General features: G+C 34.3%; 4 protein-coding genes across 6 annotated transcripts; 3 read left to right on the top strand and 1 right to left on the bottom strand.

The window, feature by feature from the left end:
* Positions 1–538: 538 nt before the first annotated feature.
* Positions 539–16,823, top strand: LOC102802612 (mitochondrial potassium channel ATP-binding subunit-like). Its single transcript, XM_085501893.1, has 16 exons — positions 539–663; positions 1,410–1,719; positions 2,521–2,676; positions 3,521–3,666; positions 3,824–3,899; positions 5,243–5,383; positions 6,301–6,484; positions 6,727–6,905; positions 7,356–7,475; positions 10,074–10,146; positions 11,244–11,377; positions 11,744–11,815; positions 12,069–12,184; positions 12,604–12,725; positions 14,068–14,156; positions 14,510–16,823. The coding sequence occupies exons 1-16, from the start codon at positions 539–541 to the stop codon at positions 14,600–14,602; spliced, it is 2,136 nt and encodes a 711-aa protein (XP_085358019.1). The 3' UTR covers positions 14,603–16,823.
* A 6,424-nt stretch (positions 16,824–23,247) lies between these two features.
* On the top strand, positions 23,248–33,863 carry LOC100376713 (transcriptional activator Myb-like). Its single transcript, XM_006814070.3, has 17 exons — positions 23,248–23,404; positions 25,820–25,940; positions 27,094–27,246; positions 27,871–27,974; positions 28,136–28,264; positions 28,412–28,661; positions 29,585–29,654; positions 29,857–29,974; positions 30,070–30,227; positions 30,428–30,561; positions 30,759–30,938; positions 31,064–31,203; positions 31,387–31,510; positions 31,640–31,765; positions 31,974–32,066; positions 33,007–33,198; positions 33,683–33,863. The coding sequence occupies exons 1-17, from the start codon at positions 23,382–23,384 to the stop codon at positions 33,794–33,796; spliced, it is 2,229 nt and encodes a 742-aa protein (XP_006814133.1). The 5' UTR covers positions 23,248–23,381; the 3' UTR covers positions 33,797–33,863.
* A 5,271-nt stretch (positions 33,864–39,134) lies between these two features.
* On the bottom strand, positions 39,135–59,361 carry LOC100376863 (1,4-alpha-glucan-branching enzyme-like). The gene is made up of 13 exons (XM_002732807.4): positions 59,214–59,361; positions 58,067–58,236; positions 57,573–57,688; positions 55,249–55,513; positions 54,590–54,680; positions 53,235–53,444; positions 47,205–47,448; positions 45,072–45,170; positions 44,514–44,796; positions 43,556–43,740; positions 42,670–42,800; positions 41,525–41,642; positions 39,135–41,021 (listed from the first exon to the last, which is right to left on the bottom strand). Exons 1-13 carry the CDS (start codon positions 59,327–59,329, stop codon positions 40,974–40,976), a joined length of 2,076 nt encoding a protein of 691 aa, XP_002732853.1. The 5' UTR covers positions 59,330–59,361; the 3' UTR covers positions 39,135–40,973.
* Positions 59,362–74,589: 15,228 nt separating this feature from the next.
* LOC100377165 (kinesin-like protein KIF21A) lies at positions 74,590–142,392 on the top strand. 3 transcript variants are annotated; one of them, XM_085501440.1, is made up of 37 exons: positions 74,590–74,930; positions 103,498–103,677; positions 106,637–106,862; positions 107,598–107,654; positions 108,323–108,415; positions 112,792–112,917; positions 113,525–113,713; positions 114,382–114,497; positions 115,226–115,421; positions 115,891–116,080; positions 116,811–116,877; positions 117,341–117,466; positions 117,822–117,944; positions 118,139–118,287; positions 119,059–119,079; positions 119,727–119,921; positions 120,517–120,716; positions 121,219–121,326; positions 121,456–121,524; positions 122,289–122,495; positions 122,925–122,993; positions 123,610–123,798; positions 124,138–124,152; positions 125,168–125,269; positions 126,014–126,179; positions 126,802–126,856; positions 128,622–128,709; positions 129,063–129,292; positions 130,346–130,453; positions 131,880–131,999; positions 132,910–133,046; positions 133,418–133,601; positions 134,509–134,670; positions 134,979–135,099; positions 135,622–135,792; positions 136,019–136,218; positions 138,624–142,392. In XM_085501440.1, the coding sequence occupies exons 1-37, from the start codon at positions 74,893–74,895 to the stop codon at positions 138,706–138,708; spliced, it is 4,878 nt and encodes a 1,625-aa protein (XP_085357566.1). In that variant the 5' UTR covers positions 74,590–74,892; the 3' UTR covers positions 138,709–142,392. The 3 variants fall into 3 exon arrangements, with proteins under 3 accessions (XP_085357566.1, XP_085357568.1, XP_085357567.1); XM_085501442.1 differs by lacking the exon at positions 119,059–119,079 and having other exon boundaries at positions 74,591–74,930; XM_085501441.1 differs by lacking the exon at positions 124,138–124,152 and having other exon boundaries at positions 74,591–74,930.
* Positions 142,393–144,179: the final 1,787 nt, after the last annotated feature.

Here is a 144,179-nt window from a genome sequence, read left to right as displayed (position 1 = left end):
ATATGGCATGTGTTGTTTTAATTTCAGAGGGGGGGGCAAGGGTTATTTTCGTTCAACGCAATATTTTTTTGTTCGTACAACGTAAATTGAAAAAATAAATTCCGTAATTCTGTAATCAAAGGCTAGACGTATAACGTAATCAATCAAATATTTTTCTCGGTACGTACAAGAATTTTCTAGGTTTTCTTTCTTAATTTTTCGTAAAATGTAAAATAACCTTTATTTTCTCTGTAAACTGTAAACATTCAATTTTCACTGTAAACTGTAAAAACGTCTTTTTTTCCTTGTAAATTGTAAAAAGCCCTTTTTAGTTCCCGTAAAACTGTACCAGCTACCCTCCTTGCCCCCCCCCCCCGCCCTCATTTCATAATTTCAATTCAAAGCGCCCTCACACACTTCATCCTGAAATATGCAGCGCGCCATCATACAGATCTCTCAGCCCGGAAGTGATCGTCAGCTGTTTCTTAGTCGTCTGTATCAAAGTCGGACCATGCCGGTTGTCGCACTGCGGTGTCGTCGACTATGTTAAACTAGAATTATGAGTATTTCTGCATTTGGCAGAGCCATCTCTGTCAGAAAATTCTCCGGATCATGCTTATCCAAATATTATAATGTACAGACTGAGAATTTTCAGCTGCGCCGACGTGGACAGTCGTTCATAAGGTTAGTACAGTCTCGACTAGCCCTGCGTACAGTACTGTGTGTACGGGGACGCGTTTGGTTGATAGATGTCCCCACCACATCTATCAACCAAACGCGTCCCCGTACACACAGCACTGTACGCAGGGCTAAGTCTCGACATGTGACGTGTTGCACATTTATTTATTTACTTATTATCGACTGTTTACAGATCGATAATTACTGAGTTTTAAATCGATACATGTATTTGATAGACTGGGACTCTGGTCATAGTCAATATTTCTGAGATCGTTAATTCTTCGTTCGTTGTCGGGTTTTTAGGACGAAATTCAAAGGCTTCGACTTGGGGCATAATCTTGGTTTCTGAGATCGATAATAATGGAATGAAGACAAATCTGACACATGCTGTGATATAGTGCCGTGTTCTCTAATTATCAGATAATTATCAAAATTTCAGATCGAAAATCAACAGCATGAAACTTCAATCGGTTTGTTTTAAAGTTCTCTAATTATCTGATAATAAAAAAAATCTGAACAATCATTTGTTTTATTAATAAAGTATGAAAAATTACTGAACATTTAAAATCCAAATATGGTGCTATTTGTGAGTGATGAGTTTTAAATAATGATTATTTCCTCAGAATAATCATGAACGGGTTGAATTCAGACTTGTAGTAATATGTGTCGAAAAGGCCAAAACCAATATTGAAGACTTATGTTTTGAAAATAACTAATCTCACTTCGATATCGTGTTCTGCTTTAAATTACAGCAATACTTCTAGGAAAATCAGTTCAAACCAGCTGCATCCTGAAAGACTTAGAGACATTTTAGCTCCGAAGATAAAACAATATCTTTTATCAAATAGTAAGAACTCACCATGGGGATTGAAATTGACATTTGGCTTGTCTTCCCTTGGTGCTGTTTGCATATGTAAACAAAAGACTGCACAATGTAAGATTAGAACTACGGGTAGAGTTATCCAGAAAAGCAATGGAGTAGAAAAACAACCAACGTTCAGGTGGAAGGACTTCTGGGAGTATCTATCGCCTGAAATGCTTCATTTGCTTGCAGCAATATTGGTAAGTTAATAAAACTTAGTTTTGAATGTTAGTATTTTTTCCCCGCTAATATTCAATATTTCCACATTTATCTGTATCTGTTGGTAATTATTAATTATGGACCAAATAGAGGTTTACTTTCAAAGGTTGTATTTGTCCTTTCACGCTTAAAGGACGATTTACACACAATGGCAATTTGGATTTGTGTAAACGAGCAATATTTTTTTATATGCACTTTATACGTCACTATGGTATCCATATAAAACACTACACAGTGTGGCGACCACCCTTTAAATTATACTTTGTGCATTATGTCAGAATTTAACAAAAACAGTTGTGAACTTAGATAGCCGTGTGAGTGAGTTGTATATTACTCTAAGTCATCGGCTGCCCACTCAACACCGACATAGATCCTCCTGTGAAAAAATGAGAATGTATTTCATTTTTAAATATCTTAAAACATTTTATTTGGTGATCAGTAAGTTACTTTTTGAATACAGGAAGGATAGAAGTATTTTTGCATGCCTTTTTCACAGGAGGAGCGAATGTGTGACATTGTTTGAATAGGACGGGCTGACCGAATGTGTGACATTGTTTGAATAGGAGGGGGCTGACCGAAAACATAATAAATTCTTACATTGTCATGAAGCCAGGACTACAACCAATGAGAATCATTCTTATTTCCATTCATGGACATGGTAAATTAGCATATAAATTAATTCACGTTTGATGTAAAACTGAGAAGTTAAAATCTGACTGAATGGTTCTTAGATAAATCACAGAAATTGATACAAACTCATTCCTGACTTGATGTGTTTATAGAGTGCCTTCGCTGTTGCCATAGTGAACATTAAAATGCCGTTGCTGATTGGCGACCTTGTTGAGGTGGTGTCTAAATTTACATCTGAGAATGCAGGAAACTACTTACAAGAGATGAAGAAGCCAGCATTGAGACTAATTGCTTTGTACGGCATTCAGGTAAGCCTAGCAGTTACACTTTTCAGTTCAGTTATAGCATGCAAGCTTGGGAAGCTGCTAGGATACCTGCTCACATTTGCTTGTAAAAGATCTGAAGATGCATTTTACGGTAGCTTGTACAGTTTGGAAACACACTTTTTGAGTATAAATTATATGCATACATACTAGAACTATAAATTAAGTTCTGTTTTCAGGGCATTTAACCAATACTTTCTCGCCCAAATTTGACTTCCCGTTTTTATTATATTCTACAAATACTTCTGGAAATGAACCCTAATTTTGGAGCCAACAGACAAAATTTGAGCAATTTGAGTAAAATTTTCAGTTTTTACTAAAAAAAATGTCCAATCTTCTGAAAAAAAATGCAGACTACCGTAAAATCTGTATTAGAAGCCGCATCCCTAATTAGAAGCTGCACCCATTCTTTTTGAATAATTGAGAACCAAAAAATCATCATTTCTCATATTTGTAGATGCTGTAATAGAAGCCGCATCCCCATCTGTTGCATTGTATCATTTTAATAGAAGCCGCAGCTTCTAATACACATTTTACAGTATAAACGGAACTATTTTATGAATTTGTGATGAAAAGAGGAAACTGGTGGTGAAAAAGTCAAAATAAATTAAGGAAACTCAACATTTACAATTGATTGGCAGATTGTTTTGTTCTATTGGAAATATAAATTTTACTCATGTACTGGTACTATTGGTAATTTCCATTTGTTCCTTGTACAATTTCCTAGACAAAACTTTCATCTTTAAAATCAACTTTATCACATGGTGTGTCCAGTAAATGCTGAGACGTCCCTACCACTGTAAATGAATATCTATCTCTTCAATCACAGGGAATACTGACATTTGGTTACATTAGTTTATTGTCCTCCATTGGTGAGAGGATCGCAAACCGAATGAGGAAAGCTCTTTTTCAATCACTAATACAACAGGATATTGCATTTTTTGATGCTAATAAAACAGGTGAACTTGTTAGCAGGTACGTTTAACTAATCTCGTTTATATTTTTCATATCCATTCTATGTTGCTGGTAGCTTTCTTTTATTTTCGTTAACTTATTACCTTTCTCTAATAGAAGCACACACTAAAATTGGATGTATTGTATACTTAATCAGTAAAATAGTACTTTTTTTCAGACTAACAGCTGACGTACAAGATTTCAAGAGTTCTTTTAAACTTTGCATATCTCAGGGACTAAGAAGCACCACTCAGGTAAACAAAGAAACCCATCATTATTGGGAATACATAACACTCAAGTCAACTTCTGTCACCCAATATTAAATCCCACTTAATATTGTCCGTATTTTTTCAAAAAAAATTAGGGTATTTTTGTCCCAATCTTCTGAAGGAAAGTGCAGACTATAAACAGACTATTTGTGAGTTTGTGATGAAAAGAGATGACTGGTGGTGAAAAGGTTAATGTTAACATAGAAATTATAGAAAATGCATACACATGTTGGCGGGAAATATTATAGTGGTAAAGATACATAAATTCAAGATTGTTGCTTAATAATGACTCAGAGGATGGGACTTTGTTATAATGCCATTCAGACTCTGGTTCTCCACATTTTGTGAGTCATTGAATTGGGAAATTTTGTAAGCATTAAAAATATCACTAGTTGTTTTGTCAACTTTTTAACTTTACTTTACCAAATTCAGAAGCAAAACTATGTTCTTTGACGACTTGCATGATTGTTTTTTTGGAGACAGTTTGGTAAGTTGATGAAAAAGAATATGACCATGTCAGGTACCTGTAAAATCAGATTGTCCAATGACCATATAATGGGTACAAGAGAATAGTGTAATTTTGAAATTATTATTAATAAAATTGAGTTGTCCTGGAATCAAAATACTATATTATTTATCCCAATGGTCTTAATAAATTCAGTCAGTCTTAGGCAGAAATGAATTTGAATCAAGGATATTCTTCAATTCTTGAAACTTGTGCACACTCTTGAAACACTAGAAAGTCAAGCAGGTCATTATGATTTCACTTAACCAGAAACAGTTTTTTTTTCTATACTTTACTAAGTTTTAAAAAAAATCATTTTTTTAATTTACATTCATGATTTTCTCTCCTCGCAAAAAGTGCATGTATGATATTTTCACCCCAGTGTACTCACATTTCTAGACATTTAAATCACATCTGTGTAGTTAAAAAATATGATTAGTATAGCATATTAAAAAAAGGTAATTGACCAAAACGGATTATAAAATATTACCTGTGGAAGAACCTGATTCGGATTTTCATTAACAGGCCACCAACAGACTCTTTCACAATTTCATTAAAATCTGATGTAGGGTATAGACTGCAATTTTGTTTTATTTTTTATACTGAGATACGATATATAAAAAAACTTAATAACTACAGGTAAAACCAAAAAATATTCATAAATAAAGAAAATTAACAATAACAAATATAAAAAATTATATCGAATTTCAAATGTCACAAATGCTCTTTGCACAGATATAGATGATATTAACACTGTTATTTTCATCTATCTAGGTGACAATCGCATTAAATATTACACTGTATTCTTGTTTATTTACTACAGGTATTAGGATGTATGTTATCCATCTATGTGCTGTCTCCTAAACTAACTGCTTTAATGATTGTTGTGATTCCCAGTATGGTGTTAGGGGGTACTGCTATAGGTCATGTGTTACGCCAGCTATCAAGGAGATCACAAGAACAGGTGAGTAATATGGGTAGTGTTAGGGGGTACTGCTATAGGTCATCATGTGTTGTGTCAGTTATCAAGGAGATCACAAGAACAGGTGAATAATATTGGTAGTGTTAGGGGGTACTGCCATAGGTCATGTATTACGTCAGCTATCAAGGAGATCACAAGAACAGGTGAGTAATATTGGTAGTGTTGGGGGGTACTGCTATAGGTCATGTGTTGTGTCAGTTATCAAGGAGATCACAAGAACAGGTGAATAATATTGGTAGTGTTAGGGGGTACTGCTATAGGTCATGTATTACGTCAGCTATCAAGGAGATCACAAGAACAGGTGAGTAATATTGATAGTGTTAGGGGGTACTGCTATAGGTCATGTATTACGTCAGCTATCAAGGAGATCACAAGAACAGGTGAGTAATATTGGTAGTGTTAGGGGGTACTGCCATAGGTCATGTATTACGTCAGCTATCAAGGAGATCACAAGAACAGGTGAGTAATATTGGTAGTGTTAGGGGGTACTGCCATAGGTCATGTATTACGTCGGCTATCAAGGAGATCACAAGAACAGGTGAATAATATTGGTAGTGTTAGGGGGTACTGCTATAGGTCATGTATTACGTCAGCTATCATGGAGATCACAAGAACAGGTGAGTAATATTGGTAATGTTAGGAGGTACTGCTATAGGTCATGTATTACGTCAGCTATCAAGGAGATCACAAGAACAGGTGAGTAATATTGGTAGTGTTAGGGGGTACTGCCATAGGTCGTGTATTACGTCAGCTATCAAGGAGGTCACAAGAACAGGTGATTTGAATGTCACATCAAATATGTTTGCTAACATGTGTGTTCTAGTACTGCAAAGTTTTACGTTCTTAGAATGATGTCCGATAAGTTTGAATACCTCTACCACTGCTTGAATGTCTTACAGGTTGCCAAGGCAACATCTGTTGCTGATGAAGCACTGAGTAATATAAGAACTGTACGTGCATTCGCCATGGAAACCAAAGAATGTGAATTATATGGAGAAGAGCTGGATGCAGCAAGTCATTTGAACTTGAACTTAGGATTGGGAATAGGTTTCTTTCAGGGTGTGGCTAATTTTGCCTTGAATGGTGAGATTCAACTTTTGATGCACTGTGCAGAACACTCACTTGTATTTTTTTTTTGCAAGTTATTCAACTAAACTCTAGACAATTGAGTCACTAATTAAGTTATAGATATAGAATTTATTTTCCTCTCGATTCTTTTATCAGAACTTTCCTTATTTTTATAAAAAAAAAATCATTTATGCCTTAATGATATTCACTGTAATTTTTCAACATTAATTTTAATTATTTCATTCTTACACATACAGGTATAGTGCTATCAGTGTTATATGGTGGCGGATATCTCGTAGCATGCAAGGAAATGAAAGGTGGTGATTTGATGTCATTCCTAGTAGCCGCGCAAACGGTACAGAGATCATTAGCCAGTATGTCTGTGTTATTTGGACAAGCTGTCCGGGGTATTAGTGCTGGGGCCAGAGTGTTTGAGGTAAGATAATGTGGGAAATTCTGCATAAACTGAACCGTGACATGAGCTTCTGAACTTGTTTGCATTCTGCACAGTTGTGAGCTTTCAATATTATTCTAATTATTAATTTATATTAGCATTAAATTTTTGTCATTTTTGGTAAAAAGTGATATTTTTGTATTTTTGTATTTTTTGGTAAAAGGTGATATTTTCGACTTCTTGTTAAAAACCGCAAGTTTGATTGTTTTAATATTATATATATATAGGTACTACAGGTGTACCTATCTCAGATTTGTTCATTTCATGATATCTTCAATTCTGTAATTTTGATGGAGTTATTAATCATTTTTGATAAAAAGTAATATTTTTTACTTTTTGTTTATCTCAGCCAAGAGGCTGCTTGTGTTAATATATTAGTGGTATGTGTAGTCCATTACTTCTTACTGTTTTTTTTTTCTCTCACACATACAGTATATTTTAAAAGAACCGACAATGTCAATTACCGGTGGTAAAATTATTCCGTATCATAGTTTATTGGCCAATGTTGAGTTCAAGAATGTCACATTTTCCTATCCTACAAGGCCTGGTCAGGTAAGTATTCGCAGAAATATTGGAGTAGTGGACCATAGTGATACAATGTCCACTGTATTTCAAAGCAGACTGGTTCAGTGTAACTTGGTTTCAATGTGAAGGGCGTGATTGACAGCGTGTGTTCTAATTTATTGTTAACAAACACACTGTGTACGTCAGTGACTCAGGACATGACACGACAATCACCGCCCTTTAAGTAAGCGCTGTCAGTATTCAGTTATTGAAAGTACAATGTATGTATCATAATAATCTCTTGTTTAGGCGTCACTCTAATTTAGGCGTCTGGAAGAGTGAAAGGCCTTAATTTGGTTCTAAATTAGGCATCACGAAATGTTAGAAAATTACAATTACCGGTAATCGAAAACAAATCTTCACATTATAACAAAAAAATAGTTTATATATAATATGCATTTATTAGTCCCCGTTCGGACGCAGTCCGAAAACGGGGACTTATGTTTTGACCTCCGTGTGTCAGTGCGTGCATGCGTGCGTGCATGCGCGTGTGTGTGTGTGTGTGCGTGCGTGTGTGCGTGCGTCCGGACCTGTATCTTAAAAATGCCTGGACCAATCACAATCAAACTTCACACATACATCATACATGATATTATACATATGCACGTCAATTTGTTTCACGATCTGATTCAAGATGGCCGAATGGCGGCCACTTTTGTGCTAAAAATCATCAAAATCAAGCATTTCTCGGCTCTTTACAGATGGATTTTGTTCAAACTTGGTATATACATTAGACATTAAGGGACCTTGATGCAAATAATTTTGTTTTTCAGATAAGATTCAAAATGGCCGACTGGCGACCATTTTGTATTGATGAATGTGGTTCTCGTGCCATATCTCTGACTTGCTTTCATTGATTATGTTCAAATTTTAAATATTCATTATACATCATGTCATAGATAGACAGATATATTGGTTTGACGATCCTATTCAAAATGGCCAAATGGTGTTCATTTTTGTGCTAAACAATCATCAAATATCAAGCATTTCTGGCATTTATGGATGGATTTCGTTCAAACTTGGTACATATATTAGACATTACAGGTTCCTGATGCACATCATTTATTTTTCAGATCGAATTCAAAATGGCTGTCTGGCGGCCATTTTGTTTTAATGAATGGGCATCTAGACCCATATCCCGACGTGTTTTGACTGATAATATTTTCAAATTTTAAATATTCATTATACATCATGTCATAGATAAACAGATATATTGGTTTGACTATCCTATTCAAAATGGCCGAATGGTGGTCATTTTTGTGCTAAAAAATCATCAAATATCAAGCATTATTGGGTGGATTTCGTTCAAACTTGGTACATACATTAGACATTACGGATTGGATTCAAAATGGCTGACTGGCGGCCATTTTGTTTTAATGATTGGGCTTCTAGAGCCATATCTCTTAAATGCTTTGACTTATTATATTTAAATTTTATATATTCGTTATACATCATGTTATATATATATACGTGTATTCAAAATGGCTGATTTTGAATGCTGTTCCAGAGCAATATCTCTCAATATGGACAAGTACTTGTTTGACGATCAGATACAAATGTCAATCATTTTAATGTTAAAAAATCATATTCCTGACATGTCATGCTATAATACTATAAACAAAACTGTATATCTTAAATTTGATAACTAACGGAGACCGTGCCATGCATAGCTTTTTTTTTTTAATTTGTTGGTAACGAAAAGTGTATTCTAAAAGAATTTTCAATTAAAAATGAACATGAATGCATTGCTAAGTAGCAAATAATCATGGTACAGTAGTGCAAATCAGTCATGCTGCATTTCACAAGTAAATAGCTTACTTGTTTCCAAAGTGTCGCAATTGTAGATTAATACTCAAAAAAAATTAATTTGTTGAGTTGTTATGAAACGCAAGTAAAACTCAACTGGTTGCACGTAAACGCTCGATGCGATACATTGTCTGCCATGTTTTTTCAATACAGGAGTTGACATGAAATAGTGTTCCTTGACCTGATAATTAGTCAAGTCGCTAATTAACCAATCAAAAAGGTGGATAATTTCAACGTATTTGAATTGCTATAGCTCATTTTATGAATTTGTATGTCTTTCAGTTATTACTTGATGGTTTATCAGAGAACATTTTGTCCGGTTATCCATTTTGTTCGGTTATCCATTTTGTGAAAGCTATAAACAAAATTGTTGTGTTGTTTCATTCAATCTTTTTCATTGCGTTATTGGAAGTCCAAGTATTATTTTGGCAATGAGAAGTTCAGTGACACACATATATGCATAATATTAATCTGAGAGAGATCGCCCAGCAAAAGAAGCCACTAAAATGGCATTAGTTGCATTGTTGATACCGATAGTGTTGGAAACAAACAAACAAACAACCTATGACCCTAGCAATACCTGTGTTAGTTTACAGGAACAGATAATAGTGTAGCATAAGATCATACCACATGAAATTGACACCTCTAATTAAAATGATAACAGCTGTGTACCAAGTAAACAACTGGTCGGGCCATGCAAATTACATTTCCCATGATGCACTGAGATAAATTGCAGACCCTTGCTTTAATTTACCCTCCAAACCGGCCTCTTTCCTGTAGGTTGTCCTGCAAAATTTTAACTTGGAATTGAAAAATGGCCAAATGGTTGCATTGTGTGGACTTTCTGGTGGTGGTAAGTATTTTAAAAGGATTGTAATTATTTCATGTTTTACACAATGTTTCATAAATTATACCAAGTGTATGATTTCTATATTTCTCACACTATTGAAACATCCTGCATTGTCATTTATGCTAATTTCTACATATTTGCATAAAAAGTATGCATGTCTGATTCATACAAAGCTTGGTGTCATGTCATGTTCCTGTGACAAACCCTTGTTATACATAACTCTTTCTTGTTACTTGTTAAACAAAACAAAACTCAAAAGTTAGAAATAATGAAATTATTAAAATATTTATGGTCATCATTTTTTTGATTATTTTGACCCTGCATAGCACCCTCTATTGACAAAACTTACTACGGTTAACCTGAAAAATGTTCTGCGGCATCATATATCTTTTAAAAAAATCACTTTTTGAAAAACAATCAAAAACATTTTTCTTTGCAATGACTTAAAATATCAACTACTGAAAGCCTCCACAAATAACTGAAATGAACGAGGGGGAAAAGTATGGTCTGGTTGCAGTAGATGGCGTGTTGAAGAAACTATGAAATCATATACATTTGTATTAAAAGTAAGATTTAAAATAAAAAAAATCTCTTCTTCCAATAAGTAATTAAGTTTCAATTAAAGCTAATTGACCAATACTACATGCCATAAAAATGTACCAGCACATGTAGTACAGACGGTCTGCTTACATAGTCTTGTTTTCTATAATGATGCGCTAGCCAATTTCCTGAACAGCCTAAATTTAAAAAAAAAAAATATTTTTGAATTTCTTGATTCTTAGAAATATGTGGTAGTTTAGTACATTTGATGTACATTTCATCATAGTTCTTTAGAACTACCAGGATATGTAATTATATAATTATGGATGGATTCTTTTACCATCATTGTCAACTTTCATCTCTGCTCGTAAATTAGTTCTGACAACTTCAAATTTTGAAAACCTGTAAGCACTTATGATTTTTCAGTTGCATATGTTACCAAATTTATTGTACCATTCGACTCATGTTATGAAACAATTCAAGGAACCATGTATTATATAAGGGATGACACCATCGTGAGATGAGTTTTATCTTACAGTGTTTACTTATTTGTGTTTTAGGGAAATCTACAATTGCATCTCTTCTTGAAAGATTTTATGAAGTGGAAGGTGGCTGTGTTATGATAGATGGCCATGACATACGATCATTAGATCCCAGTTGGTTACGAGGCAGAGTCATTGGATTTATTAATCAGGTAATGTTAAATAAAATACTTATAATAAACCATACAGACATATAAAACAAAAAGTGTATATCATTCAGTGCATCATGTCTTATGTAAAATGATGTTGGGGTATTATTCCGATTTTAATAACGCAACAGATATTTGTGAATAATCTGGTTTTAAAATATCAAATATGAGGCAGAATTTGTTTTCCAGTGTAGCCCAGTTATTCCTCTGCAAAGAAGTGATCCATATTCATATAACTGTACTTTTTACTTGTTTTTTATTTTGGCAATATTGCCATGTTCGTATTGTGTGTATCATCTTCTGATATTGAACACTTAGCAGTACCGGTAGTTGTTTTTTTAACTATGGTCATTCTGTGTCATTATCAAGGAACCTGTCTTGTTTGCCACCACTGTGAAAGAAAACATCAGATATGGCAGACCTGAGGCAACAGATAAAGAGGTGAGATCATTAACTGAATTTAATCATAAATATTACAGTAAAGCTCATACTTGTAGCATACACCAAAATAAACAATGTATGTATAACGTGTTGTGTACATTACGTACTATGTACATGTAGAGCCCATATCAAGCATGGGGAAAAGCAACAAATGTGGTCTCTTTTCTGTCTCTCTCTCTATTGAATTATTTATGATGTAACTTCTTTGTTGCCATATTTTACTGGTTATTGACAAAGCTGTCCTATGTTTCAGGTGTACGAAGCAGCAACACAGGCTAATGCTGATAGTTTCATCAAAGAGTTCCCTGATGGATATGATACTGTACTTGGTGAAAGAGGAGTTACTGTGTCTGGAGGCCAGAAACAAAGGTACAAACATTTATGATTAGTGCTAGTATTAGTTAATGAGATTATTATGAGAATAACACACGGTATGCACAAAAAACACAGGTATATATGCATAAAAAGCAATCTAGTGATCATATTGGCCAACACATAGCAGAACTTGATGCCTTTATGTACTGCCTGAGTGCATACCGTGCAATTTTCTCACGATAACCTTCTTATTATACATCTTTCCCTAGCTTGTATTGATAATTTAATGTCGAACAACAAACAACTAAACTTTTATGTGTGTTTCCTGATAATGCCAGGATTTGTCCAAATGTGTTTTTATTTTAAATATATTTGTTTGTTTGCTAAGTCTGTGGATTTAAAATAATATTTATTGTTTTAACAGTATAATATTTAATATAATAATAATTGTATAATAATTATTTTGTTGCTAGGATTGCCATAGCCAGAGCATTGATAAAGAACCCGTCTATTCTGATACTAGATGAAGCAACTAGTGCATTAGACGCTGAATCTGAAAGAGTTGTACAGGAGGCTTTGGAAAGAGTCATAAAAGGTAATTCTAAAATATATCAGTAAGGTACTATATTGTTAATAAGGTTAATACTAAATTCATTAAATTCATAAAGACTGTCCCAGTAGATTTATATTACATTTCAAATCAATTTTATTTTATTTTACAAAATATTTCATTATCAGAATTAATAAACGTGAGATTAGAGTGCTAGGAAAAATTAAACATGAGCTTTCAAAATATTTGAAACTAATGATAAAATTTTCTACAAATAAAAACAATGAGTCATCTACCTTTTTAAAATGCGAGTCAAGTTTGAATAAACACTAATACATCAAACTGCTGCTGCTACAACTTTGAACTGTTTGTGACAACATGTACTGAAGTGTATTCAACGTTCCCTGTAATGTTGAGATTCTGTCAATTTGCACAAAAGCTCATAGTTAAACCCAATACATATGATGAAAACACAAATAAAAAGTTTTTCCAAATAGGTGATTTTCCGTTCAACTGCGAGATCTCACAAGATGCATGAAAGACACGCGTCGAACGTCTGCCGCAAAAATTGAATGATTTGATTTTGAACTTGAATTTCTTTATTTCGTAACTCACATCGACCGGCCGATCTTCGACAGAGGAATATTGCTTTCGAATACCTTCACTTAATCGAAATTGTCTATCATCAAATGTGTACAGCACTTTATTAAGCATGGAAATGCCCCCCAAAATATTTTCACGTTTGTCGAATTCCACGTGATGTTTGACGCCACTACTATGACCTTTGTTTGTCCTGTTTTTATGTTCGCAGTCAACGGAAAATGGTCTATTGATATTATGCTCACCCTTGTATGAGCGTATGTATATTCAAACAAGCTAGATTTGTTGCACCGTATTGTACATTCATCACAAAAATGAAACTGTATCAAACACCTTAATTTGGTATCCTCATTATTTGCGTCAATTTTCACGCATTCATGTAATATGCCATTCATATTGACTACCCATGGAAGGATTAGCAAGCAATGTTAACCTTTTCACCACTAGATTTTCTTGGCCAAAATTTTCTGCACTTTTTTCTTATAATCTTCAATATTTCGGGAAATGAACCCTAATTTTGGAGCCAACAGACAAAATTTGAGTCAATTTTCAGTTTTCACTCAAAAAATTTGGTTATTTTTGTCCCAATTTTCTGAAGAAAAAATGCAGACTGCAGACTATTTTGTGAATTTGTGATAAAGAGGTATTTGGTGGTAAAAAAGTTAGCAAATATTTGAGGATTTCAAGTTAATAATGTTCAATACAGTAATTTCATTTATTTTTGCCTAGAAATTTATACTATTAAAAAGTTGTATTATGATCTCACTTTGTTTATATTATTTACCAGGCCGTACAGTTTTGGTAATTGCACATAGACTCAGTACTGTACAGAATGCTGATGTTATTGCAGTCATCGCTAATGGGAAAATTGTTGAGGTAACTTTCTTTTAATTCCTATACAAACCTGTTCATATCAAAAACATTAGTACTTAGACAACTTACCGGGTAGTTGTGGTTTCCATTGTTTTGCTACAGTAGCAATATGCCATGTGACTGGGACATGTCCAGTCATGTCTGAACAGTCATCAAATAGTAATTGTAACTAATTACACTCTTAACTATACAGTATGAGATAATGTTAACGAGAAACAAATGGACAGTGTACTGTAGCTGTATTGTCTACGAAAGGTGTGTGTTATTCGAAAAGTTGTTCTTTGAACACCAATCTTAGTATTTTCCTTGAATTGAAACTATGTTGATCTCTCTTAAATTTTGAACTCTCATTACAGATTGGAACTCATACAGAATTAAAAGCAAAAAAGAAAGGCGTATATAGAGATCTTATACAGCGACAATCCACAATAGACACAGGAACATTTTAACTTGTACTAGCTAGCCTCTGTGCTTTATTAACTAGAGTCATGGTCATTCATTATTGAGATACATGGTATCTGTAAATTTCACTTCAGAAATATACCTCTATTTCTACTTCGGTTGTCTGGAATTGTACTACAAGTATTTAAGAATTGCTATGGTAATGTACCATAACCTGCTTATGGCATTGGATATGAAGTACCGACAACCCAAAATATTCTGAAATTGAAATTGAAATCCAAGCATCAACAGCATACATGTGAGTGGTCCCAAACTTTCTAGTTTGATCGCAACAAATCTGTGGTACATTTAGGTATTTCATGTTCATTTAATGTTTACATGGAACAGTCGAATGATGATTATCGGCGTCTCACGTTGTTCTACCACATGCATCGAATGCCATGTGACAATTGGCAACTGTTTAGATCATAGTTCTATGAATCCTTTCAGTATTGGTCCTGATCAGCTCTTCATCTATTCTAATCAGGTCATGCTTAATTCAGAATAATAATTCTAGCTGACTCAATGTGGAAGTAAAACAGTATCATTATCAAAACTGCACAAGGGGGAATTCTACAATTCTATTACATTTTGTATTTGCTCTATTAGAAGCGTATCCCTAATGGAAGCACTTCAAATCAACAGTTGCATTTATTGTATATTGGTCTGCAATCTGATATAAAATAAAATCCTGGTTGGCTTAATTTTTAAAATTTTATTTTAATATTTTTTATGATTATTAATTTTTAATTATAATTATTTGTTTTAATATTTGTTTTTACAACAAATTTGCTGCACCGAATTTAACTGCTTTTGTAAGATGCTCTGTGATTGGCTGAGTAAATGGCCTGGTTCAATCGGAGTTCTTATTTATGTTGGCTTTCACAAACCAAACAAATCTTGCAGCAAATAATTGTAATGTCAACAAATAATTAACATATATAATAATTATAGCAATCGGATTAAAATACATATTATTTTGACGACAAACACACTTTTGTCATATAGAGCAAATACAGGATTGTTCTTCTGTATAATGCCACGCCTCCCCCTCCCCTCCCTGCACATGTACAGTTCTTACGACAATGAGGCTTTATCCAATCATCATCAGAAGAGCTTTCCAAACTAATTATTAGTATTCCATGAGAGAGTTCATACGAATATGAAGGACTGTAGAAAGCTTTATTTTTACTTGGAATTTATTTTGAATTTTATTTTTGAGGATAAATCATTAAAAATAAAACCAACTGTGGGTAATTCTTCTTTACAGGTTTGCTTTAAAGGGTACGCCAAATCACTGAGAAAAAATTGTTTCCTCAACTGAGATTTTCAATTAAAATGTATTCCACCTGAAATAAAGTAATTTACAGTATATTCTGTTTTGCTGACCTTTCCTGTAAACATCATTGATTCTTGGTAATTGTGCGTAATTAACTTGTGTTTCTTTATTTTTGTCTCCCTTCGCTGAAATGAACAATTGTATTGCATTATGTTTTGTGTCTGTCTGATACCATTTCATGCCTAGGCAGATTTAATTTAAAATTGCCGCAAATACACAATAGTTTGCAACTTCACATTGTTTTTGTTTTTACGACCTGGCTCCAAATGACGAACTAATTGACTGATGTTGATAGGTTGTGCTTATCAGTGTTTGATTCAGATATGTCATGTTTTATTACATGTAATTAATGTAATTTTATTGTTTATTTCATTATTTCTGGAAAAAAACCTCTTGTGTGCCATGCATTACATGTTGTCGCATTGCATAACACTTTATTTACTATTCTGTATTGTGATAGATGCGTCACTTCAATGCTACAACGAAGTGTTTTATTAATGTGGATTGATTGTGGTATTTGCTGTAATCTTATTGCCACTGGTGTACAAATCATGTAGTCTGAAATGGGCATTACTCAAAATGATTATAAAATTTACCATGAGTATATGGAGAGTATCTGTAACTTTATCTTTTGTTGAATTTTTAAAACTTGTTTTATTGAAAATTTTTGTTTCAGTATTTTAATCATGGATGTTGTCAATCATGTGTATTTTTAAATTAAACTGATTTTAAATATCTTCTCATATTTATATACATTTATTTTTCAAATACAAATGTAACAATATTTTAATTGGTAGTGTGAAATTGGTCTTAGAAAATCGCTTTTTGTACCATATGGCTTTATGTTTATGCTCACAAAATAAAAAAAAAATTAAGGTATCATCACCAAACCATTTGTTGCATAATGAGTCTGTCAAACACCCACCAAAATGATTTCTATGGTAAAATGAAGAAATCGTATTTTTAAATTTCATTCTGGTGTATATGGTTGAAAAACGTATGTAGTTTTAAAAAGGGTACGTGTGGCTTAAAATAAAAAGAGTTTTGAAGACTGTTATCTCCACAAAATATTTTAGAGTTCGACTTTTTATTTTTGACAGGAAACCTAAAAAAGGGTTGAATGGCGCAATTAAATAATCGCCAGAGATTCAGGGATGGAGAAATTCCAATTACCTTGTATTCTTCTAACAACCGGAAACGAGGATCTTTTTGGTAACTCTACCGCTTTTCAAAACAAAGGGAAGACCACCTCAGACATGAACTCCATGCCTCAGATCACACAATTTATTGTATGCATTTTCAACTCGGCCCCGCCTATAAAATGTTTGAATTATTACATTTCTATGTTGATGTTTTTTTTTAAATTGTCGGGACACTTAACATGCGATTGATATTGCCACATCTGTCACTTGTGTTGCATTACGTGCATGTTGTACTGTTTTGTATGTTGAGTTACTAACGCTTCCACGTCGGAAAGTACTGAATATTGGTGCACCGTTATTGTCGGACACGAGGTGCAAATAAATGAAATTTGGGATCCGTATTGACAAAGTTTTTTGTCCTGGTACTGGAGGTCGGAGTATCTCCCCCATAATACCCAAAATCGATTTGAAAGGATGCCCAGAATCCCAGAAAAATAAATTAAAATTCGACCTTTAAACCCGTTTCTACCTGCTCTGACATGTTAGTGCAGTCGGCTAGTAGCATCTTCTACCTGCAACGTTATGGCATGATTTATTGTAAAGTGTCTCATTACCACAACTGGCGTAACTAAAGCCCGATTCACAGTTATTGTATCATTATTTTGTGATTATAAAAAGTAAACACAGTTATATTCCGATCATTTGACATGCTGTGACGTGCAGTGGTTTGGGCATACATTCATTCCAACCAAAAATTACACCCAAAAATTCATAAATGTCAATTTTTTAATCGTGATTAGAGTTTTTTTGGTAAAAAGTTATTTACTTACTAAATACTAGTCTAATGGTATACAATCAGCCATATCACGACGGTATTCATTTCTCGTCTGTTCTGTCATAGACTCTGTTAGAGGGTCTATGGTTCTGTGTGGCTTACATTCAGGTTATGTATGGGGGACGACAATCCCCCCAACTTTATGGCCGGGAATTTGGTAGAATAGGATAGGATACTACGTCCTGTACAAAGCAATTGTTTGTATATCTGCCCACCGTCCCGGTGATCTGCCCCACCATAAACACAATTAACACGGGAAAAAATGGTCAATAACGAGTTATCGATTGCCGGTTCCAATTCATTATCCAACTCCCACTGGATGTTAATTGGTTAAACAAAGAGTAACGCGGGAATCCGAATCAACCAGATATGTGAAGGCGGTGACGGTGTGTGATTTAAAATTCTGAATTCGTGAAATGATGAGTTTATAACGAAATGATGTACTCTATGGTCGTACTTAAAGATCTCCCGCCATTGTATGCTAGTAGTATCAATGATAGTATCATGTAAAACGAGATATCCCTTGAATATATTTATTCACAAGTAAATGACACCAATATCATGAATGATAACATCATCTAATTTATCTGTAAAAAAAATGAACAACGAAGTTAACAACGATAATATATATATATATATATCTGTTTAAGGTAGCAGGATAGTTTTTTTGCATGAAAAATGTAAACACCTATAATCGGAATAAATTTTACAAGAAACCATACAATCTATATATGTTTGGAAAGCTCTTGACTTTTATTTTCCTATTATTAATATTTTGTGAACATTGTGTTTGTTTTAGCGTCACGTGATTCTGTCAATCAGCGGGGCTGATAATTTAACTAACGTGAATAAAATTTTAATTGTCATCTCTACAGTCATTCATGCGATCAAAAACTTTACACTGTTTTGAAGCAAAGGTCATGAAGTTTAAATCCGTATTTCTATTTTTTGCATTAAGTTGTTGTTTTTTTCTTTCCGAAAATCACAAATTTCAAGCACGTTTGTTGGTGTTAAAGTTAGAGTATACCGGTGGTTTGCGCGAGGTTTGTGAAAAAACGCAATAGAATTTTGCAAATATGTAAATACGGATATGAAGCCAACATATCCAAGAGTAAGAAAAGCTAAACAGCGACATCGTAGCGTTATTCACTGAAACGCCATTTAAAATTAGGTCAATGGTAATTGCCAGAAACCAAACACCGAGAAATCGGCACTTTTATTATTTCAAACTTCAATCAACGTTAACTCCCGTTTTAGCAGCAAAATTTACATGGGCTAAATGTAAATGAAATGCTTTGAAAGTTGTTTTCTAGAAAAATCATGAACCGACATTTATATCTATGAAAAACTTTGTTTTTTGGCCGTTTTCTTTCACGCTGTGGAGTTTTGTGACAGTCTGTGTTGATAACGAATGGTGACGTCATTCATTAAAGCTTGGATTATGCAAAGTGATCGGTTCTGTTTGCGAGTAAGGCTGAGTAACAAACAATACGGACACTACACTTGGCAGTTGAAGTTTTTGCAAATACAGTGTATTTATTTTTGGGCCGTTGTGTTTGTAAACTTATTTGTTCAAGCATGCCACGAGTTTCGGAGTCTCCTGGAGGCAGCTCGTACATACTGGCGAAAGGGCGGACCCGTTACTGGTTGAGGTAACCCCTAATAGCTTGACAGTTTCACCAGAGCGCGCCGTCCCTTTCCAATCGCTCGCACTCCAATGGCAGCTTTTCTATTTATTTCGAAAACTGCTCCCTTTTTTTCGGGATGACGGGAAGCTAGGCTGGCCCAGTTTCGATCGAATACAATCTCCTTGCGTGCAAAGAAATTCAAACTGACTGCCTAGACCGTGACGCCTGCGCTCCACTATTGAGATATTGCCTACTTTGCAAAATTGTCAAATCTCTTTTTCTAGGGCGCATTCAACAGTGACATGTCAACGAGTCGAATCTCGCCGTCTTCAAAAGATCGGCCGTGACATTCACTCTCACTTTCTTTTTCTACGTCGGAAGGTAACAATATTTTCCTGCGAGATACAGACATCTCTCGAACGCTTTGAACAGGGGTATCACCCACTATATCGAAGTCTGATTCATCGGACTCTCAGTGTCACGGTAAAACTTTCTTCGTCCACTTCATGGCTGACACTCGGTTCGACGGGGAAATCCGTTCTGTACAACCCAGCATCGTCTCTTTCAACATCTTTTTGACAGGAGTGATCATTCTGTTGACGTTTTTTTTTCTTTCTTCCTCGCTTTCTTTTTTTCTTTTTTTTTTGTGTGGAAATTTTCGCGTGCTTACTATCTCGTCCATAATTAGTGAATGACAACTAAACTAAAGAATTACTGATAACCCTCTCCTTCTTTGCATATTTTGCACATTAATGAAGGAAGCTGCCCTGTTTGTTAATTGGTGTGAATAGAATAATTGTAAAATGTGACCCAGTGATGTATGCCGGCATGTAGCATTTCCTGTGCTATTAAAAATCAAATCCCGCAAAACAGAGTTTTACCGTCGCAGTAACCTCCGGTCTTATACTTGTAGATGAATCTCTTCAAAATTGAATTGTAACCGGACTCACTGTTATCATCTATAAAAACTACCTAGATTTTAGATGATACTTTTATTTTTTACCGAAATCGTACGAAAAAGTCAGCCCTTGCCTTGCGTGAAACACTGGCCCATATCCGATGTCAAGACGTCGGCCCCGGGGGGGGGGACGCTACTATTTCGTTCCCGTGCATTTTGTTCGCATGAGTACATTAGATAAAACAACCAAGTATTTATCAGACAGATTTATTACATGTAACATAATTTACGAATTTAGAAAAACCTAAGCATGCAAGTATGCCTACTTGGTGAAAACTCCTCTGAAAAATGGATTATATAAACCAGGTCCCAGCATATTCTTATCATTGATCAACTTTTACATGTAGTTTGTGGCCTGTTATCAGAATTTTCATGCAATGCATAGCCACCACAGATGGCCGTATTTTATGGTTTGCAACCATATTTTGTAAAAGGAAGCCCCCTCCCAATGTAGCTGCATTAACCCTGTGTTCAGACACCTTTCAATGACAAAGCCAAGAAAAAGTATTACAGAAATTTATTGTAAGTTTTTATTCTGTTAACATATAATTACATTGAAGTAGTACATTCATGTTCTTTTTTGTTTATTCAAAATGTGTTGTTTCAAAAGCGATTGTTTTGTCTTTGCTGTACTTCCTGTCTAGAAAGGCAGCAGTGCACACATCTTACCAGCTGTGTGTAAACTACAAACAGATATCTTATCAGTTGTTTGTAAATAGCAAATAAAGAAAGTGGCCCAACGTAAGACTATTTACCCTCAGTTCAGTTATGTTTGTAAACCATGCATATTAATGAGATGCACTAGTTGGGTGTACACTGGATAAACAAAAACTTGGCCATTTGTTTGCACACAAGAAAAAAATCAGTTTACTTGTACAAGATATTTTTTTTTTCAATAAAATAAATACACCAATATATGTAGCATGCCTTAGGGAGCTATTCGTGTGATTTTAAAAAAAAATGTGAAAAGTGCCCAAAAAACTATTCTGCTACAACAACAACACTGTTTAATTCTTTTAAAAGATTCCTCTCATTAGTAAATAGCGCCCTCACTCCACAATATTTAGAATGAGTGGTTGGTCAAAAGTTTGATGAGTCAGGTGCATCTATTGGCTAAGCTTGTTGTACACAAATGAGTATAGGAACCATTAATGCATGTTTGTAATGACTGGTTGTAATTTGGTATCTCGTTGTTTTCAAGATGCAGCCTGATATTTGATGCTTTCTTGGTTGTTCAATTGTGGCTAAAATTTGTGTGGTGGGTGGAAGATGTGTTTATTGTTTGTTGAGTCATTGTTTAGACACCCTGCAGCTTGAAATGGTATGGTCCAAATCCAAATTCGATATGGTGGTGTTGAATATCTGTGCGATATGGCAGTGTCGTCTAAAAACCACGCATCAAAATGATTTCTGTTTATTTATTTACTGTTGTAGATCCTGAGAACTAGCCATTGAATATGATGTCGGGAATAAATGGTTTTCTGAACAAGCGTTATTAATTATTGCTGGCAATATTCCAGTATGAATTGGGAGCAAACTGTGACACCGAATCTCGTCGTTGTATTGTTATGCTTCTAAAATATATTTTTTTTAAATAAAATAAATTAAATAGAAATATTATGTGTATTTTTGTAGTATGTGGAAACATGGCTTGCCCACTAAAAAATATAAAGAAGTGTGGTCTGCAGTTCTTTTTTCTAAATTTTTTTTTATTTGTGAAAAAAACTGGAGTGTAAACAATAAAACACTCACAGTGCAAGGCTAGTTCACCAACATGTCTATTCTCTTGCTTGAGTGTGAAAGTACATGGTTTAGTGACTACCTCTTATATTTTTAAATTTTAGATTTTTTTTTTATTTGGGAAGGTTCTTCTATAAAAATAGAACAGATATATACATATATATAATGATTAGTTAATTGTACATACAAGTTCCAATAAACAATATAATATATTAACCGGTGGGGTTAGATTCGAGACAAAGTCACTAGATATTGCACCAAAGAAACGATCCCATCGAAGAAACAATCCGAGTTTACAATTTGATCTCGCATGGCGTCACGCCCTTGTTTTATATTTTAGTGTATTTTCTATAATCATTTGCCTATATTATCATTATAATTTTCAAATATAGCAGGCTGTCTCATCTGCTGATATTAGGCAGGCAGATCATAATTATTTTTTTTTCGAATACTTCACATTTTTCATATAGTTTTGTATTTGTAAATATATACACGGTTGATGATTCCACGTTTCTACCCCTTCCTACATTTGATTATGTTTTTAACTGATTTCATTCATTGAGGACATTGTACTCGTAGACTGATGTGAATGTATTTCCCATCCATCGATATTACGAATATAATCGCAGCCAATACTAGGAGAAATAGTGAAAAAATTAAGATCTTTTGTTTAGGCGCAATTCGTGAACTTGCCAGGACACATTTACATGAATGGGTGCCAAGTAAAATATAAGTTATGTTATCGGCGGGAAGCATTTTATAGTGAACTACATTCGATCACGTAAGAAAATGTCATATTATAGTGCATATGTTCAAAGAGGCACCCCATGTTCTAATCTGCTCTGTGCATACCGAGAATTCAGAGTTCGACGACTTATTTTTGACAGGGGAAACGTAACAAATGGGTTGAATGGCGTAATTAAATATTCTGATGTCACAACAGTGAACGCCAATCAGCGCCCAGTTTCCTGCATATCATTATGACGAGCGCGCAAATTCAATTTCCACAAGACGCCATTGTTGCTACTGCTAAAGACCTCAGTAAAATCCTACTGGGGCTGAAACTTACGATCATTCTGTCTTGCCGATCACGATCGGCTAAACATACCTGCCAGAACAACGCTGTGATATAGAGGACATTAACCATGGCTGCTTCTAGGTATTACAGGTAATTATGGATGCATTTGCAGCGCTTGATCGATCGCAAAAATGATGCCCCGGTACGAATGTGACGGGGCCATAGGCTTTTGACCGATCCCACAACCCTGTGTTTAATCCACAGAAATGGTATTATCTGACTTGTCACACTATCCCCGTGTTTATGATTGTGTTTATAAAGTATTGCTCGATCTATTATGTTGCAAATATAATACTGTATTCAAAATAATAATATGCGGAAGTCTATCAAGAACGATCCGCGTGACTCGTTTGGTGTTGTTCCCTTCGATCTGAACTATATGTAGCAAGCTGATTTCACGCTGGCGTCGTAATGGGCTGTGTAGAATCAATATATTTGCTACACTTTTGTCAGCCTGGACTTACTGCCATCGCTTCTAGGACATTTCTCTACAAATTCGAAAAAATATTTGTTTGATATTTTTTTTAAATAAAGTTTTCGAAATCTCGCGATTAAACGAAAGGAACACTGAACAAGTTCCATTGGCTTCCAAATCATGGCGGACCTCTCGCGCTATTCACGTATGTCTTTTGTCGAAATGACAGATTTTGGTAGAGTTGGTGATAGCACGACTTTGAGATTTCAGCGGATATTTAGGCTATTTCCTACACTATATGACATCGATATCCCCGTAAATAAATGGTACATGATACTTGTTTTTAACTCGATATTTTGTGCCAGATAACCCAACCCACGTAGCTTTACTTGTTTCTATATTATAACATAGACCCTCTGATTATAATCACAACACCACATAAGTGTAAGGTATGTTTAAATTCCTGGTTACATTCACCGTTTTCGAAAGACGGGTGTTAGCGATGATTTTCATCAAGCCAAAATATACACTGACTGTACTTTGACCGCCCATTGCCAGGGCATGGCAAACTGACTACTGCCAACCAGCAACTGTTTCCCCTGTGTCTTTGTTCAAAGCGAGATATCTGAAATCTGTAAGTGAAGAAAAAAAATGAGTTAACCTAGTTTGTGTTTTAAAAAACCGAATGTCTCAGTCATTCCATTTAAATCCCCATTTTAATTTAGAATCTCTAGAATAATGCATTGTTGATCTTTGTTCTTTAAACTTGCCTCAACTTGTTTCGCGGATTTCCCTCCTTTTAAACATGTTTACAGAGCAGTGATTTTAAAATGCTAATGCGAGACCAAGCCTTCATTTGGTTGGCATTTTAATTTTTGAACGGCAATGAAACTTTTTTTTATACGGAATACAAATTCAAAATATGTACAACAGTCAAATTATGAACTTCTACATTAACATTGATCAAATACTTAGTACCATAAGGGACGACCTCAAAAGATCGATGTCGGATAAAAAACTTAATTCCTTTAGTTTTTTTCCAAACCCCTCTACCCCCCACTGAAACATAATTGATAAATATTGGTCATGGCGTCAGACTACATTCACCATTAAATACAAATTGATAATCGGACAGTAGTATTGCATAGCAGTTGGCTGTCGAGTGGGTGTAAAAAGATTTTACAAATGCACCTCATTTGACGCACAGATTTACACTCGAACCAAACCATTTTTCTGTTTTTTTCCTTTTTCGGTTATTTCTGTCAATGATTGGAGAGAAAAAAAAACGAACTACAAATACTCCAAGATTTTTTTGACTTCATTAAAAAATAAAATCGTTTTTCTGTAGGATGAAAACTTTTTGAGGTCAACCCCCCCCCCCCCAAACTAAAGGAAATAGGTTTTTTATCCGACATCGATCTTTTGACGTTGTCCCTAAGGTTTTGCCTAATCTGGACACACCTTGAGAGTGTGAAAATTGGGCCATCTGCAAATATTCTGCATTTTATAAGCTTATTGCCAGCTGTTGTAAACAATTGTAGTTTTTAAAACTAGTTTTAAGTTGTTCTCCAGCATTGATGTATGTGCAAAATAGAACACACTTCTGACAAAAAACACATAACATAGAGCTTTGACTATGGGTTGACCATGGTTGAACTTACTTTACAGCAACATTTTATTCGTAAAACCCCTAAGTGATTATGCCAAAATTTTTAATTATGCCAAATTAGTTAAAATTAAAAATATACTAGTAATTTCTGATAACATGTGATCACCTGGAATGTCTTGTTTACTTGAGGATTACCGGTACTAAATCACTCTATTTACACCATTAAATAATCCATACAACTTTCTGAAAAGCTGTCTTTTTGTGTAGTCAAAAAATGTGTGAATTTCAAGATTTCATGTCTGTCTGTCACCTTATATACACGCCAGGTCTCATTACGATGACCTTTATTATGTAATTGATTCTGCAATCAGACATGTTTCTCTCTTTCTCACACCCAATTTGCCTTCTTGCAATTGTAGGTAAATTGCCACTGGTGTGTGCATATTTTTCATTGTACTATTATCTCATTTTGTCCTTTCAGTTATTATGACAGTGAAAGTGATAGCGGGGATGAATACGAACAGTACGATCATGATTATGACATGCCTATAATGAGGCCTCAGAAAAAATTTATCAACAAAGGAAGATGGACAAAAGAGGAGGTGAGAATAAAATAGACAGGTCTATTGGAAATTGACATGTCAAAGAAAGGTCTTCAGCATTCTGTCAATAATTAATGCTAAGTAATATAAAAAAAAAATTTATGAATTTGTACAACTATAACTATGTGAGAGTGATCAACATTCAAGAGCACTACAACCATTCCATAAAAATGATCTTACTAAGAAAAAATCTTTTCCAGATTTTTTATCTTAAAATCATAAGTTTTTCACAAATTCATACCACATTGGATGATATTCGGATACTGAAATAACAATATATTCAACTTTTAAGATAAGGCCAAAAAAAAAAATTGTTTTGTTGCCCTCAGCAGCCGACCAAAAAATATGAAATATTGGATCGCGTTTTTTTTTAATGGCCCAAATATTAAAAACTCACAATTTTAAGCAGTATAAAAAGTGTTTTCCCTCAAACTTATTGATCCTGGACCGTTGTTTGATCCCCAGGGGGATAAGTGGCGACTTTGAACCTCGGGTTGATCTTATTTCTCTGACATGTTCCGAATACTATGACATTTTGACATTTGCGATTCAACGGATAGTTGGTGCACAATATTAAAAATATCACCGCACCAAGTATTTTCTTAATTAAATAAAAACATTATTTTGAATTAAAAACAAGAAGTTTGTTGTAGTAAATATAATTTTTAATACATGAAATGCACAAAATTTTATTGAATTCACAAAACGTGACAAGAGCTGAGGACAAAGATGTTGAAGAGGACAATGTTGTTTAAGGAAAAGAAAAAACTAAGACCAAAACAATGTAGTGATGGAAATAAAAAAATATAATACCAATAGACTGAAAGAAACACTTTGATTTTTGTGTTCAATATCTAGCATGCGTTTGATTGATTCCCTTTTACCTTGGCTATTTACGATACCCTTAGTTTTCACGAGTTTATTATATTTGTCAATAAGTGTCATGGAATGGGATTTGTTTTTGCTATGAACTGAACAGTGAACTGATTAGATGTGTTCACTGAAGTAACAAGTAAAACAATAAACAATATTCCAGACAGTACGTCTCACACCTTTTTTTCGCTACAGTTCAATTCATAGCTCTTTTATCAAAGTGCCAAACTTCCATGATCCACAAATGGTCTATATTTCTTTGCTTAATTCTTTTATACAGGATGAGAGGTTAAAGCAATATGTAGATACCAATGGCACAGACAACTGGAAGTTGATCGCTAGTTTTTTCAGCGACCGGACTGACGTACAGTGTTTACATAGATGGCAGAAAGTTCTTAATCCAGAGCTTATCAAAGGACCCTGGACGAAAGAGGTATGATGTTTTAAATCAGCATGTGTTTAATAACTGCAAAATCTTGTAGAATTTGTGAACTGAACAACAGCCACAGAAATCAAGCAATTTAAATTTGATATCCTTTTTTTTAAGAGATCAATGACAAAATGCTGATTTTTTTAGAAGGAAATACATGTATAGCGTTAAGATACCCTTACTTCATCAAGATTTATTCCCATCAAATGCGGAAATACTACTTTCATATTTGTCAAATCCCACAAGATGATTTGATTTAACTACAAAGCTATGACCATTGTTTGTTTTTACGTTCAATTTCACTCATAGCGCATGATTTCTCAGTGAGCAAAAAAAGGTCCATTGTGCTAACAAATATGAAAAATGTGAATTTTGTTGATCTACCGTAAAAACTAAATGCAGATAACTTCACATGGGCATCAGAAATGTCTGGATTGGAACGACCACCTGGTCCCTTTATATTCAAAGTGCTTCGCTGTACATTACACCTAATTTGCATACATACTGTTTATTGTTTCCTAGCAGCTGTGGGTACATGAGTAGGTGAATGCAAAACACTTGAACATATTTGAACTACTATTGAAAACAAAGCAAACCAATGAAATATTTTTTGTATTCTACATACAGGAAGATGAAAAAGTGATTGAACTTGTGAGTAAATATGGGCCGAAAAGATGGTCATTGATTGCCAAGCATTTAAGGGGACGCATTGGAAAACAGTGCAGAGAAAGGTAGGATTTGACAACTTTTAATTTTTCCTATCATTTACAGTTTTTAATTTAGGTTTTGGCCATATTTGTGGAAAGTGCTTAAAACTGTAAATCATTCATTCTTGTGTAGTAAAACTATATACCGCTAATGTTTTTATTTATTTTATTTTTTTATTTTTCAGGTGGCATAATCACCTTAATCCAGACATCAAGAAATGTGCCTGGAGTGAGGAGGAAGACCGTATCATTTACGAAGCACATAAACGCCTTGGAAACAGATGGGCGGAAATCGCTAAACTTTTACCCGGAAGGTATGTTTTATAATATTCCAACTTTGTAGTGCCTGGAGTTACGGTAAACTCCTTCATTTGTAAGTTTTGTGATCATGATCTTCTTTTTTTCTTTCCGCAATGGATAACTGGATAATAACTAACAACTTTTAATGTGTCTCAAAACAGAACTGATAACGCCATCAAGAACCACTGGAATTCTACCATGAGAAGGAAGGTGGAAGCGGGTGAGAAACCATTTGGTGATGTCTCACCAAAACCCAACAAGCTTCAACAGCACGAGCATGATTACCAAGACTATGATTATGAACCTGACTTTGAACCACAACAAGTTCAACACCACCATCACCATCAAGAGCAGTATTCAAGATATCAACATCTCAATAACAACAATTCTTTACAGTCGCATAATAATCAGGTGAATTTTTGATCTTATTTTCACATGAAATATATAAACTAATTTTGTTGTTAATGGCTCAAGTAAGTTGACCAGTCATTGATTCTTATTTGTTGGTGGTGCGCGTGTATTTCCAGTTTGACTTTTTGTGGGTGAAATCTCAAAACAAACAATTTATATTCATAATTGTAGCATACATTCACTGCTGTGATATCCATTAGGCGCATGTGTATAACCTAAAAATTTATAACAAAAATGTAAAAGAAGATCTCCATTTATAAACCTTGCATGAACATTGTTTCAGTGGGTGGTGATGGAATATAGAAAGTGTCACAATTAAACAATGTATTATACACATGGTGCACACCTCGCATATACCAGAGTTTACCGCGTGTTGAGTTCTCAATTTATGTCTCAATAGACACATGATTATGATTCAGACTTTCAGTTTATATCATTAGGTACTGTAAAGTGAGTAATTTTCACTGGGTTTAAATTTCACTCATTCAGCATATTCAGGCATACTCATATTCACGGTTTTATCATCTAGATAATGTGTTCTATGCTAAATTTTACATATTCACTGGGTTTTAATTTAGTGCATTTTCCATGCAGCGAAATGAGCAAAATTAAAACCCAGTGAATAAATAAGCATTTTACAGTAATCATTATGGTGTGCACCTTGGGTTTACTGTACTTGTCTGGCTTTAGCACCTTGCTCAACTAACCTCACACTTTTGTCACATTTCTAAGGGGGGGTGGTGGTGTCACATTTTCGTCAGTCTGGCACATTGTGAACTAAAATTGTCATTTAGATATTTTTTCGAGAGGAGGGGGGGTGGGGCTGCTGAGCTAAGCGCTCACCCCCTTAACACATGTACATGCTTTCAATATATACAGGTGTAACGTTTGTATTTACTTAGCTATGTGTTCTTCTACTTCAGATTCACCATTCACAGAACACGCAGTATTACCAGTATGATTCAGATCACTATGATGCAAGAGATGGATACGGTAAGCTCAAAAAAATAACTCCATAGTTATTCACTTGTACGTACAATTTTATTCAGCTGGGCCCACAAATGCTTGCCTTGCTAGTGTAGCTTTTCACATTTGTTAATAATCAGAGAAGAATTTAGACAAATATGGTAAATTCTATACATTTGATTTTATGTACAGTACTTGTACTTTAATTTAGATTTTTTGTTTATTTCAGAGAAAAATAAACGCAAAGACTACCAGCCGGCAAGAATGCAGAACCAGCATGTTGTTAATGAAGGAGAGAGCCCAATGAGATGGATAGTTATGGATGGAGATCATCTGTCACCGTTTAGGTGAGCAGAGAAACCAACGTTATTTTCGGGGGCACATGTAATAGTATATAAAGTGGTGAACATTTCTTATTCTCTTGTTTTATTTTTTATCTCAGAGGTGCAAATATTCCTGACATGCCAGAGAGTACCCAACTTCTAGAGCAGGGCAACGCATCTAATTTAAGTACATATGAATTGTTGACGGGTACTTCGGATAGAAATCCTGGAGCCACACCAACGCAGTTTACAAAATTACAAAGAAAAGGAGTGACAGGTACGATATAGTTATACAACTCTTTTCATCCTTGTGTTTTCTATTACAAAAATTAGAAGAAATGAAATAGGGTTTGGTATCATGCACTGACAAATCTATGGTAGTTCTGTCGATAGTAAAAATTACTTTAAAAAAAATGAAGTATCTATCTTTGATGTCAACTCTGTTTTTGCTAAACCTAAAAATTTTCCAAATCTTAGGTTATCGTTTTGACAGTCATGCCATCTCATCACTATCGAAAGATGTTTCAGGGTCACTAATACCGATTACATCACCGGTGACATCTAGATTTAGTTCACCGCCAAGCATATTGAGAAGAAGTCGAAAAAGAAGAGTATCCTTTTCAAATATAATTTTAATATTTAATCCAATTTCTGATAATTTATTTTCTCTCTGTATTTCTCTCGATGCAATTTTTGCTAGGACCTTTGTTATTTCAATTTGTTATGTTAGTACAGCCCACTAGATGGTTTTTTATAATGGAAATAAGACTTCTCCATGTGTTTGCATCCTTAATAATATTGCCTTCAGCATCATCAACACATGCAAGATTTAGACGATTCAATAACACAAAGGACAGACAGGTATCAACATCTCAACACAGCATACATGAAAGAAGAACATGAGGACGAGCCGCAGCCCCTTCCACAGACTATTCCCTGCTCACCTAAAAACACACCAATTAAACCTTTGCCATTCTCACCATCTCAGGTATACAACATCTTTCTAAGCGTTGCATTTCCTTTGTGTGTCATACCGGTATGCTTCGTTTTTACCTATGAGTTTACGACATGTGCTGACTTGTCTTTTCACTTTACTGTCTATTTCTATTGTAGTTCCTGAACAGCCCTGGCTTGCCCAATGATCGAGGAATCAGTCTAACTTCCACTCCAGTATCTAACCTCCATATCAATAATATATTATCTACTCCTGTAACGATGCCAATAAATGAAACTTCAGCAAACAAAGAAAACAAGTAAGATGATCCTCTTCTCGTCATGTGCTTCTCTATATCATGTATAAAGTTTTCAATATTGATGTTGTTTAGCATTAGCTTTGCAGAAGTAATTATTCCCATATTCCATTCAAGTAACTCAGTTATATGTTGCGCTCATTCATGCATGCATTTCTGATGTACTTCATCACCTTTATTGCACAGGGAGACTGTATTCAGAACGCCTAGAATTCGACGTGCATTGCTGGATACCACGCCCAGGACGCCAACCCCACTTAAAGACGCGCTTGCGATATTGGAAAAGAAAAATGGTCCATTGAAACAGTTGGTATGTACAGTGATGTTTTATGCCTATTTTTGTGAAATATAAAATTGAATATGCTGCTTCAGGATTGATTTGTTGATTTTTTTTTTGTCCTCATCTAAGTTTATTAATTGCTGCGTCCTTGCGTTTCAGCCGCAGACGCCAAGTCATCTGGAGGACCTAAGTGAAATTATACAGAAAGACGAGTTATCGTCCGGTATAGCAGGTGACATCAGTAGTTTCTGTTCACCATCGAAACATATAAAACTAGAGAATGGGGTAAGTTTTGTTTTGCTCTGTACAGTGTTAACTCTGGGATAAGAAAACCAATCATTCGATAGTCTGCTGAAAATCTCCGCAAATAGCCGATATGAATGATTGTTTAACATTAGCAAGCAATGTATTTAAAATGTGTCCCCAGATAAATGTAGCAATTTAACTGTTCCTGGTTTAGATAATAATATCGGCATGTCCTTCAATTCACCAGGGTGACACTCCGTCAAAGAAAGCCAGGAAGTCGCTGAGTCATCAATGGAGTCCTTTATTCAGCCCTGAGCCAGCGTCGATGCCTGATACACCTGTAAGTGAATATTTGTCTTGAATGATGCGAACTTAAACCTATGATGCTGACGTAATTTTAAGTGAATAATGAGCTCTATGTTGAAAGACAAAAGCATTGTCTGATTGCCACGTCACCTTTAATACTGTGGGATTAGTTTAAGATTTAGTATTCATTGTTGATTTTCCATTGAAAAATAATATTTGGTTACCATACTCAAAAATATCTTGTTGTTTGACTTGAAGCAGCTAACTAAACTATGACAAATGTCAATACACAGACACTTGCCTTCAGTTATTTTGTACAAAGTCTGTCCATCCGTCTGTCCAAGCGTTCGTATGTACCGTATGTCTGCGTACACATGCACAAATACACTCATACACACACACACACACACACACACACAGTCATTTCAAACTCACCACTTTGTTATAAGTTTTGGAAGTCGAGAGATGTGAAACTTTGTGGCATGATAGTCCTTACCTTCACTGCTACCTAAAAACTTTGTTAGGCAGTAGGTTATATTAACTTTCTGTAATCCTATTATCATGATTTTTGGCATTTTGCAGTAAAGTCATGCGCGTTAATTAAAATATGCTTATTCTGACCTGCATATATTATCTTTGCTTTAGATCCATTTGCACACTGACTTTGTTTTATTTTTTATTTTGTTGATATTATGCAGCAGAATTCCTATTTAGATTTAGATTCAGATAGCTCAATTATAGTGCGACAGCTTTTCAAAGATGACACTGTATTCACAGACGAGTTCAACAGCTTGGTTAGTTTTGCTTTTTAGTTTTTCTTGCACTTGATTTTGTGTGCTGTCTTCTTTTCCTTCTCTATTTAATGTGCACTCTAGCTTCTTGTTTTTTTTTTTTTTGCTTGCTTGCCGCCACATTTTACCTTTCAACAGCTTTTACAAAAAGTTTTTTTATTTGCATAATGATCGATTTTCCAGAACAAGAGCCTGCTAAGTGATGGCTCTATGCTGATGTCATCCAACTATGGTTCTCAGCCCTGTTACACTTCCACATCCTTCAACAAAGCCTTCATGGTGCCCGGTTCACCGAATGCATCACAGAAGATGAAATTAAAGACTGAAGACAGACATGTGCGATTTCAGGAGACTCCCTGTAAACCCCTTGCACAGGTGGGTGATGGGCTTTCTTGGACCATCACGCATGCTTTATTGATTTGTTTGTGCGCATGTTCTGCTTGTCACAAATAACACACAAAATTACCTGTCTTGCCGGAAATTAAAATTCTAACGTGATTGAATGGTAGATTTCACGTCTGCATGATGCACCTGAAGGCATTACAGGCGTCAGTTTATAGGTTTAACTTTAATGTTGTGTTTAAACACTCTTGCTCGACACATAAATCTGGGAACCACTATACTGATGTTGATTGGCTGAAATCATACCACCTCGATGACTAAAAGAATATGCCTCCCTAGTTAAAGTAAAAGGAACATTTCCTTGACAGATAATGTCTTCACTTGTGTGATATTTCACTCCTTTCACTTTCTGCACTGTAATTTCTGCACATATGTGCATGCATAGACTTATCAATGTATGCAATAGTTATACAGTCTTGTAATATTTCTATGTTTTTTTTGTTTTTTTTACATCCAGCTTGATGCGGCTTGGGAAACTGTTGCGTGTGGCAAGACAGAGGACCAAAAATTACTGACGGAGCAAGCACATCGTTATATGAACCAGTGTAAACCTAGATCACTGGTGTTGTGAATTTCACACACAATGGAAGAACACTGCAAGTGTGACATGATGATCACTGTGTGAAAAAAAAAAAAAACTGTTAGTGATAGAAACTTAATTCTCCAGTTTGATGAGTAACTCGCAGCTGCTTGAGATTTTAGCCAATGGTGTAACTTGTAAGTTCTGCCTAAACATATGTCTGATATCCCTGTTCCAGTGTTTGTAGCTTTATATACCTCTGCTTCAGACATTAGATATGGACCATGCAATTTACTTGTGATGTAAATTAACACTTTCCTCTTTACGTATATGTCACTCCACTTATATTCATACGAGAAATAATGTTGTGATGTATTGTATGTCGCCTCCCTCAACGATTTCTCTGTCAACAAATGCTGTGGTTTACGTTTATAACTATGTTGGTCATATGTTTGACTTATTAGGCAGAACTTTACTAAATTGTTTGATTAGATTTTAATGATAAAAATCTAAATATTTTTTGTACCCTGCACCTACCTTGGCCTTTTTTTCTTATCTTAGATTATAGAAATTATAATCAGTTTCTACTGTTTACGCAGACTTATCAAAAACCCTTGCTTTATATAACAAATCTGAAAAAAAGGAAAGTTGTGTTTGTTTCATTCTATGCACTGAATCAAGAAGGAATAAGCAGTACTTAAATTTTGATTCGTCAAATTTACTTGATGTTTAGTTTCATGAATGAAAACCATTACATTTCTTGGCAGGGGGTGACAGGGTGCATTTGCCGAGGGGCAGTGTGTAATTGCATTAATGTACAGAAAATAATAGCTTTGATAACAAAAGAATCTATTTTAAAATAATTATATGAAAAATATATCTTTGATGTATGTGTAGTGTTGTAAATGAGATACAAATTGTTGGAATTGTTCTAGTTACTGTGTGGATATTTTTTTTTTTTCGCATAGAGCCAGTGTTCAGTCATGTTTTTGTTTTTTAACAGATTTCATAATATTAAATACACATGTAAAACTTCAAACACGGTAGAGCATTGTGTGAATGACTTCGTGGTGTCTGATGTTGATTACTTTGGAATTCAGCTTTGTAAATGCACTTTACAAGTCATGTACACTCATTTCAAAATGTGTAGTCATTTTTACTGGATCAGAATATCATGTAAGTTTGTACTTTGCATATATATATTTTTTTAAGTTGACTACCGTTATCTTGTAAATATTTACAATTATAGTATTTCAGTGGATGTTCATACCTACACTTGCCGTTGCACGGTCGTAGTGTAGATTTAATTGGGACACGTGTGTTTTACTGCTTGCTGATAGTCTGGGTTTGTTGCCGATATTGTTCTGACACCAGTTTTCTGATCTGTTTCACACCCCCTCTTACTCCCCAGATTTCAAGATTGTATTTTTTGACTTGCATGGGTGGATATGTACGATGGAGTCGAGTATAATTGTATGCAATAATTATTGTAGATTACTTGATGTGTTGGTTCAGCCACTCCCATGTCAGTATATTACTAGACCCAAGTAATTATTGACACTGCCTAGAACAATGCATTGGCATTTTAACCCATAACAGTTATTCAGTTATACCAAAAATGTAATTTTGAAAAGTGTAATGGCTTTTTGTAATGTATTGGTTACATTAATTCAGCTTTAAGAGCTGTACAAACATGTCATGAAAGGAGTGTTCTTTTCTTTTTTCAACAAGTCAAAAAAATCAGTTAAAAATCGTTTTACAGTAGAAATCAGGTAGTTTGCATAATAGTTGAGTGATCAATCAGCATGGGGCAAAAACATTTTAGTAATATCAAGTCCATCAGAGTTAGCAAAATTGAAAAATTTCTTTTTAGATTTGGGTTTTTTTTGTTACAAGGATTATTTTAAGACTGGGTCAAAATATTTTTTTTTTTGATTTTTGAAATGCTTTGTTTCCTACTTGTACAGTGAATCTAAATTAAAAGCTTCTTGTAACCCTACATGTTTCAGTTTGTTTGTTTGTTGTGTTTTCAAAGTCATGGGAACTGTTAATTCTGGTTTACTCTGTCCTGTATCATTTCCTGGACATGCATTATAATTTACAAAACATAAATAAAAAACTGACATGAATAAATCATGTAAGTTTATTTATGTTCAATCCAAATGACCATATTGTCTATAATATATTCATGTTTGTATATATATCTGGAGGTTCATCAACAATGGTTAGGGACACTTGAAAATAAAATCGAAGAAAGCTTAGAAAGAACTCCCGTGTGCTGAGAGTATTGAAGACACATTAAAAATTAATTAAAAATTACTTGTACATGAGATATTGGTGGAAAAGCTGAAAACTAATTATGTAAATCAGGTAACTAATATGAACAGAACAAAGAAATTATGAATTATTATGCTAATTAGAAAATTAATATGAACAAATTTTAACCCAAAATTAATCAGGCCTGTCTATTGTCCTAGAGCATTTATGCACCAAATTTTATTCATATGTGATGATCAGTAATAGGTGATTTTCCGAACAATTGCGAGATGCATGAAAGACGCGCGTCAAACGTCTGCTGCAAAAATCGAACGATTTGATTTTGAACTAGAATTTCTTTAATTCGCAGCTTACATTGACCGGCCGATCTTCGACAGAGGAATATTGCTTCCGAATACCCTCACTTAATCGAAATTGCCTATCATCAAATGTGGACAGCACATTATTAAGCATGGAAGTGTCCCTGAAATACTTTCGCGTTTGTCGAATCCCACGCGACTACGACGCTATGACCTTTGTTTGTCCTGTTTTTACGTTCGATTTCATGCATAATGCGTGATTCTCGCAGTGTACGGAAAATGGTCTATTGAGATATCAGTGTTAATTAATTAGGTGATTAATAAGCATAAATATTTACCAAAAACTAATTTGGTTTCTGCATAGTTCTCTTTAAAAGTGTCATTAAAATCCAATTTGTGGTTCTTTATATATCAGTGGAACATTATGCAAATTAGGTAATTAATATCCAATTAAAACTAATCAGGTCTCTGCATAATCCTAGAAGATCTATGTACCAAGTGTCATTGAAATGTGATGATTACTACTTGAAATATCAAAAGCTGAAATTTAATTGATTATGCAAATTAGGTAATTAATATGTACTCATATTACCCTAAAAACTACCAGGTCTGTGCAGTGCCCTATGACATCTATGTACCAAGTGTCATTGAAATGTGATGATTACTACTTGAAATATCAAAAGCTGAAAATTAGTTAATTATGCAAATTAGCTAATTAATATATACTGATATTACCCTAAAAACTATCAGGTCTGTGCAGTGTCCTATGACATCTATGTACCAAGTTTCATTGAAATGTGACAATTACTACTTGAAATATCAAAAGCTGAAAATTAATTAATTATGCTAATTAGTAATTAATATCTACTGATATTACCCTAAAAACTATGAGGTTTGTGCAGTGTCCTATGACATCTATGTACCAAGTTTTATTGAAATGTGATGATTAGTACCTGAGATAGCCGAAAATTGATTAATCATTATGCAAATTAGGTAATTAATATTGTACAGATTTTTACCCAAAACTAATCACATCAAAGCATTAGTTTGGAGCACCTGTGTGCCAAGTTTCATCAAAATCCAATGTGTGGTTCTTTAGATATCGGTGGAACAGTCATGGAACAGCTAAAAATCAGCTAATTATCATGCAAATTAGGTAATTAATATGCATAGATTTTTACCAAAACCTAATCAAATCTGCGCATTGGCCCAGAGCATCTATGCACCAAGTTTCATCAAAAACTGATGTATGGTGCTTGAGATATCAGTGGAACAGGCGGACACACACACACACACACACACACACACACACATACAGACACACTAACTGCAAAGACTCCCTTTTTGTGCTTCGCACACGGGAATCAAACATGGCCATCACAAAAAACGAGCATGTGGAGTTCATATTAATTTTGAGAAGAATTAGCAAAAGTTGATTCGATAAAGATGAAAAACAAATTGATGTGCATAAGTCTTCCTTCCATTATGACTTATTTTTGTACATTTTGTGAAGTGGTTTCAAATGATTATGGACGAGAACTCAAGACACTGCTGAGGACTAAGAAGACTTACTGTACCGGTAATAGGTGATGATTGTGGCAATTTCAATCAATCTTTGTATATTTATAATACTGTATACATTCTGTTACAGGTTCACATTTTTTCTCTTAAAATGATGGCTGCTGTTTTGTTTTTCTTACGACAGTATGTTCATCCCTATCCATCTGGATCAAAGTTAATAGTGTGTAAAACCTTGATTTTTTTTTTAAGCTTAATCTAAATTAAGTGTTAATTTTGAAAACCAAAATAAATCTTATTTTTGTCTCATAGAATTCAACATCAATCAAGTCCTGCCAGCACATGACAATGAATTAAATGTTGATTCAGTTGCACTGTACGATGTGAGAATAGTTTCTGTATTCACTAAATGCATTATTATTTTGATGACAGATCTGGCACTTAGAAGACCTAGGTGATTGATTGATACCACCTAAAATTTTACAAGAGCTAATCTCAAGCCATTTAATGTAGCAGAAGGGAAAATTTTATTTTTTTCTTAAAACGGTTATTTTTGACGTTAATGCAGCATCTTAGCTTTTCAAAAGAATGAAATTTCAGAAAGACACTGCCCAAATCAGTTTTTTTTCAAATGCTAACACAAATAACTGCAATTTCGTGGATATTTGCATAATGTTCATCCTTGGGATGGCTTACACGATATAACAGTATACTCTGTTGACAATTTTGATATGACGAGTGATAAGCTTCCTGTCGCAAATATTGCATATTTATCCTAACGTCCATTTTAGCAGTACTGTTGGTTAAGACTTCAAAGAAATATGGTCATAACTTTGTGAATTTTTTCTTAAAGCATTTTTTTTATTGTGTTCTATTTTTTCAAGTCAATATTCCCTTGGGCTTTCGAAACATGTACGCTAAATTACAGTTCTGAATAAGACAACAAACAGAATGCTTATTCTAAAACGTCATCAAACCCTTCTCGCTACCTAGAATATAAATCAACCTAGTACATTGGTACCCTTGTAGTACAGAGTGGAGTCAGATCATGATGAACTTTGGGGAAAAATTGGAATATCAACAAATCAAGATATTATGAATCGTTAGACGTCTTGTGCCGAAACACCATCTATTTGTCTGTAAAATGCCACAAAGGACAGACAGGTATCAACATCTCAACGCAGCATACATGAAAGAACAACATGAGGACGAGCCGCAGCCCCTTCCACAGACAGATGTATTCAAGAGTTTGTGAGATGCATCATTTTAAAAGTTGAAATGAACATTCTCAACCATTTTTTCAGCAAGATATATTTTATTTGTAAACTGCAATGTCTAGATCTGCACAGCAGCTATCGCATACAAATTACAGAGACGCAGGTATATGTAACAATTTATAAGAATGGTCCATATAAACAAAAGTAGTAGCTAGTTCCAACTACTTGAGGGCATAGACATGCTTTTTTATCCTAAGTGTATAATATGCAACATTTACTCAACTATGCAATCTCTATTATTTAACATTACAGCCTGTAAAACTATCAGTTTATAGCATTAGGCTTTTTTTATCCAGTTCAAATATTGGTCCACTTAATATGCAAATGTAAAAAAAAAAACAGTCCTTATTTGCTCCTCTCGCGAAATTAATAAATAGTAATCTGCAAATTTGTGATTATGAAATCTCAATCAATATCATGTGCACAAATGTAGGAACATTATTTGTAACAGTACCAAAATAAACATGTATCAGGCAGCAACGTGTGGGTCGGCAAAGATTCTCAAGAATAAAATGGGTCTGAATAAATAACATATTAACATGTACAAAATGCGCATGAAATGCTTAGAGAGTCTTGCCAAGAGTTTCCGTAAATTCGTTGTGATTGAGTTTTCAGCACTATCAAGTCACAACCGAATTAAGATTTCTTTCTGGTAAAGCCATTAGGTTCTTTGTTTCATAATTCATTGGATTATCCTTGAATTCACGTTGTCGCAGTGTCCAAAAGAACCAGAAGCAGAAGTTGTATTTAAGGTGCACCTGAAGCAGAATTCGAAACAGGATTTTTGCTGCCAACAGAAAAAAAACATACCGTAATGCTCGCTGAAAGGCAAAATATTTAACACTTGATCCTATACATATACAGGTACTTGCGATTACCATAACAACTGCATTACATGTAGGTTTAGGGCCCAATTTACTTCAAAATGCTTTCAAAAAAATTTAGATGACAGTATGAACAGTGGAAACATTGATTGATATGTCCCTATAGGGATCTTTTGATGTTGATTTCACCCAACTAATTCAATCAAGTAATGATGCACAAAAAAACAGTAAAAAAAAGTTGGCTGGCAATTTTGCTGTTTTAGTGTATAAAACATTATTACACCAGTCACAGTAATACTAAAATAGTGAATGTTAACCTTGTTGTTCTCTTACCATGGCAACTTACAATACATGCAGAAAACATTGTAAATGGTTTTATCACAAATTATACCTCAACACATCTAACATCAATCTTGAATCAGGCTACAATAAACAAAAGAATTGAATTTGAAGGAACCCTTGTGTGCTGGAGGTTATGGCAGAAAGCATGAAGTAGATAAAGGAAATGTTATTAAAACCTAACAAGAAGCTTGTGGTTTGAGATGTACACTGATCTGATCCACTGTATCAAAACTGATAATATAACAAAACTCTTTAAATACAGTACAGCAAAAGAAATACATTTGATTTTGTATCTGAGGGAACATTGGCAGATCACTATTCTAATTAGGTGATTAATATACACAGAGTTCAAGCTGTAACTTATCATGACACTGTAGAGTAACTCAGAGCAATCTAATCATGGCTCGCATAAATTAAAACAGGGTATCATCACAATAATTTATTCATGGCACAAAATAATTAACATTAAAGAATTTCAAGCAAAAAACTAATTAGGTTTTTGAATTATCCCAGGATATCTTTCATTCAAAACTGACGAATAGTCAGTCAAGACACACATACACACAGACATGGTAACCACAAAGACTCCCTCTGTGTGCTAATTCACACATGGAAGTAAAAAATGGAGCGGTACGAAGACCACAGCACTGCAGGTAGCACATCAATGATTTAACAGATGAATTAATAGGTATCATTCCACTTTAGCAAACACTACTGCCACTCGTGATGGTATGTATATCTGGAACAAAAGAGAAATAGAAATGAAAAATAGTCTATATTAGTGTATATTACATCGTAAACAGGTGAAAATTGCTCAAGATGGCAGTGATGTTGTTGACACATGGTTGAGAACAACTTCATAATAAGTGTTAAAAATTACTGCATGTTCCAAATTTGAAATTATGTGTTTTAGCAGTTTTACACACACAGTTACATACCATGAAAAAAAAAAAGTTTGAGCTTTTCTATTTTCTCTATTGCTCTAACTTATGCTGAGGACATACCCCCGGTAGATGCTATATGTCTATGGTCAAAATAGGTAATATTTTTATGGGTCAGTACATGTATACAACAAATGTAAAAGTTGGTTTACATTCACTTTTATTTATATGATACACACTCCTGTTAATGGTGTATTTTTATTCCAAGTTAATAAAATTTCTAGCACAGTCAGATATGGCAGGTTATGCACAGTTTCTTATAGTTGTTTTTATCTATAAAATGCTATCGAGCCCCACTTACCAATAGTGAATGTTGTCTGTTATTCCACTGTTCATTGAACGTGAAGTGATCTGTATTATGGTCAATTAGTTTATGGCCACCAAATTCTTCTGAATCACTGTCTAAAACTATTTTATATCTGAGAGAATATCACATCAAGGAAAAAGTATAAGATAATTGATTAATTTATCAAATTAAAACAAATGATTGAATCTTTCCAGCTTTGCAAAAGTAATGGTTGCTTATTATTATTCATAATAAGATTAATATTTACAATTATTAATTAGCATTCATAAGTTTCACCAATAAAATCTGTATTGAAGCCACATTCCTGATAGAAGTCGCACCCATTCTACTTGAAGAATGGAGAATCAATCATTCATCATTTCTCATATGTGTAGATGCTCTAATAGAAGCCACATCCCCTCTGATGCATTGTACCATTTTAATAGAGGTTGCATCTTCTAATACAGATTTTACAGTACCTGTCTGCCAATTCATCTGTCCATCTTTTCATTTCATCTCAGACATGCATAAGCCAATCAGATTCACCAGATCTATGAAGTTTCACACCCAGAATAAAGATGGCCGACCAGTGTCACATGACGACCAATGTGAAGATTTGTATTTTGTTACATAACAGATGAAATTAGATTTTTCATTAAAATATACAAGCAACCTGACAGTCGAAAAAACTCCTCTGCTTTAGCAGAGGGCAGTCTTGCAATAATAATTGCATGCAACTACAATTGCCTCAACTCCTATGTTTCGATCTTATCACTGATAAGGATAAATTGAAGAGTACCCAAGTAGGGGATTTATCAACTCCGGTTGTCTGTGAATTAGTAGAGTGTTCCCCTAATGTCACATATACCAAATATCAAAGCAATTGGAGGAGTGATTTTCAAGAAAAAGTCAAAAATAGCATTTTCACCAAAGGTGACAAAAATATTCACTAAAATTGAAGAATTGAATATATATATCTTCTCTGAAAGTTCAAATCTTATAGAGGGTCCACCCAAAGTACTTATATACAAAATATAAAACCAATCATAAAAAAAGTTGAAAATAAATTTCAACAAGAAGTTGTTTGAAAAAGAAAGTTGACGTAAGGAACAGACAATCACATATACCAAGAGCAAATAAAGTAGAATAACAAAGGATACTTTCCTGGTGTGTGCACACCAACACGGTAATCAGAATAGCTCTGAGTAGGGTGGAAATTGAAAGCAAATAACAAGCCTGCTCTTTCAAATACAATTACTTTATCTGATTCATGTTTCGTACTGACATAGGCCTGAAAGAAAAATGTTGTAGAATATATGATGTCAACATTCTCTGGTTGCCAGGGAAGGAAACATTCATGATGAGTGATACATTTCACTAGTGCTAATTACTAAAATAACATCAATGAACCTTTAATATAAATGGCTGACGAAATCTCACTAAGAGTGAAAGGAACAGATGATTTATTTTCACCTATCATATTATCTCTTGTCGATTATGTTCACTGTAACCATGGTAATTGGAACAGTAGATATGATCAACAGATCAGAATAGAACATTATTTGAGGGACAAAACACAAGTAACGTGGTAGTCTCACTTTCAACAAGATCTTGGCGGCCATTTTAACATCTAATGTTGATCTGAGATCCAAATAAAAGTGACCTTTTATTGTCTGATCACGCCCATGCATAAACTATACCCACATTGCAAGTATTTTTTGCTTTAACCTTTTTCCCACCATGACCAGTTCCCTCACAAATTCACAAAATAATCATAGTTCTATATTTTCCTTCAGAAGATTGAGACAAAATTAGCCACATTCTTTGCATAAAAACTAAAATTCACTCAAATTTTGTCAAAATTACGATTTATTTCCTTCAGCGAAAATAGTGAAAATTAATTCCAAGCGAAAATAAAGTATTCTACAGTACATTAAAATGAACTATTAGAGGTGATCTTAAAGGAGCTTTAATAAACATACATTAAAGTAAACAATATGGAGAGGCACGTTACCGGTAAGTCTTAGTGGGATTGGCATGTCTTACCTGTGCACTTGACAACCATTGGTATTTATCTTCTAGTTCATTCATTGCTCTGTCAAAATTATTCAGATATTTGTATTTCAGGTTGTCATCATCGAGGACATTCCACTGCCTCCTGGCATAGTGATAGCTGTTGTTGTTACCAGGACGGGGGAAATCCAACCACTCAGGATGACCAAACTCATTCCCTGTGTATAAAGATGTACGAATGGTAAGAGACTTTCAGAAATACAGCTGTGTTATTATAGTTGACAATTTGACAGTGAAAAACTTTCAATACAACCAAAACAGACGAACTTGTCTTATTTAAAACTACTTTTAATTTCATGCAACATTTGTTGCAAATCAGAGTAAAAAAAAAACTTGTTAAAGTTTAAAGTTTCGAATATTCTTGTGCTAGTCGACACTTTTGCCATTTTTTGTTATTTTGGTGGCAACTAGTCTCCAATATTTTCATGAAGTTTATATAGTCCTCTTATGATATTATTGGTGCCAGAAATTTAACTTTTTATAATATATGTACACCATTGTAACCAGAGTATAATGCATCTTTGTAACCATGTTGTATGCATTGCTACCTGACGGGTGGCAAAATGGTTAAAATAGAAAAAGTGTACATTCTGCCTGCTTGCCAGGTTCGTGGCATTTGTATTTGGGAGAATGACATTTTTTTCAAAGGGAACATAAAAACTGTCACATGTAATGTTCCAATCCACAGTGCCAGGGAACGATAGTATGATTGGTAAATAAATAAATAAATAAATAAATAAATAAATAAATAAACAAACAAACAAAAAAATAAATAAATAAAACACTACCAAAACAAACAAACAAATAAATAAATAACACTGGCTAAACAAACAAACACTGCAAAAGGTATCAATGATGTCAATCACTTTAATGACGTAAAACATGCTAGCATATCTTGAATGAAATGAAGTGGATTGGAAACAAACCATACCTATAAAATTGAGCCATGCTTCCCCACCAAGCGCATGAGTTATCAATCGTATCATCTTATGCAATGCAATGCCACGATCTATAATCATACTTGTCGGCGCCAACGTTGACATGTGAGTGTACATTTCCTTGTCCATTAACCAGAATGCTAATGTCTTGTCACCAACCAGCGCTTGGTCATGTGACTCGGCATAAGCAACAGTCTTTTCACCATGGCGTCGGTTTGTCAATGTGTGTACGATATTACCCAAGTTCCATTGGTCATCACTGAATTCTTTTAAGAGCTTCAAGAATGGAAAAAATAGCACAAAATGTAATGTTTGTAAGCAAATATTAGGAGGGTTAGAAGTAAGTACTGATCAAGTATATGTTGAGTACAGGCAATTTATGCAAGACCTATAAAAAAAAAAAACACTTCTACGAAAAAATATAATAATTGTAATTTCCACGACTGCTAGATATGAAATGAACATCATACACTGTGCAATATATCACATTTTCAACCAATCACCATGCATACATGAATACTCAATATTTGGATGTTAGATTGACCACATACCTTAATCCATTTATCAGGAATTGCCATTGCTAATCTGTAATCAAATCCTCCGCCACCTTCTTCTACCGGTCTACATAATCCAGGCATTCCAGAGACATCCTTGTCAAATAAAGAAATAGAATAGCAATGATATAACAATGAAATCATTGATTGCTTTGACCTAAATGTGCACCATAGAATCATACAAACAACTTGAATCAAGAAAAATAATATATATAAGAACATGTTCTTGGCTACACATGTTTCCAAGCATACGGTAATACTCACAGATGTGCAAGAATGTAGCAGAGGTAATTCCATCAATATTGTACTATCTAAACAACATCAATGCTCAGAACACTGCTGGGTTTACTCTTCTTTCTCACAGTAAACTGAACAGACATATCAAGTCAGTCAGTCATGTAATGATTCTTAGAGAAAGTTAAAGATGATGCAAGTATATTTTATGGAAACCCACCACCATACCTTACGAACTGATCATCAGATTTCAAGTTAAGCTCACATATTTATCCATACCTCGAAAAACTTTAATGTATGACATACTAAATGAGTTATTGTAGCCAAAAAAAGTTAATAACAGAAAAGACAATGACAACGAAAACAATTTTTGCTTCACATCCATTTCTCTGAATCTATGATAAGGCGAAGTAAAAACAAAAGTAAGTTTAAATTGAATAGAGAAACAAAACAATGAAAATAACATACATGACATATAAAATACTAAAATTGAAATCATCTTTCATCATTTTTGACTTTGTACACCGAAAGTGGTGGTCACTAGTCACATTAGACAGGTGCTCTTTATATACAGGTTACTTGCCTCAAGGTGGTCAATATGTGGTTTTTATTATAATAGGTTTTACTGTACTAAGTACAATGAAATCAGTGTAAAACATGATTGATGACAAATTGGTTCTCCAGGTCTACTTTTGGGATAGGTTAAATTGATAGAGAAACACTGGCGTCCATCTCAGGATTGGATAAAAGCTTACAATTTATCAGGTATAATGTTCAGGAAATGTAGAAAGCAGTCAGATACTTGAATTTTGAATGGAAATTTCTCAGGCGACATACAGACATAGCATGGATTTCCAGTTAAGGCCTGGATCAAAGTCACAGAGTTAGAGGACAGATGAAACAAGTCATTGAAAATGACACAGTCCCCATTCAATTTTTGAAAGTTCTCTTTATTCTAGTCATATTAAAGCGAAGGGATTGTTGCAAGCGTGTCCTTGAAACTTGAGTTCCAAGTGACAAATACAACAGATTGTTTATTTACATCAAATTCGAACATGTGTTGCTAACGACCCCACCAGTTTAAGACATAGCAAAGAAAAACATAGATCACAAGTGAAAGTAAAACAAATTGAGGTGCATGTCTACGTTATTGCACTTACTAAAATTGTTTAAAGTATGTTTGAGAAAATGCAAGTTTGAGGATCAGAATGAGGCACTAAAATTACATTACCATTCATCTCATGAATATGAATGTTTGTTGCCATGGTACATGCCCTACCATAAATCTTTACATAGGGCTTACAATGTTAACATATGTGTAATTATCGAATTTGAGATTCTGGGATAGGGAATACAGCAATTGGAACTCTTTGTAATTTTCTTGTTGCGGAAGAAATTGTCATGGACATGTATCCTAACATGTACAATCTATGTACCAAATTTGAATGAAAACTGATAAAGCATGTCCAAAATACGGCATTTTCAAAAAACAAGATGGCTGCCAGTCAGTCATTTTGAATCAAACCACTGAATGTGCATATGTCCCACATAAAGTACTAGGCACATGCAAAGAATGAACGGAATCGGTCCAAAGGATTCTGAATAATGACTCCGGATGCATCAGCTCAGGCATGTCTGAGAAGCAGTTGACATTTTAAAATATAACAAACATGGCTGCAAAGTGGACGTAAGTATATACAACATTATGTGCATACTTGAAGCATATAGGAACAAAAGTCCCCATTTCTGACTTTTGGGAACTAAAAATATGATGCTTCATATATACAGCCATCCATGTTGATGTCCCACCTACATAATAAATTCTGTGACATCTAAAGCTACCAAATGTCAATTCAGCTACAACATAATCTTAATTATGAGATTTAAATTTCTTACCTCAGATATAGTAACGCAGTAGGGATAAAATTTATGTAGCATATAATTGCCTAGCATAAGATAAGTCAGTGATTCGGTATCTGTGGACAAGTCAAAATATTCGTTGTAATCTCCACTAAAGCCGACACCCAACCCATGATGATGGTACAACATTGACGTAACGCCGTCAAAGCGATAACCGTCAAATTGATATTCCTCCATCCACCAACGTAAATTAGAGAGTAGAAAGCGCAACGTCTCCCAGCTGTAGCAGAACAAGAACAGAGAAAAATTAAGAGTGGAAAGCAATTGTGTTTGAAGTGACATTTTATTAATAATCATTGCTCTTCTACAAACCTACCGTAAATCTGTATTAGAAGCCGCATCCCTAATAGAAGTCGCACCCATTATTTTTGAATAATTGAGAATCAAAAATTCACCATTTTTCATGTGTAGATACTCTAATAGAAGCCACATCCTCTCTGTTGCATTCTATCATTTTAATAGAAGCCGCAGCTTCTAATACAGATTTTACAGTATTAATATATTGCATTAGAGTGTGCTGCCACATTATTATGTACTGTAAAACATGTCTCTTAAGCTAGCTTTTTAGCTACTCTGTATTATCATTAATTCAAGAATAGGAGTTCAGTATGTCAATTTCATGTAATAGAAGTGAGGGATGGAAATGAGGTACGATAAATTCAGTGCTGTTATTATTTTAGCAGCAAAGATGCTCAGTGTCTCCACCATGATTTAATCTTCTTTCTTTTGCCAAACCAATAGACGCTAATACTTTAGTCCAGTGGTTGAAGCTAGTAAGAAAGGTTATGATTGTTCTTGAACATGTGAATGATATGACACAGAATGGCTGAAATTGGTCAATATATAAAAATGGAAATGATAATGGTTTAATGACCAATTGATGCAGTAATATAATAGTATGTTTCAGTTACCGGGTAGAGTAATATAATAGTATGTTTCAGTTACCGGGTAGAGTAATATAATAGTATGTTTCAGTTATCCGGTAGAGTAATATAATAGTATGTTTCAGTTACCGGGTAGTGTAACATAATAGTATGTTTCAGTTACCGGGTAGAGTAATATAATAGTATGTTTCAGTTACCGGGTAGAGTAATATAATAGTATGTTTCAATTACCGGGTAGAGTAATATAATAGTATGTTTCAGTTACCGGGTAGAGTGAGATTATGGTATCATTCAGTTACCGGATAGAGTGAGATTATGGTATCATTCAGTTACCCGGTAGAGTGAGATTATGGTATCATTCAGTTATCCGGTAGAGTGAGATTATGGTATCATTCAGTTACCCGGAAGAGTGAGATTATGGTATCATTCAGTTATCCGGTAGAGTGAGATTATGGTATCATTCAGTTACCCGGTAGAGTGAGATTATGGTATCATTCAGTTACCGGATAGAGTGAGATTATGGTATCATTCAGTTACAGGATAGAGTGAGATTATGGTATCATTCAGTTACCGGGTAGAGTGAGATTATGGTATCATTCAGTTACAGGATAGAGTGAGACTATGGTATCATTCAGTTACCGGATAGAGTGAGATTATGGTATCATTCAGTTACGGGGTAGAGTGAGATTATGGTATCATTCAGTTACAAGATAGAGTGAGATTATGGTATCATTCAGTTACCGCATAGAGTGAGATTATGGTATCATTCAGTTACCGCATAGAGTGAGATTATGGTATCATTCAGTTACAGGGTAGAGTGAGATTATGGTATCATTCAGTTACCGGGTAGAGTGAGATTATGGTATCATTCAGTTACCCGGTAGAGTGAGATTATGGTATCATTCAGTTACCGGATAGAGTGAGATTATGGTATCATTCAGTTACCGGATAGAGTGAGATTATGGTATCATTCAGTTACCGGATAGAGTGAGATTATGGTATCATTCAGTTACCGGGTAGAGTGAGATTATGGTATCATTCAGTTACAGGACAGAGTGAGACTATGGTGTCATTCAGTTACCGGGTAGAGTGAGATTATGGTATCATTCAGTTACAAGATAGAGTGAGATTATGGTATCATTCAGTTACAGGGTAGAGTGAGATTATGGTATCATTCAGTTACCGGGTAGAGTGAGATTATGGTATCATTCAGTTACCGGGTAGAGTGAGATTATGGTATCATTCAGTTACCCGGTAGAGTGAGATTATGGTATCATTCAGTTACCGGATAGAGTGAGATTATGGTATCATTCAGTTACCGGGTAGAGTGAGATTATGGTATCATTCAGTTACAGGACAGAGTGAGACTATGGTATCATTCAGTTACCGGGTAGAGTGAGATTATGGTATCATTCAGTTACCGGGTAGAGTGAGATTATGGTATCATTCAGTTACAGGATCGAGTGAGATTATGGTATCATTCAGTTACCGGGTAGAGTGAGATTATGGTATCATTCAGTTACTGGATAGAGTGAGATTATGGTATAATTCAGTTACCGGATAGAGTGAGATTATGATATCATTCAGTTACCAGGTAGAGTGAGATTATGGTATCATGCAGTTACTGGATAGAGTGAGATTATGGTATCATTCAGTTACCGGGTAGAGTGAGATTATGGTATCATTCAGTTACCGGATAGAGTGAGATTATGGTATCATTCAGTTACCGGATAGAGTGAGATTATGGTATCATTCAGTTACCGGATAGAGTGAGATTATGGTATCATTCAGTTACCGGGTAGAGTGAGATTATGGTATCATTCAGTTACCGGATAGAGTGAGATTATGGTATCATTCAGTTACCGGATAGAGTGAGATTACGGTATCATTCCGTTACTGGATAGAGTGAGATTATGGTATCATTCAGTTACCGGATAGAGTGAGATTATGTTATCATTCAGTTACCGGATAGAGTGAGATTAAGGTATCATTCAGTTACCGGATAGAGTGAGATTATGGTATCATTCAGTTACAGGATAGAGTGAGATTATGGTATCATTCAGTTACCGGGTAGAGTGAGATTATGGTATCATTCAGTTACCGGATAGAGTGAGATTATGGTATAATTCAGTTACCGGATAGAGTGAGATTATGATATCATTCAGTTACCAGGTAGAGTGAGATTATGGTATCATGCAGTTACTGGATAGAGTGAGATTATGGTATCATTCAGTTACCGGGTAGAGTGAGATTATGGTATCATTCAGTTACCGGGTAGAGTGAGATTATGGTATCATTCAGTTACCGGATAGAGTGAGATTATGGTATCATTCAGTTACCGGATAGAGTGAGATTATGTTATCATTCAGTTACCGGATAGAGTGAGATTACGGTATCATTCCGTTACTGGATAGAGTGAGATTATGGTATCATTCAGTTACCGGATAGAGTGAGATTATGGTATCATTCAGTTACCGGATAGAGTGAGATTATGGTATCATTCAGTTACCGCATAGAGTGAGATTACGGTATCATTCCGTTACTGGATAGAGTGAGATTATGTATCATTCCGTTACTGGATAGAGTGAGATTATGTATCATTCAGTTACCGGATAGAGTGAGATTAAGGTATCATTCAGTTACCGGATAGAGTGAGATTATGGTATCATTCAGTTACCGGATAGAGTGAGATTATGGTATCATTCAGTTACTGGATAGAGTGAGATTATGGTATCATTCAGTTACCGGATAGAGTGAGATTATGGTATCATTCAGTTACCGGGTAGAGTGAGATTATGTTATCATTCAGTTACAGGATAGAGTGAGATTATGGTATCATTCAGTTACTGGATAGAGTGAGATTATGTATCATTCAGTTACAGGATAGAGTGAGATTAAGGTATCATTCAGTTACTGGATAGAGTGAGATTATGATATCATTCAGTTACCGGGTAGAGTGAGATTATGGTATCATTCAGTTACCGGGTAGAGTGAGATTATGGTATCATTCAGTTACTGGATAGAGTGAGATTATGGTATCATTCAGTTACTGGATAGAGTGAGATTATGGTATCATTCAGTTACTGGATAGAGTGAGATTATGGTATCATTCAGTTACTGGATAGAGTGAGATTATGGTATCATTCAGTTACTGGATAGAGTGAGATTATGGTATCATTCAGTTACTGGATAGAGTGAGATTAAAGTATCATTCAGTTACTGGATAGAGTGAGATTATGGTATCATTCAGTTACCGGGTAGAGTGAGATTATGGTATCATTCAGTTACTGGATAGAGTGAGATTATGGTATCATTCAGTTACTGGATAGAGTGAGATTATGGTATCATTCAGTTACTGGATAGAGTGAGATTAAAGTATCATTCAGTTACTGGATAGAGTGAGATTATGGTATCATTCAGTTACCGGGTAGAGTGAGATTATGTTATCATTCAGTTACAGGATAGAGTGAGATTAAGGTATCATTCAGTTACTGGATAGAGTGAGATTATGGTATCATTCAGTTACCGGGTAGAGTGAGATTATGGTATCATTCAGTTACCGGATAGAGTGAGATTATGGTATCATTCAGTTACTGGATAGAGTGAGATTATGGTATCATTCAGTTACCGGATAGAGTGAGATTAAAGTATCATTCAGTTACTGGATAGAGTGAGATTATGGTATCATTCAGTTACCGGATAGAGTGAGATTAAAGTATCATTCAGTTACCGGGTAGAGTGAGATTAAAGTATCATTCAGTTACCGGGTAGAGTGAGATTAAAGTATCATTCAGTTACTGGATAGAGTGAGATTATGGTATCATTCAGTTACCGGATAGAGTGAGATTAAAGTATCATTCAGTTACCGGGTAGAGTGAGATTATGGTATCATTCAGTTACCGGGTAGAGTGAGATTAAAGTATCATTCAGTTACTGGATAGAGTGAGATTATGGTATCATTCAGTTACCGGATAGAGTGAGATTAAAGTATCATTCAGTTACCGGGTAGAGTGAGATTAAAGTATCATTCAGTTACCGGGTAGAGTGAGATTAAAGTATCATTCAGTTACCGGGTAGAGTGAGATTAAAGTATCATTCAGTTACCGGATAGAGTGAGATTATGGTATCATTCAGTTACCGGATAGAGTGAGATTAAAGTATCATTCAGTTACCGGGTAGAGTGAGATTAAAGTATCATTCAGTTACCGGGTAGAGTGAGATTAAAGTATCATTCAGTTACCGGGTAGAGTGAGATTAAAGTATCATTCAGTTACCGGGTAGATTGAGATTAAAGTATCATTCAGTTACTGGATAGAGTGAGATTACTATACATTTCAATTACCGTGTTAAAGTGAGATTACGGTATGTTTCAATTACTGGGTATTCCAATATGTTTCAGTTCCAAGTAGAGTGAGTTTACAGTATGTTTCAGTTATTTGGTAGTGAAACATAAGATTAACTGATTAATAAATGATTCACTTTGCATGTTGTTTACTGCTGTCTGATTTCACAGCACTTTTACATATTTAACCAGAAAATGCCCAGAATTAAGCAAAGGTTTTGTGCAACATTTTTTCAGTTAAAATATGATCTGATCAACATTTGACAGTAGATTAAAGAGACGCACAGTGACTACACAACACGTGTCAAATACATTGTTTGTTTACATGGAATTCAAACATCACTGCACAAGGACTACCAGCCTTTAAGCTAGAAATATAATATTTGATGGTTGTTTTTTCCCTGTTTTAGATTATTAGTACTCAGTGAGATTACCTTGGTAGTTTTATAACTTTCTAATCATAGTTATTTTCATAATTTGGAGTGTGATAATATGTAACTCTGTAATTTTATAGTACACCATTGGTGTACATGTTGTGGCATTGTTGGCAGTCGCCAAGATATCGTTGCTAAAAACAACTGCCAATTTTATCTCAAGAACCAGTATCCCAATTTTGTAGATTGCTGCATAGATTCTATAGACTGCTAACTCAGTAGTATATAATAATCTAAGATGGTTGGTGTGACTGAGTTTATTAACTAGGATGGAAAAAATCTGTGATGATCGAGTGAATTTATTGACAAGGACAAACAGACTTGTACAAGTCAATGCTGTACTTACTTATTATAATTGAAAAGTCTGCTGTCCCATAGATTGTGGAAACCACGGGGTCCATCATGAAAGTAATGAGACTGCGATCCATCAAACTCGTTCAATCCATCAGCAACATTCTTACATGCGTGACTGTGTACGACATCTAGTAAGACCACTATGCCCATACTATGAGCGTTGTCAATCAGCTGCTTCAACTCTTCTGGGTTGCCAAAGCGACTGCAGTAGGATGAAACAATATACCAGTAGTACAATGTACTCGCATATTTAAATGCAGAAATCCAAATTACACTTGTACTGTCAGCAACATTTTTGTTTAAAACACTCGGCATGCAAAGTAATATGGATAACAAATGCAACTGTTATTGGTAAGACATTAACCTTACTAATATTTGAAAAGGACAGAGCCATTTTGTAGTTTCAGTTTCGACATCCTAGTCACCAAATCATATGTAGAATTGTCTGTCTGTCCTTCTCATAAAATCAATATACAATGCGATGGATTATTTCATCAAGATGCAAGTCTGACAGCACCAGACACTTGAGTTGTTTTCTGTATAACCAATAGGTGCATCTTGGATTTATTGTAGTAAATACAATAATAAACAGCACAATACATCAGGTTTTAATCAGTTCATGAACCCCATACTTTTCAGCTTTGATATTCAGCCAAGGTACTCAAAATTAAAAGAGCGTTCAACTAAATTGTGTTGATAATACAACTTCAAGGCCTGTGATAACCTGATCTAGATAGGCAGGTTTTACCAGCACGTAACATCATCTGCTGAGTAAAGATTAAAACTTTGACCAAGAAAAGAAACCCACCAGTACCATACAGTAAGTGCACTCTTCACATGTTCTTCTGTATTCTGATTGTTTTTTTCACAACTTTATCATATTACTGTAATTAACTTTTCTACCACCAGACTTTCTCGCCCAAATTTGTCCGCACTATTTTCTTATATTCTTCAATACGTTTGGAAATTACCCTTATTTTGGAGCCAACAGATAAAATTTGAGTAAATTTTCTGTTTTTAATTAAAAAATTTTGCTATTTTTTTCCTCATCACCTGAAGGAAAGTGAAGACTATAAACAGGACTATTTTGTGAATTTTTGATTAAAAGAAGGAACTTGTGGTGAAACGGTTAAGTAACTCATTCAAATGCCATGGGTCAGCAACAGATATCTATGATTGATTTGTCACATCTAATCACCTTACCAATTCAAATTATAACTAATCTCCAAGACATACTTAGATTTTGTATTTAGACTACATGTACATGTACATGTACCCCTATTATTTATGTAGATATTTCTCAAGTACATACAGAAACATTTAGAAATACATCGTTTAATTACTAACCTGGATGCAGCAAAGAAACTGGTTACCTGGTAACCAAAGCTAGCATAGAATGCATGCTCCATAACAGCCATCATCTGAATACAATTGTAACCTGCAATACAAAAAGACATCCCATGTTTTAGTAAATATCATTCTGGTAAAGTCCTCATTAATGCAACTAGCATTATAGATGATAATTGAAGACAGGGTTTAGATAACTATACTGGTATTGATTGAATTGATACATCCAACCAAGCTGTGATGAACTGATCAAAGGCAGGTACAGAGATAAGGGCAGCTACAGTTTGCACAGAATATTCACTGATCACATGTGAATGTGTTCCTGAAAATAATAATGTTTACTTTATGTTGTAGTCTACTCTTTTTCACATAAAATTTTCAGAAAACTAGAAGCAGTAACACATTTTATTTGGTCCAAAATTAAGATTGAATTCAGTGAAATTTACCAAAATTTGAGCAGAAAAAAAATTGTTAGCTCAAGGGGATACCATTTTCTTGTATATAAGTTTTAGTTGACTTGGTACATGTAGTTTGAATTCTGATTGTTTTATTTATATCAGCTTGAGTTTCAGTGTCATCCTTTTATTGAATTTGAACTTCAAGTAGAAAAAAGCAAAAAAAAGCATTTTTTTAAGGTAACATGAAAGCAGTGCACTTACCTTGTTTCTTAATCCTTGGTAGTACATTATGCGAAAAATGTTGGTAACTAGCAATCTTGCCTTCCCAAGACGAGATACCAACATGTGACTCATAAATACGAAGATTGGGTGGGGTAGCTGGACGTGGGTGTTTAAACTGGTACTTTTTATCAGCTGGAGGATCCCAGAATCGACCTTCGTATATCATAGTATCAGCCTGTGTTACATATGGTGCCCATGGCGACAATCTTTCAACCAATTCTGCCGATTTTGTCTCTATGGCAAGCTGAGGATAGATAGAATTTGTCATTTTTTTTATAATAATAATAACAAAATATGAACAATATGACAGTTTTGATATTGCATGTTTCAGTACCTGTAGAATGATGATTTTATTAATATCAAATATGATGTCTTTGCAGTGCATGAAATGGAATTATGAAAATAATAAACCACTGCAAATGCACCTTGATTTACTAGTACAGACCAATAACAACAATTTTTGTATTCATCTGCAATTATTTTACTAAAGGAATACTACTTTCAGACACAGTGCCTTGTGCTTTATTATATTAAGTTTAAATTCCCTCAAAATCTAAATTTATTCTACATTAATATTTGTTTTTATCAGATATGATAATTCAGTGTAAATATCCATGGTTAATATCAACCCAAAATACAAAATAGAAGTCAAATTGCCTCCTTGAATTATAACTATTAAGTTTTCATTGAGTAAATAAAAATGTAACGAGTTTAGAACTTAAAAGTAATCAAATCCTAGGTGATATGTGCATTTAATGTTGTCAAATCTGAACCCGTTATAAATACTGCATGTCAAACCATGAATAATTAATAATGGAGTCAATGTAAACCGAGGTAACTTAATTGTCATGATGTATGATTTGTGAAGTACGTGTAAAGTTTAAAACATGATCTGTCCAGCCAAACATACTAGTGTGGACAGACATATGTAGATGAATCCTACATGGGAAGATGGAAACAATGCACCACACATGACAATGACTTGTGGTGGAGCTATAATTCTGTGCTGTTATTATTTTAGCAGCAAAGATGCTCAGTGTCTCCACCATGATTTAATCTTCTTTCATATGCCAAACCAATAGACACTAATACTTTAGTCCAGTGGTTGAAGTTAGTAAGAAAGTTTATGATTGATCTGTGCACATGATTTGAATGAAATGATGCAAAGCAGCTGAAAGTGGTCAAAATTAAATATGCAGATGAAAAGCAATTGTGGTTCAATTTAAATATTAAATGATGTCAAACAATTAGTTGATGCAACATTTTTAGTTATTTTCTACATGTATGTATGAGTGAAACAGAAAAAAAAAACTTGTGACAAATAATCTGCTAGTCAGTTATTGCTGGTGGGATGAATCAAATTTAAACATGTGCAATGCTATGGTGTTTTACATCACAGTTTATAATAATTGCAAATATTGTATTTACTATACATACAAATAATTCACTGCTTTAATTTTGTAGTGAAAGGGAAACAACATTTTGTTGGAGTGAATTTGTTACTGGTATGTGCCTTAGCCTTTCACCACCAGACTTTCTTGCCCAAATTTTTCTGTACTTTTTTCATATATTCTTGAATATTTCTGGAAATGAACCCTAATTTGGTATTTAATTTATTTTATTTCATTTAATCCAGAGCATTTATGTACCAATTTCATACAAAATCCAATGAGTGGTTCTTTAGATATCAGAAGAACATTCAAGGAACAGCTAAAAATTATCTAACTATGTATCATGCAAATTAGGTAATTAATATGTATGAATTTCAACCAAAATAATATATGGTAATCATTGTCCTAAGTAACTATTAAAAATAGCTAGACGTTTCAAGCAATTCATCAATAGCATAGAAGTAAATGTATATTATTTTTATAACATACTATATATATATCTACTATATATATCACATTTATCAGTCCGAGCAGCATTTATTTATAAATAGATTTCTTGAGATGGATGAGATAGAACGAACAGACACATATACAGACGCACTAACTGCAAAAACTACCATTGTGTGCTTCACACATGGGAGTCAAATAGAATTACAATCCTGCCTAGCTACCCAGTATTTTCTTGAGCAAGTACCCGGAACATTTATTGTTTAAATTTCAGTATTTTGCCTGAATAAATCTCAGTGAATGGTTTGGTTCTTTCTATTGAGTCTGTGACAAACTCACCCATGGAAGAGAATTAATATATTTGTTGGTGTCCAACCGTAATTTTGTGATATACTGATCATGTGACAAGAGTGACAAACCAGTGTAGTATATCTATAGTATGGTGGCAAGTACTGATCTTCTTACCTTGGTGACAGAGTTATGGGGTACAGGGCTCGAACCATCAGCATTAGGGGGTATAGTTAACTCCCAGGTACCAAACTCTCCTTTCTTGAATGGATGCTTTTTGTGGTCCCAATTGTCTACAGAGAAATGTAACCCACTAAAGTTTTAAGTGTTCAAACACGCAGACCTGAATCACATTTGGGAAAAAAATTGTGAAAGAATACATGAAAACAATGCCTGAGATGCGAAAGCAATGAACACACATAAATAGTAATGGTATAACCGAGGGGAAAAAATCTGTCCAGTTTTTTTATTACATTATGTCATTTTCATAAAAAGCCCAATACAATGTACAGAATGGCAACATCTGATGCATTCAGCAATCTAGTAACTTGTATGCACAATTAGTATGGAGCAAACGATAAAGATGATGTTACGCGCCAATTTCTGAGATCGATTATATAACATCATTATCTCGCTGTAACCTGCGACATGAGCTGATGATGAATACTTACTGAATTCTCCCTTTAAATACATGGATTCAGCCGATGGTGCCCATTCCTTACAATAGACTCCACCATTGGGCATTCTGTGCATCCCATAATGCTCATAGCTCCTTGTGAATTTATCCAAGCCTCCATGTTTTTCCTCTATGTTTTTAAGAACTTCAGAAAAACATCCATATCTAGAATCAAATACAGTTGCAGGTGGATGAAATAATGAGCTACATGTAGAATTTTGGAAAGGCCTGACAAGTAGAATTGTCATTTTATCATTTAATGCCCGGTATTTTTAGGTCCTTTTTTGCCACCAGATTTTCTCTTTCAAATTTTTCAGCACATATTCCTCAATATTGCTGGAAACAAAAATTTGAGTCTATTTTTCCCGTTTTTACTCAAAAAATTTGTTTATTTTTGTCACAATCTTTGTAAGAAAAGTGCAGACTATAAATGTAACTATTTGTGATAAAAAAGGTGACTGGTGGTGAAAAAGTGAAATATTTCTGGGAAATTTGTTTTCTAAAAATGATGCAGGTTAGCCTGTTTCTCGTTTTTTAAATTGGCATACAAATTGTCTTTACAAATTGCCATATTTTTGATATTTTTTTTTTTTTTTTTAATTCTGGCAATAACTTTAAAAAAATTGTTACATGAAAATTTGTAACTGCATAAGTGAAGCATTAATATTTGTTCATGGCTTAATAAGTTCTCGCTCAGGTTTGATTCTTAGCAAAAAAATTTTCCACTGCTAAAATCAGTAAATAAATAAGTAAATCATAGTTGTAAACCCGTTGTACTCGTCACGTGATTGATTGGGGACTCCGCGAAGTGCAGCAAATAGAACAGTGGCGTGATCGTGCAGAAAACTGGGATACTTTGGCCGGACATTAACCTCTAAGTTCGTTGACCTACAACTTCAGTCGACGCGTTGCACGACTGAACAGGATAATTTAAAAATGAAAACTGCAATGCACGCCAATAATCGCACACGTAAACGCACAACATACAGTACACGTGTCGATGAACAATGTGCGCTTGGCCACGGTTGCAACCGTGGTTTGGCTAAAAAAAATAACGCGTGCATTTCTACTGATTTAAAATCTGATAAAAAACTCGGATTCCTGGAATAAACCAAATACACTAAAATTTTGATTTGAATTACCTCCTCTTGATTTCTTTCTGGTGCTGTACAAGATATGGATCGAGTTCTAGTAGTCTGTCTAAGTGTGGTACGGTGACTTTGTCGGCGTCGATAAACCATCCTTCCACGGCAGCCATGTTTGCCGGTACGAGGGAGAAGGGCGCCCTCTGGGTAACCTTACGTAAACAAAGTGAAAAGGTCATTTGAGGGTCAACCATTGAGTGAATGAGACAGTACAGTCTGGCTAGAGGGACAGATAACTAAACATTGAATATATTAACCTTTTTAAATTTATTTCCACACAATTATAATAATTACATGACACGCTTTATATATAAGTATTTTTTTTAGTAAATGTCAACAATTGATTGATATATTCGAATAACTCTTGTAACTAGTGTGCCAGAGAGTACTAATATACACGTATTATAGTGCATATACTAGTAAGTTGTAAACAGCGACGATGAATTACAAAAACGCGCATAAATCGGCGCATTAATACTCTAGACAAGATTCCCGATGAGTACAACACATGTATGCGGTGCAACAAAATCATAGCGTTATTTTGCGGAGTGAATTGAGTTCAACACGCACATGGAATGAAATGTGAAAACTGTTTTACAGAGTTCCTGGGTACGTGCCCGTGCTCGTCTCGGACAGTTGGTGACATAGTTATCCAATATTTAGGTTCACGTTACAACTTCCCTGGGAAAGTTATCATTAATACTCCAGTAACCCTATCAACTACTAGTATGCCCACAGGCTGGAAGCGACCGCAAAAAAGAATCGTAGGATAACTTACAACTTACTTTATAAGTAATAATATTGCAACAATATTGCAATATACAGACAACTTAGCCATAGTACGTAGCACCAAAAAATAATTAGTCTGAAATCGATGGAAGGGGAAGTGAGATTATCACAAAATGTAGCAAATACCGCAAATAAGAAAATCCCTCGCTATATTGCAAGGTTTAGGGAGTTCTCCCGTACGAATCTTGTTTGCACCCGCTGTACGATAATGAATGTTTAAAACTTAAAGACTCACAGACGCGGAAGCTTTGGATGAAGCGTCCATTTGGTGTCAATTTACAATGTGTGGTTACCAGTCTATGAAAAGATGGAGGTACAGTCCCGACGCTGTGAATGCTTGAGAAGCACGGAAGTCACACACAGCAAGCATGTCGGACACAGGTCAAAAGGTGGAGTCGTGTTGGTTACAAGGTGACAGCTGATTGCGTAAGTTACGTGCAAGTATGTCATGTAGTAGTGAGCTCCGCGTATTGTTACAGTTACAGTTCGAACAACGAGTTACGAACAAAGAGTTACGAACATCGAGTTACAAAAATGACCACGCCCACTTCTGAGAAGCCACGCCCAAATTGTAACTCAACTTCGAGTTACGGGTATTATACATTTCTGGTTTCGTTGAACGTCCACATTAAGTAACTCGAACTTTAATTAACTGTTAACTAAACTTCGAATTACGGGAACCATAAAAGCTGAACAGAAAAAAACGTGTTGCCCGTAACTCGAAGTTTGGTTAACTGTTATTTTAAGTTCGAGTAACATATAGAAAAGCGTACATATACCATCCTGTAATCCTGAAAGTCAATCCAACATGATAATTCTATGAATATATATTTACATTTTCCGCCACATTGTGTAAAATTATTTTTCTCTCATTCTAGTATTTTCAAAATTTTCGCTGATTATGTTATATCTACCGTTGAAAATGATAACGTGTCATCGAATTCGGACACGGTCACCGAAGTGTTGCAATGATTTGAAATGATAAAACAGGCATATGGGGTATTTTACTAGTAAAAATAAATCTAGGGGTTCGACTATTTGAAATCGGGGGGGAGTAGTTAAAAGATTTGTTTAAAAAATGCAAGCTAGACACCGAGAGAAAAAGAAAAAAACAATTGCATGCAAGGGGTTGCAGGGACTGGTATTGTCAAAATAAAAAAAACAAATAATAATATACAGACTAGACACCATGCAAAAAAAATACTCTGGTCACACTCTTCAAGATTTCAAATATATGCTCCTAATCATTCCGATGACTGGTAAATGTGACTCGATTACACAATTCTGGATTTTTTGCTGAAATTTCGACGATTATCAGTCACAATATTAAAGCAGAGGAGTCGTCACCTGCGCATGCGTCAGATGGTCATAACGAGTTATTGTTTACAAACAAGCGTCTACCCATGAGCCTTTGCTTTTTAGCGTGTGTTATCGTCGCCAGGGACTCAATTCCCGCGCGTGTGCAGGTGACGACCCTCCTTCTTTTCTTTAAATAAACTATGCTGATGTTGTGAATGTTTGTGGCATAATAATTCCCCTTAAAATCATAATCATACAATGAATAAAAAGGAACATTAAGTATTGGTTGTCAAAGTTATCCTTTTTCACAACATTCATCGCCCAGTAAATTACTTTCGAGACTGGTGGTACCATGAAGGGCGTTCTCCGCCGACCATATAAGTTTTACACTCGCATTTCTTCTTTCAAGTGCAGCTAGATATATTGTAAACTATATTCATACAAGTATCGCATCAACTATGGATTATACTAAAAATATATAATTGATAATAAAATCATATAAACGACGTTCTCTGTCTTTGAGAATTGGTTCATCACACATTGACAATGACACTCAAATATCCACTGTTATTATTTGCTGTGATAATTTTATGATACAACAACATTGTTTGATATGCAGTGATAACAAGATTCGGCAAGTCTGGTATATACGCACTTATTGAGCGGAACTACTAGGTTGGTTGGTTGTTGACTTCAGCTAGGATAAGAATTCAGAAATAAAGAGTTGCCCAATGAGCTCCTTTCGTGTTAAGCACGTGATTGACGCGAGTAAATTGGAACACATGTATATATTCGAGCTGCGTCACACTTCCTGGTGGACCTAGATATATACTGCAAATGCCAGTCTAAATCCACCAAGTTCATTATTCAGTTATTGGTAATACGCATTATATTAGTTTCAAAGTTATTTTCAGGTGAATTTTAGAAACGCATTGCCAGGACGTCGACATGTCTGACATTATACGCAAGTTCCTAGTTTTAGTTTTTACTTCCTGTAGTGCTACTTCCCATTTACAAGTGTTTGTTACATTTCCCCAACAAAGTGTACTGAGGGTATATTGTTTGAGGGCTAAGCATATATAGTGCAAGTCGATAACAATTAATATCGAATATGACTAAGACAACTTTTATAGTTGGAAACAGTGAACAACTTTTATATCGGCCGATACACAAATAAGAAGGAAGTAACTGTTTTGAGAACAAACAAATTTATATCACTCGATACACGGCAATGTTTCCTGTTAACAGCTATATTACCGAGTAATAAAACATTGCCAGACGTCCTACTTTCGAAAAACATTTTCAGCATCAATATACAACACATTTTTAATAAAATTGATGATAAATCTCAATGTACGATAGGCAGATTTCCATGGTACCGCGAACCAGGTTGTGTGACAGTACCGTGTTTTGAGATGATTACTAAATATTATTTAAGCATTTATGTGTACAGAACAGTTCCAAAAACACAGTGTTCTAAAACTGATAGTATGACCGACCCTAAATAAAATATATCATCTTTTTCTTGACAAATAAGCTGGTAATCCCACACTTATTTACAGCCAGTATCATTATATTCGCCGAGAATACGGTATTTATTGCACAATTTATACGTTCTGTATATTTTCATTATGAATTGGCTTCTACCTTCCTCCATGGGGTGTATCCCCGTAAAGTGATTAGAATGTCCACTGCTACATCTATGAACGTAGAAACGCATTCCAGATAGCGGGCGTTTGTGCCACTGTTTATGCCGTAATGTTTCATGTGAACCTGGTATTTAACTGACGTTAGAAACAGAATACCCTATATTACGGCATGTTTTCACAAAGTGGCACCCTTGCGTTTTGCCACATGTACATATTTTATCGTAAAATAACAGTGACCAGATTTTGTGTCTGCATCTGTCTGCAATTAATTAATTTAAATTTAAACACATTATAACTTTATAGTTCACTGCCAACGCAAAAACAGCAAATTTATATGCTACATGAAAAACGCAGTTAGTCATTGAAAATACAATAATGCTTCGGTCAAAGACGGATCAATTCCTGGTATAAGCGCATCTTTTATTTTTAGGAATTTGACGAGGTGGAGCATTCCCGGTTATATATCACCCATGATGTTTTCACCGATTTCACATGTTGAAGCCCTGGGGAAGTATCGGGGAAGAACGGTGGTACCTTTGACAAGTAAAACAGACATAATGTCATGTTCGCTTAATTTTCACCGTGTTACTCCGAACTTTAAATTCATAATTTAATTTTTATTCGTACTTTTAACAAACAAAAAAACTATTTGGAAGGAAATCCGTATACTAGGATAGCTTTGGTGAAGATCAACAAAACACGTCTTCATTTATGTAAAACTTGTACATGTATATGTTATTTAAAGAATTTGCAATAAGAAGATTGAATCGTCACAAGCTTCGATATTTTATCGGAACAATGCTTTGTAGTTTGAACTTTGAACAACACCGTCAACTACCATTTAGTTCCTTATATGACATCATTGTTCCATCAATCGTTACATATCGCGATCGATGTCTTATACACCCGTGCTATTAGACTGGAACCATTGGTTTCTCTCAATTTTACATCGATATACCTAAATTTAAAATAACCGAAGTTAAACTTTAAATTTGGTTAAGTTAATTTCGTGAGAACAAGACATGTCATGTTATGTGTACACAACATGACCCGATTACGGTCACGCTTAGACTGGCGCAGTCGGGGTGATTAATTTGTTTTTGTAGTTTAAATAAAATTTAAAAAATCGCGAAATGGAGGTGTTGGCGCGCTAACCCCTCCATTTCGCGATTTATTTTATTTTATTTAAACTACAAAAACAAATTAATTTCCCCGACTGCGCAGTCTAGGTCACCCTGTTTACATTCTTGTATATACAACCAGAGGTACATTACACTGAGTAATGTACCTCTGATACAACTTACATTTGATTGAATACCCTAGATCAAGGTTATCAATCTGATAATCAATGCAAGAAATCACGGGGTCATCAGTACAGTCAAGAGAAACACTGTGGCCTATCTGAATGTAACAATTCCTGCATAATCAGGCTCAACAAATTTCTATCATTAATTGCGGTCTCCTGGTGACCCGATTATGCGCGAACACAGAGCATTTGAGGATTCGTCTTGATTCGTATTCGTAATCGTATTCGTATTTTTTTACTTTTTTTTTTTTTTTTATTTCACTTGACTATGTTCATCTTCTATAGAAAGAATAATGTCAATAAAGTTATCTTATCTTATCTTAACTATTATTGATGTGGAACAGAGGCAAATCTTTTAGAATCCACGTGCCTCTGAATACTAATCGAAATCGTTAGCAAATAATGAAACCACATAATATTCAAACAGACCGTCACATGAAATTCAAAACGGTCGCCAACACTTGGCCGCGATGATAACCAATTTAAATGATAACAGTTTACTACGTATTTCCCACAGCTACCATCTAATATTTCTCACAGCGAACCTCGATCGCAATAAAACTATAAGAATGATTTTAGATTACAACTCTAAAGGCCTATATACTGCGTTTAAAAGTCCAATGTCACGAGAACATGTATAATTGTTGTTGGTTGGCACAGTAGAGCAGGATGAAGTACAAATTTACAGCACACACAACGATGAAAAGAGTCGTATGCGTTTAATCGAATGAATACTTCCCTGTGGTCCTAATGATGAATCAGTTCATCATAATAAAACGTATTCACCAACACTGATACAGTATCAATTATGATTATCATAAATATGACATCACACTAATTGGATACATAGTCCATGCATGTGTTCTTGTATCTGTACTGAATACTTCATATATTGTATTTATTACTACATTCATTTAAAGTAACGATTACGGTTGTTTATGGTATTATTAGACTATCAGTCCGAGTGATATTCAAAGGCATTCACTCTCTTTGGTAAAATTAGCTTCAATGTTACAATTTTGAAGTAAAAGTCGTAGATTATCTTAATTTGTTATCATCACCAAGTTTCCTTGGGCGTGTCTTATGCATTGGCCAAAGACATAAGAATAACCTCACACTACTATAGAATAGTCCGGGATAAAATATTCAGATTTATATCAGAGAAAATTATCTTGAACAGGTTTATTAATAAAAAAAAACATGTTTTACTATACACAGTATTGGTGTATAATCAGAATCGACTAATTAGTAAAGCATGTTGATATTTTAAAAGCACTACAAATATCTGATATTTTGTTGAGTGAAAGTTTTCATCAAATAAATGACAAAAATACAAATAAAAATTTGTGATATCTTAACTTGTTTTCATGAAAACAATGACATTGCGATTTCTCTATAGTGTTGCATGTTAGTAGCTACTTGGCGGCCATTTAAAATTTTTACTTGCAAAATAGAAATAACATTCATACCAATCCAGTATCCAAATCATATGGACAAACAACGCTGTACAAGAGACACAAACAACACAAACACAAACACAGACAAGTCAGTGACATATAGACTCCAAAGCCTGGATTGTACACCATCTATGTACATGAACGTGAAATTAAACAATTTGGCTTGTTTGTGCTTTTTATCTTTTATAATTTTTTGAAGAAATTCTGCTTCATGTGAGTAAAGAAATAAAACAGCCAGCAAGAGGAAGCACAATTTGTTCCCATTGGAATGTCGATGGTTTGTTGAAAGATGTGTTCTCCAAACTCAACAAATATGTTGTTAATTAAGAATTCAAGCAACAATGTCTTTCTCTGTATAAAATGTTTTTGCATCAATTTCAACCAATCACAAGAAATAATATACCAGCTCCCCTTCCCAAAAATCGTTTAGCCTCGGGCGATAATACTTGTCTCCAATGAGCATTTTTGCTCACAGTATAAACTTTACGGTTCATTTCCCTTCCTAGGTTATAATACAGCCATACACGCGGTAAGCAATATTTTGAACGTGTCCCAGTGCAGACAACTATGTCTTGTTATGGGTATTACTGAGAATGACATAGAGGCAGTAGAAATCAAATATCAACGGGACGTGGAAATGCAAAAATTCGCCATGCTGAATAGGTGGAATACTACAGTTGGACAAAAAGCCACTTTCCAAGATTTGCATCATACGTTGATTGTATTAAAATATGCAGCTGCCGCCGAGGCTTTACAGCCACACATCAGGATGACTGCAGAGTCCGTACCAGACGGTAAATATTGATAATGACTTTTAATCCTGTCCCGACAATTAGACATGTGTTTAGGTTTTATTTCATAGAGGGCGGCTCACCCAATTTTATATCATGAGCGTAACTAATTGTATGTACCCCAAAAAGATATCCATATACAATGTATGACTTTTAATCAGTGCCACAATAAAAAAAAAATAATAACTTGGCGAATTGAAACACCTTGGTCAATATATTGGCATTACTCGTTCCATATTCAAATGTAATGTCCACCCCACATAATTACACCACACCGTACGTGTTTAATTGTATTTTCATAACAGGTACATCAGCAAATTGCAGCGAACCAGTTCTGTTATTTAACATCAATGACAATTACACAAGGGACAGATGGAGTACTAGAACAGATAGTGGAATTGAATTTGACTGGAGAAATTCAGGTTTGCATAAATACATTATAAATATTCATTCCTTCTTTCAAACTTGACTCATTACATTAATTATATCAACATTCAAATAAATTATTAATTGTCTATCACTTAAATAGCATCATTTCATATATTATATATTTATTTTTTCATACTGTCGTCGTGTCTTCCTATAGCATGTAGTTATGCCTGTAGAGACTCGTATCACAGTGAAGTGCAAGACTGCGATAAAGATGTTAAGAAAGAAAATGACTGCATTCAGAATCCAGGTATTTGTTGTTACACCTGTTAATTAAAGTGTGCCGTCTGCAACGTTCGAGGATTTTACATATTAATTACATTTATTGCAGTACACTAAGCCATTGTTAACCAATGAAGAAAATATAAAATTTATGTCCAACTTCAGTTGTTGTTGATATCTGTTCAAAAAGGTGTACTGTATCTGTTCAGTATACATTCATGAGAGCAAATGGTTAAGATGAAAGTTACAAATATAATATAATAAGTGCTTGGTAACACGTGTGTATTTATTTAAATTGTTGCAGGTGACGTAGACCTGTTTGTAGATCAACTCTGCAAAGACGGAATTGTCGATAAGAATGACCATGCCAACATCACGTCATCGCAGAAGACATTCCCCGAGAAAGTAACACTTCTTCGACACGTTTTGAAAGGGAAGCCGTGTGATCCAAGCCTTTTGCAAATAATGAAACAATTTGAGAAAATGATTTCCGATAACAGCTACCATCCTGCAATTCAAATGATGTTCTCCGATCTAGTTAATTGCGTTAATCCGAATGACGTCATGTCTGGTCTTGCACACTACTTCTCGCAACGTACACGCGATAGTATTAGTGTCAAAACACGCACAGACGGTACAAGGGACGGAATGAGACAACTGCTCTATGAGCTACCTAACACTGAGAATGCGTTCAATGCATTCAAGAATGCCTTAAAAAACAAGTACAAGGATCTGTTCTTGAGGTTGGAAAAGTATCACCACACTCTGTGCGACGCCAGCGCCGACCCCCAAAATGAATGTATGTATTTGATGTTTAATCTGAATCTGTTAATATATTGGTCCAAATCGATGGTTCCCGGAACTCTTCTAAATTAGCATTCTATACCAATATTTTACGTATCTTTAAAACTAACCAACCATTTAATTATTATAACAACGTTATCGCCTCTTCGTTGTTGAGTTGCAAACTGCGCCAAATGTGGGTTACTCACGCGTTTTCTAGATTTCTGCTCTTCGTATTAGTTACCGTTTAAGATGCCACGTTCAACGACATTGACTAACACGAATATGTTTTTTTGTTTTGTTTTACACACATAGGTATTGGAGATATGCAGACATGCGACAGTGCACTCGGCAGTCTGTTTTCACGCGATATTTCAGAGAGTGACTCATTCACCGGTAAACTACCAGTAGAAGAAACAAGCAAGTCACCACCCTCCGATGATTTGCGTCTAGAGAAAGCAACCGAAATCGCCAACAAAGGCTGTGGCCGACGTGGGGACACGGACCTACCATCAATCAGTATTAACACTGCATCTCTACAGTGGCCAGATGATGTTGCAGGTAAGACCTAACTTTTTTCAGAGCAGTTATTTGTGTTGGCGTATGTTGGTGAATAGAAGTGATCAGTGATCAAGTCGCTTATCCTCGTTTGGGCTATTTTGCTAAACATAGTGTCTGTCTATAAGTTTTTGTTTGAGGATGGTCGAGGCAGTTTCGTGAATGTTCTTGGGAATTGCCGACACTCTGTGTTGTGTATATTGCTCACTGCTAGAATAGAAACTTGAGTGTCGAGAACTACATTAAAAAAAGGGTGTCCCGGATTTTTATGAAAATAATCAATGGTAGTTTGTCCTGTGCTAATATATGGGCGATAGAACACTACAAAACATGTTAATCGTAAACCAAACAATTGAATTTGTGTATATATAAAATTTTAGTGTTTTTTTAATTTATAGGTGTTCAAAAACAATTAGTCACTAAATTAATTGATGTAATAGCCAAACTGTATTAGTACGAACTGAAGCAATTTTCAATTATTATGGAATCTAGGAAATATAATACAAATGTGTTGAACTTGAAGGTGTATATTATGATATTTACAATTTTTTTACAATTTTGATAACCTCCGACCAAATAATTTCATTTATTTCATGTGAATCAGTGGACTCTCTCAAGATCAATCATGAGACATCTACGTCAATCAGCCTTACTTGGACTGTTCCAGAGAAAATATCTAAGGATCCGAACATTCATTACCGAGTTACATGTCTACAAACTGCGCCCTCTCGTGGTGGTCAAACAAAATATATCCCAGCAGCCCAAGCATCCGCAGTATTCAAAGACCTATCTGAAGGAGAATATAAACTGTCAGTGTCAATCACCAAGACTGACCCAGAGAATGAGTGCAATACATTGTTTGGCCCACAACGTGCGGTGCACACGAAGCTAGTCACTGGTAAGCTAGCCATTAACAATTGAAGGGCGGTGGTCGTCGGGCCGCGCATGTGCGACATTTGTGTTGATAAACATTGATTTACCCACAATCCAATGCGCTGTTCTAATGGAATCATAAGTGCAAGTTTTGACTTAGGCGCGACGTGCACTAATTACCGCCGGTGACTCATTCGATACATTCCAATCACCAAAGAAATAACCCAATTGTAGCTTGGGTACATCTCAGTTTTTACTCGTTGATATGGGCAACAGTCAAATCGCCGGCCATTTTGTTCGACCCATATCTGGCGCATGCAAGGCGCGACGACCACCACCCTTTAATCCACACACAACTTGGATATGTATCCATGAAACTGAAACGTATCATGTTTCATTCGTGCATGTTAACACGGCAAATAACTGGAGTAAGGCTAATTTTCGATTAAAAGACATTTGATACAAAATTGGAACATTTATAACGAGATGAATGTGTTAACACTAGACTGTCTGTAATATAATCTTTTTTTACTGTAGACACGAAAAAACCCTTACAGAATTTAAAGACGTGGGTGGTGAATAAATTGACAAAACGCAATCAGCAGAATGTACCGGAATCTGCAGAACTCGACATGAATACAGGTATGGGCTAAATGTAATTGATATCGAATGTGAACAGTGCGTCGGCATAATGACTAACATAGAGAAATAAGTGTGATTTTCTGATTTAAACTGAAATTGTGAAGTTTTGTTTGTATCCTATGACAGTGTGTTTTTGGTCTGGTAATCCCACTACAAATATACATTTAAACATTTATGATATTAATTTCCAATCAATTAAGCCTTTAAAATTATTAATGAGTGGTCCCAAGATAAAAAGCAATAATATTATCTCAGAATCATTCCAAAAACACAGAAAACAATATCATTCCCTCGTGGTCCCAATAACAGGGAGATATTATGATGCAGTTATTGGAATGTTACATAGTCACTTCAACATGTTGGTAACATCTCATGTTCTTCCGGTGAAATTAATTATTCGTGGACATAATAATTCCATCTTGATGGAAAGTACTGTTTTAAGCGTAATATAAAATACCAGCCATGTGGCAAATGATTGTGATGATTGAGGTAATAATCTTCAATACTTATATTTGTTGTATATAAACATGTAAAGTTCAATTGTATGCAATTTGGTGTGATTTTTGACACATTATTTCAAGTTCGTAGTAGGAAATTGAGGTTGATCATTGAACATTTTACCTTTGCTGAACAAACACAAAAATAAATATTTTGAAATTCTGTGACAATTCAACCCCCTCATCATCCAACATTTTTTGGTAAACAAGTTTTAATGCAGCTGATTTTTTCTTCTTCATCAGATGACAAAGAAGTTCCACAGGCGTACAAACCAGACTGAGTGATAATTGGGCTGCGATGACAGCGTTGAACTAGTAGACATGATATATGAAAAATTTCAAGCCAGATACAATTACGAATAAAGCTATTTATCCTATTTAATGCATATTTCAAGGCGGGTAAACTGGTAATATTTTAGGCAAATAATGATTCTTCGTCACAAGAAAGTAGAAAGTCCGAAGCAAGAAATCCAAGAGATCAAAAATCAAGACCTAGAACTGATTCACAAGACCATCTACTTCAGGCCGAAAATGACTCTACAAATGCAAGTATTGACTCGCCAAGAGTGGACCCGATCACAAACCGGCGCCAGCGAGATTCGAAAGCCAACCGTTTAGTCAAAACCCAAGCAGTTAGCCAATTCGCTAGCGAGTTTGCTAATTGGCTGCCCCAATACTTAATGTAATTATTGTCGCCCTAAAATTACATCACGTGGACGTTTTGCTGGTGGAGTAATTACTCTTATCAAAAGAATTTGGTAAATTATGTAAAACATATGTAAAAATGACTTGCCAGGTTGTTTATTTTGTCTTCTCAAAAGGGAATTATTTAATATTGGAAAAGATATTTTATACAGTAATGCGTATATTCCAGACCGTTGGTAGTTTTACAGATTAGTTTGAGTACCCAATTGGTGTTCGCCAAGGCTGTATGTTGATTCTTTTTTTATTCTCCATTTTTATCAACGAGTTGGTAACTGAACTAGAAACAGCGGAACAACATGGGATTCAACTTTCCCGCACGAAACGGAATTATTTTGCTTATTATTCACGGATGATGTAACAATGTTCTCTGATTCAATAATAGAGTTGCAACGTTTATTGACTAAACTGAATTTATATTGCGAAATAAAGTGTAAAGTGGTAGTAAACATAGAAAAGACAAAGGTTATAGCTTTTAAAAATTGCGGTCATCTATCGAATTCTGAGAAGTGGTACTATGGGAGCCAGCCCATAGAAGTGATGTCATACTACAAATATCTAGGTATCGTATTTTCCTGCAGGTTGCAGTGGTCTTCGGCAACTAACGTTTTGGCCCGAGAGACAAGTACTTACCGTATTTCTTTTAAAACCCACCTACTTTTAATAAGTTCATTGACTTAATGAAATCAGAAGATAAAAATATGTTGATATATAAAAATAAATTTAAGGAGCAAAATTACAGAATTGTTGTAATATTAATATGATGATTGTAAATGTACATATATATTATTATTTTGTTTTCAAATAAGCAACCTGTACAACTTTTTTGAGCCTATGGCCTTGAATAAGTGAATAAAAGACTCACTATGTTTATCCTATTTAACTGATTTGAACGATATTTATCACATCATATGTATTTGACTACCTGCTTGAATGTATGGATTAAAAATCTAGTGTAAGTCAACTCTTCCCAGTGCAAACAAATTATTGGGCCAGTGTCCCGTCCAATCACTTACGAGTTCCATACCGAACCGGATGCGGTCCTTTGTGAAATGTATTTGGGTTTATTTAATTTTAGTAATTATTTTCATTTACTTAATTTAAAATAGCTGATAGACGCTTTGGCCATTTGCCTCGAAATTTTCACACATTATTGATAAGGTGTTCCCCCTTCAAAATGCGTCCGGACAGTTTATTACGGCAAGTGGAACAAAATTAACAAGTCCGCAATTAACATGGATATATAAATTATGCAAAAATAGAAAAGAGTGAACTTTGAGGTCATGCTGTGCGACTTTGAAAGCCGTTAGAGAGATGAGTGGACGCATTTGAATTAGTAGTATACCAAGGTATCCAGTGATGTTATTTTACCCACAAACGGACTTGAACTTTTTAAGCTAATTTTTTTTAAACCACTTTTGTCAAAAAAAGCATATTTTTGACCCAAAATCAAAAACGCATTCTGGATATTTAAAATAAAGACAAGTTTTACAAAGTTTGTATAATAAGCTTTCAGAAAATATATAACATGTTGGATATATAATACCATCTTCATTGTCTAATTACTCAATTAAAAAGCAAGCCAAATAAACTGCATCTCTACCTTAAATAATATTTTTTTCAACAAAATTGATAATGGTCTATCCATAGTAACATGTAAATGGAACAAGAAGCAGTACAGTCTCAGTGAAAGGATATGTAGACACCAGATACCAGCTTCGAAACCCGTTGATAATGTAGACGCGCGCGTCAGTACGCTACAATCGCAATCACCGATCTAAAACAATATCAGCTCCAGGCTCTTTACGAAAGCGCCCTCTAAGTGAGGGACAACAACTTATATATAAAGCCAAGTATTTAAGGTCAGTGTGATCTCGTGTGAATTTAGTATGGCATTTTATTTGAACTTTCTGGACACTGGATGGTTTCATAATCATTCATTTTAATTCACATTTGTCACAAGGATGAATCAATTATTGAATAGGGATTTGTGTGTATCGTAGGTTTATTTATATATAAATATAACATACTTTTGGTGCAAATATATCTATAGTTATTTGAGTAATATTAATACAACTATTGAACACAATATCAAAACTCAACAATGTCTAGTAAATTTTACATACATTATTAAAAAAGGAGTTCACCATTTCGTGCAAATTTGAGGGTCTTTTATTATTTGGAACGTAATTGTCGAGGAAAAAAAACCGCCCTGTAAAATCTGCCCAATGAACCAAAACAAAACAAACACACACTAAAAACCAAGGACGACAAGTTATCAAGCAATTATTAAGCTCCTTGGTTTGACAATGGAGGTACACATGTTCGATGGTTTTGGTTGGCCAAGTTCCTTTCGTATCCGTCTTTTTTCACTGCTGAAATTTCACACGTGTGTGTTATTTACATAATACAGTACCACTTGTTGATTGTGGCAGGAGTGCAAGGGCGCCCTCATCGTCTTTCTTCGTACTATGAGCATGCACCATTGATGCAGTCCTACTATACCTGTCTATGCATGCACGAAGCACAACCGAATATTGCACTGTTTTATATATATTCATATTTCCAGTAGAAATAATATTTGATGACAAATCATGTTATCAAATCACATGACCATGACAGCTAATCGAGGGGAGGCAAGGGGGGTAGCTGGTACGGTTTTACGGGAAATAAAAAGGGCTTTTCACAATTTACGAAGAAAAAAAAGACGTTTTTACAGTTTACAGTGTTAACAAATGGAACATTGAATGGTCCGAAGAGCTCTCCGACTCAAATCCTCCACCATTGCTGCGCCGTGTGAAGAGACGCATGCGCATATTACCCTCGTAATGCTCTTCTTTTGGTTAGAGGGCCTTTTACGTCTTGACACTCAATTTTATAGTGAATTGTGTCATCTAGTCGTTTTACAGTTTCTAAAATGTAATTTCCCTGGATTATTCTTTACGATTTTTTTATTTGGATGTGATTTTTTGTACGTACGAGAAAAATGACACATTTTTACAGTGTACGAAAAAAATATTTGATTGATTACGTCGTACGTCTAGCCTGTGATTACAGAATTACGGAATTTATTTTTTCTATTTACGTTGTACGAACAAAAAAATATTGCAATTACGTTGAACGAAAATAACCCTTGCCCCCCTCCTAATCGGATTCTTGCTAAAAATAAAGATTTTTTTTTACAAGAGAAATTTAATTTTGAAATGATATTATTTCACCAAACAAATAATGAGTGTGGCATTGGATAACTGATCATAGGTGTTTCGTCAGTCTACCATTATAACATAAATTCTGAAATTTAATTTATGACAACTCTATCAAGTAGCGCCACTAACGACGTACCAAAGAAAATAACCCATGAAGCATTGCGTGATATTTCGCTCTTATTTCACTCGCAGTTCGCTGGATCACCTGTGTTATCGTCGTTGTAGTTCATGGACGTTTTGAACAATATTGTGAAAATATGCAGTTAAATTAGTCAAATGGCTTGCTTTTACATCGAAGGGGACTCGTGGTTTGTGTGATGTTCACAAGACAGACCAAAAGTTAACTGAAGGACCGCGGAGGGGATTCGTAGCGGTTTTCAAATTACGTTGACCGGGCTAGTAGCGAGTTGACCGTCGACGTTGAGATAGGAAGACAGTTTTGCTTGTCGTTTCTAGCGAACACGATAGTAAAGATGTCTGCCGATGACACGAGTGTCCGTGTGGCAACGAGGTAGGTAACCGATAACTACAGTTTGTATCTCACAGACGTAAGATTTGACATGTGCCGATCGTTGAGTGCAAGAGAGCTGGTGATTTGTGTCAACGCAGCTCCAGGTTGGATGTTCAAAGATTGCCGGTGTGTGGATGATATTGTCGTGTCACTGAAAATGATTAATATTCGAGTACTAGCTATAACGACCATTCGTTTTATATTTCCCCATTACCCGGCAAGCGTAATATTGTCCATTTTACAGCGACTCAGACGTTTATAATATTAATAATTTCGAAAGGGAGAAAATTACGTCACAGAACCGTCGCTTACTCATATCCGATTCATTGATTTTTTTGTTGCATTAATTTTATTCGGAAATGCTGCCATGTACACAGCACGACTATGAAAGTAGTATAATCGAAATTACAGATTCAGATTGTGTGTCTCAGTTATCATTCGTATTCGTTTCTTGTGCGTTCTCGAGTCGAACAATGAGATAACGGGAGTAGCAAACTGGCTATCACTGTCATCTTGTCCCAAGACCAGCTCTTGCAGGCTTGCATGTAACTAAGCCTGTATTGAAAAAACTAAATTAATTAAGTCAAGGACCCCAACTTGGTACACTTGGTTTACATTTTGTATGTAGTTAATTTGATTAATTTACATATAACAGTTCACAACAAATACACTGGGTGTGAAATTTTCCGCCTTGTCAAGCATTTATTCCATTCTCTTTAGTTGAATTACATTTATGCTGTACCTGCACTGTCATTGGTGTTGACAAACACTGTTGATTGTTCCGAGTATTGTCATATGTCACCAGTTGAGTGACAGCTCTGTTGTAGTTTTCACACTGTCCTTTGTCAGTGATTAACTGTGAACTCAATTCAGGTCAATTTCATCAAGGCTCAATAGTGTGAAAAAACAAACAAAAAGCGATCACATGTCTAAGATCACTTTGGTGATATTTTTATTTATTTTATTCAAGTGACCTAGTTAAATCAATCGTAAACTAGCAAGAGCTGATGTAGTTGTAAAAAAGGGTGGGTGAGGTTCTTTTATCCTTTGTTTTTTATGTTACACTGGGTTTTTTAACAGCAGATTCTTCCACTGTCCAGATAGATCAAAACAAGTTGAAAGTTGCTAGGAATGAACACAGTAGACTATAATTTATGTGTGCATGTTTATACGACCAGGCTGATAAATTGTAATCAGTGTCGAAAGATGCAACACCATCGTGACTGAACGAAGGCCAGAGTTTGTGTGTGTGACGAACCTGGTAAATCATATCTCCATAATCACAAGAAACTACCTGTTATAAGAATACGATATAGGGATTTTACAGGATAAACGATATTATACTAAAGAAATCAATGAATTTTAACTCTAAATCTGATATCATATATATATATATATATGTATCAGCCTCAGATCTTCTCGCTTTCTCATGTCACTATAATGTGGTAGATGTTTCTGGCAGCTAGAAAATTATTGTTACAAGTTTCTCATTTTCAAAAGTTCATAAATCTCTGAAAAATTATTTGATCATGCGGATTGAAAAACTAGCATGTGAATATCAACTCATAGCATTTTAAATGCTCATGAAGTTTTATGAAGCCAGGATCCTGCCTGTGTTCACTGAGCTCTATTACTATCAAAACCATGGTAAAGACTGGCACTGGTAATTTGATAGTTTCTATAAATCATATAACATGTGAGAGATTACCATTGTGTACTGTCTGCAATTGAAGTTGTAAAATTATATGGGTAGCTTTACTGTTTGTAGTTTTGCTATGATGAGTGTTTATGTTTGTGACATAATCGTTTTTTTGTTTGTTTATCACTTCCTTTCTGTATGTTTATATTGTTATATTTTTGGGCCAAGCAGATATAGGTTCTCAAAGCAATACAATACAAGTCTACCAGTATTATTCAATTTTGAGTTGACTCAGAGATAAACCAAGAGAAATGATGTCGTTTACCTTAATTTCACTTGTAGAATATTTTGGAACAGATGATAGATGCTATGTTACAATTATTTAAAGTAGTTTTAAAAATTTTGTTTGTCTGATCTTGGAGGTACCTCATGGTCTGATTTATCACGTTGTCTGTTTTGCACAGTTTTGCTGAAACCATCCTTCCATGGCATCCCTAAAAGTCTGTTCGTAATCAGGTTAGGAAAAGTCCCTGTTTTGAAGCTGTTTGACCTCTGTTAAACTGAATGGTTTGATTGAGGATGCCAAGGAGCTGAATTCCATCAATCAGAGTTCCTGTAACGACAACTTCCATCCATTTTAAATATAAACCAATAGATTTTGTCCTCTTATATAATTTAATACTGTAAAATACTTTATTTTCACTTGAAATTAATTTTTGCTATTTTCGTCGAAGGAATGATTCAGTAAAAATGTGAAAATAAAATCCAGCGAATATTTTTTTTTTTCATATATTTTACTAGTCAAAAATCAGTGAAAATAAAATCCATACAAAACACTCAAAAAGTCTTTTCAGTGAAAATTAATTCCAGCTAAAATAAAGTATATCACAGTAGTTTAACCGCCAAAAACATGTGACTTCACGTTTGATTTCCCATGGAAACGAGTCACGACACTTGATGAAAGATGCATTTATCATGAATAATATTCTAGAAATGAAACTATAGACATACAGATTCAGTTGTAGTCTGAAGTCCTGAGTCCCTCCCCCTCCCCCTCCCCCTTCTAATACAGTAATGTAGTATGTATAAAGACCAGGAGTCAGTGACACTGTTTTGCAGCGTTTCTTAGATTGATAAATATTTACTTGAGTAACAACTTTCTAAATGCCATCTGTACTTTGATACCCAAGTATGTGGCGAACTTTCTAGCAATACTGAGATCAGCTTTCTAGTTGACACCTGTCATTTTGTAAGCCCCCGATTTAATATCAAATTAAGATTCTTTGTATTGGCTCACTATAAAAAGTAAAGGTCACACCATGTATAAAATAAGGATGGCTTTCTCACAAAGTGAAACAAATTCAGCTTCTTGATTTTTTTCTTTTTTCTTCAGCCCCATGATACAACTTTTTCACTGACCTAGCCTTATTACTGTGCAGTTGTTTGTGGCATGCAGTGACTTCTATCATCTGAACTCACCCCTGTTTTGATTGGTGCTAGTTGTCACGTACATCACTGTATTTAGGTTACGGGTAATCTTGCTTGTCAAATATTTGATAAGATATTGGAGAATGTGAATATATGTATCCAGTGTGACACGCCCATGCTTTCAATGACATGGGTTCCATTGATACTACACATCGTTGTTGTCATTTATTATCACTTGTTTGTATTCTCTGCAAGACGTATAGTTCTATTGCATTTAATACTAATTAATTATTCAATAGGAGCATTTACATGTGATGGAATATTCAAACAAATGAACATCTGCATGCATTAGTAGACCCCACCCTAAAAATCTGTCGTTATTGACATAATTGTATTTGGAAACATACATGGGTATTTCCTGGGTAGCCGATTTACTTTCATACATTAAAATATGATAGTTGCTAACTAAATGTATTAAACAAAAAAAAAGACATTTCCAATTCCATTGAATATTTACTTACCGGTATGTTTACATGTTTGTAGGACAAGAAATATAATTCTAATCAGATAATAATGCAATTTTCTAGTTGTACAGAATAGTTTTCAATCACATGGGCATGGCTCACCCATGTTCACGGTAAAAAAAAAAAATGAAATTTGAACACTGCGTGTGTATTTTAATATTAATCAATTAACAGCTGATTAGCTTGTGAAAAATAATCTTGTCTGACGCTGCCACTGTTATATTGGTACTGGTGTATGATATACACTGATGAATGCTGAAATCTTTACGCAGGTAATAATATGCAAGACTACAAATCTGTGTCTCAACATACAGTGCTGCAAGGCCTTTTATGTCCTTGCTACATGTATTTTGATGGAGCCTGCCCAATAATACTGGTAATGTGAAATGACTAGGGATATTATTTTAAATCATTCTTATAACAGTTTAATATAAATTATAAACAATATTCATCATGTATAGCTGAGCTGTCACTTAAATTTAAATATAGAATTGGTATAACGTCAATATTTGCTGGTTATTTATCGTACAACAAATCATTCTTCATTATGATTGTATACATGACTTGGTCTTCTATATTCTGTAGGGCCCAGCTTTTTTTTCAATAAAGCCAACATTTATAAAAAAAACACTTTTAATATATTTCTAATAAAATAATTAACTGTTTTGAAGGGCACCAACTCAGTGAGGTTATATTAATTATATAAATTAGTATATTAAATTATATTAAAACTCCACTGATATCATACAGTGTGAACAAATTATTACAATTTCTTTCAAAGTTTTATTGTATTAGGACCATAGAGCCGAATATGAGGGATAAGAAACACTGATGAAAAACAATATACCAGTAGTACATGTAATAGTTTATTTGCATATGATGTTGCTTTGCATACGTTATTAGAGCATCAGGCAGACTACTTTCTAGGGTCTATGATAGGAACCATGACCCTTTTGATTACTCTGCAAAAAAACCAAAACAATAATTCTGAAAATTTAATCCTATTATAAAGTAACTTGACAGTATTAATATTATTTCATCAGTGTAAACAGTGCTATAGTAGATGTTGATTAGTTTATTAATTTAAACTGGATGTTTGTTGACCATATTTTCTTATCTGGTTTTATGAACAGTATACACTGTATAAAAAAGTACATGTGAAATTCTGATGAAATGTTTTTTTAATAGTACCTACAATCATTAATTGGTTTATAAGCGGTTTTAAAAGTTAAGATATAACTGGTAAATTTTATCAACTGCACTGTTTGTAATGCCTGGCACATGACAGATTACCTACCATTTCTTCTATTGTCCTCTTCTAGATTGTTAAATTGTTACTGATTGTTAGTTGAGGCATTAAACGATAAAACAGTGGTCAGTATGTATGTCAGCGTAGTCTCAGAACGCCTATCGGTATTATGATATACCTTGACCTCGATATAGGGAATGTGTACGTGGGTATACATGTGTATTTAGCCTCTTTTGCACTTCACTATGCATACACTGTGTAATCACTGACCACTATCTACAAATCTGTCATTGCACTTTGAATGTACACTGTGCATAGTATGTAATTGTAAATAAGCATGTATTGTACTTCAACTTTTATCTGCTCAAGTCAATGTTAAAAGTACATGGGTCTAGCAGGATAAAGGTAAATGCTTGTATTTTAATTAATGAATGAACGAAGACGACAATTCAGGAACAACACTGTTACATGTCACTGTTTTTTTTTTTTCTGTGAATTCTTTCTGGAAATTAAAACAACTACTACATGTAGAGATTCCCCCAGATGATTTACAATACAATTCTTCTAGCTTCTTGACTCTATAATAAAAATCTGGGAAGTAGGTAGTGAGTTTTATATGCATGCTTTATTAGCATAATTGTACCATTAACGCTATGTGGACATTGTTGTTGATGGCAAGGTAATGATATTGTTAATGGTATTGAGAAGTTTGCATTGTACTCTATTGTAATTGTTAAGTTGGCCTTTTTTTAATGATCTGACAAGGTGGGGCTCTCCCAGGTACACTAGTTGTCATTTTTATTTTTGTCAAAAGAATCACTTTTAATGTATGCTGCACACAGTTGTGTCATTCTACCAATAGGAATGATGAAAGTCAATACTGTATTGTCACACAACTGAATAAACAGTGTGTCTATTCTACACATGAACAAAGCATTGCCTCATTCTTGGAGTTATGAATATGGGCAAATTTTCTGTCAAGCAACAAAAAACGTCTTAAATGCAGAAAGAAGTAAAACCTTGAAAGTAAAACCTTGGGGAAATTATCGGTAGATGCATTTAGGGTAGTACATAGATGTGATTAATTTGTCTTCATTAGATGTGTTTATCTGTAAAATTTATTAATATTTGTTGTCCTCTACCGTCTATCATCAATCTATGTGTTAATGACTGCTAACCTAATCTCACACACTTGTATAATTATTCTTGCACATTGTTTTGTGAAATTGTCCGGGTATGAATATAACAAAACTCTGTCCATGATTCTCTCAATATGTATACCAGTATATTCTCTAAATTAATTCTTAATATACCGGTAGGTCACTTCAAACTGTTTGAACAACAATGTAAACATTTGTCACAAATTAAACAACATGTACAATATGTAATTTTTCTGGAAATGAATCCTAATTTTGGAGCCAACAGATAAAATGTAAGTCAGTTTTCAGTTTTTACTCAAAAAATTTGGCTATTTTTTCCCAGTCCTCTGAGAGTAAGTACAGACTATAAACAGGACTATTTTGTGAATTAGTGGTGGTGAAAAGGGTTAATGAAAAATCATAGAAAAATACATAAACTAGTCAATAAACTAGGCTGTTCAAATGATTTAAACAATAGAAAATTTGGTTTGCTATAACATTGACTTAAAAATACTATTTTTAAAAACAGAATCAAAGTCTCATATGAAATCACTTGATTAAACAAATGTGAACAGCATCTTTAAACTATTTTGTTATAAATTGATTAAAATGCATTCATATTAAACATGTGTGCCTGGCCAATCCTACGTACCCTATGACACTGATCCACTCATGTGCGTCTTAAAACTAATGGGCTAATTATAGAATAATAATTACAATACAGTTATCATTCAACTAGTTCTCTTTTTTGCACCTGTGGAAATCAAATTCAGTATAGGTATTTCAGTTTGGTATTCACATTTTCATTTCAATCTGCAAAAAAAAAAATAATAATTGAACACCATGTTAGCTGTCAAAATTGTGGTGGTTGATTTTGTACATTTTTATGTTTTTTGATGAAATATGTATAATTGTTTGAAAGCAGTAATGAAGAAAGTTATGGAGGTTTAGTTTGTTAAAGGCAATCTGCTGTTAGTAAATGCGTGACCTGAACAACATTGGTATTTGCCTAATGCCTGGTAGCCTTGATGCCCTGTGAAATTTAAGAGTCCAAGACAATTTTAAAAATTTACCTTAAAAATGTGTGCCCTTAGAATTACGAAATTCAACCTGTGTGTGTGTGCGTGTTTGAATATTGTCTCCTTGTACTTCATTGTATTCTCAGAGTAAATTATATATTCCATTGGTAAGGACAGCCATGTTGAATATTTAAATATATTCAAAATATAGCTGATTGTCATTTGTTGTATAATGTATGTTACCTCAGGCCTGCTTGCTTTGTCAGAAGGGCATTTATGTAAGCGCATGTAATATTTAAACAATTTGCTTAGCTCTTAAGCAGATGATTTACAAGGTGTATTGATTATATATGTACTGTATGATAATTAGTTTACAACCCTCAATATTAGAAAAATAAACATAAAAGGGGTCATACACTTTTTTTATCTCAATCATCCCAATACTGTTATTTGTATGTACCCATCATGCATTGCATTTGCGTGACATGGATGTTCTGTATCCATGCAGACTGGCTGGATTGATTCTGATTAAAATAAGTCTTATAAAATAGTTACCGGCAGTAACAGGGCTAGTTACCCATTTCTCTCTATACCTTCATAAAAATTTAAAAAATAATTCTGACTTCATGCTGTTAAACTATTACTAATTCTGTGATTAAAGGCTTTATTTTGAAAAAGATTTGTCCAATATAATATACCCTTCACATTATTTTATCCAAAGTGGCCATATTGGAAGAGACTATTATTAGAAGAGGTAGGAAAACTACCCTTGCGATGTGGCCGGTCCTGAAATCAGATAATGATTCTCTGGGTTAGTATGTGTTTAAATACTTTTAAAATCCAACATTGCAGAATTATAAATTTACAAAAGTTCATCGTTTTGTTGAGCTGCTTGTTGGTTCACCACTACTATCATAAGGTACTTCAAATAATGGTATAATCCAAATAAGAAAGTTCATCCATTAAAGTGGGGTTCATTTTCATGACTGCAATTGCAGTACAATATAATGTATCAATTTATCTTTGAATATTAACTAAGGGATAATCTGATATACAGCTGACTTTTTGCTCTACTAATTTTAATATTATCTGTACTCAGCTACGCTATGTCTCTCGTTATTCCTCTGGGAATCCATATTTGGGAATATTACAATGCACATCATAACTCTCTGAAATTCATTGTTTATTTATTTATACATGACTGCATGAAATGTTCAGATAATACCATGTAACTGTGATGTAGCCTTTGTTACGATTGTAATAATTACTGACTTTGACTACCATTTGAACTTCTACTCCATACATGTTCATGTATATTATGGACAGCAGTCACTGGTTTACACTCGTGTATTTTAAACAAACTCTTATTTTTTATTCTTAATAATAACCCATTCTCTGACATTCGTGCAAAAACAGTATTCACTGTGGAGGTGACCTCAAAAATAAACGATGACGATGATCAATGGAGGGGTCTGGATGGTGATGTGTCCTGGACAGACTGTCATCAGTGTGGTTTAATCTCGTATTTTGATTAATGTAGGTGCCATTATAGTATAGCTAAAGACAAAATAGCATGTAACTTATTACATCTCACAGGAATCATGGATATGCAAGGGACCTCAAAATGGTAAAATTTGAATCCAGTGAATACATTTATAATGTATAACTCAATCATTACTTGTGATGCAGTAGAGTTTGTTTTCAGGTCATTGCTTCCAATTTGATATGCAGAATGTACATTAACCATACAGTCTGTATCAATACAAATCGAAATATGCAGAAATACTTTATTGTTAACGGTTATTGTAAAGCTAGGCTTTTGTTATGTTAATGAATTCAGTATAATCTGGGCTCCAAAATGATCACCTGAAATTATAAAATTTTATATCACTGATATAAATCACTAAATAATATTACAGAGGTTTTAATAATAAGCAATAAAAATAAATTGTTCCTTGCTCATCCTGCACGTCAGCTCGAAAAGGGTTGCTTGTGATGGTTTCTGGCAATATATTAAAAAAAAGAGGTGCTCACAATACCGTATTTTTTTATATTCAGTCAGTAATGCATAAAACACACAAATGTTTCATTTACCAAGCTTTTATGTAACATTACAAGAAAAAAATTATTCGCCACCAGAATAATTTTTCTTTTTTGCGTAGAAAAAATAAAATGGATTTTATCACATGTGTGGAAGTTGTATTCTAAGTGGCCTCTTTATGTCATGTAGATTTATTTAAATAAATGCCTGATTGGTGCATTCTATGTCATTTGAGTACTGTGTAATGATCTTCATTATAGTCTGTGTATGGACATGTATGTCTATCATTTGAAGATGTAAACTGAGTAGAATCTCACAGAATTGTTGAACATTTTTATCACATGTGATAATAATAGCATGGTGTGTAATGTTGTACAATAAGGCACACTCCAGGGTTTCAGTTAGCATATTAGTTTGTAATGACCCCCTAAGGAAAGACCTTGTTGCCTCAGGTTATGAAGATTATTTGTCATGCAATTTACTATTAATAAATTTATTTCATTTACCGGTACAGTTTGTTGTAGTCTGTATATACAAATGACAGAATATTGTTGAAACTTATTAATTTTTACTAAATTGAAGAGAAAACGTAAGCCTGTCATTGAGGCGCACATTTATTCCATTTGAAGTATAATGTCACCATAGTTACTTAACACAAGTCTATGTTAATAATCCACTATGCAATAAATAGATCTTTTCTTTGTAATTGATGAGTATCTCTTAAAGGGGAACCACTCAATCCTATGGATTGCACCAAAGAATCATGGGACACTATTGTTTATGTTGTTTACAATGTTAATCTATCTTTTGTTAGCCATTGTTATTTTAATCCAGCGAGTAAATTTGTTTTGAAATTAGGCTTAACTGGAAGGTGCCCCTTTAATCACATTGCTGCATGTGTATTTTGTAATATCATTGTTAGATATAGCATGTTCGGGTCAAAATGGGTTATGAGTGATCGTAAACTAAAAATGTAGCTCTTGCGTTCATTGAATAATGACAAACTCTACTATACATGTGAAGTAGTTATTATATTTACCAAAAATAAAACAATAAGTACACACACATATTAATGAATTTCCTTGTTTCATTGATGTATGAATCAATGTGTGTTCATCCATATACAGTAACCATCAGCAGTGTTAAAAATTTCATGTTTTTAATCATGTTACATGTTTAACCTTTTCACCACCAGACTTTCTCACCCAAATATTTCAGCACTAATTTTCTTATATTCTTCAATATTTCTGGAAATGAACCCTAATTTTAAGTTTTTACTCAAAAAATTTGGCTACTTTTGTCTCAATCTTCTGAAGGAAAGTGCAGACCATAAAGGGGACTATTTTGTGAATTTGTGATGAAAAGAGGGAAATGGTGGTGGAAAAGTTAAGGTTAATATTTTCAGACATCTACCAAGAACTATACAATGTTCATTTGCATAGTTTTATTATTTCCCTTTAAATCGTATAATATTATAATTATATTGTCTATAGTTAAGTTTTCCTGCCATATTTGAATACTGCATGTAGGTGTGGGTAAAAGTCTGCTGTATTTCATTTCTGCAATCTGTGACAGGTACACAGGTGTACAAAATGCCCGGGGTGGTGGGGGTGGTGGATTGACACCTTCATGTCTGTCAGCAGCTTGATGCAGAATGTTGGCATTTCTAGTTCAGTTGCTACAGCACAATAATCATGAATAAAGTGCAGCAACTTTATCATCACTGGGCAGCATGGTTGAGCTGTTACCGGTGCATGCGATCCATTAGGAAAATTATAAGGCATCCCTAACCCGATATTCTATACTTTTAAAAACCCATGCGGCATTTTACAGACCCAGGGTCAGCGTGCAAGTCGAGTAGCAATCAGTGAATGTTGCTTTTTATTGTGTGGTTGCAAAAGCACTTCACCATGTTAACAGTTGCATGACTTGTATTTCGTGCTCTGGGGAAGTCAGAATAGAAAACGTGTGGTTATAATGTTTGGGTGTCGAAGTGGAAAAGTATAAAGTTCTCGTCTAGTTTCAGTATTATAAAGTCGTAATATAAGTGTGGTTGTTGTTTTGATGGTACGTATTGTTGTGTTGATTAGTTTGACACTCCGGGCACACTTTTTATCTCCCTTTTCCTTCTCCGTTTTGCTTTACTGGTTAGTGAATGTTGTAACATGGTTATTGTGTCTTGGGTGCTCATAAAAACAGCCGTGCTTTCTTTGTTAATTTGAAAGCAGTGTATTGGACGTCCCAGCTGTTGTAGTTGTAGCAGTGCAAGACAGGCTTGTATTTACACAAGATGTATTATATCAGTAATGTGGGATGCTATCGGGCAGCAGAGGGATTCTATGCCGTAGTATAGATATTCAAATCATGGGCAGACTTATACTTATACCCCATTGAGTGTACACATGCGTCTATTGGTGTTATTTGCACACAGTCACATGCGTTTTGTAGCCTGCTATTTTACAATCAGCGGAACACATCATGACACGTGCATGTATTGTGTGGGTCACTGTTCTTTCGTTGAACCTGAATGTGTTAGAAGTTCAACATTTAATGGCCGACTGCATGCTTTCACCTGCTGCCCTTTTTTGCATGATTTACATGTGCACATTGTATTATATGCATTTAATTTTGTACACCAATTTTATCAATGTATGCAACATGTATACTATCAATACAGATGATTACCAAAACAAAAAAACTGACTGACTACTAGTTCTATGGGATTTCAAAGTACATCTTACACACAAAGCCAGCAAGTTGTGTACTAAAAAATTAGCATCATTCAAATGTCCCAAAAATGAATCTAAAAAAGCCACTGTGAGTATGGAAACCTCGCAATAAAATTGACTCAGATAACATTTACTGCATATTGCGCCTTTAGCAAAGTGTTGTTTTGAGAAATATCATTGGTGACTGTATGACCTTGTGGATTTGGGTACTGTTTTATACTATAAAAGTACTGGCTTTTAATTTTACTATTTTTGCTGAAATCTGCTAAACCAAATTTGAATTAACATGTAAAATTAGAACAGAAATTGTTATTTTTTACTGAGAAATATGATCAAAATCTAATTGAAATTGAATGCCAATGAAACATTGCTTTTTACAGTACGTCAAAACCTATATTTGTGGAGGTTTGTGCTCAAGTCAAATTTACCTGACCACTGCCATCAAGATATTTTTGTTGCTATTTGATTTACAGACCTGGTCATGGTACGCTTATAAAAACGTCCTGCTGGGCAGTACCCTGGTAGTACCTCCAGGTAAAGAAAAATTTAGGTTTCTTGGTCTTGTAGCATATAAATCGATTCAAAGCCTAACTATATAGCCGTTGGCATGATCATGCAGAAAGGCACATTTGATTCACATGCGGTTGAGGGATGAGCGATACGCTATAATTCATTACGTTGTCAAGATATTGTCGAAATGTCCAATCAATTCTTTGTGTTCATGTGTAAACTTTTCATACTCCCCTACACTAACCCTTTGGTGCTTCTTGGTAAAGAAAATTTCTTTGTGTTGTAGCATATAAATCTATTCACAGCTTAACTATATGGCTGTGGCGGATTTATAAATTTATGATCATGCAGAAAGGTGCATGTGATTTACAAGTATTTGAGGGATGAGTTTATGCTGTAATTCATTACACTGTCAAGTTTTGGTCAAACTATGCATGTACAAACAATGTCTTGTGTCTATGTGTAAACTTTTATTGCCCACCGAGATCAACTGTTTGAGAGCCAAAGTCAATTTTTGAATTGTTGTCTTTCACAAATTTAAACTGCATAATTATATCTGTTTCATCTAAATTAACAAAGAAATTATAGAAAAATGCACAAAATCTTGAACCGGAATTTTGGAGGTAAAAATGTTGGCGTTTATTGGGTTAATATGGTTTGTGAGAAAATGGGGTTGGTTTGATCTGACTGCTGCATACATCTTGATTGTTTTGTTTTTTTCACTCATAAACCTTATTGATTATTGATGTGCTGTCGTAGCAGTTTTTGGTTGTCATTTTTAATGATAAATTAAAGATGTTAAATCCAGGTACATACAGCCCTGGTTATGGTAGGGTTTCCGTACTGCATGACCACAGCGCCTCACAGTTGTTAACGAGCTATTGTTTAATGCCCAGAGAACCAGGAATTCTTACCCTTTAATGTGTCATAGCTACATTGGAATTTCTACTCTAAACCGTGTCATCCGGAAATTGTCAGGAATTCTTTATATGATAACACACAGTGGAAAATATTAGAATTATGCGACACGTAGTACTCTGTAAGCTCATAATCCTGAATCTCATCACCCTGTGACATTCCTCATATAAATCTAGGGATAATTAATGAAACCTTGTTGGTCCCTATTGTGGATATTCTTCTTTTCTCTTGAGCCGTTCTAGTAAAGCATGCTGAGGTCATGTGGTTCCATCGAAGCATACTCCAGGACTTGTCAGTTAATGAGGTGATTTCTAGAGCATGATGGACACACATACTTTTAAAGCTTATCCAGCAATTTCTATATCAATATTATGATAAATTTTAAATCAGGTCACCTACTACCGTAGTATTTGAAATTGTTCACCTGGTAATAAGACCTGGTATAATAAAAGTTATTTGTTGTTTATGAGTCTAATTGTTTTTGTTTATTTGCTCATCAGTGTGCCGTATAAGCTGATATGACGCGTCACTGACGCACTGACGAGTTTTGCTGTGACGCAACTACGTGTAGGTTTTCTAATTCACTGGAACATCATTGAAGCAACAGAGAAATGTATAGTGATAGTGATCTTGAAAAAGGTCTTCCTATAGTTGCGTACTTATAGATTAATAAAACAAAATCAACATTATATAAATAAACATTTTCGTTTGTGCATCAAGTTACCAATACAGCCACATACATTTTTTTTTAGCTCTGCTGTCGACTTTGTCGAGCAGAGCTTATCATATGAGTGATTGTCCATCGTCGTCCGTGTCAATGTTTTACTTTTTCGACTTCTTCTTGAAAACTACAAGCCTGAATGCTTTGATACTTGGTGTATTTGTACCTTGGGTAGACCTCTCTCAGATTTGTTCATTTTGTAATGATATCTTCAATTCTCTAATTTTAATTAATATTTTTGTCATTTTTGGTAAAAAGTGATATTTTCGACTTCTTGTTAAAAAACGCAAGTCCAATTGCTTTGATATTACATATATAGGTACTACATGTGGACCTCTCTAAGATTTGTTCATTTTGTAATGATATCTTTAATTCTCTAATTTTGGTGAATATTTTTGTCATTTTTAGTAAAAAGTGATATTTTTGACTTCTTGTTAAAAACCACAAATCCAATTGCTTTGATATTACATATATAGGTACTACATGTGGACCTCTCTAAGATTTGTTCATTTTGTAATGATATCTTTAATTCTCTAATTTTGGTGAATATTTTTGTCATTTTTAGTAAAAAGTGATATTTTTGACTTCTTGTTAAAAACCACAAGTCCAATTGCTTTGATATTACATATATATGTACTACATGTGGACCACTCTCAAATCTTTTCATTTCATGATGATATCTTCAATTCTCTAATTTTGATGAATATTTTTGTCATTTTTGGTAAAAAGTGATATTTTCGACTTCTTGTTAAAAACCACAATCATTTATGGTAAAAAATGATATTTTTGAATTCTTGTTGAAAACAGCAAGTCCCATAGCATTGATACTATGCATATTGTTCATTTTCTAATGATATCTTTTGTTCTTTAATTGAAATGTTCATTGCTAACAGCGGAGATATCTCAACCGAGAGACTGCTTGTTTATAAAAACCACTCTCACCAGTAGTCAACAAGGTTACTCAACTTGAGATGAGGGGAATTACATTTTAACTATGGGACCCTGCGAAATCAGTCCTGTTAGAGGGCACATAATGTCTAATCATTGATTTTAATATATTTAAATTAGCTGTTAGGCCCACAAAAAGAAATTTATGGTTATTGTGCATGTCAGCTAAGTGATTGTTTTTCGTCGGTCGTTGGTCAGCAATAACCTTCAGAAAAATGAGAGAAACTTCGTATTGCATCAATTTTGAAATATACAGATTGGTCAGAAACTTTTTGTGCCTTAGTAACTTGACATTGTGAAAGTGGACATCACAGTTACATTTAAACAATGCATTTCACATACGTGTTGTCGTATAGGACTTGTATTGAACACGATGAATGGTAGCAATCACTGCCCTTCAACCCTGCTACCAGTTGTCACCACATTTGAAGATAACAAGTCTGACTCAGCAGTATTTTACGCTGAAATTCGTTTACACTTCTCGACAAAACTAACTTGTATAAATAATTTATAGAATTTGTTTTAAAAAACATGTATACTGTATAATAGTCACTGCGACCTTGCTGTTACATTCAGACTGCTCTGACAACTGTTGCTGGGAAAGAACCCACTGAAAATACTTTATGCTTTCCTGTATTAATCTGTATTTCTGATAGCATGTGTATCATCTGTCCAGCATCAATCACTCTTCACCAATGTTATTAGCACATACAGCCTTATTCTAAATATTTACAAATTGAAGCAGTACATATCAACAATAATTCCTTGTATTTGTCCATGGCTTTTATTGTATAATTTTCTGTTGATTGATATCTGTATGAAAATACATTATACATACTGTAAAACACTTTAAAACAGCTAGATGTCATTTTAGCAATTTGGCTCAATCCACAAATTAACAGAATCTTAATGTAAACTGAAGTGTCAATAATCTTTCATTGTAATGAGAGTATATATTTCTTTTAAATTTTTTAAATCTTGATTTAGTGAATTTATAGTTAAAATAAATTATTAAAGTGGGGGAGTCGTCATCTCGCATGCATCAGTTGGCCATATCGTGTCATTGTTTACAAGCAGGTGTCTACCCATAAGCCTTTGTGATTCTTTCCATTACCAGATTTGTTAAACTTGTATCACTCTCTGGTACAATATGCCTGTTGTGATACCACAGCTTTCCATAATGCAGGGCAATTGGGTGATCTATTTTTTTTTTTTGTGCAAAATGATACATCTTTCGATATGTATCCAATCACATTCATGTGCATTGTCTTTTGGGTTCTTCTTGGTACCACTTTTATAGATCTATAGACTGTGACCAAGTCTATCATGAACCAAGGTTTTAGTCACTTTTAATAAAAAAAAAAATTGTTTAAATACTCTCAGACTGAACTCAGTTTGTCAAGGGGTGGCCACTTTAAACTCAAGGGGAGGGGTGGCATACAGCGATAACTGCATGAAAATATACATTTACGTCTCATTCATTCTGATAACACTACGTTTAAGTGAAATTAAGTGATAATTTGCACAGTTTTTTTACTACCATCCCTCTCCCAGAGTTTCCAATGATCATGCCATTAGGTATACACAGAAACTGCATAATAATAATAATAATAATAATAATAATAATAATAATTTATTTTATCTTCAGAAATACACATTTTTCTCAGTATATAGAATTGAAATATTAATCAATACAAAAAAATAAAATAAAAAAGAACAAGTCACAAGTTAGTAAGAAGAATTTAAAAAAGTAAAAAGTTCAAATCACATATATTTTTGTGTGCGTTGTTGGAATGCCATGAAGATAAATTGTGCAACATGCTTAATTGAGGTTTTGTCTGTTATTGTCATTATAAATTGAAATTTTTCATTATTGGTTTTAATTTCTTTTGGGAATACTAGTATTATATGTGAGAACAAATCTTGTCGCAATGTCATGTATTTTGAACAAACTAAATGTTCTTCATCTTCTATATATTCTATATTCCACTCATTCTCTGCGAGTCCAAGAAGATGTCAGGGCTCTGTAATCTTGGGTAGATTGTACATGACTTAACATTCAGTAACGATGGTAATCAGTTTCCTTCTGTCAACAACAACATACAGCAGTACATTTAGAATAACATGTGCATGTATGGATTACCCATACACAGATTTCATGTAGGACTTGAGATACGTGTGCAGAGTACAAATTAACTGTACTCTTAGTAATTGGTAATCTTCGGTACTATAGATGTCTAATTGAACTGCTCACAAGGGTGAAAGATCAAATGCAAGTAACCTATTCTGTTAAACGTTGATTGCTTGGTGTGTATATTTTGGTTTATTTTGTGTGTACCCAGGTGGTGTGCCATGCTTGGTAAATCAAGTGTTGATTTTTGAGACTGAGGTAACGATTCTGCTCCAGTGGTTCTTGAATGTTCATGTAATTCCTGCCATGGGTTCTGCTGCATTTGCACATAGTTTTGCCGATAGAAATGGGTCAAGTGATAGATAATAGCAATAACATGTAATTCGGGAATTCCGTAGAAATTTTGGTAAATGACCCAGTGTGAAGAAAAGCATTTAAGCTTTGCTATGCTTCAGTGATGCTATGTTGTGTGCAAATCAAGCTTTCTTCCCCTCTCATTAATGTACCGGGGTATGTTGTTTGCTTTCTAGCACGTAGTTCAGTGTACAAATCTGAGCCGTTGCCATGTTGTTACAGCAATTGATTAAACACAATGCGACAATCTTACCTAATGAAATCAGAGGATAATCCTCATTTTAAATTGCCGAAATGTGAAAGCCCGGATAAGTCAAGAGTGAAATCCTTCCTCTGTTATCCTACTCAAGAATTCAATGTTGTACAGTCAAGGGAACTATCTCTAATCACAACCAGACACTGGTGGGTTAATGTAGTTTATCAAATTATATTGACCGGTCATAAAATATTAACTGAATCAGACTGTTGGGAAATATGATTACCTTTATTAAGGAAATGCTCACAACTTTTGCCAGTGTTCATCAATATCATAATATTAAATTATTGTTTATTTAATATTTATCAAATTGTGTTACTTTTTCAAATGTATACATATATCCAATATAAGTCATTTTAATAATTAGTAGCTACTATACATGTAATACTTAAATTTATTAATCACATGGACCTAAACTTCTTTTAGTTGCTGAAGTGCTTCATTACCATATTTGCTCTGTAACAGCAAGTCTCACAAGTATTGGGAGGCAGTCACCAAATTGGCTTACTGATTGGGTTTTGACTAAACAGTTAGCTTTTGAATGTCACTGGCACCGACTTGTTTGCAAATTGGCTGGCCCCTATACTTCTGAGACTTGCTGTAAAAGCCCATCTTTATTAAAAGACCATATAAAACAAAAATAGCATTTGTCATATGCTGAATCTTTAGAACATTACTTTGACCATAGAAGTGCCTCTGTAATATAAATGTACATTGCATGTAAGCACCTGTGCTACTACTAAAGAACAAAAACAGTAATATGATTTTTAATTTTGCTGCTTACCTGATTGTTCTATTGTACATTCAAAGCACATGCTACATGTTTACTTGTCTTGTACCCTATACTGAGAAAAAGGCTCATGTAAAAAAAATCTTTTTTTTTCTGGTTATTATGCTGATCCAAAAAATCCTACTGCCTCAACCAACATTTTTCATTTAAACTACAAAGTTCTTTTGTGTGCGTTTTGTGTGCAATTTCCCTTTAAGTTAAGTTCTTTAGATGTTGCTGTTCATTTTTAGCAAAATGATTAGAATTAGAAACCTTGTACCATGGTAGATTCGTTTTTGAGGTTAGTGAGAAAGAAATGTAGTTGTTATTGTACATGTAGTTAATAAAATATTTAATTTTATGCATCTCTGATACACTAATCTACTCTGCCCTATCCTACAATTATGCTGGAACCCATGTGTGAACATGGCTTATGTGATGCTGTTGTACGTGTCCCTCTGAATGGATGGAATTCACTTTGAATTCTGTATCTGATTTACAAACTGTTGACCTCTAGGTCATATACAACACCTATACTCTCAAAGAAAATCTGCTTTTCTCTGCTTAAAAGCTAATAGAGTTCTCATAAAAGTTTCTTTTAAATGAATGTGTGTTCATCATACAGTTGAACAGTCGAGTACAATAACGCAGCACACAGCCTTTTTACAATAGAGGTTAAATCCTAGGGATAGTCGAAGAAGTGCAAGTATGCAGTAAAGTTTCCAAATACAGAATTCCTTTCTCGAAGCTAAACACAAGTTGCTGAGTATCTGTATATTTGTTTTTCCACATGAACAGTTCTCATGAAACTACTTGTGTTCATTTATAAAAGCCTGAATGTTGGCCCCTATATGTTAGCTTTGAGTGTTGCAGTGCTTTTCCTCTATGGTGTTTGTACTGCACAGTCGGTTAGTTTGATATGACAAGTGTGACATGCCCAGATGGCAAAAATAATAGCTAGCTGTCAAATGCCACTGGTCAAGTCATTCTTCACCGGTTACATGGACATTATGGTTTGTCATCTTGACATACCATTTACGTTGACCCTGTCACACAGCAAGATCTTCAATTGTGTGTTAGCTAATCAACAATGACCACTCTATGAATGAATGACTCATGCCATTTGTAATTGCTGGGCGCTTCTTTAAAAATGTAGTGCACTGTTAATGTTGTTCTTAATTCTCTGTTAAAGAAGTGGTCTTCACACTGCGCATATGCGAAATTTGTGTTGATAAACATTGATTTTCATTGATAAACATTGATTTTCCCTCTTCTAATGGAAATCACAAGTACATGTGTGAGGTTTGACCTGGGTGCGATTTGCACTAATTACCGCCGGTAGCTTCTTCAATACCTTCCAATCACCTAAAAAATGTCTAATTGAAGCTTGGTAATAACTCGTTGATCTGCACAACAGTCAAAGTTGCCATCTTTGTTTATACGAGTCTTGTATATTTCATGCATGCGTGGAGTGACGACTTCCACCCTTTAAGAATTCTTTGCTAATCTCTGACTACAGTGGATTTTATTATTGCAGATAAATTGAGATACCATATTTCTTCTATTTGAAGTGCATCTTCAAAAAGAGTGCATGTAAACCATAAGTTGCATTTATTGTATACTGGTTAGTTAAATACAACTTATTTTGATCATAGACAGATCTTTGCTTTATGTACTACGCATGGGCTACTAACAACAAACGTGTAATCTGCATTTGATTACTCGGCTGGCTGTTTTCGTGTGTTCCTATAACTAGTATCTATTGTAATCTACACTAGTTGATGGGAATGAATTAAGAGCTCTAAAATTGTGGTTCTATGCAGTTTTATATTTAGTAAATGCTTTGCCTATTCTAAGATTAGGGGTCTATATTACTTGCGTTTCATTGCAATACATTTGTACATGTATGTCAATCATTTGTTTTCTACACCCGTTTTCTACAAAAAAGCCAGTAGAAAGTGTAGTTGTCTGGATCAATACTGAAAACAACAGGAATTCACATTGACTCATAAAGTCATACTTTTAAGGTACATATATTATCAGTTAGCTTGTTATTCATATCTGAACAGTAACCCCCATTCGTTGGTGATATTTCGGATCAGACTATATTTTATATTCTTCAAGGGGCACATGTGTAGTTATAACCAGAGACTTGTACATGGTCCCTTGACAATTAATCTTCGTTCTAGTTGATATGCCTTTATGAAGCTGTATATCATGGGGTCTCTGGTCTTTATATTGAAACTTAAAACCAAGTTGGACCACCCGTAGCTGATGTAGTGAAGTTAATAGAGCTTGAATTTGAACTTGTTCTTGGCTGTGTTCTTCTTCTTAAGCGTGAAGTCACTTGTTAAATAGAGTATAATTTATTGTTACTTTTAGTGTATTGCAGTACTCATGAATTTCTTGTGCATGTGCTTTAATTAATGTTGTAAAGGTTTATCTTTTATGCCACTGTAAATCATGAAGTTTTGCTATAGGGAAAGTAAATTCACTGATGTACATCAGGTACTTTCTAGTTTATAAGGTTAATGATTTAATAACTACTCATTACCAAAACATACATGCTGCATATGCATATATTAACATCTACCCACATTAATTGACATTTGCATATTAAGTTCATAAACTATTCTTTTAAATTATTGCCTTGTTGCAACATTAGGAAACACAATTTTCCACATTTTTGTCATAGTTATTAAATCATGGTAACCAACTTTAAATAAACTTTATTAGGTAGCTATTGTTTGGGCTTTGCATCTTGGGTGCTTGCAATGTGGGCGTGGTGCTATTATATAATTATGGAATTATGTGATAAAACTAAGTTTTCTTGTACCACATGTACTTGAAATATCATTGAGTTAGACCATACAGTTTGTACATTATCAGTGATTCAGATGCTCATTATTTGCTGGCATTTTTGTCAACTAATTTTGTTCAATCATATCAGCCAAAGTGTTTTTTGTATAATTTATTTAATTTACATCCAAAATATAGGAAATAATTAGAAATGTCCTATGACGCTAGTTGTCATTTTTGACAAAATGTCCTCAGCTAATTTAAGACAATTGAACCAGTGCATCATTGTTATCAGACTCTGATTGTCTGATGCCAAATAAAAAAAACATAGTAGTTAGTATAACCTGTTTTTAGCTCCGCTGTCGACTTTGTCGGGCAGAGCTTATCATATGAGTGATTGTCCGTCGTCGTCGTCCATAGTCAGTCGTCGTCCGTGTCAATGTTTTACTTTTTCGACTTCTTCTTGAAAACTACAAGCCTGAATGCTTTGATACTTGGTGCATATGTACCTTGGGTAGACCTCTCAGATTTGTTCATTTCATGATCATATCTTCAATTCTCTAATTTTAGTGAATATTTTTGTCATTTTTGGTAAAAAGTGATATTTTCGACTTCTTGTTAAAAACCGCAAGTCCAACTGCTTTGATATTACATATATATGTACTACATGTGGACCTCTCTCAGATTTGTTCATTTTGTAATGATATCTTTAATTCTCTAATTTTGGTGAATATTTTTGTCATTTTTGGTAAAAAGTGATATTTTCAACTTCTTGTAAAAAACTGCAAGTCAAATTGCTTTGATATTATATTACATATATAGGTACTACATGTGGACCTCTCTCAGATTTGTTCATTTTGTAGTGATATCTTTAATTTTCTAATTTTGATGAATATTTTTGTCATTTTTGGTAAAAAGTGATATTTTCGACTTCTTGTTAAAAACCACAATCATTTATAGTGAAAAATGATATTTTTGAATTCTTGTTGACAACAGCAAGTCCCATTGCATTGATACTATGCATATTGTTCATTTTCTAATGATATCTTCTGTTCTTTAATTGAAATGTGCAGTGCTAACAGCGGAGCTATCTCAGCCGAGAGGCTGCTTGTTTAAAATTATTAGAGTGCCGGTACTTTAATATTTGTGTTTCATTTTTTTTCTTGCTTATACGTATTTTTTTTTTTAGATAAGAATGTCATAAATCATGTTTAAAGTTGTTTAAATTACCCAGTTTTGCAAAGTTTTGTATCTTTTGTAAAATCTCATTCAAAGGGAGGAATATTTTGTGAAGTTTTCTCAAATATGCTGGCGAACAAATTCTAGGGCCAGGCAGTAATTTTTTTTTTCTCGGCCTAATGGAAGTTGGTACTGTTTAATATTAGCTATTTTCTCATAGAAACATTAGCCAAGTGGTTCTCATTAGGTTATCCCACTCTAAAAATACAAATGTATTAAAAGTATTTTGTAACACAGCATGCCATTCGGATTAGGATCTATAATCAGGACTTAAAATACACATTTTATCTAAGTATTAAGTCTTTAGAATGTGTATACATTTTAAAATCTGGTACTCCAATTGCAATAACTTGGTATGTCATGGAGGATGGGGATATCAGTAATATTATTTGAGTCACCAGATAGTCTTACATGATTACATCATGTTACCTTTTGACATTTAAACTCATTAAACTGTGATATATATTGTTTTTTATACTGGCCCATAATTTCTCTTAAAGTGCTACAGTTGTCGTGCACTTTGCATGCTCGTCTCTATGGGTCATATATTGAACAGGATACGGAGCAACAACTGTAGCACTGTAATTGAATTTGTTTACACTTTTTTTCTTATATTCTTTAATATTAGGTTCTGTAGTGTTCTATACCAGGGTCCCATACTGCATACATGTACATGTACATGTATCATGAATAATTAATTAGCAATGCATACGTCTTGAATAGACCATAGCACTTAACTTCGCGTCAACCAATATTTAAAAAAAAAATTATAAAAACAACAATATAATTGTCATAGCTGAATGTAATTTTTAAATTCAAAAAACCATAATTGCAATTAATTAGTTAAGCTTAGCAAACAAAACTAAAATAAAATGTAAAAATTTGAATTTGAATTGAGATCCACTCTGAGATGCACTGTATGCCCTGGTATGACAAGTCGGTTTTTGCAAAAGCCTACCCATGCAATACATCAGTCAAGATTAATAATGCGTATCCTGCAATTTAAAAGTTCTGGTTGTCCATAGAGTTAAATAAAGTGAGTGAACTGTGACTCTGGTGTCACCCCCTTCAAATAAAGGCTTCTTCCTGTCCATTCAACCCACTGTGTGTTATGTCAGTAACCAAGTCAAGTCACTATGATCTATGTATCTCTGTAGTTTTCAGATTATCTATAGGGAGGTAACCTAACAATAGCGGTGAAACATGTGTAATAAACAGTGTTAGGAAATACTTTCTTTTTCTGCTTATTGTTTCTGTTAGTTTTGTTTGGAGTTGTAGGACTTTAGACGTGTGGCTGGGGGTCTTGATTATAAACTATCCATCATGTTCAGTGAAGGATTGTTTATCTTTAACCCAGGGGCTGGATTCGTGATATTTTCCATACAACTTCCTCTATCTGTGATAAGCTAAGTTATTTGTATAATTTTTAATTGGAATGCTGTTGTTTTTCTACCTGATTATGCAGGCTATAAATGAGTTTATGAGTGTTACCCCCCCCCCCCTCCCCGGTAGGTAAATATTACCTGTAACAAATTTTGTTGTAACCAGAAATGTTTGCAATAAACCAATTTTTGTTCACTGCGAAATGTAAAAAAAGGACAAACAAAGATCATTATGTCTCAGTGGCGTCAATACTAGTACGGTACATCGTGTGTGATTCAACATAATTAAAAGTATTCTAAAGGTGTTTCCTTGCTTAATAATTAATATGCTTCACATATAAGATGATGGTCAATTTTGATGACTATAGAAAATGAAATTCAAAATTAAATCATTTGAGCAGGATATAGAGAAAACCGTTGTCCCTCCATGGACTGGTCTGGAAACTGACTGAATTTAAACAGAGCATGTCATGGGTAATAATAACTCGCACCTTTTAGACGATATTCATGCTTATCAATAACTGCTGAAGACACGTACCTGCCCACAGAAAGTGACCATGGACAGTATTAAAACGTTTTGTAATGTATTTTGTAGAATTCAACTTGAACTAGCCCACCGTATTACACCCACTATTCCAAACATGGTTTTAAAGATTTTTTTATGATACTTTTAATAAATAAATCAGAAAAAAATGACTATAATTGTCGTTGCTATGCAATGTATGCATTGTTAACAGGATTGAACCAATTCACACCTCAAACAATTGCCTTTTTCAGACCAGTCTAAAGAGGGACTGTGAAAAAACTATGATGGTCTCTTTATATAATTCTTTTTACTCTACTTAATTCCCAGTTTAATGACATATGAAGATGAAGCAGTTATTTGTGTAATGAAATGTTAATTATATCTGTCCATATGTTTGTACCTTGTATAATGTATGCATGAACATGTATACACTTAAAACAATAACTGACTAATTTAAAGCATTTATTTTTTGCTGATGACATTTTTTGAGATTACAAAATTCACCAACAGTGACAGTGTCATAGGACAGCAGAGACTGCTACAAAATTTGGTGATTTCTGCATTTCAGAATAATTCTGAACAGAATCAAATGTTTTCAGAAGCATTAGTAACGAAATTTGAAATTAAAATCAATTGTCGGGGCTCAGATATAGATATGCTGAAAATCATCACAATTTTAATGTTTATTATATATTTTCCACAATTCATACCATAAAATATTTCATAAAATATTTAGTAATACTCTAAAAACTGCAGTATTAAAACCTCTATGAATGCCTTCAGAGCTCAGCTTCAATTGGATGCTGTATACTACCTTAGTAGATTTTTTCAGCATTGTGCTTGGCTTTGGCAGGTGTGTGTTTGTTTGTTTGTTACATGTTGTGGATATAATAGCAGTCTTTACTATGGTGTGGGTTACAGATTCAACATTAATAGTTGCTATTTTGAGTTCAGTGAGCAGTACATCTGATAATCTGTGTAAATGGCTGTAATTATTTATTGACTTTGTAACTTGAGGATTCTTTATCTAGAGTGAAGAATATCTGTGCCAAACACATGTACAACTGGTTGGGGTTCATTGTGACTCCACTGTATGGATGAGATATTTATTTCAATTCAAGATAATTTTAAAAAGAGAATTGTGTATATACTAGTACTATATTTAATTTACTCTATTAGAAATGCATCTTCGGTTGAAGTGCACATAAACCAATAATTGCATGTGGCATCTTCTTTAGTATTCAGCTGTGAATTTGGTACATGTACATGTATGTGTTTATACATATGTGTCGTCAAATGATTCAGATTGACGAAAGTAGAAACTCTTTCATTTTTTTGACGAGACTATGTTCACATACAGTCATTGCGCATCTTTTTTCATGTCTGATTTGATTTGCAATTAAACATCTCTCAGTCTTGTTGGTTATTCGGCTTCAGTTGTTAATTGATTCAGGGTGTCATGCCAGACGTACATCACATGGGACATCAAATCTTGCTATAAGTGCAGTCTGATTGATCTACTGGAGAGTGTACACTGAATGAGTAAATGAATTCATGACATTACAGTGCTGTACTGCTATCCTGCTTATGTTACTTTAATTTATTGTATCTGACATGAATTACCAGAGAACTTGCAACAGGAATGTTGTCTGTTAGTTTAAGCTCCATACTATAAAAAAGGTGGTTAATGTACCCTGCGATTCAGATACCCACTGGACATCAGTAATTTCCTGGTATTTTCTTCAAATTGTCCTAAACTTGTTCAGTCATTTCAGACAAAGGGATTAAAAGTGTTTTCAGTTAAATTTTTTGTTTTACACCCAAAATATGGCAAATTATTAGAAATTGCTAGTTGTCATTTTAGATAAAAAGTCCTAAGCTGATTTTGAGACAAATCCTGTATATACTACATAAGTATTGTAATGCATATTGATATGTTAATACTTAACTGTCTGGTCATCTGAGGTCACCACTAGTAATTGTTTGCTAATGGTTGTTATTTTTTTAAGTAGTTAATTCATTGTAATGGGTCTACACTTTAGATGCTGCTTCAACCCAACCCCTGTTTATTGTCTAGGACAGTAAGTAAAAGCGAGAAGTTATGCATCAGTAGGTCAGAGTATACAGGATATTCCATAGGGCTTGATGATGTACATCGATGAACTCCCAAGTCAGTGGGTCTGACTCTCATTATGAATATTTAAACCCACCTAAAAATGACGTTCTTCCAATAATTCATTTACTTTTGCCAGATTTGAAGTACATTTGTAATAAATTTATGATAATTGGAGTCTACCAATGAAGTATAGTGTATGATTTATTGAAAATGACATGTACATAACCACAGCATGGTTTAAATGTCCTGTGCAAAGTGTGTCACCACACTGGCTTAGTAAGAACTCCTTTCTGTTCACTGTAAATTGTATCAAAGCATAGTTGCTCTTTCAAAACTAACCTGCATATGATTTATGTTTGGCAATCAATAGCCCTGAGTAATGTCTCTGGGGTTAATTACTTTACATACAGAATGCAATGTTAAAGTGGTTCTCATGTTTATCCTTGCCAGATGCAAAACCCCAGTTAGCATAGTATGCATGCAAGAAAAAAAAAGCATCTGTGGAAAGCGAAAAAAAAATCTCATACTGTCAAAACATTCTGTCATACTTCCATCAGATTGCTTTTCTGAGTGTAAGTTTAATTGCACTCAGTTGAGTATACATAGACTCATTCTTGTATAATATTTCAATGACTGCACTCATTTGTATGCAACATGCATGCTACTATGAATTACATTAAAGGTCTCCTGCCTTGTGATTTCTGTTGTAGATTTCATGTTTGAAACTAGAGCTTGGAATGTACATAACCCCGGTACTAGATTTTCCTGGAGCAACAACTGAAAAACACCCTTTCAAACCAATGTGGTCTCTTTTTTTTTTTTCTCATCATCTAGGTCAATTTCTCTGGATTCTCTTTATATAATGAAATTCCTAGCATTTGTGCATGATGTACATCTACGGGTACTAAATGTCTATTGTACTAACTTTAATATTATTTTGTTAAATATCCATGCAAACCAGATCACAATAACTTTCTCCTATGTAATTTCAAGATAGTAAATCGAACCTTAATTCAGATAATTTTGGGCAATAGGGTTTGTTATCAATGCCAAAGATGCAATCGCAACAAACTGAGATCTTCACCTACAAATCTCACATTTGCTAGGGATGCTTGTAATTGAAGAGTTCGTACACCATATCGCAATTCCAAATATGAGTGCATATTGTTGTCAGGTATCCACATGATCAGGCATGCTTTGTGATTGGCCAAATTGAGTTGTGTATCCCACAATTCACTAAGACACTATGACACTATGGTTTGGAATTGTTATTTGATCTATGGTATGAATGGTCAAGTACACATGTGTAATACTGTTATTGTGCAATACCGGTATGACAACTCAATAAATAAATGCTGCCTTAAGATTAAATACATAATTATCTTTATGTTCATCTCAGGTCCAATTGTTTGTCATTCCCACTATCTTCTGTAGGGTCTCTGTTATAGTAAAAACTTTTGTAGACATACATGTATTTCTGAACATGTGTTTATTGTGAATCAAAACAATGAAAAGTGTTGCCTGGAGTCTCCTCCATAATGACTGTTGTCACTGTAACATTCCAGTATATGTTTATTTGTGTCCGAGAAACTCAGCTACTGAGAAAGACACGATTACAAAATATTGACAGTATAATGGCACTGAAGACTGGAGTTTTATGCAGGCTATAAATGTGCATTACCATCTGGTGTTTAGCCTTGTCTTATCTCTGTTTGTGGTTAAAAGGGATGGACTCTAGGGGGGACAAGGGCAAGCTACCAAGTTATAAGAATCTCTATGGTATATGATGTGAAAAAAACTCCAGGGATGTGCTTACTAAATATAAGATTTTAAGACTACCATCTATTCCTGCTCCGTTTTCGCATTGTTAACAATATGAGGAAGTGCTTAGTTTTAGTGGTGCTTAGCTCAACTCAACTTGGCGGGGGAAGGGGAGGGGGCATAGCATTAACATAAAATGTATTAAATATTGTAATTTTTTTGTGCGAGATTTTGGCTTATATAGAGTTAATGCTTTAATATTTTTTTTGACAATTTTGTCAAAAAAATATAATACCCAAAACGATCCCTTTGACAGGCACTTCCCAAAGTTAGTCAACGTAATATTTATCTATTTTTCTTTTCTTGTAGAATTCGACCACAGTTGGCACGTGAAAAGATCGATATGTGTCGTACATGCACCTTTGTAACACCAGGAGAACCGCAAATAACGCTTGGACAAGACAGAGCATTTACATATGACCATGTATTTGATATGGATAGCACACAAGATGCTGTCTACAATGAAAGTACACATCAGCTCATTGAAGGGTAAGTGATATGTAAACCTAGACAGGAAAGATAATATGACATGAATGCTAACAATATGAGCACAGAATTTCCATGATAGTGACAGTCAGTGTTCCCTCGCTCTAACCGGACTAATTTTGTATGGCTTGTGAGTCAAAATGGTACTTCCCAGAATAAAATTGGGTTAAAGCTTGTTCACTGCTTGGGAGAAAGATCTTCACCAATAGGATAAAATATATTTATTGGTATCCAGTCCCATATTTGAGGTTTTGATGAAAAGTACAATAGTACAAGTAATAAATTCTGAAAACCTAAAAAATAACTAACACTAACAATCTAACATTACAGGAAAAAATCAAACAAGACACTCAAATTTCTAGACATGGTTAAATTGTATTTTCGTGAAAATAGGCCATGATTGTTTGTGGCCGTAGAGAAGTTTTCTTTGCTTACACTTGCTTTGTTTATAAAATTAGAAATTCCATAACTATAGTGAGATGAGTTTATCATGTGTTTGTTCTGCATCATTGGTGCATCAAAGAATGAGCATTATTAGTTGCGTCAGAAAACGTCTCTGTACGTCATATCGACATAGAGGGCAAACTGTTGACAATATAGGGCACTGTCATTATTCTCATCTGTCAGATTTAGAGCAGCTCAATATTTGAATGTATGGCCTCCAATCTCATAAGGGTGTGATGCAAGCTACCCTATTCTCTATATATGGTTGGTTGGTTTTGATGCATTTGAATCCAATGGCTGACTATTTTTCTTATTGTTCGGCCATCATCTTCTTGAAAACTATTGTTCATATTGCTTTAAATTTTGGTGTTTACATGCTTTAGGGTTCCCTCATTTGGATTTGTGGCAATTGTCCACTGTTAGCTCATATTTTTTTTTTTCAATCATCATCCATCATGTCAGTAGAGGTAATTTGATTGACATACAAAATGTCTTGCTTCACTTTTATTCACTAAATAATACTGTACTTCCTCAATTATTAGTAATACACGTGCTCACGAGTATTACAGGGCTGTTTCTATGGTCAAAATACAATTATTTTATGGTTTAGTATTAACAGATGTGGGTTGGGGTTTATTTACAGGTTCCTGGATGTACATGTACATATCTAGTTTTAATTTAAGGTTCCCATGGAATCTCATTAGCTGCCAAATAAGCCATACTGTGCACATGAGGTTTTAATCTGGCTATGTGCACATTCTGACAAGTCTGTCTGCTTCTTCTTAGATTAGACAAGTAGCTATTAATAACAAAGTTTCTGAGTTAATCTTCATATACCAGTCCCTATTTTTGAATCTTACAAAATCACTTCTGTTGAATTCAAAGTTGGGTGTAATTTATTAATTCATGTGCTAACACTTATCCTATACTTAGTAGTTCTTATAACCCTGTGTTTGATGAAAATCTGACCAGCTTTAGACTAGATATTAAAAAAGTCTTATTAATGTTTTTTTTTTTGATTTTTTTTTTTTATGCAAGAGAAATATTACCCTGCAAAAGCATTCTCATTAATTCTTTTCTTGTCCATGTCTACCGCATCTAGTATTTCATGTAGTGAGTGGAGTTGGGGAAAACAATATCATGCGTTTTCTAGATCAACCATAATGTTTTGATTAGATCTGTCTGACCTAAGCCCATAGCATGTTAAGCTAAATTAAAAAAGGTATATATTAATAATACATGTATGTATTATGAATCTATAATTGTGAACGGTTGCCAGGCATGCGTTTCTGTTAATAGTGCCTTTGCAGAAATGGCAAGCAAAACACAAGGTACCAATTTATAATGTATCTGACATTCACATGTAAAATTCTGCTGATAAAAAACAGTAGTTAATAATTACAATAATTTTATGTACTTTGTGAATTAGTTGTGCATTTAATAATTTCCAGAACTGTATGACTCATTCATATATTGGGTTCACATGACATTTCCTGTGGAAAATTGGAAACTGACAGCAGAATGTCAAAAGGTCACCAATTACTCTGCAGCTTTCCTTGTTTAGAAATTCCTAAGATGACCTTTTCCCAAAAGTCTTTTTTGTTATCTCTTTTGCTATAGTTCATTGACCCTTCTATAAGCATTTCCCGGTGCAGATATTATAATATGCCTTGTCTTGAAGTAACTTCTGGCTTTAGAATTACACAAGACCAACTTTAATGTGGCAGATTACCAAAGTTAATTATTTATTAATAAATTACTAGTATTATTAATCTGCAAGGTTCTGTTAAGTTTTCTTCACATCCGAATGTGCACAGTTTGTTTTTAATGTCAGTATTTAATACTAGACTGGCTGGCAGCAGGTTGTTTTCATAGACAGTGTGGTGCTATGGTAAAATGCTACATGACACTGGCAATGCATTTTGTTCCAACAGAATGTCAACAACATTATATCTTTGATGCATTTGAACTTGAAAAGAATTGGTCTGCTCTTTAGTTAGCTAAAATGTATATCACATGCAATAACATTTCTGTAGTTGATTCTGAAATTAGCTACATTTGAAGCATAGATTTGTCACATTTCCCCAAAACGTTGAACACAAAGTGAATAAAAATATGTATAAAGTAATGTAAAGTGTGGATGTACAGTAAAGACCTTAAATTAATTGTTCTGCTGTAAAAATTATCTTTGACTTGGAATTGTGTGGGGTGAAATCATGTGAAGCTAGTTATTTTGGGCTGAACTGTGATTTTAAAAAAAAGTACAAGATTATTGCAAAGTGAAAGCAAATGAGCGTAATAAGTTGAAAAAAAAAGATAATAATAATAACTTTATTGACATTATTCATTTTGAATAGAACATAGTCAAATACTATTCTAAGAAACAAAACAAAAATAACAACAACAAAAAGAGATGAAAATAAATATACTGTTGATATGACAGCATTTACATCAAACTGCCTCACATCAAGGATGTCAGTTTTCTGTATCTTGTTTTACAATGTTTGTTTCATTGCAGTTGTTTTGACGGATATAACGCCACTGTGTTTGCATATGGCCAAACCGGTTCAGGTAAAACTTACACCATGGGGACTGGATTTGATGTCAGTTCAAGCACGGATGAGAGAGGAATCATTCCAAGAGCAGTCTCGCATCTCTTTAACGGGATAGACAAGAGGAGAAAGACTGCAATAGAGAATGGTGAGCCGCCGCCTGAATTTAAAGTTCATGCACAGTTTATGGAGGTGAGTTTGAGTTCAGAAGAACTGTTGGTTACGTCATGGCACTGCGTTTCTCATCAGTTCCGGACTGCCCAGGATCGTCACTTGCCTTGGGAGTCTTCTCCCGGATATTTCACATGCTCCAAATCCGATATTGTTTCTGCTGTTAATGTCATAGGTTACAAAGAAATAATTGAAACGTATCAGATATGCAATGTTTTTATTTCTATTTATTCATTCTCTTGCTCTAGTATGTAATTTAAAAAGCATGGTTGAATTATCAAGTTGGTTCACTTAAGAACTTTTTGGGTTGAATGTATTTAAATCCGTTGAGCTTTTATAACATTTTCAGCATGTCATGAAATACTGTATTTACACTTTCAAAAGGTGTATAAATTTAATTAACTTCTGATTTTGAGCTAATGAAAAATTTACAAAAATTGATATGTTTAGGCAATGCCATATTAACCATGATTGATAATTTCAAAATAAGTTTACTGTGAATTCATATAAACAGGCATAGAATGAATGAATCAATCAATCAATCAATCAATCAATCAACTTCGATCCATAGCTGTAATAAATTGCCATGGCTTAGTCACAACAGGATCTGCCTTTTACATCCTTGTGCATAGGGAGTTATTTTACTGCGCTAAATGCAGTGTCAGTGTATGTTATTATCCTGACTGGTTTGTTCACAATGTATCAGGTTACATTGTAGATGTAACATTGATTTATATCATGGTATATGTTTTACAGCTGTACAATGAAGAAATAATAGACCTATTAGATGCTCAAAGGGATCCAGATGTGCGGGTAAGACTTGCAGCTTCTTTGTATATGGAGGGGTAGTATTAATGCATTAGTGTTTACAAAATATAGAGATAGTGTAAAAGGGTTAATTATTCACTGGGTTTTAATTTTGCTTATTGCTGACTGGAAAATGCGCTAAATTAAAAACCTAGTGAATATGTAAAATTTAGCATAGAACATGTTATCTAAATGATAAAACCGTGAATTAAAAACCTACTGAATATGCCTGAAATGGTAAATCAGCATAAATGGTAAATTTTGCTTATCGCTGATTGGAAAATGAGCTAAATTAAAACCCAGTGAATATGTAAAATTTAACATAGAACACATTATCTAAATGATAAAACCGTGAATTTAATACCCACTGAATATGCCTGAAGTGGTAAATCAGCAAAATTTAAACCCAGTGAAAATTAATCATTTTACCGTATCTATGTAGACCTGTGAGCACCAGTAGGTGTGATGGTAATATCATAGATTTTATAGCATTTTTGTTTGACTGTATTACCTGGTTATACCATATGTGGAAAATGTATATTAACACTATCAACAGTTGATGCCATGTTATACGAATAGGCTTCTTGATATCTACAGCCAGATAATTGTGCATGCATTCCACTATTCCTGATTTTGGGTTAGTAATTAGTAATTTGTCACATTGCTTTTTTCAGCATAAAAAATCACATATCAAAATCCATGAGGATGCTCTTGGTGGCATTTACACTGTAGGAGTGACTTCAAAACTTGTTACATCAATTCAAGAGGTGAGTAATACCCTCAATTTGAACCCCATCTGACAAGTCATTTCTCTGTGTGCTTTTAATTACTTGTATGTAGAGAGTACATGTATATCTCAATGTTCTCAGCTTCTGAAGGTCATCTCAGTGGGAAACTTGTATGTTTTATCCTATTATCTGTAACATTGAAATCTACGATGTTTTATGAGGTTATCGCCCCATATCACTTGATTGTGGAGCTGGTTGATAGTTTGATGTTGCTGATTGAGCTGTTTTTTAACCAATGACACTGCATTAATTTATTTTTAATTTATTTTTTAATTTATTTTTTTGTATTGATTAATATTTCTATTGCTTATATACTGACTAAAATGTGTATTTCTGAAGATGCAATAAACAATAATATGACAGAACCCCACACCCTCCCCGTGGCTTTCGTTGCGTATGGAAGTTATTTTCACGAGTGATGCGGTGTATCCTGCGGCCGTACTTTCACGAGCGAAGCGAGTGAAAGTACAGCAGAATACACCGCATCTCGAGTGAAAATAATTTCCATACGCAACGAAAGCCACGGGGAGGGTGTGGGGTTCTGTTATTATTACATATGTTCCATACTTGATTATTTTGTATTAAAGAAAGAACGTGCAAACCGGGATGGAATTTAGGTTGGGGAACCCCATTGCCCATTAATAAGCGTTACGCCCTAGCAGCGCGTGTCAGTGTATAAAGCGCCCGGAGAACGCGAGTCACTGTTTGTTTGAAATTAAAATAATCAGACGTCTAATCTGAGTCACTGTCCGAATAAATAACTCGTTGACGTTTAGTTGGGACCACGGCAGAACCAGAACTTGAACTGGACGACTATGATGATACACAGTTTATGTTGAAGTTAAAAGTTCCGCCACGGAACTGTGCATTGGCAAACATGCCGTACAACTGCGGTACTCCACAGACGGGATGACTTTTGTCGACAACGGTTGTCGCTTAGCTGCACGCTACAACTTCGTGTGTGATGTTGCTTGCTGGTCGTGGATTGACTGAGTCTTGATTATCGGTTAAAATGTTGCTCTTTTGGCGTTGGTAATTTTTATTTGGAACTGAGTAACGCCGCAACGTCACCAGCAGAAACCTGGTATCTCGATGTTGATGGTTGCGGCTGCATAGTAATCGCTGATTTTACTGCTGGTGGATCTTCTGAGAGCCCTTCAAGATTTATAAAACTCAGTTTCCAGGTGGTCAATATACATTAAGTTCTCCCAATCGTAGTATTCCATTTGATGTACACCTGACATGCCAAAAATGTTGTTGGACGATTTGAACTGGATAAAAATAGCAGACGAAAATGTGTTTACAAAATAAAAATAGTTCGGTAGCCAATGAAAATACCATGTTCATTTGCATATCGACTGTGAAAATACCGAAAACATTATTGCATGGGTGATATGCAAATTAGTTTTGGCCAAAATAAGTGACTGTCTGAAAGTACCATTACTGTTCAAATTTCATTTCACTCGGCAAGTATATTCATGTACCCCAAGGGGAAAATATCGTACTTCTAAATATTGTTTATTCCGAAAAACTGTACTCCTGAAGGGACTACTTTGTTTGCTCTCAGACCTCATTTGCATATGGGTTGTGGAAATACCGATTTTGATTTCAGGGACGAATCAAAATAAACTGCAGTACATATGTAATAATTATTATTATTTTCAATAATTATTATTTTCAACCAGCTCCATGAGTAAGTGAAATTGAGTGACTGACTCGGTGAAATTGTAAATTTTTCAAAACTACACTCATAAATTAGCAGAATATTAAATCTACTTTATCAGTGTTTTTTTTCATCAAGCATATTTCTAATAGTTAGAGATAATTAGTATCCAGTTTCTTATCGTATCGGTGTGATAAACACGTTATTGTCACAAGTTTTGTCTTGATATACATGAAAAGATCAGCATCAAGCTTCAACTCACTGTATCTCAGCCAGTGTACCCTCTACCTCTAACATAACTGATTTATTGGAGATTCCAAGTCAAAAATGAACCAAAGTTGTTATCAACTGACATAGATTACCAAAATATACTTTTCATGTTGAGGTAATATATATAACATGCATGCCAGGTTAAACTTTTACAATTTTACTATTTGAGAAATGTCAAAGATATTTGAGTGTCAGGTCACTTTATATGTTTTATGATAAATCGTTTTGTAACTGATTATGTACTTTAGAAGCATAAATAAATAAATAAATTTGATAAATTTGACAGTTATTTATGGAATAAAAGCTGTGTTGCCCTGTATTGCATGATAACAGGACAAAATAGTGGATGAGCTCATTATTTAAGTGAACATCCACGTCTAAAATTAAGTTGAATTGTTTGAACATCTATGGCAACATTATGATTTTTACCAATGCATTTTTCTTCAAGCAAATTTCTCGATGCAGTTAGCCCTCGATCATCACAGCATTGCCTGAGTGTCCATTATTTATTAGTTCTGAGCTGCCCACTCAAACACTGCTAATGATCCTGCTATAAAAATAAAATATATAAATACAAAAATATAAACTGTTCCTACCAGAACCTTTAATTATCCGTGAAAATCTCAATTACCGATACTCCTAATTTGCTGCAAAATAAAATTACCATATATGGGAAATCAAAGTTAGGTTATTATTTTTGATATGCACGTCCTCCTCTTTTTACTGTAGCAGAATCCATGACTGTGTTTAAGCAAGCTGCCGATGACCGAATATAAATAGCGCTCACTCTTACAATGCTGTGGATCAATTCCCCAATGCAAAAAAAAAGATAAACTTAAAACTTGGCCTATTTCCAAAAAAAATCAGTCTCTTGTTGATAGAAAAATTTGCCAGTCACCCCAAAATCTGATTTCCTAATGGCTTGAAGCATTGTTGTAATGCACTGAATTGTTTTTTTTGGCACCCTATTGAAACTGGTACCCCTTCTCCATGTATTTATTCCTGTTGGAAGTTGGTAGAGATTATTAAAAAGTGATCATGCTGGGATGGAGGTTGCTTGTTACAGCATCCATAGTAGTTGTGGTATTGCATTGCACTGGACAACTATAAAAACATTAGCATGGTGCTGAGCATAATGCTGAGCATAATTCACAAAGTAATCTGACATAAATAGCAGCATGCTGTCAGTGCATCTAATGTTACACTATCAAATATTGATGGATTGACTCATTCTAGGGTGTTTGCATTCTGTTCATGTCACATGTCATACATACAGATATGTAAAATCAAAGCCCGCCTGCAGTGCATGTGTGATATCATGACAACATCCACTGCCAGTATTTTTTTTTTTTTTTTCAGAATGGCTAGTGATGACATTAATGTATATGGGACCAAATTTGTGTATCTTTTAATTTCCCCCCAATTATGGTCATACATGTATAATGCTATACCAGGTTGAGTTAATGCTATTGGCTGTAGATGTGTGCAGATATTATGTGACTTGTGTTTAGTTTTAGTACCAGCATTATAAATAGTAACACAAACAGAAATTTATTTTCCAATAAGTAAATAATTAAGCCTATGCTTTCTATTTTCAAAAGTAGCGAGGTTAGAAAGTTGTGTTTGACATGCGTATTGTTTCTTGTGTGTTATATTTTTGAGATTAATTTAACAAAATTTGTTGCTTCAGTTGATGGGAGTCATTCCAAGACCCATCATCCTGCTTCCACCATTTCACAAATAGTTAATATATCCACATCACATGCAATGATTGAAATATGAATATTTGAACCCTGGATATTTATAATATTAATTGCTATTATTTGCTATTAATTATTTATTGAGTATTGTTTGATAAAACCTTTTTGATAAAAAAAAAAATGATAGGGCATGCTTCTGTACACCTGCTGTTCTGATATATTATGCATAAGTATCATGTTCTATTAATACAATGTTCAGCCTTGAGGTATATAGAATACTTGATATCCATATATTCATACGAATGTTACAGTATTATTTATTAATAAATCCGTTTAAAAAAAAGTTGTGTAATGGGTACAATGCATCGTATTCCACATACATTATACATGTGGAGAGTATCATTTATATAGTTTGTTAATTTCTTATATAAAAAAAAATTTGTGGATTTTGTAAAAGAAAGTCAATTGATATAAATCACACCAACCGTAAAATCTGTATTAGAAGCCGCATTCCTAATAGAAGCTACACCCATTTTTTTTGAACAATTGAAAACCAAAAATTTACCATTTCTCATATATGAAGATGCTGTAATAGAAGCTCCATTCCCTCCGTTGCATTGAACCATTTTAATAGAAACTGTGACTTCTAATATAGATTTTTCAGTAGTTCTGTTGAATGATATTGCTTAGTGTTAATATACTGTTTTATTTTTGTCTTGTAGACAATGCAATCTTTACATTCAGGGGCCTTGTCTCGTACTACTGCCAGTACCAATATGAATGCACAGAGCTCCAGGTCTCATGCTATATTTACATTACATATCAAACAACAGAGGATGGTTAAATCGGTGAGTTCATAGAGGGCGCACTTTACATTTATACATATTCTGGAACTAAATAATTTAATCATGTGTGATGGCTTGGTTTGTTTAATGTATTAGCACTGTAATGTTTGCAGTAGATGTTTACTTGTATATGAGTAATATAACAGTATTGTAGTAGTACAATTATTGTGAGGTAAACAAAAAAACAATATTGACAGTTTTTACTTATCACCATGCATACAATCAAGCATATGAAACTCTCTTACAAGGCAAATAGGGTATTTGATGCTGTGTGTAGTCAGTATTTCCCCAAGACTTTTGTGAGCAAAAGTGTATTGAGATTAAAATAGAAAAACACTTTATAGTAATAATGCTAATAATAGAAATGGAATTGATTCATAGCATAGTTGCAGGGTTTCATTGAGAAATTCTTTTGTGCAACTTTCTTTATATCAGTTTCTGCAGCATTATGTTAGTAAAATCTACTGAATTGTAATTGGAGAAAAAAGAATAATAATTTTGAATTATTATTTGTTACAACAAGGGGCAAGGTACCCTTGATAACCTGTTCAAGGTGAACACTGGGATAGTAATAAATCAACACTAATAGTTTTAGTTTTATTTTTAATAGGAAGAAAATGAAAATAAAGATTCTGAATTGGAAGGTGATAATAATAACCAAAACAATGAAGGAATGTCTGACTTTGAAACTTTAACCGCAAAGTTTCATTTTGTGGATTTAGCTGGCTCTGAAAGGTTGAAGAGAACGGGGGCCACGGGTGAACGAGCCAAGGAAGGAATATCAATCAACTGTGGTCTGGTTAGTAATTTTGAATATATTTTTATTTTATGTACAAATTTGATGAAAGATTACCTTTTTCTGTTATGCTGGTTTAACTAACAATGTCTTACGGGTCAAGATATGAGGAATTCTTATATAATTATAGAAATACGACCACTGGGGATGAGACATCTATAAGACTTGATTGTAAAAACCATCAGATAACTGGATTTTAATACAAAGAATACCAGCTGTTCTGCAAAAGCAATACGAGATTGAGTCCAGAAATTTGTAAGAAAATTTGTATATGAAGTATGCCCTCAAGGGGCAGTATTGATACATAAATCAGCTTACTGTAAAATACATTATTTTCGCTTGTAATTAATTTTTGCTGAAGGAATGATTCAGTGAAAATAAAATCCAGCGAATATACCTTTTCCTATATTTTCCATTCAACTTGTCAAAAATCAGTGAAAATAAATTCCACACAAAACACCCAAAAAGTCTTTTCAGTGAAAATTAATTCCAGCTAAAATATTTTACAGTATTGCTACTGCAATCTTTTTTTTGAACTTGATGACCAATCATATCCTTTCACTCTTAAAATATTATTAAAGCTTGAAACAGCACTCTGTGAGGATAGATAGATTGAAAACATTGTGATTTGGCAGACTAGATAATTATGTTTACATTCTTGTTATTTTCAGCTGGCATTAGGCAATGTGATCAGTGCTTTAGGGGACAAATCTAAAAAGGCCAGTCATGTGCCATACAGAGATTCTAAACTAACAAGATTGCTGCAAGATTCGCTAGGTGGAAATAGGTAATTGCATTCCTTTTATTTGTACGCCTACATTGTACCAAGTAATTAATTTGTATTGTCATAAAATTATCTTATTCTGTATTGAAAGGTACAGATTTATTATTATAACACTAATCGTTGTTGAAAATATGGCCTTCCTATGCGATAATGTAATGTGTTTGGTGCTGTTATGTAATACATAGTTTATACATTATTCATGATAGTGATGTACTGTAAAATGTGTATTAGAAGCCGTGGCTTCTATTAAAATGATACAATGCAACAGACGGGATGCAGCTTCTATTAGAGCATCTACACATATGATAAACAATGAATTTTTGGTTCTCAAATAAAATAGGTGAGACTTATATTAGTGATGCGGCTTCTAATACAGATTTTATGGTACACTGAATATTAATGTAGTAACCCAAATGTTTGCCTCCTACTTCTTCTCCAATCAGTATATCAGACTCCATTTTATGGATTTTTTATTATTTAATGTTTCCTTGCTGGATCAATAGTTTGACGACTAAGTGTGTACTATACAACAGTTTTAATTTTATAAGAAATACATTTTCATAAATGGAATGAAATAAAAAATATTGTATCAATTGAAACTTTGCTTGTCTCGTGAGGCTGTGTTTGTGACAAAGTACTCTCAAATTATCAAATCTTAAAAATTTGTCCGAATTTGACATTTTCTCTACCGGTAATTTACTGGTGCAACAATTTAATTTTTTTGATTTCAGTCGTACCCTAATGATAGCATGTGTGAGTCCAACAGACAGGGATTTCATGGAGACATTGAATGCATTGAAGTACGCTAACAGGGCTCGTAATATCAAGAACAAAGTCAGTGTCAATCAAGACAAGAGTAGTAGACAAATTGCTATACTACGAGTTAAATTACAAGAACTGGAATTGGAACTTGCTGAATATAAACAGGTAAGTACATGTAAGAGTTGTTATATTCTGCAGTGAACACAAGGAAATCTGGAAGCTTGAAATGTCATTAATTATTTGCATGTATCTCTATCTGCTATGATGTCTCTGTACAGCGTTGTACTCGCCGGTTTGACAACCTTCAATTTTAGAGTGACGATAAATTGTTTACAAAGAAGAGTTAATAGGCATTTTATGCAGTTTTGAAATGAGAGTTGACAATTAAAGCAGCAAGCAAACATATGTTTTATCATTTTTTGTTGTTGCATTTTTTTAAAAGGACAAGGTGGATTAATGTACAGGTGATTGAGACAAGTCAATGTTATTCCGCACAACACTCATTGTGGATGTATCGATACTACTTTTGAAGATGGATTTTTGTACTTCTTGTATATGAAACAAATTGTCATAGAAATGTGAAGTTAGCATTTTATGTTATCAATGCCTTTTAATATTATTTTTTTATCCCTAGGGCAAACGGATCGTGAATGAGGAAGGAGTTGAAGAGATCAATGATTTGTTTCATGAGAATACCATGCTACAAACTGAGAATAACAATCTACGTACACGTATCAAGGCCTTACAAGATACAATAGAAGGTCAAACAGCTAGAATATCCATGATGTTGGCAGAACAAGCAAGATATGCAATTTCTAATCTTGGTAAGGTTTTATATATATATACATATTTGTCATTGGTAGCGTAGTGGTTGCTGCATAATCTGTAGACCCTAGATCAAATCTTAGCTATTAAAGTTGGACACCAAAAATGATCGCTTCTACTCTGGACGAGTGTGCCACAGACTCAATGGGAAGGCTGAAATTTATTCACCAATGGATGCAACTTTAGGGGAACATTGGTTAGGGTCTGCAGGTGTTTGTATTCAACCAGGCATGTTTGACACCTGGATATCCCATCAAATTGCCATTTGACAGAGAGATGGCAGCACATGTAGTCCCAAGCAGGAAAACTGTTTCTGTGGCAAAATGCACTATATGTCAGCACTTTAATAGTGACATTCAATGTAACTAAATCTGTTGTCGGAGTCTCCATCATATCTAATAGATCTTCCAAAAAGCTGACAAATCTGCACAAATAGGGTACACATATCAATCCAATTAACATTTTTCAGTGACAGTCATATTATGAGAAAGCTGTAGTTGTGATGGCAATCTTCTATAAGCATCTATTAAATAAAATAACATTTTCTTCTGTGCTATCAGTTAAGAGTTATTGCTTGAAATGTCTAGCTATTTTTGATAGTTACTAAATGGAACAACGATTACCAAATATTATCTACTATATATCATATTAAATAAAAGATGCATTGTATCATGTTAGTAGATCAAGTATGCACATGGTAGTAATAATATATTTCATGTTACCTTTCAGCTGATGGTGATAATTCTGAAGTCGCATCCATGATTGAAGGTTACATCAAAGAAATAGAAGAATTCAGGTCAGTATTTATTTGTGCTTCTCACTGTTTGGTTTCATTTGCTAAGGCTTGTGCTACTATGCCGGTAGTTCTTGGTGACAAAAGATACAGTGGGGCTGTTGCACACATTCCCACTTTTATCATATTTGTGTCATGCATTTACCACATTAAGATAAGGCATATTTCATGATGGTATCCTGCATTTTTCATCACACTTTATATGACAGTGTCGTTACACTGATTAGACTGGTTGCGATCATGATAATGGTGTTTTTTAGTGTACACTACATATCCTTTCTGATAAGAATTGATCTTGCAGGCATGGCTGATTATGAAGTCAGGTCATCTTTTTGATTTCACAAGTGTACATTGCCACTGCTTTGGTGAAAAAGGGTGATGCAAGTATGCAACGATGACTTGAATTTCCTGATAGCTGTACAGTAGGTGATGATTGTTGTAACCAATATCATTATTCCCAACACAGGTCAAAAGTACTGGTGCTGGAATCAGAGAATGCCAGACTGAGGAGAAAATCGGAAATGCGATCAGAAACTCCTTATTCAATGAATGCAGCCCATGTTTCAATAACAACCAGTGGAGACTTCTCTAAGTATGTAGTTTTTAAATTTTTTGTTGGCTGATACCCAACTAGTCGTGGGTGATCTGTATATACATGTATCTGATGCTGATGCTGATGAAAACAACTTCTGACAATGTAGCATGATTTTAATCTTCATGTTTTGGATGGATAAGTATACACATGTACTACATACATACAACACACACTCATTGCTAATGTGTATGGGTGTCCAATACTATGCTGGAAATTTTTGAATTAAACTGATTACTGAGCTTGTAACGCAGCATCAGTGACCCATGTTGCAAAGCAATGATTTTCTTTGAGAGTAGAGACTTCATTCAGCAGCTTCATATATCAACATCATATATATATATATATATTGTAGCATGGAGTACTGTGAGTCACCAGGCACAGATCGTGTACAAGCAATCTTAGAAGAAGCAAAGAAAGATGTGGAGAAAATGAAACAGATGGAAAGTGGAAGGCGATCAAGACTACCTAGTCAAGGGTATGTTGTTTAGAGAACTGTACATGTATGTTAAGTAACAGAGGATCAAACAATATTTAATATGAATTAATTATAAAATGCAGATATTAATACACAAGGTATGTAATGTATGCAAAGGTTTTTCACAGCTATTAGACTTTCATAAATGTTTAATGTATCATATTCATTGCGTTTGATTTATTGTGTTCCTACAGATCTGACAAGGAGAATGAACCTGATGATGAGAGGGATGTTGATGAGGGGGAGGGGGAAGGAGATGGAGATGGAGAGAGCGCAGATGATATTCTAGATGAAGGGGAGGAAAGCAGTAGTAGCAGTGATGAATCTGACTCTGAAGACAAAGGTATATTATGTCGTGTCATCTGATATCGCTTGTTCTTAGAACTGGTTGATACAAGTGATGTCATAGGCTTTATCCGTGAGCCGACACCCCCTAAGTATCAACTAGCTCCATGAACAAGTAATATCGAGTAATAACTTTTATATCACATGACCAGCTTCAAGTTCCAAAGCAACAAATGAATTGTAATTTTACATAACTCAGATTACAAATTATATGCAGATTTATGCTAATAAGGCATGATGTCTAAGGCTGTCGACGGCAGAAACGTTACGCTACTATCAATGTCTCTTTGAAATAAACTTTCTGTCTGTTTTGTAAATTAGTGTTTTAGCGTCATTCGAGTAATTGTTACCCAATTCTTGTATCACTAAAATGAAGTCTGGTCCAGTGCTAGATTTGATTTTCTCCATGGACTGTCCATAAGATGACACCACTTTATGCAAATATTGTGATAACAATTAGTGATATTTTATACCAAACATCACAACTATGAATGATGTGCATTTTAGTTACTAAAGTGATAAATATTTACATACAGATTTGTATTAAATAGTTTTTCTGTCTACCTTACAACTATATAAAGATAGAGTTGCCAATTCCAGAAACCACCGTCTACTCTTTGGTTCTATTTATTTAGTCCAAATACTGTATTATTTTGTGTTTCTCCATGCACTTATATACCACTTAGCTATATCTCCTAATGTTTTTATCACCATTCATGTCAATCTCCGTTCTCCCCTTTTCTCTGTCTTCTAAATAACTCGTACACAGTCCTTGAGCGACTGTTGAAAGGTAAAGTCAACTACATGGATATCTTTTCTGCATGTTGATACTGCTTGGATGTTCTCAGAATGCTCTCAGCTTTTGCCATTGGTGACTGACTGGTTTTTATTGTACATTGCTTTGCTTTACCATACAAGCTTGGATTTTGCGGCATTTATCATTTCTTTACTAATATTTAACATGCTAACTGCAGGGAGTTAATTTGAAGTGTAATATATCACATTGTAAATGCAATCATTAAAACTATGTGGTCACTCTAAGCGTTCAGTCACCATAGCCTTCCTTTCAAGGTTTACAACCAATCAGCAATGAAGGCTTTTCTATTACAATTTTACCACTGGTGAAACATCTGCCAAGTTTCAATGCAGCAGTGTTTTTTAGGTCTTGACATGAGTTCAGTTTGGTTTGATAATCATAAATTTCCTTATATGTGGAACTGGAAGAAATAAAATAAAATTCTAATTGTACAATCTTACTAGTGACATGCAAAGTTCGTTAAAGTTAATTTCTCCTTTTCTTTGCCCCCATATCTAATCTAAACATGTTTCCCACAATTCAACAACGACTTCAGTTGTATGCGCTGGTCGGCTGGCTTTTGAGTTGCCTTTTATACGTTTTCTGTATTCCTATAACTTGTGATTTCATCTTGTTTACAGAGGAGACTCAGCTCCAGGAAGACTTGGCTGAGTTGTCATGTGAGATCAACATCAAACAGAAGTTGATTGAAGAGTTGGAGATAAGCCAGAAGAGATTGTCAACATTAAAAATGCAATATGAGGAAAAGATGGCCATTCTTGAAAATCGAATAAAAGATACCCAGGTTGAAAGAGACAGAGTATTGCATAATTTAGGTATGCACAAATATGCTATTTGTGTGTTTCACTGGTGTATCATATGATAAACAGCCAGTTTTCTGTACATATGTTCGGTTAAAAGGCATAGAAGAAGAAGCATGTAGTCATTATTGTTAATATTGTATGTGTTTTGAACTAACACCAGATCCTCCTCATTTTTGCTGTTATTCAATTTCACTATTTTGACCATGCCCAATTTACTGTTTTTAATAATTCCAGGGAAATAATAATTATTTTGCATGTGCATTTTTTTACCACCAGTTCTCTCTTTTCATTGCAAATTCACAAAATAGTCCCGTTTATAGTCTGCACTTTCCTTCAGCAGATTGGAGAAAATAGCCAAATTTTTTTCAGTAAAAACTCAAAATTGACTCGCATTTTGTCTGTTGGCTTCAAAATTAGGGTTCATTTCCAGAAATATTGAAGAATGTGAGAAAAAAGTACACACTAATTTGGGCGGGAAAGTTTGGTGGTGAAACGGTTAAAATAGATGTCATCAGTGAAAAAAAATGTTTAACAGTAACGTCATCTAAAGTTTTTTTAGAACCAACCTTTGCATATATTCATGTGGTAATCTTAATTGTCCTTACAGGTAGCATAGAGTCACACTCACAAGAAAAAGCCCACAAGATTAAAGAAGAATATGAGAAGAAAATCAGGAAAATGAAAGACGAGCTGAAGAAGTTGGACGTTGCACAGAAGGAACATGCTAAGCTACTGAGACACAAGTCGCAGTATGAAAGACAAATGAAAACATTGTCGCATGAACTGGATGAGATGAAAAAAAGCAAGGTTTGTCATGATTTTATCATCAGACTTTTGTTTTTCTAACAAACTTGAATGAAAATTGTGAACAAGATGCAAGTTTAGTTTACGAATGGATGAATGAAATCAGTTTGTGCACTGTTTATACCGCCAAGCTTCTAATGTGGCACTATACATGTACATGTACCTTGGGACTGTATGTGAACTCTGTAATCTTAACTTTGTTTTATTACTGATGTTGTAAGACTACATGTATAATGCATCCGCATCTATGTAGTCACATGCAGTATTAATGGAAATGAATTATAATTGGTAGATATTAAACGTACATTATAGACAATACTTGCAGAAAAACAAGTTGTACTCTATTAGAATATTAATAAACCAAAAATTGCATTTATTGTATGCTTGACCCACCAAATACAATTTATATTGACCAAAAACAACCTTTGGCATTTACATATTAAGCCCATGTTTTTCTGTATTACACATGGTATATATTATATTTTTTTTCATTTTTTCACAACAGACTCGACTGATGAAGAACATACGTGAAGAGCAGCAGAAAAGTCGGGAACGTGATTTGAAAAAGAACCGCGAGATGATTCAACTGAAAAAAGAATACAGGAAAAAGGATGTTAGTATATAAAAAAAACGTAAAACTTGTTGGGAAAGTTTTATCATTTATGAATTAATTTAGTTTGAGACGTGCCTACTCATTGGATACAGTTAGAAAATTTTTTGTGATTTTCTTGTTTATTTCCAGAGTAAAATCAAAACACTTGAAGCAGAGAAACGACAGAAAGAAATTGTTCTTCGAAGAAAACAAGAAGAGGTGTGTATAATATTTAGTGCCACAAGCCCATTCACATAATATTTTTTTAAAATATGTAATTAATCAACATCAACACTTGGTATATAATAAGTTTAGTATTCCAGGGATTTGATTGTGTTTTATTTGACTATCCTTCTGCTGTTTGTTGTTCAATGTTTTTGTGTTATCACTAGAGGTATTCAAGCATTCATTATATTTGTGCATTATAGCAAGTTTCAGAAGTATTTGGTTAACCATTTAGCAAACTTGTTCACTAATTCACCAACTGCTTTGGCTTTGACTAAAGCAGATGCCTCACAATCTGTCACCAACAAGCAAGTCATCTCTAAAAAAAAAAAAAATTGATTATTAAAAGTTTATGAAGTTTTTACAAGACCTGAAGAGTATGCAGAATTGTTTGACTGTTTTTAATAGACAAAACTAAACATGTCAGCGAATTAGTGAGCAGGTTTGCTGACTTACTGCCCCAATACTCTTGAGACTTGCTGTAAGCATACAAGAATTGATTCAGATATTCAAATACAGCGATTAGATACACTTAATTGATGCCTGGAGAATACTCGCACATGTTATGATACACATTGATGTGAATCATGATTTGTTAATCATTCACATTGGCAAATCAGTTTTATTCCTTGTCTTAAATTCCACATGTTTCTCCGACTTATAAACCTGTCCTGTCGGTTATTACATAATGTTACTACATATACCATTATTTGAGCTTATTACACATGTTTTCACCACCTGTTGTGCACTCCTTATAGGTTGCCTCACTAAGGCGGCTTCAGAAGAGTAATATGTCTGATAAGGCTGCTGGTAGAGTTACCAAGAGAGCGGATACTTCTAGAATTACAAATACCAGGGATAAACTACCACTGTCAGCTGCAACTAGGAAAAAACATCAACGCAAAGGAACTAGTGAATATTCAACTAAAGCTGCCAAACATAAATGGCAATCTGTTGATAAAAGGGTAAGAACTTACTTCTTTCGTCTCAACATTAGTGGGTTTTTATAACTACTAGTTATTGATATTTAATGGGACACTTTCACTGGTTTATATCATCCAATGGAATTGATTTGCTATACTAGAATAGCGTGCGGACAGCTTCCTTGTAATTCAAGTGTCCACCACATTGTATTGTGTGTCATTCACCTTGTTTGACTAAAAAAAGAAAGAAGTATGCAGTTCAGCGCACATTGCAAGTGTAACTGTAACTCAATGTTTGATTGTAGAATATGGTTTCCCGCACAGAAGTGAGATTGATTTTTTTCAGAGTGTTGCTCTGCCTTGAGTATCACATCATACAGTGTTTATAGTGATAAGTTACTTTTACTCATTAAGCCTCTGTATAGTTTGTATTTTTATATCCTCATAATCACCTGCTCTTGTGTATTTCAGGTACAAGAGATTGTTACCCGTAGACAGACAATATTGTGTATGGAAGATGACATGGAAAGGTTCATGCATGTAAGTAGCTGTACTACTCCTTTCCTTGTAATACTTTACTATATCAACTTACCATTCAGGCACGTCATTATCACAATGACTTTTCCAAAATTTTCTGTCTAATTAAAAATTTATGAGGTGGTATATGTGTGTTTGATTCAGTCACTTCTTCTTACATCGATTTGTTCCAATTCGTTATCATCTTAATGCCTTTGGGTTAGCTTTCAGATCTAGTGCAGCGTGACTTCCTTATTATATTGGTAATAAGACAATCATGTTTGATGCATAAAAAAATACTATCGGAAAGCTGTACAACAGTGGGGGGGGGGGGGGTTATTGTGCAAATTCATTTTTTTATTGCCTTAGTTTTCCCCTACTGAACAATATGCTGATGCTCTACAAAATGAGCATTTCGTATGTCATTTATGCATATATTAAACATGCCTTACACGTTGTGTCAATGGCTTCAACATGCTATTTCTAAACATGACCTCATGTCACCTTATACACATAAAAGGTCATGCAGTTTCAAATCCAGCATGGCAGCCAAAATTTATCATGACTAATATTGTGTTGTCATTTTTTTGCCAAAATAATTCATGAGTATAATCATTTTTTTTTTTTTATTTCTCTGCAGCATCGTAAACTGTTGTGTAAAGATAGAGACAAGCTGAGACGAAAGTTCAAAACTGCTCAGTCCATGGGACAGGACAATTTGGCGAGGGACTATCGTGAGCAGATAGACAGTATTAGTGCTAACATTGACTATGTCCAAGAAAATATACAAGAATGTCAAGCAAATCTGGTAGAAATGACCGAAACCAAGGTGATGTTTTTTTTTTGTTTTTTTTTTGTTTTTGGTATCATTACATTGAGACTGATGAAATTTTAGATGAGTAATTTTAATTCTGCTTAATTCCTGGATTCCCAAAATTTATACAGCAGAATAGTAAATAAAATACAGTTTGTCACTGAATTACTAGTTTTAATTACTGATAGTAAATCACAGAGTAGAATAACTCAGCTATAAAAACATAGATGACATATATTCAACATACAAAGCTCACCTCATCAATTTTGCAAATGATGATTTTTGTTATGTAAGCTTTGCAACACCGCTAACATGCTACAATACTCTTTCATTTTGTTATCCCCTTGTCTTTAGGACTGGGATGGTGCGGTATGTCTACACTTTTTTCTTCTTTCTTTCTTACTCTTCTGTTTTCACTGGTGTCTTGCATTGTCTTTGCTTGCTTCACTCAAAGGTGTAGAATCTTTAGACATACTTAGAGTTTGAGTTGATTGTGTTGTATAATTCATACAAAACTCAATAACTGAACAATTCATTAGCTTGATATTGAACCTACTAATATATTTCAGTTTTACTTATTATTTGATGTGTGCATGTTGTTGCTAGTAAATGTAGTAATGCATGGGACTATTTGATAGTGTTATTCCAAATTACAAATTAAGCTCGCTACAATGATGTACCGTAGTTGTTCGGGAAAACGGCAAATTGACGAAAAAATGGGGGGTGGGGGGCTTCTAAACTGATAAAGTTAAAACTTCTCTCAAGTGATAATTTATGCTAATTTATTCATAAACAAATCGTCATGCGTACACGAGTGTCTTCATCGACTAGTATCGTCCAAATTAACTTGAGGATTGGTCGTTAAGGTCATCTTATAGTTTGGAGGGGAAGGGATGAGGGAAAGACGGTTGCATGTTTTGGCCAACTTTGATAGTTATGACATCACTAGTTGTCTTACTTGTATTTCAAATAATTGTAGTAAAAAATGTGAGCCTGTCAAGTTACTCTGATTAGTGCGGAATTAAATGAAATGGATAAAACTTTATCTTTAATATTTACCCTTAATATAATGTGGTAGTACTTATTTAGTTATTATTTGGTCATTGGGGGAGTAACAGACTTGCATGGTAGGCTCTTACCAAAATATTTATTCATCTTAGTTGTGTGCATTCACTTTATTCTGATCACTGTATTTGCTCTATTAGTAGCGCATACACTCTCTGATAAAAAAAAGTCACATTTAATGATTCTGTATACAATAAATTCAATTTTTTGTTTGTTTCTATTTGATATTTGCTTCTAATAGAGCAAATACAAAACATAGTACAGTTTCTTTTTTATATTCTTGTCACAACATATTTATGTTGACATTTGAATTTTTCAGGACGAAGGTGAAAGTTTAGAAGCCACTGCAGTTATTAATTCGTGTACTTTAACTGAAGGACGATATCTACTGGAACATTTTTTAACAGCATCTATTGACAGAGTGAGTGTAAACAATATTGGCAGTATATAGATTTTGATGCTGTGTATGCCATGTGTTGGTGTTGATAACTTCCTTGAAAATTGTTGTAATAGTACAATCGAGTATCAATCACTGATGAATATGTGTTGCGACGTCAACACTTTGAAATATGTGGACGAAACGTAATATACCGTAGGTACAATGTGCACGAGATTTCCCAAACTCTGTGCTTCTGACAAGAGATAAACACAAGATTTATCGTAAGCTGCATGCACAAAAAGAGATTTTAATACTGTATGCTGTAGAGTGGGAGGGGGGGGGCTGGTGCAAGATGCAGGAAATAAAAAAAGCATTTTATGTTTTTTCAGGAAGTGAAACAAAAATCGATTATTACACTTTATGATATATTTAATATTTTGTGTTTAAGAATCAATATTGGAAGCTTAATATGGAAAATGCTTTATACAGTTACAAAATATAAGATCCTTGTACAAATCATGGACGAATAAAAAACAGCTGATTACATTTTAAACCTTGCCCATGTCTACGAATTTAAGTTTTTTATTTATTCAAATTACATTATAAGGAGAATAAAAACAATAGATTACAGCCTACGAAAATACCCCTTCTGTACCGTACACGAAAGTTACTGTACACAGTACTGTACACAAGATTTACCATACTCTAGTTCATGTTCAACTATTCTGTGGTTGTCTATTGATTACACTGATTGTGAATGTCTAATGTAGTCTTCTTTTTTAACAGGGTTTATATTCTGCACAACGTGATGCCTATGTAAAAGAATTAGAAGCCAAAACACACCAAATGGAACAGCAATTACTGTTACAACAACAGTTACTACAGCATGTGATTTCTGAGACTGATCAAGCCGACTTGGAAGTGGAAGGGTTACTTAGCAACCCAATGGCAGGTACGATTCAGGATGGTTTATTACAATGGTGATAAGAAACTATTATCTTGCATTCATTTTGCTTTTCAGACAATGCAAAGTTTTTTTTCGGTTACCAAACCCTGTTTATTTATTTCCAATCATGTGATTTTATACAACAGGTGTTCAGACTGCAGAAATCACTCCAGCTTTCCAATGTGGCATAAACAATAAATGAGCAAACCACACCCTTCTACGTCGCTAAAATATGTACATAGGCAAACATGCATGCTTGTAATTTGTTTTGGCGCATCTGCTTTTCTGTTGACAGCTAGTGATTAGTTGCATGTACGTCAGCTGAATTGGCAATTGTGCAGTGAGGGCAAATCCTACTCATGAAAAATCTGTTTTATAGTGGTTTCTGTAAGCAACTTCTAGTAAGCAGTGAAAACTCTCTACATGTCTGGTCACACCTAATAAACAATCAGTATAACTTCTCATGCATATCTACATGCAATCTTCTGAACAAAATTGACTGTGTCCATATCTTCTAAATCTGAGCAGAATTAGGCGTATACATCAATGGTAGCTTATATACACGATGCGGTAATATGATAGTTCAACAACAATTTTAACGTCTAATCCTTTCTATTTTATTTTATAGAACAAAGTTCTAGTAGTTCTGACAGCTCTGCAAATCCGTCCCCCGTAGACAATAGGTAAGTTACTGGATATTTATTTTGCCATTCTATTCACCATTAACCTGAAGTGTTTCTATCTCCTTAAATATTAAAGTGGGGCTTCAATTATGTTATATATATATTCTGATGTATTGACTGTGTGGTTTGGTTTTTCTGTCTGTGTCATTGGTTCTTGGGTTAAATTTTACTTTAATAAGTCTCTTTTGTTGCAGTCTCTGTAAAGTACTATATTTTCACTTGGAATTTATTTTTATATTTTTGCTGAAGTGATGAATTGGTGAAAATACCCTTTTTAATCTCTGATGTGGACAGAGCGGAGCTGTTTATATAACTGATTGACTGTTGTCATCAACTTTACATTCTTGACTTCATCTTAAAAACCGCCAGCTGTATGGGATTGTTCATTTTGTGATGATACCTAGTTTTCCCTAATTATAGTAAATATTTGTTGGTAAAGAATGCTATTGTCAACTTTTCCTTGAAATGGCTTGCCCAATTGCTTCAATATTTATGTGTATACACCTTTGGTGGAACATGGTCTGATTGATTTGATTCATTCCTCTATTAGATTAATTCATTTATAGATTCAATAATTCAATTTTCTTGTTTTCTTGAAAATGGCTATACTGATGTGATATTGCTTCCTCATTATGCATCTATATTTTATTCATTCAACCTTCATACAAAACAGCTAGCCAAAAAGTCTAAATTGCAGCTAAAATAAAGTATTTTACAGTCAATAACTTGCACCAGTTGCTTTATCTGCTATAGATACTTTTCAATGTCTATTGCATAATGTATAATTTCCTTCCCTTTTCCTTATTGTATGTTTTCTGTTGTTTTCTGTCTTCTTTGTTTTTGTATTTCTCCTATTATTCTTTCTTGCAGCATTTTTAACAGTTGCTTCTTTTTCTTCATTTTATTTTTTGCTGCACTGCACTGTTTGTACTCGCTTGTGCTTTGCCCGGCTTACCATCTGTTTGTTCATAACTAGGTGCAGAATCTATATAATCCATTCACACTGCTTGCTTAGACTACACTTTTCATTCTAAAAATAATTCTAATAATAATAATAATTCTCTGGTTATGACAAACTTATTGGCAAAATTGCACAGGATTTGACAACTAGAGCCTGAAACCTTGGTTTAAATCAGAACTGATTTAATTTATGTAATGCACGTACCACTTGGAAATATACATTCTTCTTTAATACTTTCACACAAAATAGACTTGAACAGTTCACCACTCCTTAGAGAGTGGTGTTAAACTGGTTTACACCAAGGCTATCTTGATTTCTCTTGATTAAACTCTGCAATTAATGCAATTAACAACTTAATAATATATACACATTGAGCAGTTTTGTCAAACTATGTGATAGTGTAATTGTGTACAAACAGTACCGTATGTTTGCGTATTCCCCCCATGAAGATCTTATATTATTGGCGTCTCTTTGCGTATCATAACCACATTAAGATGTATCCTTGTCGCCTGATATTACATAATTGCATCTATCAATTATCATTCCCACTCACTTTACCATATATATATATCATGATAATTCATATTATTAATGAGATATAATATTAATATTGTTCCTTTTTTTTTTTCTATTTTATTTTCTGTTTTTGATGATTTCCTTCCTTGCATGTTATCCTGGGTTGTTCCAATTTTACTGACTACTCCTACTAAACTATTATCATTGCCGCTGCTACTACTACTACCATCATCATCATCATCGCTGCCACCAATATTATCTGTGACGTACTGTGTATATATATATTAGTCGACTAAATAATTTACCAGCCAATAACGTACCATTTCCTAATGCTCCTGATGTACTACCGATGCCTCCACCACGGAGCAGAGAGAAGGTTAGTTTCTGTTGCATTTCATGTACGAATTAGACTAAAAAGTGTCTTTCCCTGTGATCGAGTAATCTGTGTATATAATTTATTATATTATTTATTAGCATTATTATGAGGTTATTACGAGGATACCTCAAAGTATGCACGAAGACAGTACAGCAGGAGTATCGACCGATGCGCAGCCATCACTGGAAACGTCTAACTATTTTGAATAGTTACTTAGAACAGTTGCAAAATATTATCTACTGTATAACCTCTATTAGTCTATATGTACATTGGTCCATGGGTACTTCACAATGATTGGTTGACTCTGCAGTTTCATTTGCATAATAACAAATAATAACTTGTATATTTATCAGGCACGTCGACGCACTGCTATGGCAACCTGTGAGGATTTACTGTATGCGGCCGGCCCCACGCCTGGTAATGATACATTCATCCCAGTTTCAGAAAGTGAACCACTGACTTTTACTAGGAATGGAGATGATAAGAATAATATACCTGATAACATTCTGATGCCTCCGCCACCTATACGCTCGCACTCAGTACCTAAGAACGCTTCTTCAGTCAATAACAATGATACTGTCAGGTGAGGAAATGGACATTGTGAAATGCACTGTGTTCATCTAAGTGTCCTTACTTTAATATACTGAGTATATTACATAACTTGTCATGCTTAATGCTTAATGCTTCTCTAACCACATCTTTCACACTGTCTTGTAATTTAAGGTGGAGGAGATACTCGGGGTAATTACCTTCAGCTCAAATTAGTTATCCCGCACATGCTTTGCAATAGATTAATCCAATAGACAATCCTCTTTTTCTCTCTTCATCCCTGCCTCCTTCCTTCTTGCTGCCAAACAGTCTTTTTAATTTCTTTGCACTACTCATGAAAAGAAGCGTGAACCAATCAAAGAAAGTTCTGATATGAAAACTGTATCTGTAGCCTACTCGGTAATCTAGTGTATATGCGAGGGTGATCCCAGTCCTCTCATCAGAGTAGATTTATGGAAACATCTAGACTTTCATAGCATACATGTATACCTATATTACGTTGACCTGGCAACAAGTAAAAGTAGAGACAATTAAAAGCACAGCAAGGTTATCTATCCAATAAAAATGGAGCAATTACAAAGACGGTAACTGATGTTTTTAGCCCTTCTATCGATTTCAACAAACCAGAGCTGTTCATATTACTGATTGTCTGTCGGTGTCAACTTTACATTTTCAACGTCTTCTTGAAAACAACAACAAAATGTTATTTTTTAACTGTTTTTCTAATTTTTAACTGATACAGCGGAGCTAGCTGTATCAGCCGACAGGCTGCTTGTTCCCCCATAACCCTACATTTGCGGCCTTTTTAAATTGAAAATTTCTCAGAATACATCCAACTGAAACTTGCTTGGTTATCATGTCTTTCATTTTCTTTTTAAATAGCAAATAACAATAATTCCTGTGTTATATTAGACTTATCTCCCGATATCCCTTTATGTGCTTGTTTACTACCAGTCTCAATAGTACCATAGTATAGTATCTTTTCCACAGTGCACTCTCACTAATTACCACAGTGTTTTATGCATGCAGGTATTATTACCATGCGACATTGTACATTTTATTAATCGTATCTTATTTACTGTTTCAGATCAAGCCAAAGCTCAGACAGTGAGAAAAACAAATCAATAGACACTGACCAAGAAACCAACCCACGGCCTCGGAGAGGAAGCTTCACAATCTCACGAACAAATTCATCGTAAGTTAAATATAAATATTAACGTGCTAGGTTGTACATATGGTGGGAATTAAGTGAGAGGGTTTGAATGCACATACATATACCGGTACTTTTTACATCAACCTCAAAGGTCAATATGTTGCAGCTTTTGTCATGCATACTCGTAAAAACAATTTAATTTCGATAGACAAACTTTGGCAAGTCAGTGAAAATTAACAATTTTGGTAGCAGCGAAAAATTCTCTGGGATGTGTGTGAAATTTCTTGTATCCTATAAAATCTCCAAATCGCAAAAATTTCTAGCTGTGAAAATTAAACGATTTACACTCTTTGTACATGCATTTCATCTTTACACCACAGCTTCAACTCTTGCTGGTGTGCTTATGCTCATGCTTTTCCATTTCACTGCCAGCAAGACTATTTTTCTTCATATTATTTCTGCTTATTTTATTTTTTTTCATCAGTCTAATGAAAGCTGCTAAAACACAAGCATACAAAGCCTGGTCTACGACAAAGAATAAGTTAGCATTATTTTGCTCTGCTTTTAAACTTATAATGCTCTGCTTTTGTGTCTCTTGTATTACTAACAATATCAGCTGATAATTTTAGACTATTAACGCTTGATGGATTTGTATACCAGCTCCATTCATTATATCACATGCTTCATACATGTATGTCTAGGGGGGGGGGGGGGTTGCCTCTGACACCGTATTATACATGTCTACATTGTTACTACGGTACATGCATGGAGCTTTTTTTAGCTCCATGCTACATGTATACCATACTTTTACTGTATGCCTTACAGTTTGTCGCTTGTTGTTTCTTTTCTCTACTTGAAGTAATAAACAGCCGTAATGCATGGGTCTGTGATTTCTTAATGTGGTACATGTATTTGTTTTTTTCATTTACTTCATGCTCAATGTTGTGTGTTCCTTTGTAAATATTAGAAAAAAGAATTTAACATTATTTGGATGGTCGGAATATTTAATAAAATTCCCGAATGGAATCTGTCTCAACTGGGAAACTAGTCTTAATTTGTTCTTTCGAATGAGGTTAATGTGTTTATTTCATGGCGTTACATTACATGTACATTTTAATTAATTCGTATATGTTACAATATTATCTCTGTTGCTCATTCTCACCTGTAATATTATCCTATGTCATGATATAATAATCATCTGTGCCATATATATAGTAAAGGTCATGAAAGCGAATGAGCACTCCCTGATTGTTAAAGGATTGATGTACAGATCCTCTGTAAATTGATTGGCATGCTGTTTGGTATATGTACAAGCAGCTGGCTGCAATGTAGAAGTGTTTTACCACGGCTTTCTTGTGGTCACTTAGTCAGTGTTTTACAATGATAAGCCAAAGTCATTGCCCCCCTGTCACTATAGTTTACCTTGACTGATTTCATAATAGTGCTTTATCTATATCCACTTCAACAGGGAGAATCTGCTCACCCCGCCCGGTTCACCACCTATGAGAAGAAGATTTGGTATGGATGGCAAGAATGTATTTTCTAGACTAAGCAAATCAAACTCTCCTAAAATATTCCATGCTGACAGGTAAGATCTGTTTTTTGCCTACTGTAATCTTCAACTGATAGCATTATGAATGGTACATAGCAGCACCAGCAGGTGATATACTGAATGCTATTTTGCTGAGCAAAACAATACATATGAAAAATATAATCATTGTTAAAAAATGTCAAAGTAATTTGCATGTCAGATAGTTTCATTGATGCACCTCAATCTCCATAATGTTGTTGTATCTAATTTCACTGACTGAACAAATGCCAATATAATTTTCATATTAAGTGTTTAGTTTGCAGACTGATAGTTTCATTGATGTAGCCCTCCAAAACGCTGTGTCTAATTTCACTGAGTTAAAAAACCCAAAGTAATTTGCATATTAAGTGTCTAGTTTGCATAACTGATAGTTTCATTGATGTAGCCCTCCATAACGCTGTATCTAATTTCACTGAGTTAAAATATGCCAAAGTAATTTGCATATTAAGTGCCTAATTTGCATAACTGATAGTTCCATTTATGCAGCTCTCCATAAGGTTGTTGTATCTAATTTAACTGAGTGAACTAATGCCAAAGTAATTTGCATATTAAGTGCCTAATTTGCATAACTGATAGTTCCATTTATGCAGCTCTCCATAAGATTGTTGTATCTAATTTAACTGAGTGAACTAATGCCAAAGTAATTTGCATATTAAGTGCCTAATTTTCATAACTGATAGTTCCATTTATGCAGCTTTCCATAAGGTTGTTGTATCTAATTTAACTGAGTGAACTAATGCCAAAGTAATTTGCATATTAAGTACCTAATTTGCATATTTAATAGCTAAATTTATGCAGCTCTCCATGCTGCTAATGTGCTGACCATTGTAAGAGCATTCTTAATGAGAGTAACTCAAATTTAAATATTAATGATTACTTATTAATGGTATTTCTTTGTTCTATTTAGGGGTGTGATTAATGCGTACACTGGTAGACAGAGCGGAGGAAAGCCCCCATTGATTTGCACTCACACTGCAGAGGGCCATACTAAAGCAGTGCTTACAGTACAAGCTACAGAAGATTTACTTTTTAGTGGTTCTAAAGGTATTATTTCTCAACTATTCTCTTTTAAATTGTAATTCAATCTAATGCATAAGCGAGGTTGTAGGTTTGTATCCAAACTAGCTGTATGTCATGGAAAGTTCATTTGATAGGAGAAACAGAATTTTGTATTTTTATGTAGTTAGAGAAATAACATAATTTATCTCATCACGCTATACATATTTTCAGTACCAGACATTTCATCTGTTACGGCAGAATGTGATTTATTAAACAGCAGCAATTTCAAACAGTTGTAAATAAAATCAGCTGTTTCACTATTGAGTAAGGTTTTTTCCATTTAATGTTCATTTGATGAGAATTTTGTATCAGGCCTACATACACAATTACTGATGTACAATCCTTCGTCTCAACAGACCGCACTGTGAAAGTGTGGAGTTTGGAAACAGGTCAAGAGGTGCTATCACTTGTGGGTCATCCAAACAATGTAGTTTCAGTGAAATATTGTGAAAAGATTGGCCTGGCGTTCAGCGTATCAACATCCTATATTAAGATATGGGATATACGTGATGGGCATTCAACGTGCATAAAAACACTAAGGTACTTGTTTTGCTTTTTGTCTTGATTTGTTTTGACGTTGTGTGTTACGTTTTCATATTTACAGTGTAATATTTATAGATTACAGTGACACAGCAAATATTGGTCACTTATAGTGTGTCACATATTTACATTATAAAACTTGATCTTCAATACGTAATTAAGTGATATCAGATTTATTAACTTTTTCATCACCAGTTCCTTCTTTTCATCACAAATTCACAAAATAGTCCTCTTTATAGTGTGCACTTTCCCTCTCAAGATTAGGACAAAAATAGCTGAATAAAAAAAACTGAAAATTGACTCTAATTTTGTCTGTTCGTTCAAAATTAGGGTTCATTTCCAGAAATATTGAAGAATATATGAAAGAAAGAAAAATGTAGACAAATTTGAGTGAGAAAGTCTGGTTTTTAAAATTGCACTGGTAGGCTTGGAACATGTACATTTTACTACATTAAGCCATATTTCGATTGTACTTTATAGCAAATTGATAAAGTTATCACTTGAAACTTATTGGCATTGCTCATGAATTCAAAAAGTTTCAAGCGCTTATCGATTGATAAAAATAAATTCCCCTTTGTATAATGACAGATTATCACCACAGTCAATCTAATCAAAATTATCACACTCATTCTGCTATTATTATTCATACTGACTTTGTGGACTGTTATGTGATATACAAAATATTAAAATTTAAAAGTCTAGGTATAATAAAAACATCTGACAGGCATCTATTTTTCCCATGTTTGATTATTGAGACTCTGGATTCGCAAGTATTTTGTAAATATACTGTACTCCTTCAGTTGTTTCAAAAATTGCTAAAATATTATTGATAAACTAATTGTAATCTTTCCTTCTAGAGCCCCAGCTATTACTCCAAATTTTAACATATGATACTAATATATTTCAGTTCATCTGGCCATACACTGAGTGGAGGTGTTGCAATAACTGGTAGTAGAACTGTGGCTGTACCAGCTGGGGAGACTAGTATCAATGCCATTGCCTTGAATGAATCTGGTACTATGCTGTACTCGGCCGCAGGTAGTACTGTCAGATTCTGGGATCTCCGAAGGTAAGTCACAGCATAAGTAGGTTCTATATTGTAATTGTGCTGCGAGTCATGTTTGTGTGCTCCAAGCAACTGACAACTATCTACATTTAGTACTGACCACCTACTTAATAGCGCTATGGCATCTGATCAACTGGGATGGGACTGAAATTAAGACTGTTTCAGATATTTCCTGCAGAGAAATGCCTCTTTATCCCACTTCATGCACAGTACACCCATATACTCTGTGTGCTGTTTGAAGTGCACTGTACTGAATGTCTGCCGTGTGTTCTCTGACTCAATGTGCCTAAATATATGGTATGTGTTTATAGTTTCCAGGCTATTGGTAAACTTGTAGGTGGCCATAGTGCTGCTGTGATGACCATGGCGGTAGAAGATGCGGATCATGAATCGGATTTAGTTATTACGGGTTCCAAAGACCACTATATCAAGGTAACTGATACACATTATAGAGGTCGAAATTAAGGCCTGTCCACCTGTCCATACACAAAGATTTTAGCTGGAATAGGTTAATGTACAAAGGGACAGACAAATAAAGATATCAAGTTTTTACTAACCGACCAAATAGAGCTGTCCCAAGTTGTTAATAATCTCCACAAAATACTTTCAGAGTAAAGACCTATGAAAAAACCAAGAATAACATTTTTATTTAAAATAATAATTTTTTTATCTTGCTTAATTATTATAGTACATCGTCAATTGGGACAGGCACTTTTATTTTCAAATCTGTCCAATAGACACACTGGTGGTGTAGTCACTGCCAAAAATAATCTAAAACCATTCACTATTATTGACAAGTATTTCAAGTACCTGATGAAGCTGGTGGTGGTGTAGTCACTGCCAAACATATTCTAAAACCATTCACTATTATTGACAGATATTTGAAGTACCTGATGAAGCTGGTGGTGTAGTCACTGCCAAACATAATCTAAAACCATTCACTATTATTGACAGGTATTTGAAGTACCTGATGAGGCTGGTGGTGTAGTCACTGCCAAACATAATCTAGAACCACCCCACTATGATGGTATACAGAGCCTGTCGATTAGTGGACATACACTGTTCAGTGGATCAAGAGATATGTGTATTAAGAAATGGAATCTTAATAATCAGCAGTTATTGAAGGTATGTATTCTGATCTATTCAAAATAACCATATCAAAATCTCAATGGGAATACATGTTCAAAAATGTTATTATTATTAATATTTATACTAGTAGTTCTAGTAAATTAATATGGCCAAATATGAACTCTCAGAACACAGATCTCTGCAGTAGGTCAATATTCTTACTTCATGACTGTATGTTACAGTGTCACTGCACACCAATTCAACTTTTGTTCATTTCTTGCAGTCAATAAACTCGGCACATAAAGACTGGATATGTGCATTGGAGCAGTTACCAGAACGTAACTGTCTACTGAGTGGCTGCCGTGGTGGAATCTTAAAACTGTGGCAGATATCTGATTGTAATCTGATGGGTGAAATTAAGGCCCATACCAGTCCAATTAATGCTATTTCTAGCAATTCAAATTGTATATTTACAGCTTCTAGGTAAGTGACTCTAGTTGTAGCTGCTATTCATTCATCCATTGCATGTATGCATGTGGTTTTGCATTATCTGTTGTCATGCAGCATAATAATTATTGAAACTATTTTTTGCTGAAATAAATCAATAACAACAACTATAAATTGGTTGTATCAAAAAACAATAGGTCTATTTTTAGTCTCTGGATATTTGCATGAAATTAACTATTCCAGTGCATTTTAAGTTAAAAACAAAGCCTAAATAGACATGTACTGTAATAACTTGCCACAACTATTTATCAGTTAATAAACTGACATTAATCTTGTCTGTATCATTGTAGATGAAGGGCAAGATATATGAGGGGAAAATGTATTCAATGTATCCAAATATCCAATTTTTTTCAAATTTGCATATTATATTAATCTGTTACGTTTTTCAAGATATTAGTTAAATTTCACTTAAAATCGTCTTCTCGTGGTTAAAATTAACTTGAATAACTTTTATCTGATTATCTTCTAATTTTGAGAATCTTATCAATCATTATGAAATTGTCAACCAATTTTGATGCAACTAGCAAGTTCAAATTTCAAGTAATTGGGTAGAATTTGGCTGAAATAAAACATTTTTAAAATGTGGCTCGTATTCTACTTTGCTTTTTTCCCGGCATATATAACTGCACTAATATTTGGGAATGTAATTATGGTGACTTCATTGTTTCATAATTGTTTCCACTTAAAATTTTAGCCAGCAAAAAGTTCAGATATATTATTGCATTGTTTCAGGACTTTTAATACCATACATTTGTTTTTTAATCTAGATTCTCAATGGACAAGGTTGTAGTAGTTGTGCTTTGTTTTTACAAAATAAATAATTAGTCAGCCGTATAAATTTACTACATCGATGTGTACCATCAAATACAGGTTCTGTTGCTAAATGATCCTGTTAGTGTTAGAAAATATACTGGGTAAACTATAATTGGAGATTATTTTTTGTGTACTACTAAATTGATTTACGAATTTTTGTACCTTGATTAGATTTTAAATTGTATTTTGCATAATATTTTTGTGGCAGATAGTTGACTGAAAGCAGAAGCGCTGACCCCCCCCCCCCCCAACTCCAAAAATAGAAAATCTTGAATTATATAGCAGCTCTGTATTGTCCTTTGTGTTTGGTACAAATTTTTAAACCATGCCTATAACTCCCCCTGCTGTGTATGAACTCTTATCCACTCTTTTTACTGTCTTTTTTTGGGTGCTTGTTTAATTAATTTATTAATTTTTACACTCGTACAATTTGAAAATTATTGCTGCTAGGGTGGTTAATTCATTAAAATATTGGGTGATATAAATCTAGGTTTGGTTGTCTCAAAGTGACAGTAATGTACTGCAAATACATTTGTTTGATAGTTCTACCAAAATCATTACTGTCCTTGATTGATTCATGTTTTTGGCGATGTAAGATAAAAAAGTGGTGACGTTATGGTGTGAATACTAGACTCACCTCAATATATACCAAGTTATCGGAATGTATTCACCTAGCTTTCGTGATGTGATAGCCATGCTTAAATTCATTATTACGCTATGTTGAGTTATTGTTGCTTAATAATAATTAGTAGACATACATTGTGTGTATTAAGGCATCACCAAACGCAGCTTATTGTCATGGAATTAATGCTCTTGTCTTTACATGTACCAAGATAGTCGTATATTTCTCCGCTGTAACATAAGGAAACATGTGTATTTTGAGACGCTGTTAATTATTCAGCAATGCTATGAAACAAAACAAAAACAGGCAGCAATCATCTCATTTTGTAATTTAAAACTACAGAACAGAACTTTCTTGGTGTATTTAAAAGTGATTGATCTTGAATGCACTCATTGATAACTTTGTTTTAACCTCACTTTACATCCTGGCTCTGCACTAATGGTATTTATTTTTCTCTTCCTTTTTTTTCCCCTTTCACCCTATGTTTTTATTGTACCTATTTGTTCATTTACACGCTCTTCTGCTTTCTCACAACGCTTCATTCGCAGTGATAAAATTAAAGTATGGAAGCCACCAAAACCATTTCACAGAGAAAAATTTATTTAACCTTGGCAAACTAAGAAGAAAAAAAAGTCTTCCACCAAAATGATCTCCAAATAAAATTTATTTTTATATTTAAAACAATTTATTTATATTTTTGTATATTTTATACCATTTAATAATGCATGGTTGTATGCAAGTGCTTAAATGTGAAAATCAAAATCTAAAGAATACAAGTTACAAACTGCACCACAGACAATTTATATAAAACTGATTTTTTTTTTTTTAGTTTTAAGGTATAGATAAAAATATTTCCACCATTGCATGATCTGTTGATTAATTTTGTATTATTTTTCCCCCTTGCCTTTTATTTTTTTGTTTTTTTTATTTTATATTTTCACTATAGCGACCGTACTGTCAGTATATGGCGGGCTCGAGGAAGTCTGGATTCACCATCTTCAGACACACCAACTGACAAAGAAGAGGCATAGTGTTGGTGATGTAGAAATTGGTAATGAGGTCACCTGTGTCTGATTGAATGAAGTTAAAGTTTTTGTCTCTCGATTGTTATAAGCATGTTTTTCTTTTGCAAACTTTTATAAATTTCATAGACCAGTTGCCAATATGTATGAAGTTTGGGATCTGTTGAAAATTGTGAACCTCTTGTAAGATTGTGAACTTGTAATTAATTGTATTGCGCACATGGATCTCTTAAAACTTATTTTAAACTTGTGGACCTGTTTAATCTTAAATGAAGCTTTTGAACCTGTTCAATCTGTGATGAAGCTTGTGGAGCTGTTCAATCTTTAATGGAGCTTTTGAACCTGTTCAATTATTAATGAAGCTTTTGGACCTGTTCAATCTTTGAATCTTGTGCACCTGTTACAATCTGTTATGAATCTTGTGGACCTGTTCAATCTTTGATGAATCTTGTGGACCTGTTCAATCTTTGATGAATCTTGTGGACCTGTTCAATCTGTGATGAATCTTGTGGACCTGTTCAATCTGTGATGAATCTTGTGGACCTATTCAATCATTAATGAATCTTGTGGACCTGTTCAATCTTCGATGAAGCTTCTCGACCTGTTCAATCATTAGTAAAGCTTGTGAAACCTGTTCAATCTGTGATGAAGCTTGTGGAGCTGTTTAATCTTAAATGAGGCTTGTGGAGCTGTTCAATCTGTGATGAAGCTTGTGGACCTGTTCAATCTTTGATGAAGCTTGTGGACCTGTTCAATCTGTGATGAAGCTTGTGGACCTGTTCAATCTTTGATGAAGCTTGTGGACCTGTTCAATCTGTGATGAAGCTTGTGGACCTGTTCAATCTGTGATGAAGCTTTTGGACCTGTTCAATCTGTGATGAAGCTTGTGGACCTGTTCAATCTTTGATGAAGCTTGTGGACCTGTTCAATCTTTGATGAAGCTTTTGGACCTGTTAAATTTTTGATGAAGCTTTTGGACCTGTTCAATTTGTGAGTAAGTTTGTGGATCTATTGAATTTTAAATGAAGCTATTAGATGTGTTCAAGCTTAAATAGAACATGTCAGTCTTGAATTAAGCATGTGGACTTAATGCATGTGTGTGAATCTGCTGCAAATAGTTCAAAACAATTACTTTTTGTTGACTATAGGGTATACACATTTGAATGTTATGCGTGTAACTACTTTTCTGTTAAAGAAGATACTTCTAGAAAACAATTATTTACATATTTATGTATTGGGGGTATAATGGGACCAGGAAATCGAAACAAACTTCACTGAGTACTATTTATTGTTAGCGATGCAACATGACATATGATAAACTTCCATGTTAAAAGTATTCGTGAACTGCTAGTATTGTTGTTAAGATACATCTTATATTGTTGTTAAGGTATTTCATACCAAGGCTATGATATCTACCACGACAGGTGTCATGGAAAATCAGGGTGTAAATGATAGAATTCTGGGTTGGCCTGTGAGGTCATCTGTATATTGATAGTAAGTCCACAGTGCTGGCTACTGAATATTAGTATGAAATTTGCTTGTAATATATTGACATATATGTAATTGGATTGACTCAAAACTTAGTATCTGTATATGTTTTATTCTATGAATGTGCAAGGATTTTGTGTGTGTGTGACAAACTCAAGAGAATATTTTGTTTCTTCTTTTTGTGAGACAATGTCTGCAGGCTTAATTGTTTGTTGTGCAGCTGATTAGGGTATGATTTATTTTCCTGTGAACCCACTAACTGTTATATGTACCTCATTGTGTTGATCTGTTAATTTTGTGGCATTCAAGAGAGGCGTGATCTTTGATGATATTTAAGTACTGTTCTGTAGTATATATCTGTAATACAGAAAATGTTCACAAACATACAGACTTTGATAAGGCCAAATAAAAAAAAGTGTATTTCTGGTAACCCAACCTTTTCTAGATTTTGCATGCTGACCCTATATCTTTTTATGGTCACTTACGAGTATTAATGTATATAATTAATGTATGGGACTTCCTTTTGCATGCTGGACCAATGTTTAAAATCAACATATGTAATGCATTATACAGTTTCATTTCCAATATCTTCCCAATATAGTGCAGTATGGACCAACCTGCACAGCACCATCTTGCAAAGAGTATAACAAAATGAAGTTATACTTGCCTATTGGGTACCATCCATATTTTTGTTTTCAGTGTTATCAGAAACACACTACTTTATAATAAGTCTCAAACTCTTATGAAATTGTCAACTGAACTTGATTATTTAATCTTTGGCATATTCTTGAATATAAAACTTTTGATTGATCGATGTCAAGATGATCTAAAGAGCAATTCTTTTTTATTTTGTGAACTATCAGTATTGACAGAATATCTCTACAGATCCCATCCCTTATGCTGCTTCCGTCGGAACAAATATTCTTGTCTATTGTAGTGTACCCTCTGTCGACAATATACATATTTCTCAAGTCAGTATTTTGCTATTGGCTTGTAGAATTGTTGAACATTGGTGCTGGCACCTTCTGTTTTTTCAGACTTGAGCTTGATATTTGGCTGTCCAGTATAGAAACGGTAATTGGTAGTTTCCTTTATATTTATTGTTAATATACATATGTATTCATTCACTGCCAAGTTATTTTCATTTTATAATAACTCATCTCTACAATTCATTTGTTTTGATTTTCGATCAAAAGCAGTTATTTAATCTGTAATTTGTAAGTACTGCAACCTTGCATGATTGTGTGGTGCAGTCTTCCTGAATGTGGAACGAATATTTGAACTTGTGAATGACATTCAAGAAATGGTTGATATAATTTTGTCTGGCTTAAAGAAAGAATCACTAGTTTTATTACCAAATCACCACTCTCCAACATTACAGAACTTGGAAATATCAAAATGTAATTAAACTATTTCTTTTTGATTTATTAGCAAATCAACATTGATTACTTATGTAACAGCGATTTTAATTGGCTGAATCCTCATCATCAGGTACTTTCGTTGTTACTAAGATTTTGAAAAGATGTGTAGATATACTTTCTGTAGTCATTTAAATTATGACAAGAAACTGTCAGTTTCAGGTTGTGGAATGTGTAGGTATTTAAGTTGTTTTCTTTATTATGTTTCAACAGTTATTGTAAGTTTAGGGCATTTCTATAGTCACATATACTAGACATTCTGAATGATTACATGTAATGCGTGTTAATGAACGGACTGCTTGCTATATCGAATATCACAAACCCTGAGAAGGTAGATAGATTTTACCAAACCTGTTGCAAAGATTTGTGTGTTTTTATCGCATTTGAGTCTCCAAGACACTAGGTGGCGATATTTTATCCTACACCAGTTAAAATGTATGATTCGAAAATACAATGTACAATGCGATTGAACTGGGAAGCACACAAAAAAGGAAAAACACTATTCAATTGTGATGAATTTTGAAATAATGATGCGAAAGCCATACCGTATTATGCCTGATCATTCCAGCATGTGTATTACCCGAACTGGTTTAGCAGAAAATGTGCTACATTGAGAATGTCTTCATTATGTCTATTAGTAGTAAGTAACAATATTGTAATATATAGTGCAGACATATTGTGTTTATATCTTTCAACTGGTGCTAAATACAACTCTACATTGTATGCGTTATTCTCAACATAGTGAACACTGAAATTAAAGTTGGCCTTGTATACACATACTATGAAATATCTTGTGTTTATTAGTCACTGTTTGGATAATGTCTGAAAATAGAGATATTCGTCAATTGTATATCATGGACTGTCTCGAACCAAAACCAAAATTGCTGATGCTACAGAACACTCCATCAGTTGCAGGATTTAGGCTAACTGATCACAGCCTTGTGCATCGGTGCTTGTTGGCCATTTTCACCAAAGCAGACAGAACAGATATCACAACTTGCACAGGTCTGTCCTCCATAAACTTCTGTTCTTCTATGTTGTCAGACAGTAATCACAATCATTTGAAACTAGGGGCCACCATTGAAGCACCTTGGCTTATGACAATTAATCGTGAGCACTTCTATGCAGTGATCTGGCCAGAATATAGTTTCAGAACAATTAAGATAGCCAGTCGGGGCAAGCCAGGGAAAAAGGATCTGGTAGAGGCAAAAAGGGTGGTAAGCTAATACAGTAAATGAGAGGACTAGCTGAGGTCAGGTCTAGTTCCAAACATCACTCTGACTCATTTAGAGACTTCTGTTGTACAGTCAGTCATCAGACTGGCCGACTTTCTCATGGAGAAGGCTTTCTAGGTCACATTGTAAAACAACAGTGAAGCCCCCAGTCGTCAAATCAACTGTAGACCAATTTCAAAATGATTGAAGTTGCACAGGAAAGCTGTGGTGTATTGCAATAACACAATCCCCATTCTCAATAATCCAAACATAGATGACCTAATTCTCTGAACCTCTATAATATTGACACATTTATTTAAAAATTTAAAAAAAAAATCGAATAGAAAAGTCCAGATATTGAAAACCTTTTGATACTCTTGGTTCATTGCAACAATGGTACAGTCCTCAAAGTATCAAGAAAATTAAAACACTAATGCCTACAAATCTATATAGAAATAGGTAATTAAAAAGAATCGTATTAATGTTGTAGATATTCAAAGCAAAGTTGAAGGTTTAGTGCTTGATGTTTCATTTTTCAACTTAAGGTAGCGAGACTATTATTTGTGTTGAAAATTACGATTTTCACATTTATTTATTAATTGATGAAATGCACTATAAACTTTCATATGATAAAGTCAACATAACATAGAATGTCATGTAAGTTGGTTAAAATGTATATTTTCTGAAGGGAAGCAAGGCAGCCTCAGTAGTGTTTTCCAAAATCAACAATACAGGTTTAATCTGTGTGCCTATAAGTTTCAAAGATAAACTCAAGACAAAGCAATGTTAGGATGTGTTATCAGTAGCTATCTGACACACAATGAGTGTTTCCAAACATTCGAGTGGTTTGTCTCCGCCCCTGTTTGTTTCACAGATTAGTCATTTGCATATGAATGTGTCAGACACAAGGTCACACAGCCACTGAAAAAAATCATTGATTTTGGTGTTTTTATATGCCGAATTTATCCAATTATAGCTATCCCATTCCTCTATTTTTTTTGGTTTCTAATAGCCTTACACATTTGGATGCCCCTACACATGGTAAAACAGACCTTGATGGGAAAACAAATTGATTGTGCCGATAAACAAGCTTGAAAATCTTTGCTGATACTTCATGGACGTTTTCTAGGAGTTTATGTTTTTCAAAATACAAGGTCTTTAACAAAAAATAACTTATACTTATTGTCGTCGGATTAACACCAAATTTTCACAGCTTTAAGGTGACAATGAGAGGAACTTGAATGTGTCCAGACAAACTATTTCATCGATTATTTACCAACGAGTTGTGGGCAATGTGACTAAAACAGTAATTGAAATTCAGCACACTATTTTTTAAAACGCGTTGCTTGAATAAAACTGA

The sequence above is a fragment of the Saccoglossus kowalevskii genome, chromosome 7, assembly GCF_978046115.1.
Source record: "Saccoglossus kowalevskii chromosome 7, keSacKowa6.1, whole genome shotgun sequence".
NCBI classification, from domain to species: Eukaryota; Metazoa; Hemichordata; class Enteropneusta; family Harrimaniidae; genus Saccoglossus; species Saccoglossus kowalevskii.
This window is presented reverse-complemented; position numbering and strand designations above follow the sequence as displayed.

Coding starts and splice junctions, on each gene's coding strand:
- LOC102802612 (XM_085501893.1), top strand. CDS start 539: ATGAGTATTTCTGCATTTGGCAGAGCCATCTCTGTCAGAAAATTCTCC. Junction 664..1,409: donor CGTGGACAGTCGTTCATAAG/GTTAGTACAGTC, acceptor TTTAAATTACAG/CAATACTTCTAGGAAAATCA. Junction 11,816..12,068: donor CTGAGGCAACAGATAAAGAG/GTGAGATCATTA, acceptor CCTATGTTTCAG/GTGTACGAAGCAGCAACACA.
- LOC100376713 (XM_006814070.3), top strand. CDS start 23,382: ATGGCTGCTTCTAGGTATTACAG. Junction 31,511..31,639: donor ATGGTCCATTGAAACAGTTG/GTATGTACAGTG, acceptor CTTGCGTTTCAG/CCGCAGACGCCAAGTCATCT. Junction 31,766..31,973: donor ATATAAAACTAGAGAATGGG/GTAAGTTTTGTT, acceptor TCAATTCACCAG/GGTGACACTCCGTCAAAGAA.
- LOC100376863 (XM_002732807.4), bottom strand. CDS start 59,329: ATGGCTGCCGTGGAAGGATGGTTTATCGACGCCGACAAAGTCACCGTA. Junction 57,689..58,066: donor GTATTTAAAGGGAGAATTCA/GTAAGTATTCAT, acceptor ATTTCTCTGTAG/ACAATTGGGACCACAAAAAG. Junction 54,681..55,248: donor ACCAAGGATTAAGAAACAAG/GTAAGTGCACTG, acceptor TTTGTATTGCAG/GTTACAATTGTATTCAGATG.
- LOC100377165 (XM_085501440.1), top strand. CDS start 74,893: ATGTCTGCCGATGACACGAGTGTCCGTGTGGCAACGAG. Junction 121,525..122,288: donor TTCGAAGAAAACAAGAAGAG/GTGTGTATAATA, acceptor CACTCCTTATAG/GTTGCCTCACTAAGGCGGCT. Junction 122,994..123,609: donor ACATGGAAAGGTTCATGCAT/GTAAGTAGCTGT, acceptor ATTTCTCTGCAG/CATCGTAAACTGTTGTGTAA.